Source organism: Phacochoerus africanus, chromosome 10 (genome assembly GCF_016906955.1).
Source record: "Phacochoerus africanus isolate WHEZ1 chromosome 10, ROS_Pafr_v1, whole genome shotgun sequence".
In the NCBI taxonomy this organism is placed as follows: domain Eukaryota; kingdom Metazoa; phylum Chordata; class Mammalia; order Artiodactyla; family Suidae; genus Phacochoerus; species Phacochoerus africanus.
This window is the reverse complement of record NC_062553.1, coordinates 99,670,221-99,814,399: the sequence shown is the minus strand read 5'-3', so window position 1 is coordinate 99,814,399 and position 144,179 is coordinate 99,670,221. Positions and strand designations below refer to the sequence as shown.

Here is a 144,179-nt window from a genome sequence, read left to right as displayed (position 1 = left end):
GAAACATCTGCCACTGAATGTATCTTCTCTAACTCTCCAATCACGTCTCTCCTGTGACTCTGTTACCATCTCTATCTCTCATCACTTCTTTTTTTCCTTCAGACAAATCTGCTTACATTCCCACACATTCAGTTTTTTTCCCCAGGACTCCTATCTGGAGTATCTATTTGGAAATCCCTCTCAACTCATATCATCCTCCCTCTTAGAAGATAAATTAGTATGTGTTTTCTCTAGACAAGTTTGCTGACTGATTCCACAAGACCTGGATCACTCGTGACATGTACACTGTTGCACCACACACAGGGCAGGGTGTGGGGTGGGGTGGTTCTGGAAGATGTAACTGTACTGTTCTTGTTCTCTCTCTTATTTTCTTAGGCATAATCTCTAAAAGAGGAGTAATTCTTATGCTTTCTTCTTTACTTCTATTTATTTTCTTATCATCCTGAACACATACTCACAGACACACCCATTTTGTCTAGTTTAGAAATTTTACTCGGAGAGAATGAATAAATAGGTACACAGGATTATCACTATTTTCCCTATTTTCTGTAACTGAGATTGTGTTCATCTCAATATAGAATTACTTTCCACTATCAGTAGAACATTGAGAAATATGTCATTTGATATGGCTCATCAGAACAAAAGGGAATCTCATATTGAAAACCCAAGAACTACTGCTTCAATTCTCAGGAAACCAGATACTTTCTATATAATAGTAGGAAGATCATACACCTCACATAGACCCTAGAGGAAGTATTGTGCTTTCTCCCTGAAAACCCTAATGAGAACTCTCTCCACTTGGTCCTATCATCTCAATCTCTGTCAGTGGATTAGAGCTTCTAGCGATTATGTGCACACAACATGATCACCTAAAATGGGTAAACTCATAAATTTCCTCTAAGTGTGCTGTCTAAAATGGAAAAAAACAATTAAAAATAGTTTAAGGAGTATTTCTATTTCTTGGATATTTTCAAATGGGTAACTTCTTTAACCTCTGTCAGGAATATTTTTATTTTACCACTTTGCTTTTCCAAGTGGTAAAATGGAATCTAAAACAAGTTACCAAAGTGTCCCTACTCATGTGGATAGTAGGAATAGGAACTGAGATTCCAACGTGTTCCATTTACTCCAAGCTCCAATTTCTCCATAATAATCACAGCTCACAGCTGCCTCAAAAGAAAACAGAGATATAGTTTCATGACACAACTTAGACAAATAGTACTCTTTAGACCTTGTTGCTTAAACAAGGATGTGGTAAGATGATTAGATAAGAGCCATATACAGGTTGGCTGACATTTAAAAAAAAAACACAAATGAAGAGGAAGTCAAATGTAGAAAGGCAAAAATTTTAAAAGTCCTGGATCAGAAAGACCGAAATTTTGAAAATAAGTTAAAATGGTGTTTCTCATTAGTCTAAAAGGTGATGCCATCTATTCCCCATTAAGAACCGAAGGACAAGAAGATTAAAAGCAATGACACCTATTTCCTACTGTAGTCAGCTTCAGCTTGCTGCCTTTGAAGATTGTTGATGAAGTTCTCCTTGGTAAATTTACATTGACTGTTTGCTCTAAAAGATGGCAGAAATTACTCTCAGAGTAACCCCACAATTCTTGCTCTCTCCAGAGCTTTCAGGAACTAGGCCTAATGGTAGCATTAGGTTTTCTCTTGGCTTCAGTGAGAACTCAATTTATATACTTTTTTTAACAAGATTTTTATTTTTTTACATTCCAGCTGGTTTACCATGTTCCGCCAATTTTCTACTGCACAGCAAGGTGACCCAATCACACATACATATATACATTCTTTTTTCTCACATTATCATGATCCATCATAAGCAACTAGATATAGTTCACAGCGCTATGCAGCAGGATCTCATTGCTTATCCATCCCAAAGGCAATAGTTTGCATCTATTAACTCTAAATTCCCCATCCATCCCAATCCTTCCCCCTCCCCCTCGGCAACCACAAGTCTGTTCTCCGTGTCCATGATTTTCTTTTCTGTGGAAAGATTCATTTATGCCGTATATTAGATTCCAGATATGTGACATCATATGGTATTTGTCTTTCTCTTTCTGACTTACTTCACTTAGTATGAGAGCCTCTAGTTCCATCCATGTTGATGCAAATGGCATTATTTTGTTCTTTGTTATGGCTGAGTAATATTCCACTGTGTATATATATATGACATCTTCTTAATCCATTCATCTGTCAGTGAACTTTTAGGTTGTTTCCATGTCTTGGCTATTTTGAATAGTGTTGCAACGAACATGCGGACACATTTGTCTTTTTCAAAGAAAGTTTGTTTGATGAATGTTTTATAATCTCAGCATATAAGTCTTTCACCTCCTTGGTCAGGTTTATTCCCCGGTATTTGATTTTTTTGGGTGCAGTTTTGAAAGTTATTGTCTTTTTGTTTTCCTTTTCTAATATGTCATTGTTAGTATACAGAAATATGACTGATTTCTTAATGTTAATCTTATTTTCTGCTACTTTGCTGAATTCATTGATCAGTTTGAGGAGTTTTTGTATGGTGTCCTTAGGGTTTCCTATATATAGTATCACATCATCTGCATACAGTGACAATTTTACCTCTTCTCTTCCCATTTGGATACCTTTTATTTCTTTTGTTTGTCTGATTGCTGTGGCTAGGACTTCCAATACTATGTTGAGTAACAGTGGTGAGGGTGGGCATCCTTGTCTTGTTCCAGATTTTAGCGGGAAGGCTTTCAGCTTTTCTCCATTGAGTATTATATTTGCTGTGGGTTTGTCATAAAAGGCTTTTATTATGTTAAGGTACATTCCCTCTCTACCTACTTTGGCAAGAGTTTTTATCATTGATGGATGTTGGACTTTGTCAAATGCATTTTATGCATCTATTGAGATGATCATGTGGTTTTTTTGACTTTTCTTTTGTTAATGTGGTGTGTGACATTGATTGATTTGTGTATGTTGAACCATCCTTGTGCACCTGGAATGAATCCCACCTTGCCGTGGTGTATGAGCTTTTTTATATGTTGTTGGATTCAGTTGGCTAATATTTTGTTGAGAATTTTTCCTTCTGTATTCATCAAATATATTGGCCTATAGTTTTCTTTTTTCATGGTATCTTTGTCTGGTTTTGGTATTAGGGTGATGGTGGCATCATAGAATGTCTTCGGGAGTGTTCCTTCTTTAGCTTTTTGGAAAAGTTTAAGGAGCATGGGTATAATTTCTCTTTGTATGTTTGGTAGAATTCACCTGTGAAGCCATCTGGTCCTGGACTTTTATTTGTAGGGAGTGTTTTTATGGCATATTCTATTTCATTTCTAGTGATCAGTCTGTTCAGTTGATCTTCTTTATTCTGTTTTGGCAGGCTGTAAGTCTCTTCTAGGTTGTCAAATTTGTTGGTATATAAATGTTCATTGTATTCTCTTATTTTTTTTTATTTCTGCATTATCTGTTGTGATTTTTTCCTTTTTCGTTTCTTATTTTGTTTGTTTGGGTTTTTTCTCTCATCTTCTTGGTGAGTCTATCCAGAGATTTGTCAATTTTGTTTACTTTTTCAAAGAACCAGCTCTTGGTTTTATTGATTTTTTTTCTATTGTTTTTTGAATCTCTATTTTATTGATTTCCTCTTTGATCTTTATGACTTCCTTCCTTCTGCTGTCTTTAGGTTTTGTTCATTCTTTTTCTAATTCATTTAGGTGGTGAGTTAAGTTGTCGATTTGAGATTTTTCTTTTTTGGGGAAGGCCTGTATCGCTATGAATTCTCTAAGCACTGCTTTTGTAGCATCCCGTAAATTTTGAATGGTTGTGTCTTCATTCTCATTTGTCTTGAGGTTTTTTAATTTCCTTCTTGATTTCCTCATTGACCCACTGGATTTTTGGTAGCAAGTTGTTTAGTCTCCATGTAGTAAGTTTTCTCTCATTTCTTTTCCTGTGGTTGATTTATAGTTTCATACTGTTGTGGTCAGAGAAGATTCTTGAAATAATTTCTATACTCTTAAATTTGTTTGGGTTAGCTTTGTGCCCCACTATGTGATCGATCTTTGAAAATGTTTCATGCACTTGAGAAGAATGTATATTCTTTTTTTTTTTTTTTGGATGTAATGTCCTGTAAATGTCAATGAAGACTAACTTTTCTATTGTGTCTTTTAGGATCTCTGGTGCCTTATTGATTTTCTGTCTAGAGGATCTGTCCATTGCTGTGAGTGGAGCGTTAAATTCTCCTAATATTATTATATTCCTATCAATATCTCCTTTTATGTCTCTAGTATTTGTTGTAGGTATCAGGGTACTCATATATTAGGGGCATATATATTGATGATTGTAATATCCTCTTTTTTAATTACTTAATGAATTTTATTACTTTTCTGGGTATATAACAATCATCACAACCAAATTTTACAGCATTTCCATCAAAAACCCTCAGTGCATCCCCCCACCGCTCAACCCGTCCCATTTGGAAACCATAAGTTTTTCAAAGTATGTGAGTCAGTATCTGTTCTGCAAAGAAGTTCATTGTGTCCTTTTTTCCAATTTCACATGTAAGTGATAGCATTCGATGTTGGTGTCTCATTGTCTGGCTGACTTCACTTAGCATGATAATTTCTAGGCCCATCCATGTTGCTGTAAATGTCATTATTTCTTTCCTTTTAATGGCTGAGTAATATTCCTCTGTGTATAGGTACTACATCTTTTTTATCCACTCCTCTGTCAATGGACATTTAGGTTGTTTCCATGTCTTGGCTATTGTATAGAGTGCTGCAATGAACACTACAGTATGTGTGTCTTTGCGAGTCATGGTTTTCTCTGGATAGTTGCCCAGGAGAGGGAATACTGGATCAAATGGTAGTTCTATTTTTAGTTTTCTGAAGAATCTCTGTACTGTTTTTCACAGTGGTTGCACCAATTTACATTCCCACCAACAGTGTAATAGGGTGCCTTTTCCTCCACACCCACTCCGGCATTATTGTTTGTAGACTTTTGAATGATGGCCATTCTGGCTGGTGTAAGATGGTACTTCATAGTGGTTTTGATTTGCATTTCTCTGATAGTGAGTGACATTGAACATTTTTTAATGTGTCTGTTGGCCATCTGTATGTGTTCTTTTGTGAATTGTCTGTTTAGATCTTCGGCCCATTTTTTGATGGGGTTGTTTGTTTTTTTGGTATTGAGCTGTAGGAGGTGTTTATTGATTTGAGTCCTCTCTGTTTTTTTCTTGATAAGTCTGGCTAAGGGTTTATCAATTTTGTTGATCTTTTCAAAGAACCAGCTTTTAGTTTCATTGATCTTTTCTATGGTTTTCTTTATTTCTATAAATTCCTATTAAGTCTATCTGGTTTAATGCTTCATTCAGGGCCTGCATTTCCTTATTGCTTTTCTGTCTGGATGATCTGTTGATTTTCTTTCTGGATGATGTGTCCATTGCTGTAAGTGGTGTGTTAAAGTCCCCCACTGTTATTGTGTTATTGTTGATGTCTCCTTTTAAGGTTATTAGCAGTTGCATTATATATTGTGGTGATTTAAATTTAAAACTGTTACATCTTTTTCTTCAATTGATCCTTTGATCATCAGGTAATGTCCTTCCTTGTCTCTTATAATATTCTTCATTTTAAGGTCTATTTTCTCTGATATGAGTATTGCTACTCCAGCTTTCTGTTGATTCCCATTTGCATAGAATATTTTCTTCCATCCTCTCACTTTCAATTTGTATGTGTCCCTAGAAGTGAAGTGGGTCTCTTGAAGATAGCATATATATGGGTCTTGTTTTTGTATCCATTCAGCCAGTCTGTCTTTTGGTTGAGGCAGTTAGTCCATTAACATTTAAGGTAATTCTTGATATGTATGTTCTTATTGCCATTTTATTAATTGCTTTGGATTAGTGTTTGTTGCTCTTTTTTCTTCCCTTCCTCTCTTGTTCTCTCCTCTTCTGTTTTGATGACTATCTTTAGTGTTGTATTTGAGATGATTTTTCTTATTTGTGTATCACTTGTAGATTTTTGATTTGCAGTTGCCCTGAAGTTTTGATATAGAAGTCTATATATACAAGATTGTTTTAAGTTGTTGGTCTTTTAATTGCAAGTGCATCTCCAGTGTCCTGCATTTTTACCCTCCTCTTCTCATGATTTCTGATTTGGGTAGCATAATTGTGTGTGGATGATTTCCTATCCTTACTGTATATATGTCTTTACTGGTAAGCCTTATCATTTGTGATATTTTTGTTTCTGGTTGCAGCCTTTTCTTTTCTGCCTAGATAAGTTCCTTTAGTATTTGTTGTAAAACTGGTTTAGTGGTGCTGAATTCTTTTAGCTTTTGCTTATCTGTAAAACTTTTGATTTCTCTTTCAAATCTGATGAGAGCCTTGCTGGGTAGAGTAATCTTGTTTGGAGGATTTTTTTCTTTCATCACATTAAGTACATCATGCTCTCCCTTCTGGCCTGCAGAGTTTCTGCTGAAAAATCTGCCGATAACCTTATCAGGGTTCCCTTGTATGTTATTTTTTTTTTTTTTCCCTATCTACTCTCAGTATTTTTCTCTTTGTCTTTAATTTTGGTCAGTTTGATTAATATGTGTTTCGGTGTGTTCCTCTTTGGGCTTATTTTATATGATACTCATTGCACTTCCTGGATTTGAGTGAGTGGTTCCTTTCCCATGTTAGGGAAGTTTTGGGCTATTATCGCTTTGAATATTTTTTCTGTCCCTTTCTTTCTCTCTTCTCCTTCTGGCACCCTTATAATACAGATGTTGGTGTGTTTAACATTGTCCCAGAGTTCTCTGCGACTCTCTTCATTTCTTTTCCATCTTTTTTCTCTTTTCTGTTCCACATCAGTGATTTCCTCTAGTCTGTCCTCCACCACGCTTATTTGTTCCTCTGCCTCCTGGATTCTGTTGTTGGCTGTTGTGATGAAATTTTTATTTCAGTTATTGTATTTTGCATCTCTTCTTGCTTAAGTTTTATATCTTGTATTTCTTTGCTCAGTGTTTCCTGTAAAGTATCCATCTTTGCCTCCAGTTTATTTCCAGTGTCTTGCATCATCTTCAGCATCAACAGTCTAAAATCTTTTTCCTGGAGGCTGAGAATCTCCTGATCACTTAGCTGTTTTTCTGGGGTTTTTTTTCTTTCTCCTTTATATGAGTTATAGTTCTCTGTCTTTTCATTTTTATAGGTTTTTGGTGTGGTGACCTTTTTGCAGACAATAGTGTTGTATCCTCTCTTTCTTCTGGTGTCTGCCCCCCTTGTGGCTGAAGTTGGTAGGGGGGCTTGCTATAGGCCTCAGATGGGAGGGACTGGTGCCTGCCCACTGGTAGGTTGGGCTAATTCCTATCCCTCTGGTGGGTGGCCTTTGTCTCTAGAGGTGGCTATGTGCCTGGGGGGTGGGGGTCTTTAGACATTCTGTTTACTGATGGGCAGGGCTGTTATCCCACCTGGATTATTGTTTGGCCTGGGGCTTCTCAGCACTGATGGGTGGGGCCAGATTTTCCCAAAGTGGCCACCTCCTGAGAAAGGCAGGATGGTGAATATTCCCCAGAGCTTTGCCTCCAATGCCCTCCCCCACAATAAGCCTCCTGTTTTTCCAGGAGATCTTCCAAGAGCTGCAGTCAGGTCTAACCCAGATTCCTACGGAGACTTTGTTTTGCCCTGGGACCCAGTTCCCATGAAAGTCTGGGTGTACCTTTCAAGAATGGGGTCTCTGTTTCCCCCAGAGCTCCCATGGAGCTCCTGTACACAGTCCCCACCGGCCTTCAATGCCAGATGCTCCCAGGGCTCTTTCTCCACGTACCAGATCCCCAGGTGTGGTGATTTGACGTGGGGCTCAGCACTCTCACTCCTATAGGTGAGTCTTTGTGATACAGTTACTTTCCAGTTTGTGGGGCTTCCCACCCAGGAGGTATGGAGTTGCTTATATTGTGTAATTGCCCATCCTACCCCTTGATGTGGCCTCCTCTTTGTCTTCTGGAGTAGGATATCTTTTTGAAAGTTTTAAGTCCATTTGGTTGAAGGTTGCTCGGCATTTGGTTGTAATTTTGTTGTTTTTATGAGAGAAGTTGAGCTCCAGTCCTTCTACTCCACCATTTAATCCCGTCCCTGCTCTGTAATATCCTCTTCTTGAATCAATTTATATATTTTTGCAGAGAGAGTGACTGAGAGAGAAAAGATGCAATCCAGAAATATTGTCAGTATCAAACATATGTTGGTGGGGGTCAGGTAGGAGGGGGCATAGAGTTTTTTGATGATCCTTAAAACTAATAATTTGAAACACCAGAAATGGTAGAAGTTTAATGGGCACAATCATCCCTTTCCTCCATTCTTCTAAAGCAATTCTGACTCTAGACTTGCTGCCCCACTCAGCAAAATATAGTTAAACTGGCCCAACTCCCTCAGGAACTAGATTACTGATTGTTGTTATTAGACTATGGCCACTAAGGAAGAGAGGAGGCTGGGAGAACCTCTTCCTGCTGTTATTCTCCCTGAGAAGAGTTATGGTTGATAGGAAATCCTTAACACCCTTACCTTTCCAGAGAGCAGTATTCCAGCAAGGATTTAACACCTTTTGCAGCTTGAAGCCTGGGAAGCTATCATGCTGGCCTATCCCTTAGTCAGCTCTGGATGCCTGAATGTGCACATATGCCCTTCTTTGTGGAAGAAAGCTAGTGTAAACCCACAGGAAGCACTTATGTATCCTAAGAGCAGATTAATAGGAGGTGGTTTTAAAGTTTTCTTATTCATCCTTCTCTACTCTTCCTGGTTTCCCCAGGTTCATGATGTCACTTGGGATCTTATCATCACCTCTGATTGCTCCACTCCCCAAATCTCTCACTGAGTCAGACCACACCTTCCCTCCTTCTACTTGCTGGTCCAGCCACACTCAGGACAAGCACGGATGTGAACTGAGTCCTCGAGCTTCTTGAGTCTTTTACTCTTTCCCAATCCATGTCCCTAGGGCCTTATTCCATTGGGAGTCCATGATCCATCATTTCAACAATACTCTTGACAGTAGCCTAAGGTCCTTTAATGTAATTAAATATGCCTTTTTTTTTAATTTAAAACCTCAGAATTTCTAGTCTTGCTTAAGAATCTCAACCTCATTTATAATTTATACCTATAATTTATACTTTAGAGGTAGTAACTCTAAAGTAAAACTCTCCAAGGTTTTCTCACAAAAATTTTAATTTTATACTTACCACTTCTCCTCCTTTGAAACTTATCTTCACTTATTGTAAGATAAAGGCTAATAATTATTTTTATGCAGATGGAAGTTTACTTTTGCTAGCACTCATTATAAAATAGTAAGTACTTTCCCAATGAATTTAACTACCACATGTGTCATACATTAAATTATCTTATTTCTTTGGAACTAATTCTGAATTTTCTATTCTATTCTAGTAAGCTATTTGTCCAATATCAGGCAGATACCATATTTATCTGGTTAAAATGGCTTTCTTCAAACCACTTAAGTTTCTTAAGTGTGTTTTTTAAATCTGGGAAAACTTAGAACATACAAAAATTCTAATCAAAGCATTTAAAACATGCAACAATTAGAATCAGAATTCTAATTAATAGTTTCTGAAGTATATGGCTTCATTTTGAGGAAGTTATATATTTTCTGATTTTAAGTCCTTCTCACTTGAGCCTCTCTCTAGAGTCTTTCCATCATGCCTACTCAGACACAGCTCCCTGTTACCTCCCTGTCCTCTCCTGAATCATCCTTTTCCCCTCCCCTTTAGGGATTATTCCCATCCTCATGCAAACTTTACCTGTCTTAAAAAATCCACCCCTATGATTGTGATCCTCCCTCAGTTACCAATCTATTTCTCTATTCTTGTGTGTAACATCCCCCTTAAGAGTTTCATTATTCCTCTATAATTTCTTTGCTCCCCTCCTTTTAAACCTCATGCCAATCACACTGTATTTCTTGTACCATTTCATTGGCACACTCCTTTTCAGGTTCATCGTTGACCTGCAGGTATCTAAATCCCGTGAACAATTTTTCTTTCACATCTTGCCTTGTCATTAACATTTGACAAGACTGATCACACTTTATCCTTTCTTCATTGGCTTTCACAACAACATATGCAGGTGAATTTTCTCCTTTACTTCTTTTTTAACTCCCTAACCTCTGAGAGCAGTGTGGCTCATTCCATGAGTCTCCTGTTTTGTATAAATACCCTCACTTCTTGGTGATCTCAATGTTTGAGGTAGTAACTCTAAATGCCATCAGTATTATGAAGATTCACCCCAGATTTGTATATCTAATTACCTCATCCCTATCTAAATAGCTAATAACACCTCATATTCAACCTTACTAAATTCTCCTGTTAATGCAAAGCTGATCATGCAATCTCATGGCAATCAAACCTTCCACTTCTTAAAGCCTGCTTACCTTACCAGACTTAGCCCTTTGTAATTTCAGCCCCAGATGTCACCCCCCTCTACCCCACTTTCTACATATACTCTAATACCTCCAGGCCTGAGGTAGCCTCTCTTCCTACCATTTCCACTGTTGAATTCCATCCCACTTCTCAACCCTCTCTCTTGCTACCACATAATTGTTCTGTGATGAATCTCTCCCTTCCTTAAATTCTAGTATCATTTATTTTGTCTTTCTTCCTACGTACTGTCCCATATACTGTCTTAAATATGAAAACTATGTTTTGTTGAAATGGTCTATGAGCTTTCATGAGTCATGGAAAGGGGCTTTATCTTTCTGGATTTTCAACACACTTACCTCAGGGTTTTGAAAGTAGCAATTGCTCAATAAATTGAAATTCAAGGAGTTCCTGTCGTGGCTCAGTGGTTAACGAATCCGACTAGGAACCATGAGGTTGTGGGTTAGATCCCTGGCCTTGCTCAGTGGGTTAAGGATCCGGCATTGCTGTGAGCTGTGGTATAGGTCGCCAGACGTGGCTCAGATCCAGCATTGCTGTGGCTGTGCCAGAGGCCAACAGCTCCAGCTCTGATTAGACCCCTAGCCTGGGAACCTCCATATTCTGCGGGTGCAGCTGTAGAAAAGGCAAAAAGACCAAAAAAAATTCAATTTTTCCCAGGTTTTTGTTGATAGTGTAAACATATTTGTCTCAATTATGTAAACAAGAAAGCAGTTATTTACAACAAGGTTTATTAATTTACTCATTTGTTACAATAAATAAACAAGGCTTATTTACACATTTCAGTGGCCTACCAAGAAGCTGTGTAAATGTTTTATTAGGATAAAAGAAATAGCTGTACTGTTTAACATTATAGTAGCTCATAGCATACACCATGTTTAAAATTCTGTTAGTTAGCAGCCTCTCTCAGTTAATGTCATCAATAGTAGATCACAGTGTAGTAAGAAACATCAAAAGTATAAAGTTTGTTGCGCAGTGTGTTTTTAATACAAATAGACATGTATGAAATAGTTTGATAAAACATTTGGTCAGATAAATCACTTATAATGATACCAAGTATTATAGACAGCCTGAAAATCACAACTTCTCATAATGAACCAATATATTTTTGAGCTATGTCTAAGTACCCATCTGCACAGATACTACTTAAATGGAACCTAAGGTGATTTCTGAGAGCATGTATTCACCCTCTCATCTATTTATCTGTCTTCTTTTCAGCTTCCTCTTTTTCTATGCATTTTATTAATGTTGCCCTCCTATTCCTTGTTCCTTCCTAACATGGGTTGAGCAGAACACACATGGATCGCTCCAGTGTCCCTGTGTGTGCTCCAGGGCAGAAGTTGTGAACACCCAATTTCAGTGTCCACTGTCTGATCACTTTTCATTGATCTCCTTGGCACTTACCTGAGAATTAATAATAAGCTGTCTCAGTTATTAAAGCTGAAATTTAATGAATCAAAAAGTTCTGTAAATGGATTATTCCAGATTAATTCAGTATTCTCATTAACTGCAAATCAGAGAATTCTTGACATTCTCTTTATTTTTTTTCTCATAATGAAGATTAGTTTACTTTGTTGCCTTAGGAAGTAGGTTATATTAAGTAAGATGGGCTTTTAAAAAAGAATTTTACATATTTAGGGGATATATAAAAGTGTTATATAAGAAAGAGAAGTGTAGGTTGGAACGTTGTTTTCTGAATAGGTAGAGATGTTAAAATGTGCTGTGGAAGTTTGTAGAAGGATTTTTAAAGTAAAACTTTGACATAAGCTTTTTTGTGTGTGTGCTACCTCACTTCTTTTCAGCTTTTTGAGAGAAAGAAAAGTTAATTAAGGATTCCAGTTAGATGGGTTAAAGTTAATCAGGATTGATTGTACTGGAATTAAATTCTTGAAATGACACACATAAATTTGGTTAACTTGTTTCTTTTAAGGTCACATATTGCATTAAACTCAGTGGTTAAATAACCCATCCATGAAAAAATGACTGTTTTCTTCTGCCAACATCATTTTAACTGTAAGTTCAGTTTCCTCAGCATTTTGCTACTTGCTGATGGGAAGCCAACTTACCCAGTACCTTGGTTTGCTGTCTCAGGTAATGTGTTGGTAGTCTTTCTTGCCCCGATTTAATCCAAGTAAATGCAGCCCCCAAACTATAGCTTATAATTAGTAGTTAAGTATATGAAATTTTCCATTTGTTACCTTTCCATATTTAAAAAATTTACTATAAAAATTTGGGATAGAAGTCCACTTCTTAAGAGCCTAATTTATCAGACTTTTTATTATTTTGTTATTTAAAGTAAACACAAATCCTTTTATCAACAATTATAGCTTTCACTTTATGCCATATAAGTTATTTCAGCTTTAGAGACAAAAATTCCAATCTTAGTATTATTTTATAGAAATGCAACTTATACTTTCCAATTTTTCTTTTCCTTCATCTCTTTTTGCTAAATGTAGACACAGCTCAATTTATTTAAACAAACAGTGGTTTAAGAAAACTCAGAATTAAGTCTTGAGTTTCTCTTTACTTGGTTCTGCTGTGTATTTCTTTGGTGTAAAATGAGCTTAACTGAAGTAAAATAGTTTTCCCTTTTCTGCAAATGAAATGAATCCCTCATCAAACAATATCATAGAGATACAGAGTAACTTGTTATTTAGTGTATGTGACAAAGTAACACAAGCCCACCATGGTTGAGGCCAATGAGACAGAAGGATGGCTCCCTGAACAAGATTTGTAACTTCATCTGCTGCTGGTCCAGGTAGATTACTTAATAGCACCACCCAAAAAGGAAAACTCCCAAGGAGGGGTTGGTATATGGGCAGAATAACCAACCACCTGGCATGCTGTCTATAAATACAAATTCACAGACCTCCCCTCTAGAGTTTCTGGTTAGGAAGCTTGGAGTAGGGTGCAGTTAACCCCACTTTGATAAATTCGTTACTCCCCAATACAGTGAACACATGTAATTCTGAAGCAGATGGTACAGGGACCAGACCTTGAGGAAAAAAAAAAATACAATACAAATTACGTTTCTGTGTTGAAATTTTTTTCTACTGTTCTAATCAAAATGGTCAACTAGTAGTAATTTCATATGACTCAAACTAGTACTTTTCCTGCCATATTTGTTATATTGAAGCAGAAAATTGGGTTGCTCATGGATTGTGCTATTCATTGTTATGGTGGAATAAAATTTTGAAGTTTGGACCAATGTGTATCCTCTGTGTCATATGCTACCTTGTGACCCTTTGGCATTTAGGCAGCTAAACCAGGCAGCATCTGTTGACTTCTGGAAGAAATGTACTTAAAGAATCAAACAACAGCCTGTTGAGAATCAAAAGCCTGTATTTTTTTTTTACAGGCAAAATCTAGCCAACAAGTCAATTCAAAGCACAAAGGTATTAATGACTCAAGTAAAATTTTAGTGTTTCTGTCCCCTTCTCACTTCTCTTCCTCCACCTCAAGATGAAAAGTAACCCCAAAAGTTGGAGGGAAGAGAAGAGTGAGAAGGAGATCTAGGAGTGGGTGGGCCACAGTGGGGTCTAAGGTAGAGATAGCCATGCTCTTTTGAGAAAAGAATTTGGAAGTTCCTGGGCCAGGGATTGAATACAAGCTGCAGCTATGACCCAAGACCCAAGCTGCAGCTGCAGCAATGGTAGATCCTTAACCAGCTGTATCAGCCAAGGATCAAACCTGTGCCTCTGAAGAGACCCGAGCCATGGAAGTCAGATTCTTAACCCTCTGTGCCATGGTGGGAACTCTGTTTTGAGCAAAGTCTTGAGGGACAGAAGAATTCTAGACATTTTGCAGAAAAAAGCTGTAAAGGGAACCTTTGCCTCATTTTTCCTAGTAGAAAGAAAAGTCCTAAGTAGAACTGGGTTCAAATAAATCCAGGAAGCCTCATACAATCTCTTTATACTAGATGTAGATGATGTCCTTTTCCTGAGCCATCAGGAAGGGGTAAAGAGCTGTATGAAGCCTCATTCAGTTTCTGTGGTCTCAGCATAGACAAGAATAGCGGAGTGATTTACGTGCACCCAGGGTGGGGGGTGGGGGCCAAGCATTAACTGAGTCATTACATGACCCATGGAGCATCTGGATGAGATTAAAGTATCATGGCAGCATTCTGCACAGGCAGACACACAAAGACCAGACTAAACAAGGCTGCTGTGAGAGATGTCAGGGCAGAGAGAAGGCAGCTACCTGGAACAGATGTGGTCCTTAACTGTGTGGCACTCTGTAAGCCCCTTAACATATTAGAGATGTAAGTCCCGAGAAACGAGAGTGGGTCATTTGGGGTGTGGGTGGAATTGATGGTGTAATTTGGGCTCATGTTCGTTATATCAGTTGGGGAAAATGTTTAAAAATCTATTTTTTGAACATCTGAATTTTGTGGATAAAATAATAACTGTTTATGAGGATCCAAACTATATACAATTGTAGTCTATTTTAAACCAAACAGATGATTCAAGCCTTTAACTGTCCCTTTTAGCCCTGGACTGCCAGTGCTTTTTGCACATAGCTGTTCTAAGCCTTTCCATGAGAAATGTCTTAGGACTTGCTGCTGCTTCACTCTTAGAGTCCATCTTCCAGCCTAGGAGTTTACATATTACCTCTTAGCCTTATTAGGAGCTAGTGAAATAGGTTCTCTTATCGGCTTTTGAGGAGCACATTGCTTCCCTCACTGCTTTAGTGACTGCCATCAAGTGCTGTTGCTCAAGATTCCAGGTTTTTTTTTTACCCCTTATCTCCTACTCTATTTTAGTGTGTGTATGTATTTTTATATGTAATTTACTCATTTTTAATTTTCACATTTTTCACCCTGCTTTGCTTGATCTTAGCACTTTATCACTTTTATTAAAGTTATATAAACACAATTATGAGAGGTTCTGCTTTTTAGAAATTGAGGTACAAAAATTCAGTTTACATGTGTTATGAAGAAATTCTTTATAAACTCATGATTTTTTCACAGCCAGCCTTTGTCGTACACCGTGAAACAAACAATTCTTGCCATTCACTGAAAATACTGCTCTGCACAGCAGATCATTGCCTCTGTGCTAAGAAAAAAAACATTCTTCATATTTCTAAAAGAACTTTCTTTTCTCCTGAGGAAATACACAAAAGGGTTTCACTCGTATTATTGTTCTTGCTGTTACTGTTGTTTTAGTGTTTTTTAGAGGAGTGTAGAGAGCAAGTGTTGGCTCTATGGAATACTTAAAGGAATTGGACCTCAAAGAAAAAAAAAAAAGACCTCTCTGATCTGTTTTCACAGAATAGAAATCAGAGACACGACGCCATTTCTTAGAAAACATGCCTGCTCTGTGTCACATACAATATTAAATCCTCTATAACAATTAGTCATTGACCACCTCGATTTTATGTAGCGTTAACTATTCTAATAAGATGTCTTAACTCAATCTAGAAAAGGACAGCCACCTAATCACCATCTCTCCATGCCTGGTATAGAAGTTCCACATGAAAACATGACTATAACCTTACTTGCTCAAAAGCTAGTATCTTTTGCAACCTAGATTTATGGTAAGAGCTATATTCCCTGGTTGTATTGGAGACATATAAAAATCCAAGAAAATATTCAAAATTTCAAGCAGATAATCATCTTTCTCACATAAAACTATTTTGTACATGTCTTCATAGGTATATAACTGTCCTTGCATGTACTTAAATATTTCCATCAGGTGTTGCCTAGCGGCAAATAAACACTTACATATCCAACTTACAGAACAGAAATAACTGAACAAGCCTGGGGGGAAGTGAAATTGCATTTTCAACATAATTAGCTTTTTAATTGTCAGGCCCAGCTTAGTTGATGTATCTCGAAACATAATTAATTATGATTTATTTATACACTCTCAAAAGCATTATTTTTAATTTTCGAAAAGCTGAATTACAGAAGGAAAAATTCAATCTTAGATATCAATCATTTTTATAAACATCTCATTATAAATTTTTAACTCTAATGTGGTAATTATAAAGTTAGCATCAATTGCCCAAATGAAGTTTTAAAAAGAAAACATCATACAACATAAAGTAGTATAAATTACAGGAAAAGATCAACCTGTTTATATAAAATCATCTCGTAACAGAAGCACTCCGATTTAGGTAAATAATTTAAATATTTTTACACTAGCACACTGTAATAAAGTCCCCCCCCTTTGCTGGAAATAATTGTAATGGAATTACTTGCAAAGCAACAGACTCAAAGTGAATACATTTGTCACCTATGGCCATTAAATCACCTATTAACGAGGACCTCACTTCTCTTTGTCTGGTTAGCATGACTTTTCCTTAAGGCTTTACTGAAACCGTCTGAGGCAGTAAATCACTGTTGTCCTGTGAAAATGTCTCCTAGCAAGTAGGTTTTCAAAGATATTTCAAGATTTACATATTCCTCTCAGAAGGTATTTCTAACACTGGCCCTTTATCATCCAGTTTAGACAGCCTTGCACCTCTCTAGACTCACAGTTTCTAATGAAGGGTCTAAGTATGTCACCATTGTCCTCTCAGACATGCACGAGTTCACTTCAGGTCTGGAATGGGTGGTCCTGTCTCTCATCTTCTTCAGGTCCCTCAGAGTTGATCTGAATTTGGACTCTGATCAAAGAGGACTTCTGTTCAGATCAGCTCAGGGAATTAAGGGTAAAAATAAGAGAGCAGTCAACGCAATGGTCTCAGCATAGTAGGATCCGAGGGGGTTTAGGGCATTGGAGCCATTTGGGGGTTTCATTATGAGTTTGACAGTGAATGTGTATCTGTGAGTGGTAGGACAGAGTACAGCACAGTTCTATAAACAAGTTATATATATATATAAAGTAGGTTTGAATGGAAGTTTGTAATGAGTCTACTACAGTCCAGGGGCTCTTAGCAGCTCATTCCACAGAGCTGCAATCTCACTGACTAGCCCAGGCCCTGATTCTAAGAATATGTAAGGAGATAGTTCAAATATTCCATGAGAAATACAACTCTGTACATGTTGAGAAAAATCCTTTGTTCTTTGCTCCCATTAAGGGTAATCCAAAATGGACCAAAAAAAAAAAAAAAAAACCCAGGGCAACACCTCTAGTCATGAACTAATCATTATTTTACACCTCGGTATGTTCATGCCTGCTTCAGGCAAATTTCCATGAGAATTCTAAATGTTTGGATTGCTCGATCTGACAAAATGCAAGGGACCTGAGCAGCCATAGCAGGCCTCCCCAAGTGTGAAACCTACTTTTTTGCCAGCAGCTGTAGTCTTCTGATCTCCAAAGGTACTTTTGCTAGGAGCCCAGCCTTTGTTTAGATCAATTAAAGTGCCCTGAGCAATATGTGCATCTCTTCCTTTAATGTACTCTTCTCTCTGAGTTGCCTGCAATGTATTTACTATAAAGGAAAAGCTAGTAATATAATAAAGCATATTTGGAAAGTTAAAAACAATGCTTTTAAAAATTCTAGAAAGTTAACTTTCCTCTCACCCTTTGATTCATGAATTGGAAATGCAGTTGGAAATTTCTTTGCGGGGGTGGGGGGGGAATTGTTTTTGAATTCTGTGTCAGTTGCTAATTGAAATAGACTAATTTCATAGTAAAGGAGATACAAGTATGTTTTGAAAGAAAGTTCCTGGCTGTTCCTACTTTGACTGCTCTGCTTCAGGAAACAGATGCCTTTCCAGCTCTATCAAAATTAAGGAAAGCTTTGAAACTGTTTGTTGGTGTCCATGCAGTATGAAGGGTTGGTGCGGGCCTCGATTTTAAACAAGAAGAAAAGACAGAAGTGACACATGAATTGTAACGATCCAAATGATCACATGGTTACTCAAAAGTCAATGAAAGGCTGAGTTAAGGACAGAAAACATAAAGCAGTATTGCCACAGTCCAGGGTTATAAGAAAGCTGATCTGAACAAAATGCAAATAGATTATCAACTACTATCATAAAATTAAATTCTCTTTCAATATTTGGATATGGTTTTAAAATTTTATTTTTTTGTTTTGTCTGCTTGTTTTCTTCTTTGTAAATGTTTTAAATTTCATGTTATCTTATTGGGAATATACTGAAATTAATTCCTACTAAAATTTAATTCTGAACAATTTAATTTTATTAAAATTTAGGAAAAAAAATTAAAATTGAGTCTCTAGAATTACCAATCAACAGTATCTAAAATTTAGATATACTTTCATTTTACACTTTGTATTTTCATATAATTATATGAAGAACTAGAAGAAAATGTATTATTATTACTGATTTATAGACAATAGAGCAGTGACTCAGGCATGATGTGGATCAAAGAACAGATGACTTTTCAAGTCTGGAAACTCAGTGCTCTTTCTAACACACCACATGTCATTAAAAAATTTTTCTTCAAAAATTAAACCAAAGGGAATGGCATCTATGGCAATCTAGGAAGTGAAGTATTTGATGTTTTGTCTTCTTATATACAGTTGTGTTCTTTATACAATAACATTGATGCAAAGATAATTTTGCTGGGAATAAAGCATACATGTAGGTGCAAGAGATTTCACAATTTAGCATTTAAATCCTTGGTGGATAGAATTCATATTTCATCTGAACAGGAAACACAATGCCATTAATCCATAAATTTCGCTAAAAGGCAACTGACAATTCCTTACTTATCCCTGCTAATTGATGGATCACTGTAAAAAGGAACACTTTTTTTGTTGTTGTAATTTAATAGATGAAAACACTTTTGGTTGTGTACTGGTTTTTTAGTAGGTGTTTTATTTGTTTTGTTTTATGTTTTGGCAAGGGCACTGAGTGTGTATCAAGGCCCTGTTCCAACATCAGTTTATATATAATAGCTTATCATATATTTATCTAGATTCTATCCTTTATTCAAAGACAACCAAATGCCTATGGCAACTCTTGCTCTCCCTGTACATTCAAGGCCCTGTTGAAAATAAAGCCAGATTCTCACTTTCTGAAACTTGTTGGAAGTCCTTCTGGAGGTTTTCTTGAGGACTGAATGTCTCTGCCTACATATTTGAGGAGACAAGAAGAAACTCACGTGATCACCTAGCCCTTCATTCACTTCCACTTAACGTGTCTTCAGGTTGGCAACCTTTTCCCATCTCATGATTAAGAGATAAAAACTGAGATCATTTATTTCCAAATCCTCTCTACCGGCATATCCTTTTCATCAAAATCATATGTTTTTACATTTTTAATTTTCTAAGGATCATCACCATTACATTCTATTACACAAATCATTCATTAATGCGAAACATGTTTTTAATGTAAAATGTTCCCAGTTTTCTTGTCTATGTAGACATATGGAATGACTACCAAACATTTTCCTGATAGATTTTATGAGTTTGGAGGTACTATTATGTCACCCTTCATGTTTTATTTTCCACATTTTACAATCTTACTTTGCTTGCCTCTTGTCCATAGACCCTAAATTGCCACCTATTTCTTCAGTCTTTCTTTCAACTTAACATTCAGTCATGACAAATACAAAATCTTGGCTCTCTCTTTTTACTTACTTTGTTGAACAAGTTACTAAACCTCTTCACATCTGTTTTCTTCATACATAAAATATGAGTAGTAAAACATTTCATAAAAATTTGTGAGAATTAAATGCAAAGAAATCGCATACAATGCATTTAGCACCGTGCCCAGCATACAAACACTTGGTAAAGAGCATACTCTTCGTAGCTCCTAGGCTGAGAGGGAGAGTACTCAGAGGGTCTGTAACTTACAAGATGTTTCTTTCTCTTTTTTTTAAGAAGAAGAAGAAAAAAGAAAACCATTAAATTCTCTAGACAGAATTGATAGGTTTCCAAGAAAAGGCTTTTCTCCCCACTCTGGTCACTTCCCAAGCACTGCTGACCTCTAACTGTCCGTGGTGATGGCGTTCTCAGGACAGGCTCTGTTTCTGGCACTGATGACTGGCCCTGTTCTAAGTAGGCTATTTCTTAGCAAACACGTCTTCTGATTGCTTTTCACCCATGTGTTCTGCCTGCTGTTCTCATTTCCCCAACTCCTGAGCTGATGTTACTATTCTTCAAATTGAGGGCACCCTGAGGATGGAAACCTGCAGGGCAGCAGAATGAATTGAATCCCATTGTTAGTTTCTATTGTAAACTGCTCAGCAAGCAAAGGGCAACTTCTTACAGCATGTGTGGCTCCTGAGTGAACGGGTAATGAACTGTAAAACCAGATGGCTCCCTCCCCTAAAGCCATTTCAGGGTTAACTTCCTACAATCCCAGGAGCACAAGGATACCATCTCCTGCTCATTATCATCTCCTCAGATTCCCAGGATAACTAATTGTGTGTTTTAAAAGAACTCTCCTTTTATTGGGAAAAAATATTAAAATGAGTCACAGTGAACGAGGAAAATTCTCAATTCCTTGTTGTAAAAAACTGATAGGTACTGTTTACTCATCCTCCCAGCAATTCCAAAGGATTGATACTTTAATCTGGGAAGGTAGATGGAAGTTTCTGCCTGTGGATTCAAAGCTTGTACAAATACAGATGATGCCTCCAACAATACTCTCTGTAGAAGACTTCAGCCTCTTCCTTGATTTGTACTCTGACTTATTCCCCCGTCTTTCACTATGACTTTTCTATTTATAATTTGATTTAAATAATTCACCTTTAGTGCAGGCACAAGTTCCCTATAAAAAGCTGATAGCGACTGTGCCTCAAGGGAAGACTTTTCTCACTTAAAAAAAAAAAAGTAAAGCTTTTACTACAAATAGAAAAAAAATTGAAAATAATAACCCTGGTCCTTTCTGCTTCCTATATATTCTATTTTCAAAATAATTTTTAGGGACAATGAATGGGCCATTTAGGATACTAGTACCAATCATTATGGCTCAAAAGGCATCTTTTTTCTCAGCACCTGGTGAAAAGTGCCTTTATCCAATGAAGGTAAGATGTGGAGGTAAGATGTCATACGGACCAGGTTCATTCATCTGGTCCATATTATAATTGGCATTGTCCTTTGCCTTTTTCAAATCGAAATACTGTGCTAAATCAAACACAACTATAAATCTTGCAATACAATTTCCATTATAGATTATTCTCAAAGATAACTATTTCACTTATGACATGAAATTTCAAAATACTTCTTCAGAAATTTAATTGGGGAAGCAAATGCTGTCACTTTGAAGAAGTGTGTACCTGTGTCTCATCTGTAAATCTCAACTTACAGCTCTAAGTTTCATCACCAGTTTCTACACGTCTCAGCAATCTCTTAATGGGAATTCCCAAATAAATCACAGGTTCCCACTGGAGGACCAAACCTGAGGTTTCATTTTTCTAAGCAGAATATTTCAGAATATTTATTAGTCTTTGAAGAGAAAGCTTATTGCTAATGCTGGTTTGGCTTTTAATCTGCTTTTAATAGTTCTTATTAATCTCTACTTACCTTCATTACTAACACAGCATTTAGGAGGTATAAAGTTTTGTGCTGCCCTGGTCACTAAATTAAAGTGTATAGCTGTATACACTACAACTAATCCTGACTAGCCAGGGAAAATTTAAAAAAAAAGAAGAAGAAGTCTGCACACAGAAATCCATTTAGCTGTTTTGATGGAATTAACTTGTCTCAAGAAATCCATAAACCAGCAATCAGCCAGCATTTTATGAAGGAATATGGTTTGTTTCAACTAGTTACCAAGATTGAACACAAATAGGCTGTTTATGGGCTTAGTCACAATACCATAGGAAGCAAAAATCTGATAGGACTTATGAATTAGAACTGTTCACACTCAACCAGATCATCAGTCACTACAAAAGTTATTAACGAATGAATAAGGGACAGTTACTTGATTCAAGCCAGTTAATTTAGAATACCATTTGCTAAACTTGGCAAGTCATGTTGAAAAAAAAAAAAAAAAAAGCAACTCACATTTGTTTTGTGCCTCAGCAAGTGTTTCATGTATTAACTCCTTTAATCTTCCCAACCTTGTAGTGAAGTTATTATTATCTTCATTTTGGGAAAAGGAAACTGAAGCTAAGAGAGGTTAAGTAATTTGCCTAAGGTCATAGTGCTAGGAAGTGGTAGATTCTGGATTTGAATTTGAGGCTGACTTGAAAAGTTCACACCTCTCCCCAGGCCTGAGCCCAGGCAGGAAACAGTTTCACACCCTTAGCTAATTCCTGGGTTGCAGGCAGGGTATGCTAAAGTGATGCCCTCATGAATCATCATGGCATGGTTCCTGCCCATGTACAAATTGGCACAAGGGGCCTGCTTACATGCAGGAAAAAGATGAAATGGGCCACGAGTGAATCAACAATATTTTAAAATGATCTAAAGCTTAAGTTAAAAAAATTAAATTTTTTATTGCATTGGCTCTTATGAGTTGAGAATAAACTCACTTGGTGAATAAATAAGAGGTATCCAGCTTAAAAATGTGCTTCCACCTTTGCCCCATGGGGTCCCATTCACCTCCTCCTATGTGTGAGCCCACTGGTTAGTTTTCTTCTGTGCTCAGCAAGGATTGTCTCCTGCAGATCTTGTCATCTTTCTTATGCAGAAAGCTGTATGCTTGTTTCTTGCAGGTCTTGGTGTATCTTGTTATATAAAAAGTAGCACATTGTTCTGCACTGAGGTCTTTCCTCACAGGACAAAATATCTTAGAGATCCCTTAGTGTCAGGGTAGTACACAGAGCTGCCTTCATTCTTATGTGCAGTGTCCACAGATAGGTAATCATTTATTTAATGTCTTCTACTGGTGGACGTGTTTTTTGAATTTCTTGCCGTTTCAATTTTCATTTCTTTGCTGGGCTTTCAATTCTGTTTGCCAACTCTCTTTCAATTATTCAAACAATGCTCCAGTGAATAAAATTGTACCTTCATCATTTCAAACATGTGGAGACACATCTGCAGGTGAACTATAAAAGTGGGATTTCTGGATGAAAGAGCAAATGAGTTTGCAGTTTTCATATGTAGGAAATTGCTTTCCATAAGGATTGCAGCAGTTTTATGCCCACTTGTGATGCCTGAGAATGCCTACTTTCTCACAGACTTTAAAGAAAAAGGTATTTTGAATATCAAATTTGGAGATTTTTTTGTCATTCTGATAGACTTCTGAAATGACATAAACCACGCTTTACTGGCAGTGAAAGGTCTTTTTTTAGTCTCCTCATGATCCCTGTTTTCTTTCAATGCAATAAGTAACTTGAACATTGTAGACTGAATCCTAGCTAAACTGATTGGGATTTCTTATTACAGTCTCTACTTAAAAGTAGAAGCAAATGATACATTTCAGCCATAGAGGCTTCATGTGCTTAGTACATGACAAGATATTAAAGCAACTTTAGCTTAATTTTTGCATTCACCAAACTTTTTAAACATGATTTGTACCATAACATCACTTAGGCCTCGACCTCATCCTATCTTGGCTTTGCTATTGCCATCTTCACTTCTTCGGCTTATATCCAATTGCACAGGTGGCTTTCCAACATCATCAATTTTCTTGTCTTTGCCACACTTTAATCTTTGTTGGCCAATTCTTTCAATAATCCATTTTTGAATAATGTTACATGGCTTTATCACTGGGAGATAAAGAAGTAACACAATAACTTGTTTTTCTGTCTGTGCATGAAATGAGTAATAGATATACTCAGTGACCAGTCAACCAATCACCAACAAACTTTGAAAGAGATGACGTGATGATCCCTGATCATAATGCATGTCTATTACGGACATAGTGATTTGTGGACTGAAGAGCCAGCAGTGAAGTTTTTACTTTACATAATTACTCATAGTTAATATATCATGGTGCCTGAAATTTGAACCCGGTTGTTGAGGCACTGGTGTTATTTAACTGAACTGTAATAACTGAAATTTATGCCTATTGGAATCATGCAATGTGAGGATGCATACAAAGTATTTGGAAGTTGTTTGTTTTTAACAGCATTTTAGAACAGTTGTAAAAACTTTAGAATTTTCTGCCAAATATCAGAATTTTCCTGTGAAGCCATCCCCTCTTGTTTCCTTTTTTTTCCCCTAGGATTACTATAGTTCTCCTGTGGAAACATATGCTTGATTTTGAAAATTTTTTCTGGTGTTAGTATTGGTAAATTATATTTATTAAGGAAATGGTTTATTTCATCCTAGTTTCCAAATTTATTTGAATAACATTAAATATTAGCTCTACCAGTATGCATCACATATAGGTTGGTTATCTCTGGTTGATCCTTTACTGGAAGGAAGGAAGTGCTGGGTATATTTTTGGTTTTATTTTTTGGGTTTGTTTTTTGTTTTTTGGTTTTTTTTGGTCATTTGGGCTCTACTTTCATTGGGCCCTCTTGCTCTCCATTTCCCCTGAAACAATATTTGCTGCTTTTCATTCCAATAATTTTGGAGGCACTCTTACCTGGTCATGGCAGACCCTACCCTTTTATTTGAGTCTGTGAATAATCTGTCGTCTAATTTCACTGAAAATGAAGCCTACAAATCTTGTTAGTGTTCATCTTATAACTTTCTTAAAATCCAGAAGAAAAAAGGGAAATTACTGCCTTGCATTTCATGTTTATACTAGGAGTAACTGCTGGCTTTTCATCACAAAGCTAGACAATTTTATTAATATATACATCTAACTCAGTAATGTTGGGTTTTTAAATTGAAATTATTTGTGAATTCTTTTGTCATTGTAGCAACCATTGTAGCTTGGTTTGTGGGAAATGTGGTTATAAAGGGAGAATAGTTTTGGGGGGATTATGGAAAAGTTCTGTATCCTGATTTTGATGGTGGTTATATAAATCTGTGTGATAAAAATTCATGGGACTATAAAAAAAAGTGCATGAAAATTATGAAATACAAACAAATTCTATAGATTTTTATAACTGTTCGATGTAAATTTCCTTGTTTTAGTATGTGTATTATGATTATGTAATATGTTATCATTGGGAAAATCCAACTAAAATAAAAAGAAGTTTGCTTGCATTTGAGCAAATTCTTGTTCTAATTCTTAGACTAATTTCTTCATACAGAAACTTAGACCTTTTAGATACTTAGATATGCTTACAGATAGTAGGGAACTCAATAATAGTGTTTAGTCTATGCACGTTCAAGGTTCATAATATGTTTCATATGTGTCATGGTTGTGTTTTCATATAGCGTTGTTATCTCTTCACTTGAAAAATTGGATTTAAAAACTGCTCACAGCTAGGTTATACACTGCTGTTTTCTATACTGATCTCTGACAGGAAAAAAGAATTATCTCTGTTCATAGCATGACAGGTTGGAGAAGGAAATCTGATCCACTGTCCTTTGAAATAATCCAAATTCACCGTAGATTTCTTGTGGGGAAGGAAGAATGTCAGAATAATCAATGTGAAAAGTAGAACATAAAATCTTAGAGGTTAGGGTAGGGATGGGAAACCATTCAGCATGGCTTAAGAAGATCTGTCATATGATTGAGACTAAGTTTTCTGAGTCATTCTGTTAAAGGAGGAAGTTGAACTAGATGACCCAAGGCAGTGCTTCACAAGCAGGGCTGATTCTCAGAAAATGTTGGGAAGCTGCTAAAGTGATTCTGAAGGCCAGCTGGGTTTGAAAATCTGATCCAAGATAAATTTTCCATTTAAAAATATTGTTTTAAGTAGGACTGTAACAACATTCAGTGCAGAGATACTTTTCCCAATTAACAACCAATTAATTGGAAAAAATGAGGTTTTAAACCAATCCCTATATTGCTTTTACAGACCATAGAGGTATAGTTAATTCTTTTTAAAAATTGCTTTTTAATCCATTGGAAATTCTGGATCACCTTCAAATTTTCATTCTTAAGCATTCCCCGAGAGTGTATTTGACTGAAATAGACCCTAAATAGCAGCTTTAGTGCAATGAAATCAAAGTTCTCTTTGATATTTTTTGAAGTACTGTAATTCATTACTCAAGATTTGAATAGGGTCACTACCAAAAAGAAAAAAAAAAGGAAGAAATACTTTGGATAAAACTTCTATATGATTTTGTAAGTGATTACACATTTCTTGCTTAATATGTCTTATTTTATATTCTCATTAACTTTGCATTGCTTCGTTTGCAACATTGACCGAGGCATTTTTTTCTTTCCTTTAAAATATATGCTTTAAATTCCATAGGTAGAACAATTGTAAATTGTTTAGGTAGAAGAATCTACCTACATGGGGCTACTTGATTTAAATCCTGACTCTGCTTCATTGTGAATTATTCTGTGCTTCAGTTAAAAAAAAAAAATTACCTTCAGACTGTTTTTTCTTTAATACCAATTTTTACCTGTAAGCCATCGACATAGTTTTAAAACAGAAACCAAGAACTGTTTCTTCCAGTGTTCCTCACAGGCACATTACAAGAGAGATGATAGGCGGGATAAGGAGGGACGCTGCCTACACTTGCCCATCTTTTCCCATTAAGGATCTAGGGTGTCACTTTTGGCTCAGGTCTCACACTTGTGCTCTCATCACTCCCTGTGGGAAGGGCTGGGATCTGCATTGACAGAGAACAGCTTTTTTCTCCCAGGAAGTACCTGTAAGAAGACATCTATAGCATACATAGGCTTCAACAGGAAAGTATTTCCAAGTACAATGGCCACAGTCTTCTTCCTTCTTAGGAAATTATGAAGGGCCAAGGAGCTACTCTGGGAATTAATACCAAAGAATAGCTCATTCAGTGCAGCATCATGGGTAAGTGCACTGTTATCAGGCACTGGCCTGAAATGCATCTCTTTGTTGAATCCCAAATGAGCTCTGCCTGATCTCAACACGTGCCTGTGTGAACTACATGTATCTAATTCTTCAAGTTCTACCCAACAGATGGAGGCACAAACTGACAAAATGTCCACCCTGTTCTTGGTGTTATAAGCCTGCCTAACCCATGCCAGCCACAAGTGACAATCAATTGGGGGTTGAGGACACCCCCAACACCTGCCCCATCTCCACCATCTCCATCTCTCTGAATCTACAAAACCCAAATCTTCCAGCTATCCTCTAGTCCTTTAGAACTTGAGTTTTAATGTTTTTGACATTGTCTTTCTCTTCCATCTTTGATTTGAATTAGACATTTGTCCATCAGTGCTTCTTTGCTTCTCTCAGCTTACCCTCTGACCTTGTTGGTAGACAGTTCCCCATCCCAGATCGCGCTTGTTTCTGCCAGTCTTTTGACATCTGTTGTCCTGGACCAACTTTTCAAGGATGTTTGTGTAGCAGACAACCCTGGAGATAGACTATCTCCTTCCAGTGCAGGGGGCAGACCTCTTTGCTGTCCAAAACAATAAACACACCGGCTCACTTTGGGGTAAAAGCTGGGAAAGTTTGTTAGCAGCCCCTTTATAAGAATGAGGGTTGCTCAGGCACTGGGTCCCTTAGCTGTGATGCACAACCACAACCACTGTGCATGTAGCATCCTTCTGGGCCTGCTTCCACATCATTCCTGTGGAGCTTAGGGACCAGGAGAGCCAACACAAACATGAAGCTCATGCTGCCTGCTGTGGTGTGAGTAATGATGTGCTTTGTCTCTGACCCAGAAAGAAGTCTTGTGCCTTCTCTCGGCATCTATGAAACTGTGGCAGGCTTGTGATTCATGAGCCTGCAAGTGGGGTAAAATCTCAGAGCTTTCAGTTCTTAATACACCTCAGTTTACAAAAGCAGCGTAACTGGCCTTTTTCTAGTTGGACTTTCCTAGCACTTACTTCCCTTTCCTAGTAACATCCTGATTCCCTCTTGAGAATTCTGTATTTCTTACTGGATACTATCTCTAAGAATATAATTAGATGGAGACCTTCTCGTTAAAGGATGGGGGCATGACCCAGGCTAACCTCACAGGAACTTAAACAGAGCAACAAAGACAATGAAAACAACTGACATCCCTACAGTGACTCCCTAAACAAATATTTCCTGCTATTTCTGAATATCCTTTTTCTAGAATCTATAGATAAATTGAACTCTGCCTACTCTTAACATTTTTCATGAATTTTGTGAGCTTCTAATATTCCCAAAATACATTTCCTTGGTTTATGTTGACACATTTTCTTTTACGTTCCACCTTTCCATTTTCTTCTTTCGTTTCATCAATTTAATTTCATTTTTAATGGGCTATATTCCCCACTAACCCAACTATTTCCAATTCAGTTTCTGTTAACATTTATATCAAGTAAGTTATTACCAGGTCCCAATCAAATGTCTATTATTATTGCACCAAAAGATCTTATGGTGGATTCTCAGGAAAAGGGAGTGGTCTGCCAGGGAAGCAATATGGAGTGTGGTTAACAGCCCACACTTATTCTTTTGAATTCCTGACAACTGCTGGTTTTCCATGTTTGCTAAATAATTAAAGGCCAAATGGATGTTTTCCTAACTATAGTGGCATCTATTAAGTCCTTTTTTTTCTTACTCAATGAATTTATTACATTTATAGTTGTACAATGATCATCACAATCCAATTTTATAGGATTTCCATCCCACAACCCCAGCACATCCTCCCACCCCCCAGACAGTCTCCTTTGAAAACCATAAGTTTTTCAAAGTCTGTGAGTCAGTATCTGTTCTGCAAAGAAGTTCATCGTGTCCTTTTTTCAGATTTCACATGTCAGTGATAGCATTTCATGTTGGTGTCTAATTGTCCGACTGACTTCACTTAGCATGATAATTTCTAAGTCCAACCATGTTGCTAAAAATGCCCGTATCTTGTTCCTTTTAATGGCTAAGTAATGTTCCATTGTGTATATGTACCTAATCTTCTTGATCCACTCCTCTGTCGATGGACATTTAGGTTGTTTCTATGTCTTGGCTATCACATGTAGTGCTGCAATGAACACTGCAGTACATGTGTCTTTGCGAGTCATGGTTTTCTCTGGATAGATGCCCAAGAGTGGGATTGCTGGATCAAATGGTAGTTGTATTTTTAGTTTTCTGAAGAATGTCCATACTGTTTTCAACAGTGGTTGCACCAATTTAAAATCCCACCAGTGTAATAGGGTTCCTTTTTTCCCACACCGTCTCGAGCACTTATTTGTTTATAGACTTTTTTGATGATGGCCATTCTGGCTGGTATAAAGTGGTACCTCATAGTGGTTTTGATTTGCATTTCTCCAATAATAAGTGATGTTGAACATCTTTCATGTGTTTTTTGGCCATCTGTATGTCTTCTTTGGAGAACTGTCTGTTTAGATCTTCTGCCCATTTTTTGGATGGGGTTGTTTGTTTTTTTGGTATTGAGCTATAGGAGGTACTTATAAATTTTGGAGATTAATCCCTTTTCAGTAGATTCATTTACAAATATTTTCTCCCATTCTGTGGGTTGTCTTTTTGTTTCGCTTAGACTTTCCTTTACTGTGCAGATTCTTTTAAATTTAATTAAGTCCCATTTGTTTATTTTTGTTTTTACTGTTACAACTCTAAGAGGTGGATCTGAGAAGATGTTGCTTCGTTTATGTTGGAGAGTGTTTGGCCTATGTTTTCCTCTAAGAGTATTATCATGTCTGGTCTTATATCTAGGTCTTTAATCCATTTGGAGTTTATTTTTGTGTATGGTGTTAGGAAGTGTTCTAATTTCTTTCTTTTACATGTGGCTGTCCAGTTTTCCCAGCACCACTTATTGAACAAGCTGTCCTTTCTCCATTGTATATTCTTGCCTCCTTTGTCATATATTAGCTGGCTATAGGTACGTGGGTTTAATTCTGGGCTTTCTATCCTGTTCCACTGATCTATTTTTCTGTCTTTGTGCCAGTAGCATACAGTTTTGATGACTGTTGCTTTATAGTATAGTCTGAAGTCCAGGAGCCTGATTCCTCTAGCTCCATTTTTCTTTTTCAGGATGGCTTTGGCTGTTCTGGGTCTTTTGTGCTTCCAAACAAACTTTAAAATATTTTGTTTGAGTTTTGTGAAAAATGTCCTTGGTAATTTGATAGGGATTGCATTGAATCTGTAGATTGCCTTAGGTAGTATAGTCATTTTGATAATATTAACTCTTCCAATCCACGAGCATGGTATGTCTTTCCATCCATTTGTGTCATCTTTGATTTCTTTCATCAGTGTCTTATAGTTTTCAGAGTACAGGTCTTTTGTCTCTTTAGGAAGGTTTACTCCTAGGTATTTTATTCTTTTGGATGAGATGGTAAACAGGATTGCTTCCCTAATTTCCTTTTCTGCTTTTTCATTGTTAGTATATAGAAACGCTGTCTATTTCTGTGTATTGATTTTGTATCCTGCGACTTTGCCAAATTCGTGGATGAGCTCTAACAGTTTTCTGGTAGAGTCTTTAGGATTCTCTAGGTATAGTATCATGTCGTCTGCAAATAGCGATAGTTTGACTTCTTCCTTTCCAGTTTGGATTCCTTTTATTTATTTTACCTCTCTGATTGCTGTGGCTAGGACTTCCAAAACTATGTTGAATAGTAGTGGCAAGAGTGGACATCCTTGTCTTATTCCTGATCTCAGCGGGAATTCTTTCAGCTTTTTACCATTGAGAATGGTGTTGGCTCTGGGTTTGTCATATATGGCCTTTATCATGTTGAGGTAGGTTTCCTCAAAGCCCACTTTCTGATTTTCCCAATCCAGGAATATGGAATATCTTTCCATTTCTTTACATCTTCTTTGATTTCTTTGATGAAAGTTTTATAGTTCTCGGCATATAGGTCCTTTACCTCCTTGGTCAGGTGTATTCCGAGGTATTTGATTTTGTGAGATGCAATTTTAAAAGGTATCGTATTTTTGTATTCCTTTTCTAATATTTCATTGCTGGTCTACAGAAATGCAACTGACTTCTGAATGTTAATCTTATAGCCTGCTACTTTGCTGAATTTATTAATCAGTTCAAGGAGTTTTGGGGTTGAGTCCTTAGGGTTTTCTATGTATAGTATCATGTCATCTGCATAGAGTGACAGTTTGATCTCTTCTCTTCCTATATGGATGCCTTTTATTTCTTTGGTTTGTCTAATTGCTGTGGCTAGGACTTCCAAAACTATGTTGAAGAGCAGTGGTGAGAGTGGGCATCCCTGTCTTGTTCCAGATTGGAGTGAGAAGGCTTTCAGTTTTTCCCCATTGAGTATTCTATTTGCTGTGGGTTTCTCATAAATGGCTTTGATTATATTCAGGAATGTTCCCTCTATACCCACTTTGGCGAGGGTCTTGATCATGACATATTTATACAATTTAGAAACAAAATGCAGTCATCTTACTTTGGGTTCTTAAATCAATGTGCCAGGGAGAGTGAACTATAAAGGAGAAGCCCTCTAATTGATTCAGGCAGGATGGCATTTGGTTTTTTAATCAAAATATTTGGTTAGTTTTTAGTCACGATACATTTTAACCTGAAGTATGTGACAGTATATCCCTCAGCTAATTTCTTGAGGAAGGACCAAAGCCTTTTGTAACAGGAAGGACTCCTCACAGGGTCCCCTCAAGGTCCTCTTCCCTGCATAAGCCACACCCATACAGCATCATCTACAGTATCTGATTTCAGTTTCTTTAAGTGAACTGGCAAACTCTACTTATTCACAGATGAGTTAAGAAGAGGACTGAAGTTTGGATGGAGAGATAGATGGCTTTGGGTTTGGATATACTGAATTTACAGTGTTTTCAGAATATTCACACAGTTCTTTGGCAGGTATTTAGAAATGCATAAATTTGCCTTTCCCTAATTAGAATTACTCACAGTTAAATTTTTAATTTTTTGCATGTATTCAAGAGTGTGTTTGTTGTTTCTTTACCTACTGGAATCTGCTACTGAGGCTATTAAATCACTATCAAATCTCATAAAATCACATTATTTACTTTCACATCAATAAACCTTTCACAGTAAACATTTTTTTCAGACACATGAGGTTTGCATTTAGATATAAAAACCACACATTGATACACTGTTTCTTGTCTCCAGCAAGAATGACAGAGAAGCACAAACAGGTGCCACACTAGTGACAACACAAACTTGCTGTTGAAAACTCAATGGAAAGTCTTGAAACTCTAGAAAAATATCTTGTGAATAGTTATATCTTTGGCAATGACAGCATACCATTCTCTTATACAGCTCTTCAAAGTTTGACACCATTGCTAAGTGGTGGTATTACATTAGTTTTCCCTAAAGGAAGTCGAGTTTTCCATTTATTTGGAGCAAACTAGCTAGTTTCTCAAAATGACTTGAATCTCTCTGAATGCTAATGATTTGTGCGAGTGGATGTATAGAGTGGGGTTTATCACTATTGTGTTATGTGAATATATCCTCATGTTGAATGCATGTTTTGTGCACACCATGTGTTATTTTCTGAACTCCATGTGTCAAGTTGAACATTCACATGGATATTATTTTTCCTCATATATAATTAAAGTGAAGAAAATTAAAGAATTCAACTTACTTTCTCTTGGAAATTCTTATAAAAATGTAGTATTAGTATAAGAAATTATCTTAATTCTTACTGCTAATTTATCTCCTTTACCATGTGTGAATTTAGGATTTTTAAAGAATGTTTACTATATTCAGATACTTTAGAGAAGCAGAATGAATAAGAGACAGAGAGATACAGAGAGATATTTTAATAAATTGGCTTATATGATCACGGGACTGGCAAATTTGAATTGTGCAGATCAGGCCAGCTCAGTAGAGAACAGTAAAGATTGGTGTTTTATCTTGAGTCCAAGGGCATCCTGGAGGCAGAAATTTTGTTTTCTCAGGGGACTTCAGTCTTTTTCTCTTTAAGCCTTTAACTGAATGGATGAGGCCCACTCACATTATGGAGGGTAATCTGCTTTACTCAGTGTCCAGTAATTTAAATATTAGCCATATCTAAAAAACACCATGACAGCAACGTCTAAACTGGTGTGTGACACCGGTATGGGCACTGGTATGGGCACAGTAGCCTAGCCCATTTTGATACACAGAATTAACATTGTATGTAATGATGGTATTGTGTGTGCCCAATGTAAAATTCATCCTCAAATCCTTAAGAGAAAAGGGTTCAGCTTCAAACAGTGGGCAGATACACAGTATGTTCCAAGTCCTAAACTATTGAGCTAGGCTAGATTCCCAAGACAGGTGTGGTTAAAAGCCTGACAGGAATGATGAGTCATCTGTTTATCATTGCTTCCACTTGTATTTATTACCAGATCAGTAAATAAGCAGTACTGGAAGTACTCAAGATCAAGGATATGAATCGACATGACTCCTGAATCTCCCTCACCTCCTACAAAAGCATGACTGATGTGGTCCATGTAGCTCACAGGAAGGAGGGCATTTGCACCGTCAGAGCTGCTCAGAGCCACACACTCATGTTTCACAACATTGGTCTTGGAGAGACCTACATCCACATGCAGTGGTCTACCTTTTTATAAGGAATTTCTTGCTGTGCCACTTATTCCCATGTGATAATTCTTTTGTCTGGACATGACTTTTCTTATAACTATTATCACTAATGGGATTTTGAATAAATCCACAAATACTCCTTAAAGTTTCTTCCCCCAAATTATATGCTGTTGTTTTTTTTAACATGGTATGTTATTAAATAGCAGATTTAAATATGAGCATTTTCATATTTAAAATTAGGTTCATGGTGTTGAGTAAAGATAATCAGATAACTAAATGGAATCTTTAGGAAATTTTAAATAGTTTGCAGCAAGCAAGTTATTAAAGAATTATTTATGAAGAATTTTAGTCTAATACACTGAAAAACCTAAAATACAGTATTCCATTTGCCGTAATAATGCATTTATAAAGTATTTTTTGGTAGTTGTTAGAATTTTAGGTCTAGAGAATCCTTTGACCTTGGGCATTTCATAATACATAAAGATGGGGCCACTTTTCATTCACACCAAGATAGTATAGCCACAGTGATTAGTTATACAGGTACTGAAGCTAGGCTTTTGGGCTTCATGCCTAGCTTTTTTATTTCCTCTTTTTTTCACGACCAGCTTTTTGACTCATCTACTATATGCTCTTGAGCAAATTACTTAAGCCTCAGTACAAACCTTGGGTGTCTCATCTGTAAAATGATGATGACACTAATGCTCTCTTTATTGTGAAACTTAAATGGGTAGATAGTATAAAACATTCAAGCCAAGTCACAAGTTAAAATTTCCTAATTTTATTTATATAAAAATCTCCTGAAATAAAAACCATGATAATTAGAAGTGAAACATTCTATCAACAGTATTATCAGCAGACTACTCACAGTATAAAATGAGTTAATGAACTTGAAGACAGTTCAATAGAAATTATCCAGACTATAAACAAAAAAAGTTAGTGAAAACAAAACCACACAACAGAGGATCCAACTCTGGGACAATATCAAATAGTCTAAAATATATAGAATTGGGCCTCAAAGGAGAAAAGAGAAAGGGGGCAGAACAAATATTTGAAGATAGTATAGCCAGGATTTTTCCAAAATTAATGAAGAAAAGCAAACCATATATGCAAAAACTCAGAAAGTTCCAAGCAAAGTAACAAGAAAACACATTCAGAGACATTCTCCTTAAACTACAAAAAAATAATACTTAAAAAAATATCTTGAAACAGCCAGAGATTGCCAGAGGAGAGCTGTAGGGGAGGAAATAAATAAGACAAAGAATCATAGTGTTTGTCTCACTAGAAACTTTTGGGAGCCGGAGGACAATGGAGCAATATCTTTAAAGTACTGAAAAAAAAAAAAATCAACCACACAAATTTATATGCTCAAAATATATATATATTTCAAAAATTAAGTAAAAGTGAAAATAATAACTTTTCAAAGAAACAAAAGGTGGAAGAAATCATTGCCAGAAGACAGGGACTATAAGAATTGTTAAAGAACTTAGAAGAGAGAAGACAGTAGATGGGAAATTGGATCTATGAAGAAGTGAAGAGTGCTAGAAATGATAAAAAAAAAAGGGGGGGGTAAACATAAAAGTTTGTTTTCTTATTTTTAAATCTTTAAATGTAGTTGAAAGTTTACAGCAAAAATATTAATACATTGGTGGGTTTATGTCATGTTTAGATGTAAAACGTATGGTAACAATAATACAAATTGTGGGGAAGAGAAAATAAGATTGTTAAACTATATATAAAGTGTAATCTTATCTGAAGGAACACAGTGATAAGTTAATGATATATACATTTGACCCTGGAACAGTCATTAAAAAATAAAGATCTATAAATATAGCCAATAGTTGGAATAACATGGAACCATAAAGTAATACTTACTCCAAAAAATAAAACAGGAAAACAGAAAATAAAGGAACAAAGAACAGATAAGGCAAACAATAAAAGAAATAACAAGATGGTAGATAAACTCAGTCATATGAAACTATATTAAATGGAAATGCTCAAATATTCTAATCAGAAGATAGATTGTTAATTGGATAAAAATAAGCAGGGACCACCTACATGTCATGTATAAGAAACCCACTTCAAATATAAAGAAATAAATTGGTGAACCAACAACTGCAATCTGCGCATTTATCCTAAAGAAATGATACCGTATGTTCACAAAAAATCTACATAGAGTGATGGCAGCTTTATTCACAACAGCTCGGAGTTCCCGTTGTGGCGCAGTGGAAATGAATCCAACTAGGAACGATGAGGTTGCGGTTTCAATCCCTAACCTCGCTCAGTGGGTTGAGGATCCGGTGTTGCCATGAGCTGTGGTGTAGGTGGCAGACAGGGCTTGGATCTGGCCTTGTTTGGGCTGCGGTGTAGGCTGGCAGCTGTAGCTCCAATTATACCCCTAGCCTGGGAACTTCCATATGCCATGGGTGCAGCCCTAAAAAGACAAACAACAACAACAACAACAAAAACGACAGCTCAAATTGGAAGCAGTCTGCATGTCCATCAATGGGTGACTCTAAATAAACTGTGATGTGTACATACCAGAAATATTATTCAGCGATAAAAAGAAAATGATTGATAAATTCAAGTTAGATAAACCTCAAGGGAATTCTGCTGAGTGAAAAAAAGCCAATCCAAAAACAGTGAATCAAATACTCTGATTCTATTTATATAACAATTTTGAAATAATAAAATTATGAAAATGGAGACTGGACTAGTGGTTGCCAGGAGTTAGGAATGGAGGGGCTGAGTAGGAAGTAGCTGAGTGCAGTCATGAGAGAGAAGCACAAGGGATCCTTGTAGTCACAGAACTGTATTGTATGAAGCTGATGAAACACTTTACAAGGTAGCTCTACAATTTTTCATTCTCACCAGCAATGGGTGAGTTCCCAGTTTCTCCACATTTTCACCCATACCTGGAATTGTCCTTTTAATTGAATTTTTAATTGAGGTGATTGTGGATTCAGATGCAGTTGTAAGACATAATAAATATCCTATGTGCCCTTTCTCTAATATACTCCCATGGTAGCATCTTGAGTCACCATAGGACAGTATATAAAGGAGTACATGTAAAACTGGGAGTACATGAAAACTGGAGTATGCTTGATTGATTCTATCAATGATAATATATAAAGGAGTACATGAAAACTGGAGTATGCTTGATTGATTCTATCAATGATAATATCCTGTTTGTGATAGTGTTCTATTAAATATAAAAAATTTATATTCAAAATATAATTTCTAGGAACCAAGAAACCTGAAGGGGGAAAAAGACAAATTTCTTCGCAAGACAGAATATGCAAATAGACAAAAATCATATGTAAAACTGTCTAATTAGATATTCAGGAAATGGAAATTCAAACCTCAATGCAATAGTAGGATACAATCAAACAGAATGACAAAAAAAAAAAAGAGAAAAAAGAAAATTAATACCAAATATCGGTAAAGATGTAGAGCAATAAGAGGCTACTGTACATGCCTGGTATGAATAGAAACTGCTGCAACTACTTGGGAAAGTGGTTTGACATCATCTATGAAAGCTAATCATACACGTATTGTAAGACCCAGGATTTCACTCACCATTAAAAAGAAATAGATATATACGGATACTAAAAGTATGCACAAAAATGTTACTGCTTGCAGAACTTCTAAGAACCAAAAATCAAAACAATCCAAATACCCATTAGTAGTAAAATGGATTTTTGAAAAGTATGGTGAAATCACACAACAGTTTAAAAAAGACAAAAGAATACTATAGAGCAACAAAAAGGGACAAAGCACTATTATTCATACATTGTGGCTGAATTTCAGAAACTATGTTAAAAGAAAGAAGCTAGCACAAAAAGGACACACTGTTGATTCCATTAATACGAAGTTAAATAGTCAGTACTAATATATGTTGATGAAAGTCAGAATACTGGTTTCCTTTGTGGAGGAAAATGTCTAGAAAGTGGCAAGGGAGGTTTCTGAGAGTATGATTATGGCTGATTCTTGATCAGGGCAGTGATGGTTAAACAGGTGATGTTAAGTTTGTAAAAAATGCATAGGACAGTAACAGGATTTTGTGTAAGTTCCTGTATATCTGTTAAAGTTCAGCCTAAGTTTACAAACAAAATGTAACAGACACTCATTAAAAATATAGAAATCAGTTCTTTTGGGACATGCTTTTGTATCAGTATCCACACATGTAGATTAAGAATAATAATGCTAGATGTACATAGAGCCTTTTTCTAAACATCAAATATATTCTAAGAATATGGTTCTTAGAATGCAGCTAAATTTTGCTGGTGTGGTAGGTGATGATAGTGTATATTTAAGAGTAGAAATTTAAATATGCATTAAATTTCAAATGACTCCATTTTAATGTTGGATAATTTTAATTTTACTCTATTAGCAACACAGGCAAAAAGAGACCCTATCTTAAAGGTAAAATTAATGGACATGTTCATATGATGAATTAAATTTTCCCAGAACTTCAGGAATCTATGCCTTCACTGTACATCTCATTATTACTAGTTGGACTCCTTCCAACTGCTAGGAAAAAGGAGTGAAAACACTCGATATTACCAAATCCCCAGTGCATTTGGTTGGACCCCCAGCTAGAAAATTCCATGCAAGTTTATTTAGTCAACCAGTCTGTTTTAAAGTTTTGTATACATCACCCATTTGTGTTTAAAAATTGTTATTAGAACATCTGAAAGATATTTATTATTCCAACAAATTTATAAAGAATGTAATTACTATAAAACCCTATAATTATTGTAAAATTACCTAACAGAACATGCCTTGCTGGCCTATATAGAAACCTCTTTGGGGCACATGCAAATACACACACACACACACACAGTGTTCTGGTGGAGCAAGTAGAAGGTTATGAAAAAATGACTTAAGTTTACTGAGTGAAGAGTATATAGAAATTTATTTAGAAAAATGAATGACCATGTTTGCAATGAAGCCCCAAAATATCACATGAAAGATGCCCATAATATTCTGAGGATCGAGGGGGAGCACACATGCACACAATTTACTGGACCACTGCAATTGCAGAGGCATGAAAGCTGACATGGGAAGATACAGTATATCATTGGGGAGATACAGTACGTCATTGGGGTGGGTGGGGGAGGATGTAAGTGCTTACGGATGTTTTAGAAAGATACTGAGGCTTGGAGTTCCTGTTGTGGCTCATTGGTTAACAAACCCGACTAGCATCCATGAGGACATGGGTTTGACCCCTGGCCCTTCTCAGTGGGTTAAGCGTGGCCATGAGCTGTGGTGTAGATTGTAGACGAGGCTTGGATACCAAGTTGCTGTGGCTGTGGTGTACGCCAGCAGCTACAGCTCCGATTCAACCCCTAGCCTGGGAACCTCCATATGCCGAGGGCACGGCCTAAAAAGACAAAAGACAAAAAAAAAAAAGACCAAAAAAATAAAAGAAAGATACTAAGGCTAGATATTTTTTTCACCTTCCTTCAAAGTTCTTATATCTCACTTTTTTTGTCTTTGTAAAATGTTTCCAAATTCATTTGCTCAGTATTTACTTAAAACAACTATTTTTTTATTATAAGCATGTCATGCATGTTCTGTTGGTTCAAGGATAAAATTAAAACAAGATATCCTCTGTAAAGCAAATATATTTATTATGCACTTTCATATACATAGGGATTTTTGCTTAATATCATACAAGGAATAAAATAAACTTTTACAATGTGAAATTCAATGTACATTTTAGGCTATTTACATACCCCAAACCAAGGGACAAATTAAAAAGGAAAAAGCGCTTGTCTGCAACTACATTCGCTAAGAAGTGTAAATGGAGGACATTAAGTAAAACAAATATTTGCATAGCCAAACAATATTGAAAAAACTATTTACTCCTGTTTTTTAAGCAGTGACCTATTTGAGGTGAGGGTTCTGGAGGCATGGGGGTGAGGGTGAAGGGCACAACGTACTGGCTGTGCTCTGCAATACACACTCTTTTGGCCAACTTCCCTTCTAAACTTTTTCCTACAAACACTGAGATTTCTATTTTTCATTGTTTTTTGATCACTTTATTTCAACTCATGACTTTTAGGGAATGAGCACAGATGGAATGGTATAAAAATGCTGTAAGCACATGGCATCACAGTTGTGGTGTGGCATTAGGTGCTTTACAAAATTTAAATATTATTTTAAAAATAGCTATTTAGGAGTTTTATATTTGAGGGACTAGTTTTACTCTCTTAATGGAGCAGAACCTATTTTCAGTCATGGTATTAGATAAATCCCCACAAAAACCAAAGAGCAAAGCAGGGCATCTTCAGGGCCCTTATCTTTATCCTAACTGAAAGCCATTGCTGTTCAATGCCAAAACTTTAGTTAAAAAAAAAAAAAAAATCCAGAGGAATGAATACTTACGTTTGAAAACCATATTTTTTTCCAACAGATTCTCTTCCTACCAACTGTTTCAAGTGTATGTAGTATGGATATGAAAACACTTAGCTCTTCAAAAAACATAAATCCCTTCTGTAATGAGTCATAGCCTTGCCCTTTGGCCACAAGGTGCATTTTTTGTAAAAACAATAAAATTAAATAAATACAAATTCAATAATTCAAGGTTTAATAGAAAAACTGGCAGCTTTCAGGGTTCTCTTTTTAAAGAAAATACACCTAATAAGAAATTAGAGCTTCATCTTCTAAAATTATGTAAGTGTACTGTATTTGAGCTATGAGTAAAATTGGTTCTAATAATAGGATGTGTTCAAATTTATTAACAGAATCAACAACACTTTTAAGGCTACTTTGCAAGAGTCCTATTAAGTGTATTTAATAAATGTCCCATAGGGACAAAAGTTCAATACTTGAAACATTCACATTCGTGTTATCAATATTGCCAAGTCACCTTAATGTTGACTGAACTTATCTCCTATTCCTTATTATGATTTATTGATGACATAAAGGAGTGTTGCTGACTTTAAAATAAAGGCCTTACGTAAGGAAGATCAAGTGAAACAATTATCAAAACCTATTACACATGTCTGTTTCTGCGGACAATACATCATGTTATGTGTCCTTCATATAAGAAGATGACATTACTGACCTCTGTTACAAAGACATTTTCTAAAGGTTTTTTTTTTTCCAGTAGTGGCAATGCTTTTGTGCTGAATCTCCAGATTCTCTTCCCTTATTCCTCCTTATCAACACCACATGGAAAGGACAGAATTTCTGGGTTTTGTAAGATCCTGGGGCTTTTTCAAAGATCAAACCAACAAACTTGTTTCTAAACAGTAAATTCTAACCTGTCCAGACATGCATACAACCCACCTAAGCTAGCTCAACTGGTTCAGAGTCCATCCAGGAGGCCAAAACTGTGGGGTCACATGCTCATATGAGCAGTTGACTTTGTTTTCCTTAGTTACAGACTTCACCCTTAACCCTGGTATCCATCATTCTGGAAGTGATTGTCCACAGAGGAAAACAGGAAGGAGTATGTGGACAGAAAAGTGCAAATCCATCACTACTGTTTATCCAATAGGAATAAAAATATACACCTGTGCTATGGCAGATAGGTTAGTGGTGTCATCTGTGAAGGAAAACACATACTATGTTTAACAAGAATATTAATCTAATTGAATTTTAATCCACTGAGATCGATTCAATTGACTTTGCATGGGCTGTTTTAGTCATGAAGTGATCCTCAAAATAGAAACAAATTAGAAACCAGCATCAAAATTTACAGTCATATTTTATTTAACCAGATGGGAGAGATAAGAGTAGTCAATGAATTGTTCAGGGATCAAAAATCTACCCTCAGATAGACAGGTGCACCTCTCTTTACACACATGCCACTGAGGCCTGGCTTTGTCCCTGAGAATTTTCATGCCTCAGGAATGATCATCTGTCTTCTTGGAGGTGGAAGGACAAGTGAGTGAAAATGACACTGCATCCCAGTGAATGAAACAGAACTTTGTTCTGCCTATAGTGTGTGTGTGTGTGTGTGTGTTTCCCTCTTTTTTTTTTTTCCTATATTTTTTTGACACCTTTAGCTGAAGATTAGGAGGATTCTACTGGGAAATCCAAATTTAAACTACTTAGAGCAGCTCCCTAAAATACTAGACTTTAAAAAAAAATCTTTGATGAAACCATGTTTTCACCTCAGTGTGGCATTCAATAGAAACACATTTTTAACCAATGCTTAAGGTGTAGTGAACATAAAATAGTTGCATGATTTATTTTGCTGAGTGACATTTTTAAGGATACAGGAAACGAGCCATACACTACAACAAGGCAAATGTGACTGAAACAGTAATGCTTAAGTTTTGTTTGCCACAGAAAGAAAAAAATAAATACAACGAACACTGCCTCTTCATATATATTTGATCATGGCACATGCACATTTATCAAACCTTAACTTAAAATACTTTACTCAAAAAAATGTTTTCAGTTTTCATCAGGGAACTGCAGTATGTATCTGCATTTTTTTTTTAAAAGTGCTTATTCTTGGGTAGTGAATACAAAGCACACAAAATGAAATTTTTTAAGCACAGAAGTTACAGTGAGAAGGCAGCCTTACTACTTAGGCACATTACAGTAATTAAGGTAACGTACTGCAGATATCACATTCTTCTTTTTTTTTTTCCAGCAAATCAACAGGCATTTTATGTTTTCATCCAGTAGCTGAAGAATCACTCCAATCACAACGTCTTCTGTTTCACAGAATAGCAAACTAATGCAAAAGTTAAAAAAAATTAATTTCTACATCATACTTATAGCTACATATAATTTTAAAACCCTATATAAGAATATACTTACTACGTAAAGCACAAAAGTAGCCCTATTAAAATTTTCTTAACGTATGAATCACTTTCAAAGATTCCACAAAATGTTTACCTTAATTTATATGTTTAATTCATACATTTAATATATATCTAACTTAACCTTTACAAAGATATCATGAGAGTCAGAGGGTTGTACCATCAGAACTAAGTATTTTTAAAATAAATCACATTGAAATGAAACTTTTATACAAATTATTTTTGAATGAGATTTGATCAGTCATCCACACATTCACATTGGAGGGTGTTTATTATTAAAAGGTATAGGGAATTTAATGTTTTAACTAAAACATCCCTAAAATATATCTCCAAAGACAAAAAAGCAAAAGGAAGATTTCAGTTTACTAAAGAGTATTTTGTTAAAGGATGAAAAATGATTAAGTGGGATAAATATACTCGTAGTACAAATCAGTAAAAGTTCCTAATAAAATCTTTGAATTTATCTTGAATATGAGAAATGTACTTCTGAAAAAGTGTCTGTAATATAAAGTTATGCATTTTTCCCATTATCATTCTCTATATAATTAATGTAACCTCCATTATGGTGGAAAGGAGAAAAGATGTATTTAATGACTATAACTTTATTTTGAGGTTTAAACATTTAATTCTTAGGTCTAAATATAGTGGGCCCTAAACACCTTTTGCCAAACATCCACTTATCAACTACCCATACCCATTCTTCTTTTCTTTTTAGGGCTGTATCCGCAGCATATGAAAGTTCCCAAGCTACAGGTTGAATCAGGGCTGCAGCTGCTGGCCTAGACCACAGCCACAGCAACTGTGGTGGGATCTGAGCCTCGTCTGTGATCTATGCCGCAGCTCACGGCAATGCTGGATCCTTAACCTACTGAGTGAGGCCAGGGATCAAACCTGCATCCTCATGGATACTAGTTTGGTTCATAACCTGCTGAGCCACAACAGAAACTCTTTACCTTTACCTATTCTTGATATGTGTAAATTTTACTTGGAAGATTCTTTAGAAATCTGTCATAATAAAAACTACCTTTGATGAGTAAATCTTTTATTTCTTACAGGATAAAAAAAAAGGGAAGGAAATGAACATTCACTAACTACCTACTAAGCACTATATACACACTATTTTATTCAAACCCTAAAGATAATATTGCAAAATAGCCCCTGCCTCTGTTACCAAACAACTTTTAAGAGGGGAAATGACCATACAAGAAGGAATTCTTAATCTGAGATCCATAAACAGTATATTCACTCTTTCACACATCCATTCATTTATGCAACACATTTCTACTGAGAAACTACTATAGGTCCAAACAGTATTCCAAGTACATGGAATACAGCAGTGAACAAAAGCTTGAGAAAACCCCTACCCTTGGGAGTTCCCGTCGTGGCACAGCAGAAACGAATCCAACGAGGAACCATGGGGTCGTGGGTTCGATCCCTGGCCTCGCTCAGTAGGTTAAGGATCTGGTATTACCATGTGCTGTGATGTAGGTCGAAGATGCAGCTCGGATCCAGCGTTGCTGTGCCTGTGGTGTAGGCCGGCAGCTGTAGATCCAATTGGACCCCTCGCCTGGGAACCTCCATATGCTATAGGTGCGGCCCTAAAAAGACAAAAAAAAAGCAAAACAAAAACCTACCCTCACAAAGCTCACATTTTAATTGGGGGGAGACATAATAAAAACAAAGAAAATATATTAAGTATGTTAAATACAATGTACTGTGGCTAATACAAAGCAGGAAAGAGGGAAAGGGAGTGCTAGAGGTGGGAGAATCAAATTCAGAAGCGTGCTGAGGGAGGGAGTTGCTGAGAAGATGAGAGGAGTATGGTGAGGTGAGAAAACTGGCCAGGTGAATAGGGAAGAGAGTATTCTAAGAAGAGGGACCTATGCTTTGGCTATGTATTCTCTATGGCTATGTTGATGAAATGTTACCTTTTATAACGGTGTTTCCTTTTTATAGTTGAAGCTAGGGTCAGAACCCTCAATCTGAAGCTTCAGGGCTTGTTTAAGGCTTAATTCCGTCTCCGAGGAAGGATAACCTTCTAACACTTCCTGATGCCCTCTATCTTGCATTGTTCGTGGGACAGAAACTCTACCAAGAAAAACCTGGTTGCTCTGAAGATGATAATTTGGATTTGTCATTATTCCGTTTCTCTTCTTCTGTTCCCCACTTTGTTGAATAAGAAACTGCTGTTGTGATCGACCAATCTCTTGTTGAGCTGAAGGTATCATAATTTTGCACTGCGATTCTGCTGGTATTTGTTTAGATGGTACACTAGTCCCAGATTTGGCTGTAGGTCCTCTTTTATCAAACTGAGTCATTTCATACTCTAAAACCTTTGGCTGTGAAGAATTATTTTGTTTAGCTTTTTTCCCAGCTGACCCAGATTTGTTGGAATTTTCTGATTTCCCCCCTTTATTTGTTTTGGTTGACTTCAAACTGGGCTTTACTTGACTCCACTCAAACTCACTACTTGGTGAGTTATGGCTCTGTCCCAATGACTGTGTGGTAGAAGACGGGGAAACGATGGACTGTCGACTTCTACTGCGTGGCAGTGAATGTTGCTGAATTTGTTCTGTAAATGACAAGTTGTGAAAGCTGTCAATTGGCACTGTTTGCGCTGTTGCAGTAGATGAAGTAGTTCTCAAAGATGAATTTTTGGAGCTTTTCAGGGAATTATTTGACAAGGACGACTTCTGGCGATCAACGGTAGAGTCTGGTGATTCTGAAGGAGAACTGAATGCATGAGCTGGCCCATTGGGTAAACCACGTAATGAAGGCTGCACATCCCCTCCGCCAGTACTGCTAGAGCTATTTGATTTAATTGTTAGTGATTGCATTTTTGAAGACACTGACTGTAGAGGTTTTTGCTCCATTGTGTGAACAGGAGATGGAGAACAGCCATTCAAACTGGATGCACCATATTTTTCTAATAATTTAATTATCTGAGAATGTCCATTTTTGGCTGCGACACGCATAGCAGTGCGTCCAAATTGATCAGCATGGTTTGGGTCGGCACCGTGCTCTAATAAAACCTGCACGACGTCAATGTGCCCTTCCTGGGCCGCAATGCAGAGTGCAGTTGCACCCTGATTACACGTATGGTCAACCAGGGCTCCGTGCTCAATCAGAAGCTGCACTACTTTCACATGGCCCTGCCAGGCTGCAGACTGCAAAGCAGAGCGCTTTTCATTGTCTGCAGCATTGACGTCAGCATGGTAGGTGATGAGAACCTGCACCATCTCCAAATGGCCTTGCCAGCAGGAAACATGAAGTGCTGTCCTTCCTTCAGCATCACTTGCTTCTACATTTGCACCATTTTCTAAGAAATACTCAGCCATTGTAAGTTGATTTTCTAAGGCCAAAATATAAAGAGTAGGCCTACCATCAGCATCTTTGTAGTTAACATCAGCTCCATGGCTAAAAAGCAGTTCAACAATGTCCCTGTGTCCTTCTAATGCAGCAACCCGCAGTGCATTTCTTCCATCATAACCTCTTTGATCAATGTTGGATTTATTTTCCAATAATATTTGAACACAATCATAATGACCCTCTTGTGAGGCTAATATGAAAGGTATCCGCCCATCATTATCAATCTCATTTGTCCTAGCACCTTGTTCGATTAGTGCTTCACATATTAATCTGTGACCTTCAAAAGCTGCCATGTGCAAAGGTGTCCATCCAGCATCATCTCTGTGATTTTCATCTAACCCCCTGTCCAGAAGAGTACGTACTACTTCAACATTTCCCTGGGCTGAGGCTATGCTAAGGACTGTCCTCCCTTCACTGTCAATGCTGTCCACAGCTGCACCCCAAAACAAAAGTGTGTTTACAACTGAAGCGTGACCCATAGAAGCTGCTGCTAAGAGGGGTGTACGGCCGTTGTTATCTGTGTGGTCGACATCTGCTCCCCCCTCTAGAAGCAAGTCAACCACATCGACATGTCCTTCGTAGGCAGCGACCAGCAGTGGAGTCATGCCATCTTTGTCACAATGATCTACTTCTGCACCTCGATCAATTAAAAGGCTAACGACTGAGGCATGTCCTTTACTCGCAGGAACACAAAGCGCAGCTACAGAGAGTGCAGTCCTGCCATCAACATCCTCGTGATTCACTTCTGCGCCATGGTCCAGCAGGTGTTCCACAATCTCTCTGTGTCCCATGTAGGCTGCTGCTATCAAAGCAGTTCTACCCTCATTATCAGCTTTGTTGACTTCAGCACCATGTTGTAGCAAATTCAGTACAATATCCTCATGGCCGCCCCAGGCTGCTGCTCTCAAAGCTGTTCGGCTATCAGCATCTGCACAGTCCACTTTTACACCAGCATAAAGTAGTGCAGAAACTACCTCTGTATGACCACCCCAAGCGGCAGATCTTAATGCTGTCCAACCATCCTGGTCAGTATGATTAATATTTGCTCCACAACCAATCAAACAATTAACCACCTTGGTATGTCCTTGTCTAGCAGCCAAGGTAAGTGGTGTGTGTCCATGAGCATCTTCTATCTCTAAATCTGCTCCCCTAGAGACAAGTAAATTCACCACATCAAGGTTGCCACTGTAAGCAGCATTAGCCAGTAATGTTCTTCCATTCGAATCACACTGATTTACTGACGCTCCATTATCTAATAATGTCCGAATGGAATCCTCTCTTTCTAAGGCTTGCCGGACTATGCATGATGTGCGATCATCTTCACTGTTGACATGAGCACCGGCTTTAACCAACAGCTGCAGCACTTCTTGTTCCTTGGGTATTAAAGTAGACAGGGAGTCTCTGACAGGTGTACCATTCCAGATCATCCACAGAGCTAACTCAGCTGTCTCTAACTGTAAGTTTGAATTAATTAAGTGCAATGCAAATTCTTGTGCTTCCAAAGGTGTTAAATTCTTGGCTTGACAGGTATAACTCATAGCCAACATGCGGTGTCCTTCTGCTGCATTACATAGATACTTCTGAGTACAGTGTTTCACATCCAGAAGCCACTCTGCAAAACTATAGTGAAAGAGTATTTTAGTATTTCCTAGTCCATCAACAAGAAGTTTGGAGAGGACATCTAACTTGCGCTGAAAGTCTTCCAAGGTTAATGACATATTTTTGGTCCATACCGCATGATATAATTCCGTTATGGTCAAAGGTCGGCAGGCTGCAAGAATCACATTCAGAATGGGCTGAACCTTTGCAAACTGCTTTCTTACAAAAAGTCTTTGACACAGCCAGAGATACAGACCATTCAGAGTTCCTGGGATGTCACGAATTTCTCTTAACATTATAAAATTTTCTACAACTCCATCAAGAACTCGCTCTAGATACAAAAAGCATCCGCTGCTTTTAATGTGCAGTTGATTTAACATCTCTGCGGTTTCTTTTGTGAGGTGTTGTCTCAAAGCTTCTTCTTGATCTAAACGATGAAGAATGTACTGCTGAACATCCTTAACGATATATGCCTTCCGAAGGTCATCTAAACTTATTTTTCGAAAACCTAAAGACAAAAAGTAGATGTAATTGAAAATGATTATTATAGTTGCCAAATATTCAATTGAATGTCTTCAATAAGTGATAAACTAATAAGCAAATAAATCAATGATAAATCAGTTAATACTAACAAACAAATCAATACCTAAAAGTGTATATGTATCAGTTTTCTTTCCTTCTGGAAAAACACACTGATGGCAGATCAACTATTTCATTTTCCTAGCTACAACTGGAACTACTTCTTACTTGTTTCATGGCTCAGTGCTCCTCTCAACTTCAGTCATAAGAAATAGTAAACTGAGCATCAGATGTCTTATATCCCTATCTAAATACCTGGGGGAAGATTTTCTGATTACCCCAAATAATTAGGAAAAATAGTTGCAGATGACATAAATAAAGTTTGTTTTTACAAGCTGATCTTTTTCATGTGAAATATTAATATATTTCCATCCACATAACTATATACTATTCCAATTAGAATATCACTGGAGTTCCCGCTGTGCACAGTGGAAACGAATCCAGCTAACAACCATGAGGTTGTGGGTTCGATCCCTGGCCTCACTCATTGGGTTAAGGATCTGGTGTCACCTTGAGCTGTGGTGTAGGTCACCAGCAGCTCTAACTCCAATTCAACCCGTACCCAGGAACTTTCATATGCTGTGGGTGAGGCCCTAAAAAGAATATCACTTGTCACTGCCTTTAAATCACATCATTTTACATATTACCAATTAAAATAATTAAATCTCACATTGTCAGTAAATAGCTTGAATCTTAAAATGCAACTTGTTCAAATTATGCTAACAAAACTTCAGCACTGTGAAAATAAAGCTACTTAATAAAATTCAAACTAACCTAAAAACCTAAAAGTTACAGCTACTCAAAACTCTAAGTTCTTTAGAGGGAACCAAAACTTCATCTTCTGAAGGGAGATGATATTCTGTTTTATAGACATAGATTTATTAGACAATTGTGTAACTCATAGAAGAAAATACTGCTGAGTTAATGAACTCTCTTAATAGGTAAAAATCTAGAAATTCAAAAAAGATTAGTGATAATCAATTAATACTGAGTAAAACACTTTACTGAACTGAATAAAACAAATATATTTCACATACTACAGACCATACAGACCAAGTACTATGTGAGCAGATGAGACTTTCATTTTGTAATGAAAATCAGTGAGGAATTTTGACCAAGGAAATAATGTGATCAGATTTGCATTTTGAAAAACTAATTTAGTATTACTAAAGAGAAACAGCTGGAGTTCATCAATACTAGCAGCAAAATCTTTTATAGAGGTTATGATAAAGTCTAAGTAAGAATCACTAAAAAGCCTGAACAACCAAAGCAGTGGCAGCAGCAGATAAAAATAAAAGTTGGATTTGGAAATTACTAATAAGACCTGGATTGCATAGAGCTTAGTAAGTGTGGACACGGAAGAAGGAGTCAAAGTTGCCATTCATTTCTGGAGGGGTCAACAGGATGGAAAAAGAGGATTTGTCCACTGAAAAACAAATAACAGGTCTGGAGAGAGGGATGAACTGGGAGTTTGGGATGGATATATACATACTACCAAGTGTGGAACAGATAACTAACAAAGATTACTATATAACACAGGGAACTCTACTCAATGTTCTTTGATAACCTATATAGGAAAAGAATCTGAAGGGGAATATATATATGTATATATATGGCTGATTCACTTTGCTGTATACCTATACAACATTTTAAATCAACTACATTCCAATAAAAATTTTAAAGAAAAAGGTTTGAAAAGAAAGTTGATAAATTCAGTTTTGTGACACTAATCCTGAATTACTTAGATGAAATAAACCATTTATAAAAAAACATAACCTACCAAGAATGACACATGAAGAAATAAATCTACATACCTCAAACCTATATAAAAATGGGATCTGTAATTATACTCAAACATATATACAAAATTATATATTTATATACTTACAATTTATTAAACATATAATTGATTATTCTCAACAGACTTAATTTTAAAAGATAAATTTTAATTATGAAAGCCACTCGATCTAAAGAATTGAAAACATGACTAGAAATCTGTAACAATCTATACTTACCAGTAAGATAACTTGCCTCCAAACCTTCTTTGCATGTTCATTTGCTATGAACATGTTCAACTGTTATTAATTCATTAAAGTTGGAAAACACCTGACATGTTGCTAATAAAAAGGATTTTAAAAAATCATAACTACCTTTCAGTGTATAGTGTTTTAAAGTTTCCAAAGCAATCTTGTAGATAATGATTTACATGAAAAATCATATAGACCATCTATAAATTTAAACCTACTTAACCAAGATAGCACCATTGAAACTTGAAGTAATTAAGACAGAATCCAGGCTAAACCTCCACAGTAACAGGTTTGATTCTTAAGAAGGAAATGTAAGAGATCAACATTTATTGAGAGTCAATTATTTTTAAAGCAGCATTTCAAGTACTTAGCATACCTAACACTTCTTTTTATGTCAGGCCTGTGAGATAAGTTGCACCTGCCAATTCTGATGTGGAATGCATGGATCTTAATTCAAGATCCATATATTTCAAATTAAAACATCAATAAAAAGCAGAAAGAAATGTGTAGGATGTATATAAGGAACACTGAAAATAAAATTTAAGTTGAATAAGTGAAAAAAATATCCTATGTTCATGGATAGAAAGAAAACATATTTTAAATGTCAAATATTTCCTAAATTTGTGCTAAGAAAATTTGTGATTTGATGAAGTGTCCAAGTTAGAGTCTTATTACACCATTCAGTAGAATATATACTATATGGATAAATAAATCCATATAGAATATATACTATTTGTAAAAATAAGAATACACAAAGGCAGTACATTAGATTACATAAAATAGACTGCAAAAGAATTATTACAGTTTTAAAAAGCTTTAGAAAATAGTTTCAAAGGTAAAAAAATATAAAATAATAACTTCCTGGAGGAAATGTATGTAAAGGTGAGAAAGCTCACAGAAGTCTTAGGGGAAAAAAACAAAGACAACTTGATACAATAAGCATAAGGGGGAAATAATCCAATAGTAAACAAGAAGTTCAAATAAAAATGAGATATTAATTTTCTTACACTAAGTTAGCAAATACGAAAATACATATAATTTAATACTGGTGAAAGTTCTGAGAAACCAACACTCTCAGCAGAAATATAACATGATATTTATATATATCTTTCTGGAAAGCAACTTGACAATATGTGTTCATAACTTGAACTTGAGTAATATTAATGTTTACCTCCAAATTCCAAATCTATGGTCAACAGAAGTGTGGTCCAATGCTTATTATAGCCCAGCATTTTTAACAATTAACAGCATTTTAGAAGAAGGAGTACGGTAAGAGAACATGACCATATTCAGTTCCTTCTTATTCCTTCTTGGTTCACTGCTTTTCCCACCAAGAAAGCGCAAAGAAACTCAAATTCATTTATTTGCTTTTGCCAAGCTCTGCTATAGATGTTGAGGAGATACAGCAGTGAACAAGACAAGCATATTTCCTATTCTTATGAGGAGACAGACTAGTTAGAAAACAAATATAAAACAATTTTAAGTAACAGGAAGACATATGAAGAAAATAGAACAAGATATAGAGTGTGTGACTAAGTAGCTGAGGAGGTAAAAATAGAAATAGAATAGAAAAATACAGAGAAGCCTACATGAGACCTATCTGAGCAGAGATCTAAATGTCAAGACAGTAAGACGTTCAGGAAAAGATCATTCCAGTCAGAGGGAACATCAAGCACAAGACCTCAAACAGAAAAAACAGATCTGAAAATAACAAATGTTATATGATAAAAATATAGAGAAAAAGGAAATCTCATGTGCTGCTGGTAGGAGCAGAAAATTATTTCAAGCACACTAGACAGTGGTTTGTAAAATCAACTAAAGCTCAAAATGTACATACTCTGTAATCTAGTAATTCTATGTGTAGGTTTATAATGTCAACCTTTAGCACATGTGCACAAGAAGATGTGTTCAAGTGGGTTCATGAAGCGTTTTTTGTAATAGTGAAAAACTGAAATAATCTGAACGTCCATGAATAGGATAATACAAAAACTTGAGATTTATTCATGGGAAAGAATAGTACAAAGCAGTTAGAACCAATGAACTGGCTTCATAAGCAGGTATAGAAATAGGGCTCAAAAATAGGAGTTCCCGTCGTGGCGCAGTGGTTAACGAATCCGACTAGGAACCATGAGGTGGCGGGTTCGGTCCCTGCCCTTGCTCAGTGGGTTAACGATCCGGCGTTGCCGTGAGGTGTGGTGTAGGTTGCAGACGCGGCTCGGATCCCGCGTTGCTGTGGCTCTGGCGTAGGCCGGTGGCTCCAGCTCCGATTCGACCCCTAGCCTGGGAACCTCCATATGCCGCGGGAGCGGCCCAAGAAATAGCAACAACAACAACAACAACAACAAAAAGACAAAAAAAAATAATAATAATAATGTTTGCTTAAAAAAATCAAAATCAAAAAATAATGTTGCCAAAAAAAGAAGATAAAATGATATCATAATACCACTATTAGCAGTAATACATTTATGAAGCAGTTATTATGTACTAAGCATTGATCGAACGTTAACTGTCATTTAACTTCACAAAAACCCTGTGAGAAAGTAATAGCAAAGTATACTCCTCATTTATAGATGAGAACACTGAGGCGCAGATTGTATTGGTAAATTACATGAGGTTGCATCGCCAGTGAATGGAGGAACCAAGATGGTATATCAGTGTTTCATTTATGTAAACCTTAAAAATATACAGAATATAAATATGAATTGAAAGGATACAAAATGGACTAATGGTTTTCTCTAATAAAGGGAAAGAAATGGAATGACACAGACAAAAAGGGGCTCTATCTTTATCTGTACCTCACATACTAAGAGCTATATAAGTATTAGCTGTTATTCTATTAATCCAAGTCTATCAACTAGATTTTCACCAGTTCAAAACAAAACAGTAGAATAGAAACCAAATCAAAAGTGCTGTCATTAGTAGCAAGAGAATCTAAAAGAGAGGGAATACATCTGGTTAAAGGAAACCATTTTAATAAATTAATAAGGTTTCACCATTTTGTTAAATGTATAGAACTATTTTAAACTGATATGGCTAATTAACCAATAATTTAATTATCATCTCTCCAATTACACTACTGATTCTGTTAGTGGTCCTTGTTTTGTGTTCCTTTTATTTCCCATAGCACAAAGAAAAAGTGCTTTACATAATTTAACAGGAGTAAACACAATTTTATTGTGATAGTTTAAAAAGTGAAAAAGCCAAGTCAGGAAACAAAAGTAAAAGAAAAACAAACAAAAAACCTGATCATGTACTTTTACACATATATAGATTGTCTTCTCACACATCAAAAAAAAAAAAAAAAAAAAACTTTTAAAAAAGGATCTATTCCAAGAGGTATCCTAAAAGGCTGTCAACCCTGTCACTCCCCTTAAATGAGGAAAAAGGGCTTAGAGAAATTGCCAATATGAATAAGCATATTCACTACTTTGACGATGCTCAGTCTAGCGCTGACCAGGATACATCAACATAAAAAATGCAGTCCTACAGATTCAGAGCCACTAATACAGCATGAACTATTCCTAACCTTTACTAAGGAAGCTATGTAAAGAATCTTGAGACAAAAAAAAAAAAAGTACTGTTAAACGATCTAAAAATATTCTATGGCTTGTCTTTAATGCAACCTTAAAAAGGTATGAAAATAGCTGATAAAACAGAACAGCTGACAGAACAGCAGAAGCAACAACCACATTTTCAACTGGTACTCTCCTCTAAAGAAACACAGTATTAATCATCAATGAAAAGCATTTGAGAATGGCAGAAATGATGCTTACCGGTAAACATTTTAGTAACAGCTTTGCTCTGTTTTCGGGCAGAACAGAGAAGCAATAGCCATGGTGGAAAGAACTCGTGGTGACCAGCTAAAAGCTCAGCCACAGTCCCAGATAAGCTGGTAGATGCCTGTTCACCTTCGGTAACATTACACCCTTCATCAACAGAATCCACAAGCAGATAGAGGCTTTGCTGGGGAGGCTTCATTCCCAAAAGAGGGAGCAGAACACACCTGTAAAAAACATCCATATGAGCACTTTGAATGTTACTGGCTATTATACTGAGATTTACTTTTCAAACATTAGAATTATGTTATAAATAATGTTTTAAGAAAAAAGAGTTTTTTTGTTTTTTGTTTTGTTTTTACAACAGTAAAAATGTTGTACAAGTTTCAATTCCTTACTTTAATGAGAATACTGGTCCTAAACAGTTCACATTTCCAATAAACAACATTTTCACAATAAAGTGGGTGAGTATGCATGTGCATTAGTGAATCAAGAATAAAAGCTTGAATTGTTTACAACAAAGCTAAAATGTGTTGCAAAGGAAAAAAAAATACTTTGGGGACCACTTCAATAATAGGAAAATATCAAGGGTTCTCTAGAATTTAGAAGTATTTTATCATCATGTCTCTCACAAAATGACTGCACTTTACCTAATTGGTCACACACAAATTTCATTTTAAAAGAATACTCAAAAATAATCTACGGTCTAGATCCCGTTAAATGTATGTTCAACTTTCAATGTAAAGAATAAATTATTAGGATTAATTCCACTGAAGAACACATTCCCTACTCATAATTTATGTTGAAGCTGAATGTAATTTTTTTCATAACTAAAACAATACTTATCCATTTTCAACAAATACTTACTTGGGCATTCTATGTGTTGAACGAGATACTGAAAGATACAGTGGTTAAGAAAACAAAATCCATCTAGTTATAAATACCAAAAATTTACAGATAACAGTTTCTATCACTCTCTTTCAATCCCAGTAGTAACCAAGATCCAATTTATCACTAAGTCCTATAAATATTTCTTTGTAAGAATCTCTCTCTGGAGTTCCCGTCATGGCACAGCAGAAACGAATCCGACTAGGAACCATGACGTTGTTCGATCCCTGGCCTCGCTCAGTGGCTTAAGGATCTGGCAATGCCATGAGCTGTGGTTGTAGGTCACCGATCTGGTGGTGCTGTGGCTATGGCATAGGCCAGCAGCTGTAGCTCCAGTTAGACCCTAGCCTGGGAATCTCCATATGCCTCAGGTGTGGCCCTAAAAAGCAAAAAAAAAAAAAAAAAAAAAAAAAAAGTCTCTCAAACCCACCCCAGTCTCTATCATCACCCTATTCCAAACTATTGTCATCTTTCTCCTGGTACCATTATAAACTACATACCTGCAACCACTCCCCTCCAGAATTCTACTGCCGCCAGAGTAAACTTTCCACAGTGTTATTCCAGCCACACTAGCTTTCTTTCAATGACTTTCAATAGATGCAGTTACACAAGGGCCTTTTGATTTGTAGTTCCTCTGCCTAGTACTTGTTTCCCTTCTCTCTTCATGTAATTAATTCCTCCGTGATCTTCAACTGTAAGCTTGAGAGTCACCTTCTCAAAACTGAGTCCCTATAGTATACTTCCACAACATCAAATATTTTTCACAGCACTATCAAGTTTGCAATGTTACACCTGTTTAATGTCATTCTTCCTTCTCTTTAGAGTGTAAGCATCCAAAGAACAAGGACCATGTCAGTCTTGTTCATGGTGTAACCCCAGAACCTATCATAATGCTGTGCCAAGGCAGATGCTGAATGAAGTCGTCACATTGTTTGGTCTAGAATGGGAAACCAGTAACTTCAATGGGGCTTAGTGCTACCCACCCCCCCGCCCCCGCAAAAAAAAAAAAAACAGTAAAATTACTAACTTGGTAGATAAGAAACAATCAACTCAAGGGAAGTAGATAGGAAATGCGAAAATGTCAGTGAAACATTTAAATATTAGGTGCTCAAGATGAACAAAGTTTTGAAGAACCAATTATAGTTCTCTAGGAATTGTAATAAATTAATAATAAATTTTACAATAAATTAAAAGGAGACAGGGCAATCCTGGCAAGAGGAATGTGCTAAATTTAGGAAAATTTATTATACCTTATGTATATATTCCCTCTACTATGAGAACAAAAGTTGATTTAAAAACCAGTACTATAGTACTGTATTTATACTTACCCATATAGTACAATATATGCATATATATTTCTACATATAGTACATATAAAATATACTGTAGTAATATAATCAGTGCTACTTAGGAGAGAACACAGTGCTGTGGGAGTACAGAGAAAGCCAACCTAACCTACTTTTGAAAAGGATGGGATAGGAGGAGAAGTCAGCAAAGTCTGGAGAAGGAGCTTAGTCTGGAGAAAGCACTAGAGTAAGGCAGACACACAAGAGAAAAAAAAAAAAATCTAGTTGAGGCAACAGGACACACCCAAGCTTGGAGAAGAGAAAGACCAGTGAACAAATATATGGAAGAAAATAATTACTGAAGATGATTAAAGGCTGGGCTTTAAAAACTTTATTATGAACTATGAACTTTGACCTATGGGTACTAAGGGGCCACTGAAGAATTTTAAGCAGGAAACTGTTATATTTGTGTTTAGAAGGCTAACTGGTTACAGCTGAAGGAAAGCTTGAAATAAAGTCTAGAAGGGAAGGATGAAATAGGAGGCCACTGCTTAGGACTTAAGGGAGAAAAAAGAGAGAAAATCTCCATCCTGAACTACCCCAAGGCCACTGTAATTCAGTGCTTTACAGTGTTTAAGCACTTTACATATACATCACTCATTTGATTCTCACATTAACTCTTGAAGATGGGTACTGATACCCATTTCCAGATGGGGAAATCAAGGCATATGAAAATAAGTCACTTATCCAAAGTTAAAAGAAGTGATTCAAATTCAGGGTCTGGCCCTAGAACCCACATGAGAGTAGTCCATTCATCCTGGTTTGCCTGAGACCTACCAGTTGAAGCACTGAGTACTGAGAACCAGCTGTTCCTCCTTCCCGTCCATGCCCCCACCCCACAGTCCCAGGCAAACCAGGATGGTCAGTCACCCCTCTTCTACGCTTTTATCCACTTTGTCTGGTCTACTGACTATCTACAACCAGTATTATAAATAAGGCAGTAGCAGCAGGGTCAGAATGAAGTAGACAGATTTGAGGGAAATTTGGTAGGTGAAATTGATAGGATTTGATGATTATTTCCTTTGCTTACTCCAGGCTGTACATTCTTCTTTTCCTAGTTCCTTATAATAGAAACTGAAACCATTGTCTCATACTTTTCTTTTCTTCTAATATAATCCTTTAATGTCATGAACTTCCCTCAAGTATTTTCACTACCATCCAATTCAATATAATTTCCCTTTGATTCCTTCTTTGAATCATAGGTTACTTAGAAGTGAATGGTATAGTTCTCAAATATTTGGGGAATTCCCAGGCATTCTGCATTATTGTATATTATCATTAAATTCAATTGTGACCAGATAACACTTTGTATAACTTGCATACCTTTAAATTTATTAAGACTTGTTCTACAGTCCAGAATGTCTAACTTGGTAAATGTGACCATTTGAAAAGGGTTTATATGCTATTACTGGGTGGACTGTTCTATAAATGTCAATTAGGTCAAGTGGTGATAGTGTTGTCCAATTGTTCTATATAGAGTTGACCCTTGAACAACTTGGGGGTTAGGGGACCAAGCCCCTGCACAGTTAAAAATCAGCATACTGCTATCTCTGACTGAACAACAAAGGAAGTGACAAATGACACACACAAGGGCACAAGTTGAAACATTCTAGAAAGAATCAGAACTCAAACCCTAGTTCTTTTGATCCACATATTGTGATCTCTAATAGAACACAAACTTTTCCCCGTACCTAAGTTAATTTCAGTATCTGTAAAATGAAAATACAGGTATTATGTTTATTGAAGAAAATCCATGTATTATTGTGCCCATGTAGTCCACACCCACGTTGTTCAAAGGTCACCTGTACTTAACTGATTTTCTGTGATTTGCTATTTATTTGTTCTGTCAGTTATTGAAGGAGAGTGTTAAAATATCTGAATGTAAGTGTGGATTTATCTGTCTTCTTACAACTGTTTTATTTTTTGTTTGTTTTTCCCTTTTTACAGCTACACTTGCCCTGTTTGTTCTTCCTTTCTACTTAACTGAGTCCAGGGAAACTTCTAGCCTAAGTCTATAACTGTCTCCATGGTTCCAAATGAGAGCCTTTATGCTCTTGATGATGTTCAGGGTGTACATTTATTTTAAAGAATGACTTCTGTCAGTTTTGTCTGCATCTCAATTTAATATAAACATCCACATTTATCTTGAGGTTTGGGTTTATGGACAGGTCTCTTACAGTTTTACTCTCTTGCTATTAGACTATTTCTCAGGCCTCAGTCATGTTAGAGCCAAAAGCCAGCATATGGCTTTAAAAAAGTTGAGAAAATTTTTCCAGACTTGACTTCACTCCTAAACTCAAAACTGATAATCCATGTGCCTACCCTATAGACGTCTCAAATTTATTATGTTTAAAAAAGCATTCTCTCTATATTTACACCCCAAGTAAGTTCCTCCCCACCCATCTTCCCTGTGTCAATTAGTAGATCCCATCACCACCTAGTTTCTTAAGTCAAATCCCAGGACTCATTCCTGAGTCCTTTTTGTTCCAACCACATTCTTCTCCTTTCAGTTCTAACACCAAGTGTCCTCCAGTTAGGGCCTATGTCTCCATCTGCCCTATAAAGCTCCCCCAGGCAAAATTTCTTTTCCTTCAGGTTTTAAAACAACCTTATTCCTTAAGAGGCTTTGCTTGATCACCATATCTTAAATAGCCTTCATCATCATGTATTGCTGAATTCTAATGCCTCATCCTGTTTTCTTTGTAGTGTTTATCATATTCTCTAATTAAGTGATGCATCATTTGTGTACAATTTTCATGGTAAAGATGGAGTGAAATTTGTCCATTTCCATACTGCCTCCCCCAGGACAATGCCTGTTTGTGCAATGCTAGATTCCTGGTACTCAAAACCATTGTTAGGACATCACAAACGTGCGATAAAATCTGCATTATGAATGACTGGTAATTAGTAGGAAAACTGCTACTTTAAAATACTAGATAAAAATGTACTAGACTCAGAATTTCATATTTAGTTCCCTTTCAGTTCCAACAAAAGCACCATATGGGATACTCGCACCACTAAATGACACACAGTTTCACATTTTCTGCCAGGTTACATTTTATCATTTTATGAAATGATAGTCCCTCAAGGTATGCACATATAAAGCAACAGTACTTCGGACAGTCTAAAACAGAATTTTCCCGTTGTGAATATATATGTGTGTGTGTGTGTGTGTGTGTGTGTGACATATAATCATTCAAAATGAGAAAATGTAATAGTGTTAGGTTATCACATTCATACAAAGATAATCACTATCTTTAAAAGCAGTACTATGCTTCAGGGTTTTACCTTTGTATGTATATGCTATTAAATGGCTTACATTTCTTAGCTAATTATTAGAATTCAGGCAATATATATTACATTCTTAATATTCTTATGAATTCTATTTAAGATCCTTGAACTGGTTTTTCCCTCATTTTCATTTCCACCTTGAATGTAAGTACTGGCAGCACCATCCTTCTGTTAACTGGCCTGCTGATTTCCCAGCAGAAAGGCAGCTACAAGACCATTAGGGCAATTCTGAAATGAAAGACATTCATACAATTTTTTTTTTAAATAGTGAATTTACTTACCGCCTCTTTCTCAGGAGGCGAATTAACTTTTAAAAACTGTTACAAGTATTATAAGAAGTATACTAATAGACAGATACTACATGTACAATAATTTCCTAAAGTTTTCATAGTTAAACGTCGAGTTTCAGCTCACTCTCTGGCTCATTCCCTCAGGCACAGAGAACAAGTCTCTTGCCTACAGTTTTACAACAAAATAAGCCAGACAAGCCACACGTTCAAGATTTTTCTCGAACGCCTAGAGAGTTCAGGTCACAGAGCAAACAACTAGGCCAAAATCTAAGGTGACGCAGACGTCTGCAGGCAGATACAACACAAGCACTTGCTTACCTGGGGCAGGTGCACCTGGACAATGGAAAACAACCTGAGTAAAAAAATAGGCAAAAGACCTGAAGAGACACCTCAACAAAGAGGCTGTAAAGATGGCAAGTAAGTATATGAAAAGATATTCAACATCATATGTCATCATATGCAAGTGAAAACAAGAAGCCGCTACATTAGATGGCCAAAATTCAAACACTAATAACACCAAATAGTGGCAAGTGGAGCAACAGGAACTCTTCTTCATTGCTGGTGGGAATGCAAAACGTACAGCCAGTTTAGGAGACAGTTGGCAGTTTCTTGAAAAACTAAACGGAATCTTTTATGATTCAGGAATCATGCCCCCTGGTAATTGCCTGAATCCAGGTAAACACCTACATGCAGATGTATATAACAGCTTTATTCTTAACTGCCAACGTTTGGAAGCAACCAAGGTGTCCTTTGGTAGGTGAATGTTAGTAAACTGTGGTACATCCAGACAATGGAATATCATTCAGTCCTAAAATGTAATAAGCTATCAGGCCATGAAAAGGCATGCAGAAGTCTTAAATGTATACTACCTGGTAAAAGAAGCCAATATGAAAAGCCTTTATGAAGTATAATTTTGACTGTCAAACATAATGAAAAGGTAAGAACTATGGAACCAGTAAGAGTTATTAGAAATTGCCAGAGGTTATAGGGAGAGATGGATGGATAGGCAGAGCATAGAGGATTTTTAAGGCAGTAAGACTATTGTGTATGATACAATAATAATGGATATATATTATGTATTTGTTAAAACCCATAGGATGTAAACACCAAGAGTGGACCCTAATGTCAACTTTGGGCTTTGGGTGCCAAGGCAGGTTCATCAATTATAACAAGTGCACCACTGTGACGTAGGATGTTAACAGTGTGTGTGCAGAGATGGGGCAGAGGAACTCTCTGCACTCTCCCCTTAACAGCAGTGAACATAAAAGTGCTCTAAAAGTTCATAAATTAAAAAAATAAAAATAGTATTTGCAACAGACAGAAGTTTACAAATAGACCTGCATAATATAAATTTAGGAAACTGAATTTTTCACAAAGTCACATAGGTAATGCAATTGAGAAAGTTCTTTCAATAACAAAAAAATTACATATAATATTATGAGATTACCCATTTTGAAATCTGAAGCCTAGAATCTCACTACTATCTGGTGAAATACAGCATCAAAATATTATACATTTGAGGAGTTCCTGTCATAGCTCAGTGGTTAGTGAACCTGACTAGTATCCATGAGAACATGGGTTCAATCCCTGGCCTTGCTCAGTGGGTTAAGGATCCAACGTTGCCATGAGCTGTGGTGTAGGTCACAGATACCACTTGGATCTGGCATTGCTGTGGCATAGGCCAACAGCTTCATCTCTGATTCGACACCTAGCCTAGCAACCTCCATATGCCAGGGGTGTGGCCATAACGACAAGATACATATATATGTAAAATACATTTGGAGTTTACCTAGAAGGTTAATCCTAAATACCTAACACTTTCCAAAGTCATCTGGAAGTATAATGCTGACATATCTGCCTGTTATTTTATTAATGAAATGATTAAATTCTTTAAAAATGCTATGCTTTAAAATGTTTTTTTAAAAGATGAGAAGCAGAAAAACTAAAGTACTAGTAATTCTTAATTATTCTATCTTGTCTTAGGAAAACAAGCCCAGGTACTACTTTTTCATTTTCTCCAGTTTTATTGAGATATAAAACTGACATATTACATTGTATAAGGTGTACAACAGATATATGTATATACTACAAAATGTTACCACAATAAGATTAGTTAACATCCATCATCTCACAGTTATTTTTTTCCTTGTGATGAGAACTTTTAAGATCTATTTTGTTAATACCTTTCAAATATACAATACAGTAATGCTAACTTCAGCCACCATGCTGTATATTATATCCCCAGAACTTATTAATCTTATAACTGGAAGTCTGGGGGTTCCCACTGTAACTCAGTGGTAACAAACCCCACTAGTAAACACGAGGATGTGGGATGGCCCCACTCAGTGGGTTAAGGATCTGTTGTTGCTGTGAGGTAATATAGGTAACATATCAGGCTCAGATTTGCCGCATGTGTGGCCCTAAAATAAATAAATAAACCAAATAAATAAATAAATAACTGGATGCCTGTACCTTTTGAGCACCTTCATCTAATGCCCCCATCTCGTAAACTCTACCTCTGGGAACCACAAATCTGATCTCTGTTTCAATAAGTTTGGTCTTAGATTCCAAATAAAAGTGAAATCATACTATTTGTCTTTCTCTGTCTGACTTATTTCACTTAGCATAATACCCTCAAGGTCCAACCATGTTGTCACAAATGGCAGGATTCCCTTCTTTTTCCATGGCTGAATTATGTGTATATGTGTATTACAATTTCTTTATCCATTTAAGTCAATGGACACTTGGGTTGTTTCTCTACTTTCTTTCTTAGGAATGAAATTACCCTCCAAAAAATTAAAGTATGTGAAAATGTGGAACAAGGTATAATTAATAACTCAAACCAGTTAGGGATCAAATATATATTCACTTAAAAAAATCTAACAAGTATAACTGATAATTAAATCAGGTTAGGAGTTTGGCCAAAATGTAGGGCAAAATTTCTCTCTAAACTTTTGACCAAGATACTGTGGTAATTTCACACTTTTATGAACTGTTTCCCCTTTGCTAAAATATAGCAGAGAATTATGGAATATAAACACAAAAATAAAAATACAACCAGAGTCAAAAATAAACATTTCAAAGTATCAGAAACAGAAAAGCAGGTAATGCTGTGAGTGAGTCTAAAACTTCAGCTTGTCAAACAAGTCTGCAATGGCAGCTTGAGGAGTAGATGGTAGAAGTAAAAGGGGCAACAATTTCTGCCTCTACTAATAGGACTCAAGACCCCCGGTTTAATATTGCCTTGGGCTAGGGCTTTTAAGAAGTAGCAGGGAGGGCTAAAAAAAATCGGCCTCCATTAAGATAGAAACTAACCTAAAAAGACCATGGGTCAGTCTTGTAAATCTACAAAATCACTAGTATCAGCTTGGAGTAGAAGCTTCATATCTCAATTATTGGCCTTCATCCTAGACTGCATTAAGGGTGTGGAATGGTGGAGGCAGTCAGCAATTGGAGCAAAGAGAGCAGAGGTAGGAATGGTGATCCAAAAAAGAGAATGAAACAATAAATAAAATTCATAGTGCTCAGAAAGCAAGCAGCAAACTCAACAAGCATACTATGTGTTCAGATCCAAATGAAAGTAACTTATAAAGCTATCAAAGAACTTATTGTGATGTTCAGGTACATAAAAGAGGGGATAAAAATCCATTTTTTTAAAAAAGAAATTATTTAACAAGCAAAGGCACAAATCAAATAAAGCAGGAAGGAACCAGAGAAACCTTCCTCATAGGGACTTCCACTGACAGATAAAATGCAATAGGTGGCAGCAGACCAAAACTCTCACTGCAACAGCCAAGAAAAAAAAAGGATAAATTAGAAAATTTATATTTTTAAAGATAATGAGAAGGCTGTTGAAGCAAGAGAACAAAATGAATTACAACTCCAGAGAGAGTTCATCCAAAATGAGCAAAAAAAAGAAAAAAAAAACAAAAAAACAAAATCAAAAACAACAAACCACCTGCTTATTTCTTCTCAGGAGTCATTTCCTGATTTGAAGCATATACTGATGTTGGATATGGACTGAGAATCAGGCTTGAGCCACCCCAAAGAACACTACTAGAGGAATAAAATCTGTACAGCTTTTAGAGGTCAGTCGTGTCTCCCTTAGACAGCAGAGTGCAAATCTGAGGTGTTGCTAACAAGAGGCTAATTTTCTTCATGGTACATTTGCTAAATTCTAGGTTGTATTTAAAAAGCAGGGGAACAAGGACGAGTGTCTAAAGGCCAGCATGAAATCTCCTATAGTCTGTATAATGGAGACACAATTCTGCTAAAGAGAGGGTACTTGCTTTAAACACAAATCCATCCTCTTTAAAACATTTGTTAGAATATGAAGGTTATAATGGGCAGGAGATTAAAGAATTAAATTGTTTTTAATTGTTTCCATTTTATTTTTTATAAAGAAATGATAATCAGGTAATAAGAATTAAATATTTCTTAAGGAAAAACTGAATTATCAAGTCCTTTTTGTAGCTCTCAATCAAAAGCTTAGAAAGTCCACACCAAAATAATGAAAATAAACCAGTGGTCTTACTAAGACTACAAGGAGCCCCAGCCCAGCTTGACTCCTATTTACTTCAACTCCTCACTCTATCTGCCCAAATGAGGAAAAAGGAAACCTTCTCTGGTAAAAGATACTATATGGAACTCTACAGTTATTTAACACACTGTCTGACATACAATCAAAAATTATCAGACAGGAAAAGGGCATGTGACTAATAATCTAAAAGAAAAAGAGATAATAAATATAGACTCAAATAATCCAGACACTGTTAACATAGACTAAAATAATCATGATTAAAATGCTAAAGAAAATTAAAAAAAAAAAAAAAAAGAGTTCCCATCATGGCTCAGTGGTTAACAAACCCAACTAGTATCCATGAGGACAGGGGTTTGATCCCTGGCCTTGCTCAGTGGGTTAAAGATCCAGCGTTGTCATGAACTGTGGTGTAGGCTGGTAGCTACAGCTCTGATTCGAATCCTAGCCTGGGAACCTCCATATGCCGCAGGTGCAGCCCTAAAAAGACAAAAGACAAAAAAAAAAGGAAAGGATAGGAAAAATGCATAAAAGAGTTCCACAAAAAAAAAAAAAAAAAACTCAGAATCTGTAAGAACACAGAATAAAATTCCATTCTAAAAAAAAAGCATTTGAGGAGTTCCCGACGTGGCGCAGTGGTTAACGAATCCAACTAGGAACCATGAGGTTGCAGGTTCGGTCCCTGGCCTTACTCAGTGGGTTAACGATCCGGCGTTGCCGTGAGCTGTGGTGTAGGTTGCAGATGCAGCTCGGATCCAGCGTTGCTGTGGCTCTGGCGTAGGCCAGTGGCTATAGCTCCGATTAGACCCCTGGCCTGGGAACCTCCATATGCCGTAGGAGTGGCCCAAGAAATAGCAAAAAAAGACAAGAGAAAAAAAAAAGCATTTGATATTTGGAACCCTTTGGATATATTCAACACCATTCTGATTATAATAGAAGAGAGAATTAACAATTTCAAAATAAAAGACAAATAAAAAGTACCCAAAATGAAGCATGAGAAGAGAAGACTAGAGCAAACAGAATTGTATGGAAAATACATGTGGGATACATTTTAAAGATACAACCTACATGCAGTTGTGGTCCTCAAGGAAAAAGAATCAGCTTGAAATAATAGCTGAAGAGATACTGGATAAGACTTTTCCAAAACTTATGAAAAACATCAATCCACAGATTTAAGAAACTAAATAAATCTAAAACAGAAAATATTGCTAAGAAGCAACACTTAAGCACAATACAGTCAAACGCAAAAAAAAAAAAAATCAAATACAGAAATTCTCAAAAGGAAGCAAAGAAAAAAAGGCATTATTATAAAAGGAGCAAAAATAAGACTTCAGGAAACTTTTCAACAGAAACAAAGATGTGTAAGACATGTTTAAAGGTATCTTTGAAGTGCTGAAGGATACACACACACACACACACAATCTTCTAAACCTCTAACTCTATACCAAGTGGAAATATCCTTCAAAAGTGAAAGAGATTAGAAAATAGCAATTAATAACTGGATTGAGCAAAGCTGCTTTGTGACAAGATAAATATACAAAGATCATTTGAATCTCTAAACACTAATTCTCCTCTCCCTATATATGTATTTACTATTACATATAACACTAAATTAATATTAAATATATTAACATTATATATTATATATAAGTATTATATATATTACTAAGTATTATATTACTAAGTATAATATTATATATATATATTACTAAATAGTAATATATATAAATAGTATTTACAAACCATACCATTTACAACAGCACCAACAAAACCAAATACTTGAAAATAAATCTAATCAAAGATGTACTGGACCTGTACACTGGAAACTATAAAACACTGCTGAGGAAAATTGAAAAACAAATCTAAATAAATAGAGGTATATACCATATTCATGGACTAGGGGATTCAGTCTTGGAAATAGTTCAATTCCCACAATTTAAAGATTCAGTGCAATCCTAATCAAAACCTCAGCCAGAATATTTGTGCACTCAACCTCTCACGTGACCTCTACCATACCCTCAAAAGAGAATGAGAGTGAAAAGACAAATACTGTTAGTAGTATTTTAAAAATAATTTTGAACTCTTTCTATGAGGCCACCATCACCCTGGTAGCAAAACCAAAGACTCCACAAAAAAAGAAAACTATACGCCAATTTCACTGATGAACATCAATGCAAAAATTCTCAACAAAATAATAGCAAACCGCATCCAACAATACATTAAAAGGATTGTACATCATGATCAAGTGGGATTTATCCCAGGGATGCAAGGGTTCTTCAACATCCGCAAATGCATCAGTGTGATACACCACATTAACAAACTGAAGAATCAAAACCATATGATCCTCTCAATAGAGGCAGAAAAAGCCTTTGACAAAATCCAACACCCATTTCTGATAAAAACCCTTCAGAAACTGGGCATAACGGGAACCTACCTCAACATGATAAAGGCCATATATGACAAACCCAGAGCGAACACCATTCTCAATGGTGAAAAGCTGAAAGAATTCCCGTTGAGATCAGGAGCAAGACGAGGATGTCCGCTCTCACCACTACTATTCAACATAGTTTTGGAAGTCCTATCCACAGCAATCAGAGAAGTAAAATAAATAAAAGGAATCCAAACTGGAAAGGAAGAAGTCAAACTATCGCTATTTGCAGACGACATGATACTATACCTAGAGAATCCTAAAGACTCTACCAGAAAACTGTTAGAGCTCATCCACGAATTTGGCAAAGTCGCAGGATACAAAATCAATACACAGAAATAGACAGCATTTCTATATACTAACAATGAAAAAGCAGAAAAGGAAATTAGGGAAGCAATCCTGTTTACCATCTCATCCAAAAGAATAAAATACCTAGGAGTAAACCTTCCTAAAGAGACAAAAGACCTGTACTCTGAAAACTATAAGACACTGATGAAAGAAATCAAAGATGACACAAATGGATGGAAAGACATACCATGCTCGTGGATTGGAAGAGTTAATATTATCAAAATGACTATACTACCTAAGGCAATCTACAGATTCAATGCAATCCCTATCAAATTACCAAGGACATTTTTCACAAAACTCAAACAAAATATTTTAAAGTTTGTATGGAAGCACAAAAGACCCAGAACAGCCAAAGCCATCCTGAAAAAGAAAAACGGAGCTGGAGCAATCAGGCTCCCGGACTTCAGACTATACTACAAAGCAAGAGTCATCAAAACTGTATGCTACTGGCACAAAGACAGAAAAATAGATCAGTGGAACAGGATAGAAAGCCCAGAATTAAACCCACACACCTATAGCCAACTCATCTATGACAAAGGAGGCAAGAATATACAATGGAGAAAGGACAGCTTGTTCAATAAGTGGTGCTGGGAAAACTGGACAGCCACATGTAAAAGAAAGAAATTAGAACACTTCCTAACACCATACACAAAAATAAACTCCAAATGGATTAAAGACCTAGATATAAGACCAGACACTATCAAACTCCCAGAGGAAAACATAGGCCAAACACTCTCTGACATAAACGACAGCAACATCTTCTCAGATCCACCTATCAGAGTATTGACAATAAAAAGAAAAATAAACAAATGGGATCTAATCAAACTTCAAAGTTTCTGCACAGCAAAGGAAACCCTAAACAACACAAAAAGACAACCCACAGAATGGGAGAAAATCTTTGCCAGTGAATCAAATGACAAGGGATTCATCTCCAAAATTTATAAACAACTTCTGCAGTTCCATACCCAAAAAACAAACAAGCCTATCAAAAAATGGGCAGAAGATCTAAACAGACAATTCTCCAAAGAAGACATACAGATGGCCAAGAAACACCTGAAAAGATGTTCAACGTCACTCATTATTAGAGAGATGCAAATCAAAACCACTCTGAGATACCACCTTACACCAGCCAGAATTGCCATCATCAAAAAGTCTACAAACAGTAAGTGCTGGAGAGGGTGTGGAGAAAAAGGAACACTAGTACACTGTTGGTGGGATTGTAAATTGGTGCAACCACTGTGGAAAACAGTATGGAGATTCCTCATAAAACTAAAAATAGAACTACCATTTGATCTAGCACTCCCACGTCTGGGCATCTATCCAGAGAATCTATCCAGAGAAAACCACGACCCGCAAAGACACATGTACTCCAATGTTCATTTCAGCACTATTTACAATAGCCAAGACATGGAAACAACCTAAATGTCCATCGACAGAGGAGTGGATAAAGAAGATTTGGTACATATACACAATGGAATATTACTCAGCCATTAAAAAGAACAAAATACCAGCATTTTTTGCAACATGGATGGGCCTAGAAACTATCATGCTAAGTGAAGTCAGCCATACAATGAGACGCCAACATCAAATGCTTTCACTGACATGTGGAATCTGAAAAAAGGACAGACTGAACTTCTTTGCAGAACAGATGCTGACTCACAGACATTGAAAAACTTATGGTCTCTGGAGGAGACAGTTTGGGGGGTGGGGGGATGTGCCTGGGCTGTGGGATGGAAATCCTGTGAAATCAGATTGTTATGATCATTATACAACTACAGATGTGATGAATTCATTTAAATAATAAAAAAAATGAAAAAAAATAATACTAACTTTGACCTTGCAGGGTCTCTACACCACATTGGAGAAACTCTAAACATCCATGCCCCACTTGCCTAGATGACCATTTGACACTTCTTTCTTCTCAAACCTCCAATATTTCCTTGCTCCCTACCCTTACACACAACTATTGCCCTTGCTTCCTAGATAATAAAAATATTTAAATAAGTATAAATAGCATTTAATACATAAATTTCTGTGTGTATACACACACACACACACACTCCTTTAAGTACATATAATTAGAAGAGAACTTCCACATACTCACTGGAACATCTACTCTACCAACCCACCTGCACTTATGTCTACATACTCTGCCTTCTACTGTGGATGAACCATCTGTGCACCCGTCCCATTCACTCAAATAAAAAGATCCTTCCCTCTTACCTTCTCAATGATGTATTTCCAGTACCCTTTCTCTCTTGAATCACCAATTTCACCTCTTCACCACCCTCGAACCTATATTCTTCTCTATCATTCAACTTTGCTGTTCCCCTTCTTTATAGCAAATGCCTAAAAGTTCTGCCTATATTTACTATTTACTACTCCTATTTACTCATGATCCTATTATAATCAAGCTTTTTCTTCTCACTGTGTCTATACCCCCAAGACCTCCATGTTATTAAAATAAATGTTTAATCCTCAACTCAGCAAATACCTGACAGAGCCTATCACTCCAAGTTAATTGTCATCACTTTGTCACTTGGCTGTCTCCTCCTATCCCACACTAGCTACTTTCTCTTCATATCTTCCCAATCTTTTAATTTTGAAATACATTAAGGTTCAGATCTTGGATCTTCTCTCTTCTCTATTTACATTCATTCCTTACATAAGCTTACTAATGCTCTTAAATACCATCTATTTTCCTTTGAAACCAAGTTTATGTATACTTTCAGCACCTGTTTTTTGAATCTAGCCTTATAAATCTAACAGCTTACCCAACTTCAGATGTCTAATTCTGAACATATTCAAAACTAAACTTCTGACCTCTAACTTGCAACTTGCTCCTCTTATTAGTCTCCCTCTTTTCAGTAAAGGACAGCTCCATCCTTACAACTTCCCATGCCAAATATCCTAAAATTACCCTTTACCCCTCTACTTTTCTCATACTCTCTTGCCCAATGTGGTATCAGTTCAATCTTAAAAATAATCAGCATACAAGACTTCTATCTCAATAACTTCACCCAAGTCCAAGTACATTGTTTATCACCTCAACTACAGTAGCCACTTACTGATTTCCATGCTTCCATGTTTACCACTCCAGTTCTCAACACAGTAGCTACTGTGATCCTTTAAAATCTTAAGTCATACAGTATTTTACTGCTGTTTGAAAGACTTAATGGCTTCCAACCTTCTCAAAGTAAAAATGAGTGTCCTTACAACAACCTCCAATCCATACACTGCATGGCTCCTAACTACATTTCTACTTGTCTTCTACTACTCAACCACTTGCTCATTCTCTTCTATCCCACACAGGCTCCTTGTTTTTCTACCAGCATCCAACTCCAACCCTCCAAATGCAAGTGCAATAAACCCAGATGACATTTGTTAATTTTTTTTAACTAATATACCCCAATATTAAGAAAGTCATATTGTGTATTCCTGGTATCTAAAACATATTTGATAAATCAATGAATGAATGAATAAGCCAAAGTGAAATAAACAACTCATAAATACATATTTGTGTCCATGTATGTGTGTGTATCTCACTGTGGTAGTATTACAAATTAATAATGAAAGATGAGCCATTCAACAAATGCTGCTAAAACAATCAATTAGAAAACAAGTTTTTAGGAGTTCCCGTCGTGGCGCAGTGGTTAACGAATCCGGCTAGGAACCATGAGGTTGCGGGTTCGGTCCCTGCCCTTGCTCAGTGGGTTAACGATCCGGCGTTGCCGTGAGCTGTGGTGTAGGTTGCAGATGCGGCTCGGATCCTGCGTTGCTGTGGCTCTGGCGTAGGCCGGTGGCTACAGCTCCGATTCAACCCCTAGCCTGGAAACCTCCATATGCCGCGGGAGCAGCCCAAGAAATGGCAACAACAACAACAAAAAAGAAAAAAGACAAAAAAAACAAAAAAACAAAAAAAAAGTTTTTAAATATTAAGACCCAAAAAGGCCAAGCTAAAAAGTAAATCATAAAAAGATTGAAATATTTGACTGCATCCATTTCTGTATATTTCAAAGCAAAAACTTCACAAGCAAAATCACAAGCCACAGGATCAAGAATATTTAAAATAATAAGATACTATTTCATATTCACCTTCCAAAACCTAACTCTGAGAACATGGCAAGTGCTGACAACCTAGTAGAGGAATAAAAACTCAAATACAAACTACTACAAGAATATACACTGATACAATTTTAAAGGGTAGTTTGGTGCTATCTCAGAGTTGAAGACAGATATACACACTTTATGATTCAAAATTTCACTTCTAAGTATGCAACTTAAAAACACTACTTTATTCCTAATATATGCCCACCAGGATATCCAATAATGTTTATAGCTGCATTGTATTGTATAGTTAAAAACTTGAATGAGTAGCAACATGACAACAAATGAATCACAGTATAAAGAATGAAATTAAAGGAGTTCCTGTTGTGGCTCAGCAGTTAACGAACCATCCATGAGGATGTGGGTTCGATCTCTGGCCTCACTCATTGGGTTAAGGATCCAGTGTTGCTGTGAGCTGTGGTGTAGGTTGCAGATAGGGCTTTGATCCCGAGGTGCTGTGGCTGTGATGTAGGCTGGCGTCTGCAGCTCTGATAGGACCCCTAGCCTGGGAACCTCCATATGCCACCAGCACCGCCCTAAAAAGACAAAAAAAAAAAAATGAAATTACATACTGTATAATAAGGTGAATCATGTAGATCCACATGTAACAACATGGATAAACATTAAAATAAACATGTTACACAGAAAATGTTGCAGAATAGCGCTAGCAATACAATACTATTTGCACAAAACAATGGTTTTCAAAGTGTAGTCTGGGGATCCCTAGTAGACTCCTATTCAGGCTCATAATAAAACTAAAATGTAATTTGCCTTTTTCATTCTTGTTCTCTCTCAAGGATAAAGTAGAATTATCCAGAGACTGCATGCAGAAACAGAACCATAATAATCCAGCTGTCTTTTATTAAGCCTAGTAGTAAAAGGATTTGCAAAACAATGTAAAACAATGCCACTTTTTAAGTGTTTTTTTTGGAGGGGGAATCTTGGACAATACAGTTATTCTTTCACTAAAGTGTTATTTATGTCAATATGTAATAGATTTGTTATTATTAAATATATTAATAGATATTTAAATATCAGTTTAAATTTCAAATAAGCAAATATTGATAGATATAATCCACATAAACAAAGTTCTCTGGGGGCTTCAATTTTTAAGAGTAGAAAGGGGACCTAGAATAAAAAAGCTTGAGAATTGCTGATATGGAATCAAAACTATATAAAACTAGACAGAGCATGTAACAAGCAGATGTGTATATGTATCTCCCTATGTAGTCAATCACATATAAACCAGTCAAACTACATAAGCATAAAAAGTAAATTCACAGGAGGGTCACCTGTGGGGTCTGAATAAATCAGAAATAAAAAGGGATAACCTGGAGGGCTTTAAATGTGGATTATTTTTTCTATAAACAGAAACAGGAAACCCAGATTTAGAGAAAATACGGCAAAATGAGTAGGTACATGCATGTTTGCTTTTCTGTTTTATTAACTTTCCCATATATCTGAAACTTTGGGGGTAGGAGCCCCTATTACATTCTCTTCTCTACAACAATCTCTTCCCTTTCATGCCATTATTTTTTCCCTTTCAATTCCTATGAAGTCCATATTTTGCAAGCTGCTTTCTCACTAAGGTAGCATTTTAATCAACATGTTAACTGAGATTTGAGCTATAAAATTTTTTTTCTCCTTTCAAGATGAATATGAATTTTAAATGACAATCTGAAAGAATGACAGAAATTCTACAGATGAAACTATGGATTAGAGATGACCTCATATGACGCATATCACATAATATAAATCTGATGCTCTTAAACAGATTCTCCATTTGATAAAAATTAATTTCACCATGAATTGTAAAAGATACTAATATAATCATCATAAAGACTGGTTTAAAACATACTTTTCATCTCTAACTATATAATCTATATGTATAGATTATTCCACAAAAAATGAATATTTCAAAACAGAATATGATTGACCAATACAAATTTTCAACATTACAAAATTATAGTCTTTTAAATAAAAATATAGTTATTCATTAACTCAGGAAAAACTGAGTCTCTACTATATTGTAAGCCCTGGAGACACAAAGGTACAAGACAGACAAGTACTCATTCCAGAAGGCAGGCAGAGACTCAAAGAAAACAAGTGCACAAAATAATTCCCAATCTTAAGAGACACTGAAAATTAAGAAATAAAGAAAGCAAAGGGGGATGATTTAAGAAATTGAGTGGGGGGAGACTTCTGGACTCAGTAGACAAGGGAAGCTTTCTGAGGAAACAACATTAAAGCTGATACACCTAAGTGATACCAGAGCAAGGAGCCATATAAAAATCTGTTGGCCAGAACATGACCTTTTTCAGAAACATAATTAGTACAATGTGGACGAAGAACAATGAACAAGGCTGAAAATAGCATAGGCTAAAGTCAAAGGCCAGGCAAGGGCTAGACCCTACAAAGCTTAGATTTTATTCTGAAGGTAATAAAAAGCTATCTGCAGGTTTTAAGCACAAATATAACAAGATCTGATATCCTTAACTGCTTTGGGAAGATAAAATGGACAATAGCAACAAGACCAGCTAAGACATCACTTCCAGGGTAATGGGAGTAGCTGCAATGAGATGAAAAAAATTGCTGTATTTGTTTTATCTTGGATATAAAACAAGAGTAGCTGATGGACTGAGTAGGGGATGTGTGAAACTGAGGAATCAGTGAGGACTCCTAGATTTTTGATGAAAAGTAAAGATTTCCTATTTGAAATATTATTTCCATAGACTTCGTTTTGTTAGCTATTTCCACTACAGTGGTATGCCACAACCACCGCAAAATACAGTGGCTTAACAATCATTTATACTTCCTCCCGTGTGTTGTACTTTAGGCTTGGCGTCAAGTTTCAGGTTGGGTCTGTTTGGTCCACATCACCCTCATCCTCTTTGGACCAGCAAGCTGAAGCCAGAACACATTATTCTCATGGCAATGAGGCACAAGGAGGACAAGCCCAATCACTCAGGCACATTTTAAGCCTTTGTTTCGGTCGTGTCTACTAAAATCACAATGGCCAAAGAAAAATCACATGACTGAGCCAAAATAAAAAGGCAGAAAAGTACACTTTGCAAATAGAAGGATCTGCAGTATCTTATGGCAAAGACCAAGGATACATGGAGAGAAGAACAAAAGCAAATAATTCAATTCAACCCGTTTCTATATATTCAAATCATGAGTCACAACTGTAAAAGGTCATCAGTTTTTGGAATGTTCTAAAGAGTTTTTCAACTCATAAGTAGGATATAATTATCTTAATATTTATTTTTATTAAGTAATTACATGAACATTTTCAAGTTCTACTTTATTACCAAATACTGTATTTAGCTATACTATGTGTACTGGATAAAAAAATGACATTAGAGATATTTCTGAGATTAAGATAATGTGAGAGAGAGAAATTGGTTTGAAATTTAAAACAATTATGTATAGCACAGTCAAAGAGAGCAATACAACAACTAAAGGGTACAGAAAGCCAATCAGAATTTTTAAGGTGAGAAAAATAAGTATTTACTTGTTTTATTTCAAAAAAATCACACCATTTCACTGTATAGAAACCATTCTATTTCACAGATGTTTTTTTAAAAGCAAAATTGCTTAAAAACAAACTGAAGGGCAAAAAACTAACTTAAAAAATGTGCAACATACATAACAAACAAAAGGCTTATTATGAAGGTTTATTATGTTATTACGAAGTTTTCACTAAACATTAAGAAAAAATATTCTTATTCATATCTCTTATCAACTTTAACACTATCTCACATGCTTAAAAATATTTTTTGAAATAAATGACAATGTGTTCAGATGAAGTTTGGAAACATGATATATGGAACAGAAATAAATTACTAAAAAATGAAATTACTAAATTACGAAGAGCTTTTAAAGCCAAATAGAGAAATTTAAATTTGTTGTTTATGTTATCACAAGCTCAGAGGAATGACCTAAAAATGAAGCACTGCTTTACTAGGGTGAATTGGCCAACTGTAACCAAAATGAATTACAATACAGAGAGGCTAAGATTAAGTAAAGCACCTAGGAGTGCTAGATTAGGGTAAAAGAATTCAAGACCATTCCAAAAAAAATGGAGAAACATACTAGAAAATAGTCAAAGAAAACTCTAGAATCTAGCCTGGGCAGTGCTTCTCAAGCTTCAATGTGTGCAGAATTCTCTCAGGGATTTTTGTTTAAACGCGGATTCAGTTCAGTAGATGTGAGAGTCTTCATTTCTAATAACCTCTCAGGTGATGCCAATATTGTTGATCTTAAAGACTATACTTTTAAATAGAACGGGTCTAAGAAATAAAATTACAGAACAACTGAGATGAAGAGAGTCAATTTTCCCAGAATCCCAGATAATGATCAAGACTCATATGTGTTCTTATCAGCCTGTGTCCCACCTTCTTTGCACTTATCAAAGCTGCATTTTTACATTTATTTTTGTGATTGCTTATTCAACGTATTTCCCCATACCTAACTCAGTGTCCTGTTTGGCTCACTTTAGTTCTGTTATCTGGACATTAGATCACATAGCAGGTTGAATATCTGATTAAGGAATGAATGAGTCAATGAAAAGAAATGCTAAAAGAGATGCTGGATTGAACACAGGAAGATAAGTGAGGGACACTCCAGTGAAAAGATATACACTGAATTAAGAATGAAGAGAATCAAGAATGAATCAAGAATGAAGGCTGCTGATACACATTGATTACTGTATTAGACATGATGCTATCATAGTAGACATTAGCATTGGTAGCCATGTAAATAACTAAAATTATTGAAGGCGTATATACAAAAAGAGAATATCTAAGAAAGCAAGAAAGTCTCATTGGATAGAACACAGAGGAAGGGTCATTATAGTCAGACAGGGGATTCTGAATGGAATAAATTATGAACAATAAAAAAAGTTCTAAAGTATATTATCTGGCAGTTCCCATTGTGGCACAGTGGTTTACAAATCCGACTAGGAACCATGAGGTTGCAGGTTCGATCCCAGTCCTTGCTCAGTGGGTTAACGATCCTGCGTTGCCATGAGCTGTGGTGTAGGTTGCAGACGCGGCTCGAATCCCAAGTTGCTGTGGCTGTGGCGTAGGCTGGCAGCTACAGCTCCAATTAGACCCCTAGCCTGGGAACCTCCATATGCCACGGGAGCAGCCCAAGAAATGGCAAAAAGACAAAAATAAATAAATAAAGTACATTATCTAAGGCTCAAGACAAGTTGAGCAGTGGATTCAGAAGCTATTATTCGGAGTATCCATCATGAGTCAATGGTAACAAACCCGACTAGGATCCATGAGGGTGTGGGTTTAATCACGGCTGTGCTCAGTGGGTTAAGGATCCGGTGCTGCCAAGAGCTGTGGTGTAGGTCACTGACAAAGCTTGTATCCCATGTTGCTGCGGCTGTGGTGTGGCATAGACCAGTGGCTACAGCTCCAATTCAACCCCTAGCCTGGGAACTTCCATATGCCATGGGTGTGGCCCTAAAAAGCCAAAAAAAAAAGTAGACATAGAGGTCAGATTTCAGCAAGAAGAAATGAAGTAACTGGGAAGAAGTAGCAGCACTTGTATATATAAATATAAGATAATATGAGAGCAAATTTGGGGGGAGATAAAAGGTATGGTGTTTCTTTACTCAAAGAAACAGAAAACATATTCATATTTGAAAATGCCCATTGGAGCCAGGCTGTCATATATAAATAGATGAAGAGATCTGGGATAGAGAAACACTGGAGAAGACTGAATCAAATTAGAATGTATAGGCCCTGGGAGTTCCTGTCACGGCTCAGTGGTTAACGAATCCAACTAAGAATGAACCATGAGGTTGTGGGTTCGATCCCTGGCCTTGCTCAGTGGGTTGAGGATCTGGTGTTGTCATGAGCTGTGGTGCAGGTTGCAGACACGGCTCAGATCCTGCATTGCTGTGGCTCTGGTGTAGGCTGGCGGCTACAGCTGCGATTGGATCCCTAGCCTGGGAACCTCCATATGCCGTGGGAGCGGCCCTAGAGAAGCCAAAAAAAAAAAAAAAGAAAAAGAATGTATAGGCCCTATATAAATACAGCAGACTTGGTACCACAAGATTATTACTTCAAAAGAATGAGAGCCTAATATTGTCAAGATTTCCAATTTTTTTCAAGAAAACCCCCATATCTGGATAGGTGTGTCAAATTTCCTGAACTGGATAAAAAACATTTAACCTGTAAGGCATCACTTAACTCTCTCTGGTCAAAAAAAAACAAAACTAAACTAAAAAAAAAACCACAACAACAAAGTTATCAAGAAGTAAATAAAAGAAAAGCCAAGTAGAATTAAGAACATGGTTGATGTTAAGCAATATAAATATGAAACATTATGTTATGCCATTACAGCAGAAGTGATTAAACTTTGAGGACTTGTTCAGCAAATGATAAAGGTACCAGGAGCCAAAGGAAGTAGCACCTAGGCATTATAAAAGAAAGCGAGGCCATCTAGGGTAGAAAGAAAAGATTTTAGGAAGGGAAAAGTGGGAGAGTTTAAATGAATGGAAGTCCATGTTAAAGTCAAAATGACATAGTTAAGAGCTGGAAACAACAGACAATTCAGTGAAAAGTGCCACTCTTACACTAAAAGATGTAGAATTTTAATTCTGAAAAGTTATATTGATACACTTATTCAAAGTATGAACAATAAAGATATTTTAACAAGAGCATTTTTTTTTTCCAACAGTTTTTTTTTTTTTGGTCTTTTTGTCTTTTTAGGGCTACACCCACAGTATACAGAGGTGTCCCAGGCTAGGGGTCTAATCAGAGCTGTAGCCTACAGCCTACACCACAGCTACTGCAGTGCCAGATCCAAGCCACGTCTGTGACCTATACCACAGCTCACAGCAATGCCAGATCCTTAACCCACTGAGCAAGGCCAGGGATCGAACCTGCAACCTCATGGCTCCTAGTTGGATTCATTTCTGCTGTGCCACGAGAGGAACTTCCGTGACAATATTTATTTATTTATTATTATTTTTTTTTATTGGGGTGCACTCTCGGCAGATGGAGGTTCCCAAGGCTACAGGTCAAATCAGAGCTGTAGCCGCCGGCCTACACCACAGCCACTGCAACGCCAGATCCGAGCCATGTCTGTGACCTACACCACAGCTCACAGCAACACCAAATCCTTAACCCACTGAGCGAGGCCAGGGATCAAACCTGCAACCTCATGGTTCCTAGTTGTTTTCATTTCCACTGCGCCACTCCCTTTCCTGACAATATTTTAAGACTAGACAATGAATGATAGTTATCTTAGTCTTAGATATACCAGACAGATAAGGAAAGAGAGTATTTTGCCCCACAACTGAGGATAAGTAAGAAGAAAATACACGTTCCAGTCCCCCTTCTATTCTCTGCCTCTTGTTGAGTCTGCCAAAAAAACCTGGAGCCAGATGACACAGAAGATCAACATCTGGCCACTTAAAACTATCTGGACCAATGCCATATTCATACATGCTAAAGAGTAGACAGCAGGTTAATAAATTAGTAATCACTATACAAGCCTAGTCTGCATTTAAAACTGACCTAAATGGTATAACATTTCAATTTCCTTTCTTATAGAAGAGCTTCAGCTGTCCTTCAATTAGGTTAAACATATTTTAGATGGTAAGTAGTAGTATTCACTCATTCAAATGATAGTCATTTAGCAGTTATGATGTGCAAAGTGCTGTTCAAAGCCCTAAAGTAAATGTAAAATATTAATCAGTGATGAATAATATCATGAAACACATGCCTAATAGAGAAGATAAGAGAACATGTATGTATAAATAATTACAAAGGAAGTTAAAAATCTAAAGAGCTACAAGTCAAAGACTATAAAATGCTCAAGGAGATAAAAAGATTAAAAAGAAAATTTCACCATTCAAGGATTCCTTTTCAACATAAAAAAAAAATGTCAGAGTTTAGTCTTCCAGGTCCCAATCCTTTTCTAACAAGCCATTGTTGCCTTTTACCACTAACACAACTTTTCTGCTAAACTCTCAAAGTTTAGAGTAGTTCACCCTTAATTCTTCATTACAAGTTTATTCCATTTACACTTAATTTGTGGTACCCTGAAGATCTTTAATTCCTATAAACACTACTCAGAACAAAATCTTTTACTCAACCCACGAAAATTGACACCACACACGGAAAACTCACACATGGCCTTGCAGATTGTTAACCAGAAATAAAAGAGAAGGATATCACCTGAAACAAAGCTTTGTTTTTCCATTCCACATCCATTTAAATCTCCAAAAAGACCCTTGGAGGATGTGGAGAGCAAGATGCAGAAAGAAGTTTCTGGCTGAATAAAATAAACATCTTCAATTGTGCTTGTAAGCCAGTCGCAAGACCTAAAACCACCAGCCCGAGCCTCATTCTGTAACTTCAGTTCCTTAATCCTTCTGTCAAAAATAACTAGAATTTGTTTTATAATTATAGGGCTACTGAGAAACTCTTACCTATAACACTGACACTAGAAAAGATAATTCAACACCACACAGTTTTGCAATAAGAGCCTGAAGGGGAGGCAGAATGAAATTAGCCTTTGGTTCTCAAAACAAGTAAAAACGTAATTGTCATCACCTTAGTTGCATCAATAGGAGTGTGGGGGGGGGAGTATATTTAGAATATGTATATTCTAAATGTAGCAACCACAGCTTTGCACTTTAACCAGTTAAGAAAGAAGACTGGGAGTTCCTGTCATGGCACAGCAGAAATTAATCCCCCTAGGAACCATATGGTTGTGGGTTCGATCCCTGGCCTTGCTCAGTGGGTTAAGAATCCGGTGTTGCCATGAGCTGTGGTGCAGGCTGCAAACACAGCTTGAATCTGGCATTGCTGTGGTATAGGCTGGCAGCTGTAGCTCCGATCAACCCCTAGTCTGGGAACCTCCATATGCCACACATGCGGCCCTAAAAAGCAAAAATAAATAAATAAATAAATAAATAAAACTGGAACAAAAATAAAAAATTAATGTCTTCAGAGTTCCCTGGTGGCCTAGTGGTTGAGGATCTGGCATTCAAAAGCCACTGTTATGGCTTGGGTTTGATCCCTGACCTGGGGAACTTCTGCATGCCACATACTGCGGGTATGCCAAAAAAAAAAGAAGAAACTCATGTATCTTCATTCATCATTTCCTTTAGAGATGATATAATTCCATCAATGTTAAAATGTTCATGTGTTCTATGAACACTCTAGCACTTATTTACCCAAAGTATTACTTCTTCTTACAAAATTAAGGTAAATATTAGTGTAAGAACTTAAAGCTCCATGAAGACAGGGTATTTTGTTTGTTCTACTCACTAATTTATTTATAGCTGAATTCTAACACACAGACAGTTCTCAGGAAATATCTTGAGCTGAACTGTGCTTAAAACACAAAAGGCTCTCAGTAAGTATTTGCTATAAGAACAAATGAATGGATGTCAGAAGAAATTTCTTGACAACTAAATCTCAGAATCAACAGAGTATACTCTATCATGTTAGAAAGGAAAGAAAGAAGCAATATTCAGCTATATTAACACAAATTCCTTTCAGTACTTTTTAATTATCATGAAGAAAATATGATTTCGAAAAACTAAAAATTACCAAGTTGACACTGAGGCATGTGACTTCATGTAAGAAATTAGCTTGTACTATTACCTACTATATCTAGTATGAGGGTAAAAAAAAAATAGGGATAAAATATTAGGAAGTAAAACTGAAGAAAAGTAGATAAAGTGTTAATTAGTGAATCACTGAAATTGCTTCGAATTTGTGGATCTGTGAAGAACTAAGATTTGTCTTTATCAATCTTCCATTAAATTGACATGAGTTTCGCATATGGACCTATGAAGCCATCGATATTACCAAATATTAGATGTTAAGAAAGTAATAATACACAGACTGGCTTAAGAGGTTGTTTTTGTCAAAAGAAAGGAAAATTATTTTTCTTTCTTTATATTTCATCTCCCATCATGTTATAATTAACTACTTCCATCTGTCTGCCTCAAAATATTGTAACTCCTTGAGAATAATGATCTTTTGCTCCACTGTCTACTTGTTGAATTACATCTATTCCTGCTTAAATAAAATATATTCCTATTAAAATTCTAAAAAGGACTTATTCAACAAGTCAATCAAGCACTAATAAAACCTACAATAAAATCTTAAGTATTTGTCCAAAAACAGAGGCCTAGATCATCTAATGCCTCAGACTGCGTAAAAATATTTCTTTTTAACTTTTAACAGCATTCTCATGTCTGCATTCAACTATATTGCTGCTTCAGTTGTAAAGGAAATATAGCTCTAAGGATTATCAGAACCAAGTTTTTTTAGTCTTTTAGGGCCACAACCATGGCATATGGAGGTTCCCAGGCTAGGGGTCCAATCAGAGCCTACATCACAGCAACTTGGGATCTGAGCCGCGTCTGTTACCACAGCTCACGGCAATGCCAGATCATTAACCCACTGAGCGGGGCCAGGGATCAAACTCACGTCCTCATGGATGCCAGCTGAGTTGGGTAACCGCTGAGCCACAATGGGAACTCCCAGAAACAGCTGTTCCGATACCAAAGTTACCTAATTTATTTAATGATTCATTACCTTAATGAAAAAGAAAGTGACCTAAGTTCTTGAAAGATCTAGTGGAAGATTAAGAGCACCAAAATGGCTCAAGTAAAGTCTAGACTTTCCCTACCCAAGTGGAAATACTAAGTGATCAGCTCCTCTGTCAATCAGAAAATCAAGTCTGGTATGGTTTTTAAGCACAGTTCTATTTGCTTATTTCCCTTCAATTAGTAACTAAAGTTCACATAGGGAAAACAAATTATAGAAAAACCATCTGAGTAGAAGGATATTTTTTCAAAAAAAGAAAACCTCTGATACTATAAAGAAAGATTTCCTCATGATCAGAATATATCAAAAATATAGTTAAAGGGCTTGATTATAAATATTTAACATAACTAATCCCAATAAAATGCATAATTACATAATTTAGTTAGACCAAGTTCAACTCAGACTAAGCCCTTTGAAACATTTTCTAAAGTATCAATAAATCCATAGTTCATAAATTACTTACAAGAAATGAAAATTCAGTTCTTCAACTAGTGATATTATCTCCAAAAAAGTAATAAGTCAAGACTACATTATGACTCCATACACAGTGATTCCATATTGAACCCTGCCCATCAAACCTAGAGTGCCATATGTGATACAGGCATTGCCTGAAAAATTTCCTCCTTAATTTAGGAATGATACAACAGTTCTAACCCTGATTTTGATAGCTAATAACAGATTTGCCCTATTTGCCAGAGTTTTAGTGGACAGCCTTTACACATTACAAAGTCTGCAAGAATATCACACCTCTCAAACTAAGTTTCTTCATTGTTTCACATTCTGTTATTAAACAGGTAAAAGACATACGTTTAATGGATATCCTCACAATACAAAGCTTAAATTTTACTTCCTTCAGCAAAGTAAGCAGGTGATTAAAACCACAGATTATCTGCAAATATCCAGCAGTAGTAAAAGTACCGCACAAAGTCAAAAATCAAAAAAACACAAAAAAACAAAAAACTTTAATCTTTGCATAGAAACAGAACACCATGACATTCTCATAGTTACCTTTTAAATGCTTCAGCTGGGTTTCTCTCACATTCCCCGGGCTGTAGGAGGCTTTGAACTGCTGGATCCCTTAGCTTGTCTTCATATCCTTGGAGTAGTCCGCTGCGGCAGATCTGGGCAACCAGACCTCTAATGAACCCTCCAACACACAAAGTGTCAGAATCCTGGGCTTTGCAGAAGTGAAAAGCCAAAGCCTGGCGATGTAAACCTCTCTGCAAGCTTGTAGGTGAACTTGGCCACAAGAGCTCAGTGCAAAGGGCTGTCTTGCCACTGCCAGGCCCTCCTACCAATAATACACCCCAGGCAGCTCCTTTTCCAGAGATAACACTAGCATTATTCCCAGAATTCATAACTAGGGGTTGTGTGTTGACAGCACTGTTGCAGCAGTTAGTTTTCTCCTGGAGGCAATGCTGAAGCTTGTGGAAAACCCACTCCCTACAGTAAAACTGCTTCCCCTGTAGTAAACTTGTTTGAGCCATTTTGCAGACTTTCTCTTCCCAAGGATTAGTCATAATAGGTTTCTTATCTTCAACATTTGCTAGAATCTGGATACATCAAGGTCTTTACATCCATTAGGACATAACTTGCACATTAAGTTGACTTTGAATGACACAGTAATAACCAGTTACAGTAAAATTCAACAGCCACAGAGTCCGTCTGCCAACAGAATGTGCATGACTTTACTTGGCTCTTTATTCTTGATAATCAGCAGAGAATATATTAGTTTATATTAATTGCGGAACTGGTGGAAAACTGCCTGGTTCCGAACCTTGGCAACACTTTGCCTATATCTTGATGGGTCGAGTAACTCCATGGTTACATGTGGAGTTTAAGTGATTGTGGATGTTTCAAGTATGTAGATGAGACAATACATCTGGAAAACTAAAGAGAAAGCCCAATCTTTCAATCGGTACAAAATGCTTCTCCAGATTTCAAGTGTTAACTTTGTATCTGAAAATTGGATCCAGAAGAGGTGTCCATTATAGTAAATGCTATCAAAGAGATTGAATTTACACAGTAGATTGTTAGTGCTACACTTCTTGTTGAAGGACAGTCACTCCAAGTATGAGACCTTGCCAGTTTCTGAAATATGGGCAACTGCGAGGGAGAGAACTGTTTCAGATTATGGTCTCTTACGTGGCAAAAATGACAAACCACTGTTAACACCTTCTTAATTCAAATCATTCATTAAATGCAATTTTTTAAGATAGATTCTTGATGAACCTGCCCACAGGTTCCTCAGTTTAAGATATCCAGGTAATCAGTAATTCCCTCGTCACTCAAATAAAATATACAAAAAAAATCTTAGTGCAAAATACCGCAGGCTAAAAGCCTACTTAGCAAAGAATGCAATTTACCAGTTAATATCAAAAACCCATACACTTCATCTCTGGCACTTTTAAAAAGTTGGGCAACTAACCCAAAACCAGAATTCTATTTTCCTTTCTTTATAGTTAGGCTTCCCAAACGGCTACATCTGAATCAAGTTACCCTAGATTTTTTAAATCTCGCTGGAGAAAGGAGAAAAGAACACTTTATTCACATGCAGTAACATCCTTAACTAGCCAGAACGGTCTTTGGGACTAGCTTGGTAGAAGAGCGCCGTTAAAAAAGCTCTATTAACTTGCACAGACCAGCCAATCAAGGGGTCTATTTACTTGACCAGCCACACTTCTTTGTTGATAGTTCGCAAAATTTTGGAGATGATTATCAGGATTGCGGCTGGATGGAAATGGATTAAAAAGAAAAAAAGAGGGGAGGAGGGAGATGAGTTTACATGAATGATAAATCCAAACACCAATACAACGTGAATCTTTCCTTCCTCTGCGCCAAAGAGTAAGGTTTCGGATGGGGTAAGGAATGAAATCTACTGTGACCGGAGAAAAGGCTGCCTGGGAGAATTCCTTCCAGGCAGGAAAGGGATAAGGAGTAGAGGGCTTCGGGGCTGGTGGGTGTTTGCCTACAGTTCCGGCCTCTAGTTTCAGCTGATAGACAAAAGGAACTCCGGGATTCCCAAAGACGGGAACCTCCCTCGGGTTCAGCAGCCCCAGGGAGCCACAGGGGGGCCACCTCGTAGAGGCCAAGGACGGAGGTGTAGCCTCCACACAGAGGTCTTCCTTCCAGAAGGCTGGGAATGCCTCGACACCCCGCCCCGCCTCGAGACTGGGGTGTGTCCTTTCAAGGGGGAGGGGGTGCCCGACGTCCTCGCCAATCCTTGATAAGGGGTCGCCTCCGATAGGTGTCCAACTCCGCGCCCCCACCCCGGGCGCCGCTCCCGCCCCGGCCCGGCCCACAGCGGAGCCACTGGAGAAATAGGGTCTGCGGCCGAAGGCTGGGGAGGGTGGGTGGGTCAGGTCGGAGCCTCAACCCCAGCCCCCGAGATTCCGACCTGAGGGTGGGGCCTCGCTTCCAGCGCCGCCGCCGCCCCTCGGTTACCTCGGTCCCTGCCGCCGCCGCCGCCGCCGCCGCCGCCGCCGCTGCGGACTCTCAGCCTCAGGCACTTGCTTCGCTGAGAAGCCGCCGCCGCCAGCGCTCCCCGGACTCAGCTGCAGCCGCTTCCTCAGCCCGGCCCGGAGCACGCTCCTGGGTCCAGAGCCTCTCTTGGCCCCCGGCAACTGCCACTTCCAGCTGCCCCAGCAGCCTCGGCCGCGCTCCTCCCAACCCCCACTGGTCAACCGCCGCCGCTGCCGCCGCCGCCGCCAGGGCAATGACTGTCTCAGGCAGCCCCGGACCCGGCCGGCTCCGCCCCGCCTTCGGCCCCGCCCTCCCGGCGCAAGCCCCGCCCCCTCGGACGCTCGGCCTTTCTTCGGCCGCCGGCTCCGCCCTCTCGCCCAGCTCCGCCCTCACGGCGCAGTCCCGCCGTCGCCCGTGCCTGGGCGTGTGCTGGCTCCTGGGACTCGCTGCTTGCCCCGCCGGGAGACCTTTCTGGGGGCGGCCCGGCGGCTCCGCCTGTCTCATGGATGGAGGCGGAGAAGAGGGCGGGGGCTGCGTTCTCACGTCCCCGAGCTCACGCGAGTCGCTGCCCCCACCCACCCCGTCACCACTCGGCCCTGAGCCTTCCTTTGTCTTCCAGGCCTGAGAGAGTCGTTGCTTTGGGGGCCGTACCGCTGCTTAGAGGGTCAGTTGAGCTAGGAGAATTGCCCCTTGCCACTCCCTTAAGCCTCTTGTCCACAAAGGCCATTCGATGTCCGTCCTGTTCCTCAGTCTTCTGGGTCCCCTTTCAATCTATTAAATTGCGGCGATGCTTTTACTTTTTCGGTCTGGGATTAAGAAAATCAAGTAAGGACCGGGAAGAAGGCTGTAAAAATAAAAGTAAATAGGGATATGGGAGGATGCTTCCACTTGCGTTAGGGGGTCTCCACCGGATAGTGGTTGTAAGCAATCATGTTTGGATTGATGACCGCAGAGGGGGAAAAAAAAACCATGGTCGAGGTCAGAATGCAGAACCAGATGAACTGTCCTAGAGAACCTGACCACAGGGCAGTTACTTTTGAACTAGACAAGTCAGTTTTTTGCATTCACGTGGACCTGGATTACTCAAATTCCAAATTTCTGCTGGGAAAGCATTGTCAACTGATGTGGTAGAAAATATAGTCTTTATTATTTTATTATTTGTGCTAAAACCATGAGCTCTCCTTCTCCTATTCTCCATTAATTTAAATGTGTTTGTTTCTTAAATGTTAAGCGAGTTTCCCATATGTTTTTAGGAATTTCAAAGTATAGCTGTCACTCTTAACTAGAAAAATGGGCTATGGCCAGACTACCCATGGCATTTGAGGTTTGTTGATCTTAATATTTAACTTTAATGCATTTGCTCTGAATTTTGAAGTTCTTTTCCAAAACACAAGCAAAAAATGGCAGAATATAAATTCTCCAGAATTAGTGATGAAAAATTATTTTAAAAAGATACAATTTTTATATGTTTGCTTAAGCAATTTTAACTACCACTTGTTTGCCATACATTATTGTCCTTGGAAAAGATGACCCCTTCAGTTTCATGGTTGTAAAATAATGTTTAGAAAAAAATTTTAAATAAGGAATATGTATATCATGGAATTATTTCCATAATCTGTTTGCTAATACAATGATTAAAATAATTTTTGCCCGTTAGAGAGAGGAGTTACAGAAACTCTTGGTTTAGTGAGCCTAGTTTTTTAAGATAGCTAACCATCATGAAATACTGTTTTAAATAACTTTAGCAATAACTAAGCTAAATTAATCTTCAGATTAATTTAGAATTTTTTAAAGTTTTTAATCCCATTTCATTTATGGCTTTTTGCATTCCCTAATAGAAAAGCTTTTGAAAAGCAGAGATATGCTCTACACACCTCTGTAGGTGTGTAGCAAGGTTCCCTGCATGCAAAGCAGGGTTTTTCTTTCTTTCATGCCACAATCACTAACTTAGACACTTTCTATGCATACAGTATTATGTTGGGCATAGTAGCAGATTATAAAGATGGATGGACACAGTTTTTTCAAGTCTGGGAGGCTGTTTACAGGACAAAAGAAACTTGGGACTCCTCTAGCCATTCTTTTCAGGATATCCATTTATCTCACCAATTTTTAATGTAAAGCAATGATATTTTTAAGCTCTTTCTAACTTCTAGATTAGATTACTGTCTCACCTAAAGTCTGAAATCCCCACCGTCGAAAAATTATATATATTTTCTACATGTAAAAACATATATATACCAAATTTTACAAAATGTCTTTTTATCAATTACCTGAATGCTGAGAATGGTATATGCAGAGTAATTACTCTCGATACATTCTCACATACTTTAATCAATTTCTTAGCATATTTTCTCCACCCAACAAATACTGAAATAAAAATATAAAGAATGCATTTTATTGAATGACTTTTCTTATTTTTAATTTGTTCATAAAATTGCCTGAAATCTTCATGGTTGCATAAATTTGAAATTATTGATACATTCAACTAATGTTTACCTGTAGACCATAATTTTTTCTTTTTTTTTTTTTTTTTTTTTGCTTTGTGGGGCCATACCCATGGCATATGGAGGTTCCCAGGCTAGGGGTCTAATCAGAGCTACAGCTGCTGGCCTACACCACATCTACTGCAATGCCAGATCTGAGCCACGTCTGTGACCTACACCACAGCTCGCGGCAACACCAGATCTTTAACCCACTGAGCAAGGCCAGGGATCTAACTGGCAACCTCATGGTTCCTAGTCAGATTCATTTCCCCTGTGCCACAATGGGAACTCCTAGACCATAATAGTTTTAATTGAAACCTTTATCTATAAATGCCAAGGTACCTAGTTACTTCAAAGCAAACTCTGATAAAGCAAATATATTCATATAAACTATATTCTAATCTCTATATTGAAATATACAAATTTTTCAGCTCAGATCTTTTTATGGATATGTCTTTTTTAAAACTCAGAGTAACACATTTCAGCAAATATTTTTACAAGACAAAACTCATAAATTTTATATTTATGTTGGTGGTTTCAATTAATTTAGATGCTTCAAAATTATAGGTCTTCTGATTTTTAATATATTTGGATACAAAATATAATTTTATCCAATTAAAATCAGAGCTCCATCAAATGATTTTCCCAAGTTGCAATATTCCAAAGCCCAATTATAAATTTGATAACTGTCTTTTATAGTATTTGTACTGTTATCATGTAATACATTTAGTTCTTTCTTTGGTAGAGATAAATTTCAATATCTTCCTTTGTTTTCAGAAATTACAATACTTTAAAAAGCTGCAGAAGACAAATATTTTGATTTTAGAGTTTCAATAATTTTAAATGAAATATTATGAAAACTTAGAGGACTCATTTTAGTCCTCTAGTTTAACTAGTAAACTCCAAGTTTATTTACAAAGTAATTCTTTTTTTTTAATTAGAGTTGATTTTCAATATTGTATTAGTTTGAGGGGTACAACATCCAATATTTTTATAGATTATACTTCATTTAAAGTTATTACGGAACAATGGCTATATTTCCCTATGCTATACAATATATCCTCTTACTTATCTCTTTTATACACAGTAGTTTGTGACAAAGTATTTAAGTAGTTATCACCTGCAGTCTTTCAGATTATATCACAAATTTAAAGAACTCTGTTCATTGTACAAAAGCTTTCAGCCTACTTGATATATGCTCTGTTACAGTGTGACTCAGCCTCTGTTTCGCATATTTCAGATATATCTTACCTTTAATTTTCTGCATTTACCATTGATTCTCAGACGTGGCAGCCTGGTGAGTTCATGCATGTCAAAGGCAGAAGCAGCAGGCCAGTGCACCTGACTAGCACACCAAGTACCTGGTAGGATCAGCTAGCATGAAAGTTTCACTGACTACCAACGAGACATGGAGTTGGCTATACCTAGCCTCTCATATCAAGTTGAATTTTGTTTTGTCAGCTAGTATCCTGCATACTATCCTTGAAAGGAAGCGGTTAGTTACTTTGCATCTGGATAGAGTCTGGAAAAGAGTCATTGCTGGTAGGCTTTCACATTTCCCCCCCAAATTTAAAGAACTCTGTTCATTGCTAATGCATCTCACACACTATTAAACATGGCCATGGCCGAAGCTGTAAATAAATATGGAAGATCTACCAAACCCATTCCAGATTATTTTAATACCACTATTAATAACAGTGCCTTGCTTACACAAACATGCACAAGTTATGTTAGTTATGTTGGTTGGACTTGATATGGTCCTAGACTATAGAAAGTCTTTGATTGACAAAGTAAGTATAATTTTAGGAACATTCAGCTATGACTGCCCTCTTAAATACACTTTTTAGAAGAATGCTTATTTACACATTACATTTAAAAGTGCCATTGCCAGCTGTATTTGTTCCTGTTCTTGAAGACAAGCCTAAAAATAGGTGGTTTTTTTTTTCCTTACAAACTGTGTAAGGCACAGACCCTTCCTTCAAAGAATTAAACAAACTCCAAAATAAGATTTATTTTGTAGAATTACCAGCCAAGGGGAATAAACACTCACTAGCTGTAGTTACTGAATAGCTGGTTACAATGCTCCACCATATTGTACAGGCTCTTAGAGCAAAAACTCTCAATAGACTCCAATATTATACCCACAGTACACATGATGGTATGAATCTGAAATTCGTGTTGTTGTCTGCCTCTCAAGTACAACCGGGAGTTTATTTTTTAATTTTATTTATTTATTTATTTATTTATTTATTTTTGTCTTTTGAGGGTCGCACCTGCGGCATATGGAGGTTCCCAGGCTAGGGGTCGAATCAAAGCTGCAGCTCCCAGTCTACACCACAGCTCATGGAAACCCCGATCCTTTAACTCACTTAGAGAGGCCAGGGATTGAACCTGCGTCCTCGTGGGCATTAGATTTGTTTCCGCTGAGCCACAATGAGAACTCCACAGCAAGAAATTTAAAGAAGTAAATTAGGATCCTCCAAAATATGTCCCTCCAATAGATTCTCATAATTACATTTTCCTACCTTTTCTTCTGTAAGCTCATATATAGTTTAAACGTCCATATCAACCACAGAGTCACCACCATCCTTTTATGAAATCTCTCATCCTGATAAAGGACATTCATGGAGCATTCTCTGAACCTAATTTTAAGTATCTGAGAACAGTTGAAATTGATTTAGCAATGTTATATTCCTGACTCCTATGTTATATGGTTATATATAAAAATAGCAATAATTGGATATAATTATAGTAATCTGAAACTAATGCCAAGTGTCATTCATCAAAGTGGACTTCCATAACTTAATCATGTCCTCTGTGCATTCTTTGACCAAATTACAGTGAAATATTAGGCATAATTAATCTCTTGATTTGCTGCACATAATTATAAACGTGATAGGTTCCCAGGTAAATGAGAGATGTCATTTTATGTATTGTCGTTAAGTCTCTCTGCCCTTCTAAAAGCATACCTTGTCTTTTTCCAGGTCTGTTACTTACTAGACCAGCATACTTTGGTATTAGCAACCTCTGGGAGGTAGATTATATTTGGAAGATAAATATTCTATACTAGAAAGCGTGAAAATAAACTGAACGAAGTGTCTATGGGAAGAACTCCTCTTAGAATACATTTTTCTAAGGTCACAGAAGCTCCTGGGAATCCCACACTTCCCACCCAACACAAGTTGCCAGTATATTTATTTATATTGATGGTGGAGACAGGGACAGTTGTATAGTATAGCAACACCTAGAGACCTATGGCAGGGCGGTTAACTTCTCAGAAACTTTGTTTTGTTTCATTTTTTCTCCACTAGGTCAGATGTCAAAAGACCTCCATAAGGTAATTGGTAATTTCCTTACCAGTTTTATCTAGGTGCCTGTATTTCTTATTAGCCCTCACCAGTTAGCGGAAAATGTGGTTATTCCTTTAGGTCATCCCTTATTATTCAGTTAATTTTGATTAAGCCCCCTCTGTTTTTAAAACCCTACCTTCTGTCTTCAGACAGAAAAGCATAACTAAAACCCTAAGTCTAGAACCGAATTGGTTGAGGTGCACCATTTGCCAGTTCTTCTAACTATGAAACACAGCAAGGGATTATCAGAGATAATTGCCATACTAGGAATGTATTGAAAATGTATGGAAAATACCATCTAAAATTATTTTCTGAAAGGCACATGCATAGATCCCCACACTCCTGAAAAAGGAAGCAATATCTTTATGCCTTTCTTCCAACTATGAATGCTGTTGTCCAAGATAGGTAGGACAGAGAAACCCCCCCCCAAGGAACCACACCTAATGAAATTTACACCCTTAATCAGTTAACGGGTAGTACTTGCATTGAGCAAAGGAATGTGGCAGAAATGATGTTATATTCACTCCAGGCTAGATCTGAAGAGGACCAGCAGCTTCTGTGTCATACCTGGGAATGCTCACCTCTTGGAAATCACTATTGAAGAAACCTGGCCACCCTCCTGAAGAGGCCATGTGGAGAGACCACACAGCAGGGCATGTGAAGAAGCCTTGAGGTCAGATGGAGATGCAGAGAGGCCCAACCAGTCCAGCATCCTATTTGGGCCTCCTGATGACTCCAGCCCTAGTCACCATTAACTGCAACCTCACAAAGAACCCCAAGTGAGCCCAGTGAAAGCATTGTCCAGCTGGACCCAGTCGAACCACAGAACCATAAGAGATGTTAGAATGATTGCTATTTTCAGCCTCTAAGTTGTGCAGTCATTTGTTATATGGTAATAAAGGATTAAAACCCTACCTGATGGAAATAATAAATCTTCTAGTGTTCTGCAATTATTACGTGTTATTTCTCTGTCCCTCTCTTCATCTAGTCTCTTGGGCAATTAAAATAGTTCTGAAGAACTGAAACATCATTTATACCATCCTAGTTTTTATGGTACATAACACTATCCATTTGAGAAATGGAGAAATGAGATAAAAGTGAACTTTTAAAAATCATATAGATTGAATGAGAAAGTGTATTTATCTTCACTAGACATTTCTTATTACATTAGAAACCTTTACTCAACAGGAACATCTCTGATTCTAGCCTGTCAGACAGCCATATCATATTTCTAAACATAAATAGCATCTGGTTCTAGCGTACTGTCTTATAGTAAATGAGAATCAGAAGCTGCCCTCTCAATTTACCAACAGCTTTAACTGGGAAGGTGTGTCAGAGAGTAATCCAAATCAGAAGCACATTAACTCAATGACGTTGATTTAATTTCTGAATGCCTAGAGTTTGACTACTTTGAAATTTGAAAAGAATAAAACATTTTTGTTTAGGATTAACCTTAAATAATAAAAGCTTTTGTTTCACTCCAGTTTCATTTTTCATAGAGGAATCTATTATTTGCTCAGAAGACATTATTAAGAAACTTATGCAGCTAAGAGAGAGATCTAAATTTTGAATGATACAGGTGAACAAGCTCATTAATAAATTATTCAAATTTTTCTTTTGAATACTAGAATATTTAACATGGAGGCATACTAGTTTACTCAAGGATCATATCTTTATATGAGAATCCCAGCAAACTGATTCTTATAATCAAAAAAGGATTATAAAACTGAATATCTTTTTCAATCAAATCAGTGGTCTAAGAGCCCAGAGGAGGTGGGAAAAGAAGTAATCAACTTTATCCTGGGAGAGGTACACTTTGAGAAGGAGAAGTTTTTTCTTTTTAGGGCCACATCTGTGGAATTTGGAAGTTCCCAGGATAGGGGTCAAACTGAAGCTGCAGCTGCCAGCCTATAACACAGCCACAGCAATGCAGGATCCGGGATGCGTCTACAACCTAACCTGCAGGTTGCAGCAACGCCAGATCCTTAACCCACTGATCGAGGTCAGGGATCGAACCCGAATCCTCACAGACACTGTCAGGTTCTTAATCTGCTGAGCCACAATGGAAACTCCAGTAATCTTCTTTTTTTTTAAGAGTTCACGTGGAAGTCGAAAATGGAATATGGTTTGAAGATATTTTGAGAAAGGTTGTATCTGAGAAACAGCATTGTCTGTAAGGTCCAATCTTTGTTGGCACATTAGGAGGCTCATGGCTTTAGGGAAGTGTAGTTTGGGTCAGGGTCACCATATACAGTTGCATAGGCTCTTCATTACACAATTGCAGGTGACATCATTCAAATGGCCTAGAATGCACTTCACGCAGGCGGATTAGACTGTATCAAGTGAGTGTGGTTAGAGATTATGCTTGAGCCCATGTAACAGAACCCACACCCAATGTTTTGATACATAAGGGTTTACTTCTCTTGTGTAATAAAAAGCCTGAAGTATGGCTTGTATAGAAGCTCAACAGTCCTCAGGAAGCCCCCTTCATCTTTCTCTCTGTCATCCTAGGTATATAGTTTTCATTTCATTGTCACCTCATGGACGGATGACTACCTTGTCATGGTTTTAAAACCGAAAGTTACACTTCTGAAAAAGTTCCTTAGTCCTTGGTAAACCAGAACCAGGACAGTAGGTCACCCTACATGATCTCAAGATGGCATTCTTCTTCCAGCTTCTCATATCTACTGGGATGAGGAAGAATGGGAGGGAAGAATTAGAAAATAAGAAATAGGTGGCACCTGTATCAGGAAAGTTGAAGTTTCCCAGTAATTTTCGGCGCATGTCTAATATACCAGGATCTATAGAAGGTAGGCAGGGAAATGGATTGTATTTTCAGCTAGAACACTGCTGCCCTGAAAAAAAAAACAAAACAAAACAGGATTCTATTGTAAAAAGTAGAAAAAATTCATTAGGAAGACAATTAGCCGTATCTGCATTATTTTGTGACTTTCTCTCACTAGGAATGCTCAGCATCCTTGGAGCAGGAATGAAGAAAGCAGATAAGGAGGGCTGACCAGGCCTGGAGATTGTCAAAGAAAGATATCAGAATGGTAAGGAAACACATTAGTTTTGTATATGCATGTCACTATTGAAATGGCTGGTTACACAGTGCATACTAGGGTAGAAGTTCAATAAAGCTAGAAAGGATGTCACCTACTAAGAAAAATGATGGAAGATTAGAAATCTAGAATAAAGTATTAAGATTCTTTTTAAATCCCAGGGAGAAACTGGCATGAGAAAGTCAATTTCTTTCATTTTATTGGCCTCAGGTTATTTCCCTTCAACTTAATATTCACCAAGTAGTTCTATTTTGTTTACTTTAACATTCTGGAACTTAGAGAGGAAATTTTACTTCTCTTTGTCTTAAAATTATAATATTTCTGTTACACTGATAGTAAATCAATAAAGACATTAACAATGAAAATCTAACATAAAAACAGCAGGTGAGTTGCTAACTGAAAGATTTTTAAAATTTTTGTTTTAATGAAAATGAATGTGAAAAGCTAAGCGAAGCATTTTCATGTCAGATGACTACTGAATAAATTATGGATTAAGAAAAAACACCATTTATCTATAAGTCATCAGTGACAACTGAATTGAGATACCTTCTGTTTAAGTTAGGTTATATATAAATTCATATTATATACATTTATTCAGACCAAGAATAAGCAGAGCCAAAAAGATATAGAATAAATGATCTAGATATATAATTATCTTTGAGTCAAGACACAGTGAATGTAAAATGATCAATTTCTTTTTTTTTCTCCTTTTTTTTCCCCTTTTTTGGCTGGGCCTGGAGCATGTGGAAGTTCCCAGGTCCAGGATCTAACTCTTGCCATAGCAGGGACCCAAGCCGCTGCAGTGATAATGCCAGATCCTTAACCCACTGTGACACAAGGGAACTCTCATAAAATGATCAATTTCTCAGAGGGAGAATCCTCCCATAAGAGAATTTTTCAAAGTTCAAATTGGAGAGTCCATATGTTTGCATAAAGGTCAAGAAATTCCAGTGACAATGTTGAAAGAATTTGGGATGAAGAAAAATAATAAGTTTAATAGGCAACTAAAGAATACAATTCCTTGTCAATGTGCAGTAATATATCCTGGTTCCCAATCTGCTGAACCAAGGTAACCCTTTTACTTCTCAATCTAGAGAATAAGATTTCCTAAATTGGGGCTCTATTTCCTACACTGGCAGAGATCAATTTTACCCTCAAAAGATTTCTTCCTTCTCTATGCCAATGAGGAAAAAAAATCAAGAAAAAAGAGAAATCAGGCAATGATAGGATAAGGCAAATATTGCTTGCAAAAGAGGCTGCCTAACCCTAAGAAACTGAGTATGGATTTAGGCCTGTGAGGCTTTGTGTTGATAGAATAAGCCTGGAAACTTTCACTTCTTCAAAGGAAACAAAATCTATATATAATTTTTATTTAATAAAAACTAATTTTAAAATATTTCATTACAAAGTGTTATAAATAATACATTTTTCTGAAACTCAGTATTATGTCCTTTTGACTCAGAGAGTAGGAGGGAAGTGTCAAATGTTATTAAAATCCTCTTTGGGGGGCCTATTTATCAAAAATTTTCTGTGGTAAAAATCAGTTCTTTGTAGAGTGTTAGATTTTTAGTATATCACTTATCTGTTGCTGTATCACATACCATAACCTAAATAGTGGCTTAAAACACCGACTTATTATTTCTCACAGTTCTCTGGATTGACTGGATAGGTCTTCTGCTGGCCTCCCCTGGGCTCCCTCATTTAGGAGCATTCAGCTGGCTTCCCTTCACTATCATGTTTGGGGCACTAGCTAGGTTGGCTGCAAAGAATGAGTTGGCCTTCTCAAGCTTGCTGCTTCTTTACACAGCAAAGTGGCCTTGGAATTCTGTGAGAGCCAAGGCAGAATCTGGAAAGCTTCTAAGGCCTTGATATGGAACTCACCCAGAATCAATTCTGTCACATTTTATAGGTCAAAGAAATTCACAAGGACAGATTCAAGGGGTGGGGAAAGATTTCACCTTTGAAAGGATGAAGTGAAAAATATTATGGTCAGGTTTTTTAAGTACCACAAATGGAAATCTTTGAGAATTTGACAAAGCATAAACTCCCAACCAGGAGACAAAAAAAAAAAAAAAAGCACAAATACACAAGTCTGTGTTCATTTTAAAGGGATAATGTCTATGTCACAGGATTCCAGATTAAGAAACTATGAAACTGATTAAAATAGCTTCTCCTAAATTCAGTATATCACTTAACAGGAATAAACAGGAATAAAATCAAAAGATAAAAACATATGTCCATCTACACTAGCATTTTTCTCAGTGTTGGGTTTTACATTTATAAAAAAATTACTCAACAGAGAGGGATTTTGAGGAGCTGAGACTCAGAAAACGTGAACATCATAGTTGAAAAGAGACTGATAATTTGTTTGACTTTAAATGGAATATTATTTATATTAAATAATACATTAAAAAGTCGATATTCATGGAGTTCCCATTGTGGCTCAGTAGTTAACGAACCTGACTAGTATCCATGAAAATACAGGTTTGATCCCTGGCCTTGCTCAGTGGGTTAAGGATCTGGCTTTGCCATAAGCTGTGGTGTAGGTCACAGATGCAGCTTGGACCCCATGTTGCTGTGGTTGTGGTATAGGCCAGCAGCTACAGCTCTGATTCGACCCCCAGCCTGGGAACCTCCATATGCCATGGGTGTGGCCCTAAAAAGACAAAAAATACCAAAAAAGTCAATGTTCTCTTTTCTGGTTCTATAAAATATGCTGTGATTTAATCAACTTGCCATTCTATCTCTAATTAAATCTCTTAATCTAGGAAGGGTAAAAGCAATTTATTATCTTCTTTAGTCATCAATGGTGGAAGTAAGTTCCTTTAAGCAGAAAAGTGAAGTCAAATATTTGTTTAGTATTAGTCTTTACTTAGTTTTAGGTAATTTTTAAAACGTTAATAATTTTGTTTGAAATTATTGTTAAAATGATTCATCAACATGAACATTTTTTCAAAAATAATTTCACAGTTAATAACTGACATCAACAATATCTTTTCAAGATGTATTTCTTATCTAATATAACCTTTGTAATGTTAGCAGGTATTATAATACATGATAGTTTAATTTGGCTAACTTCCAATTAAAATGAATAGGGAATATTTTATTTTTTTTACTTGTATTTGTTTATATACATTCATTATTCGCTTCCAGAATAATTTAGAAATGTTACCTAAGTAAGTACTTGACATTTCAGTCTATAATCTGTAATTGATAAGATAAAAGCAGGACTTTCAGAGAGGTACACAGGTTACATAGAGAAAATTCTCACATAGTTCCTGAAATTCAAGAGGTACAAGGTACTGTTATTTATTAACAAGACCTAGAGGCTAGAGAGAAGAAAATACTTTAATCAAGACACATTATAAGACTAAGGCAGAAATTAATATTGAAAAGTTCATGTGGGGAGGTAATGTTGGAACCAAAGTCCCCCAAATTATGCAGTAACTAGAAATGAAAATCACAGCTGAAGCTTCACAATAAATGTAAACCCAACCATAAGTGATAATTTTCTGGTGGAATTTTTTTTTTTTTTTTTTGGATACAGAGAGATTGAAGTAGAGAAGGCTTTAATGCACCATTGTTACCTTTGGAGATGGACAGGGCCATGTGCAAGGATTGCAGAGTTGACTGCAAGGAACTGAGAGTGGCCAACTCCTGGCCAACTGCCAACATAGATATGGAGATCCTAGTCCTACAAGTGCAAGGAACTAAATTCCATCAATAGCAGGAATAAGCCTGGAAAAGGACCTTGAGTTCCAGATGAAAACACCGCCAGTCGCCAGTCGACATTTTCACTTTAGCCTTGAGCACCTGGAACCCACTTGAGCTGCCTGGACTTGATATGTACAGAAACTGTGAGATAATAAGTAGATGCTATTTTAAGCTCCTAAGCTTATGATCACTTATTCTAAAGCAGTGGAAAACTAATACAGACTTTGGCACAAGGATGCCAGCATAACAAATACCCAAAAATGTGGGAGGAATTTTGAAATCAGGCAGTGAACTGAGGCTGTTAGAATTTCAAGGAGCATGAGAGAAAACTCCTAGATTGCTTGAAAAGACTGTTGGTAGATACATGGATGCTAAAAATGCTGCTGGCAAGGGCTCAGAAAGAAGTAAGGGACATGTTACTGGAAATTGGAGTAATGGAAATCCTTGGTATATAGCAGAGGGAATTTTAGGAAAATTGTTTCTTGAAGCTACAGAGAAAGCAGAACTTGTAGATAATAAACTTTGATATTCAATTGAGATTGTTTAAAAAAAGGAACCAGGATATGTTGATTTAGGAAATTTTTAGCCTATAGAGATGGCCAAAGATGCTAAAATTAAGAGATTACCCCTGATGGTATGTAGAGTAAAAACTGTGGGTGTGGCTATATAACCTTTTGTTGCAACCCTGGGAGGATCAAAAGGTCAGAGATTATGTGCTTCTTATATGTCAATAAAACCAGAAAACCTCTAAGAAGCTTATTAGCAGTGTCCTTCAGCCATCTCAGCTAAAGCCAAAAGTAGAAAAGGAATTATCTCAGAAAAAAATCTGTGGATGAACCTTTTGTCTAATAGAGTGAACCCCCTGGAATCCACATAAAGCCACAAGGTACTTGGGAATATTTTATCAATAGGAGCACTGCCAGCTGAAACCAAAAGAGACAGAAAGAATACGAAATAAAAGGAGACTCTCAGCATCCCCAAATTCTCCTGGCAGGAAGCAGGAGCTGATAAGACTACTCAGCTGCAAGTAGGATCTATCATTCATGAAAAAGGAAGGATGACTCAGAGCCAAATCCCAGAAGGCAGAGAGGAAAGCCACAGAGAATATTCTGGGGCCTTGAAACCTAACAGAATCTTCCAAGTAAGATTTAAAACTGATTCCATTCCCCTCATTTGGGGGCCAGAATGTTTATAACTGTATTAGTTTTCTATAGCCAGGTAACAAATTACTACAAATGTGGTAACTTAAAACATCACAAATTTATTGTCTTCAGCTAAGGTCAGGAGTTTGCTGTGGCTCAACAGGTTTTGCTTTAGATTCTCACAAAGACAGAATCAAGATGTCAGCCAGGTTGGACTCTTATGCTGAGGCTCTGAGGAAGAATTTGCTTTCAAGTTCCTTCAGATTCTTGGCTGAATTGAGTCCCTTACAGGCCCTCATTTCCTTGCTAGCTGTCAGCGGAGGCCCAGTCTTGACCTTTTTAAGACCACCTATATTTCTTTGTATATGATTCCCTACTTCTTCACAGCCAGCAAAGACACATCAAATCCTTCTTGTAGGATTTGAATGTGCTTTGAATCGCTCTGCCTTCCTCTCCTTGATTTCAAATTTTGTCTTTATACTTGAGTGATACCTGAGTGTATGAGCCACACCCCCCTTTTTGGCTGCACCTGTGGCATGTGAAATTTCCTAGGCCAGGGATCAAACCCTAACCGCAGCGGTGATCCCAGCCCTAAGCTGCTGCAGTGACAAAGCTGGATCCTTAACCTTCTGTGCCACCAGAAACTATGAACCCATTTTAACTGTCAGCAGTCAGAAACACTCAATACCTAATCGTACATATATAAACTCTGTCCTCTCCATTGAAGTCAGGAGCAGGAGCCAATGTCTCTGCTGGAACCACTCGTGGATTCTGTGTGCCTGTTCCTGCAGACACACCCTTTCTCCTTTACTGAATGTTATCTGAAGAGTACTGATGAAATAAAATGATTTGTGGAAGTTGTACTCTATTTTATTGGCCACTTGCATAAAATTCTTGTACACTCTGAGAGAACAAGTCTTACCAGAAGAGTAAACTAGAAGCCCAGATATCAAGTTTCTAATTCTAATCTTGGGCAAATCAAATAAGTTATTAGATTAATTTTTTATCATAGGATTTTTTTCATAATAAAAGCCTTAGAAAAAATATTACTGAAGAAAGAAATATTACTAAAATATTACTATAGAAAGGCAAAGCAATATATTGAAAGCAGACAGTGACTCTCTGGTTCTTTTTATGAGAGTACTATTAGCCTTTGAGCATGAATTAATAGAAATGTAAATTAACTCCATATAAATGAAAAAGAAAAAAGATAATGACAAATATGGTTAGATCTCTTCATGCTGTAAGAGTCAGCAGTAAGGCCTGAAGGATCTTGCTCACTTTTATTATTTATATATTTTTACTTTTTATTTTTATTTTTTTATGGCCACACCTGTAGCATATGGAAGTTCCCAGGTTAGGGACTGAATCCAAGCCACAGCTGGCGCCTATACCTTAGCTATGGCAATGCTGGATCACCAGGGATAGGACTCATGACTCTGCAGTGACCTGATCAGCTGCTGTTGGATTCTTAACCCACTGCACCACAGCAGGAACTCTTACTTTCATGTTTTTAATAAATATTAAAAAAAGAGTCAACTGCCAAATAGTACAAGATAAGGAAGAGCAATCATATGTATGCACTTGCTAACGAAATTTCCCCACAGCAATTCCTTTATCATTTATGTGGGCTGGGGGCAAGAGACATTAATTTGTTACAATGTACAGACATTTAATAATGTGTGTAAATGTATGTATGTTTACGCATGTGCATGCCCATATATATATATAAACACGTACATACATGTGATTGCTCTTTCATATCTTGTACTCTTTGGCATTTGACTCTTTTTTTAATATTTATTAAAAATGTGAAAATAAGAGTTCCTGCTGTGGTGCAGCAGTGGGTTAAGAATCTGACTGTAGCTGATCAGATCACTGCAGAGGTGTGGGTTCAATTCCCAGTAACCCAGAATTGCCATATCTAATGTGTAGGCTGCAGCTATGTATATATATGTATACATATATATGTACATAAATATAAAATCTCTTAAACTTTAAAGTGAAAAATATGAATTCATAAAACCTGAAACCAATTAGACATCCAACAACATTCCTTTAATTGTCTACTCACAATTCTGTTACACTTTGTGGGAGAGTACAATACTCATTTAAAACAGTGCTTGACTTGAAGTAGTTTAGTTGATAATAGTAAAAAGAAAACATGTGCTAATAAAATAAGAGAATATCTTTAAATATGAAATGGACTAAAATAACCTTCACATTTAAGGCTCTATTCTATGATTTACAAGAAATCAAACAAAATGATTTTCACATTTAAGGCTCTATTCTATGATTTACAATGAAATCAAACAAAATGCCTTACCACCATTTGCAGCCAATTTAACTTTATAAATTTAATATCATCATAGCTGTTTATTAACAATAAATGATTGATTATATTAATCTTCTGAAAGTTTCAAGTTCAATTAGGAGTATTTTTACTTTAATAAACTCTTTTGTCTTCCATAGTATTTAACGTATTTATGGCTCTATGTTTCTACTCTGCTTTTACAGAAATACTATTTCTTATATAAGTCATTTTTAATTAAATATATACATTACTAACAGTTGACATCTAATGGAAAAAAAAAAAACCTTGTGTCTATACTAGATATTTCAGTGACACTCATAGCTTGTAATGAAAAGAAAGCATGGAATGGCCACATTTTCCATCATGAGACACTCCCCTACCCATATGAGCTTTGTTGATGGGACCAAGAATGAGCAGCTAACACAAGTCAGGAAACTTATAGATGGACCAGGAAGTGAATAAGCCTGAAAAGCTCTGTAAAACCTGGGATAATTGGGCCAATAACACTATATATTCTGGAGCAGATATTAAGACCTACAGAGAAAATCAATCATGCAGTTACCGTAGAAGCTCAAAATGAAAGGATGCAGGGAAACCTGGGAATTCAAATAAGGAACATGATGCATCATGTTAAAGCAGACATGTAAAAATACAGAAATCATCAGTAAGTGCAAACTATAAAGTAAAGAGAACTATAAAACCAGTGTTTAGTAGAAACAAAAATGACTCAGAAAGGAGGAATGGGAAAGAAGGTAGTGGGCTCATATTCATTGCCTGTTTTTAAAGGGAAAAACCCTAGGTTCTTGTTGAAGTCCCTGTTGCTATCCTGAATCTAGTTCCAAACTGCATGTCTTCTGATTCTATTCTGGATCTTTCTCTTATATTTCATTGTAAGCCTCATCTCTCTTACTGAGCTTTATGTTAGACCTCCATTATGGGAGCATGTTTAAATAACTTTCTTTCCAACCAAAAGAGTCTGACTAAACATTCAACAATGAGTGTGTACTGTGTTCTAGGTGCTTGAGATGTAAAGATACCTCTGCACCTACAAAGTTCAGTCAACTGAAGTAGCATGAATGTAAAGAGGTGACTCAAAATATTTCAGAAAGATGAAATCATTATTTTTACAATGAAGATCATACATTACTGATTTTCATCATCCTGCAAATCTATAAATCCAGATCTAAATTCTTTCTTGACTTTCAGTATTTTGTTTGCAAAAGGCTGCTAAAAAACATCATTTGAATGCCTCATGGCATTCATCCTTGGCCTTTCATTATTTTCTCCCAAAGCAAAAACCTTTCTCTGTTCCCAATGTTAGTTAATGTCACCATGACACATCCAGTAATTTTGGTTTGATAACCTAGTGTCATCATTTATTTTCAATTCTGCCAGCTCCAACGATCAGACAAGTCCCATGGACTGGTCTTTCGCTTGACTTTTTTTCAATAACAGGTACCTTTTTTTTCTTTTTCTTTTTTAAATTTTATTGGAGTATAGTTGACTCACAATGTTGTATTAGTTTCAGGTGCACAGCAAAGTGAATCAGTTATATATCTGCATATATCCATTTTCTTTTCCCATATAGGTTATTACAGACTATTGAATTGATTTCCCAGTGCTATAAGTAGGTTCTTGTTAATTATCTATTTTATACAGTAGTGTGTATATGTTATTCCCATATTCTGTTTTTTTTTAATTTGTTTTGTTTTTTAAATCTCTGAGAGCCAATTAAATGCCTCCCTCCCCAACTAAACAAGCTTCAAAATTAATCTCAGTAAGAAAAGCTCTGGTAGGTCATTCATTGCCTTTCTCAGAAAGTCTCAGTAGATTCCCATTGTGACTAAGTGAGGTTCTAATTGCCAAACTTCTTTTGAGGTCAAATTGTAGTTTTCCAAATTTACTTCTCATTACTACTTTAAATATAATTCCCTCATCTGTCAAACTGGGTAACCACAAGATGCTTTTACATGGTCTGTCCTCCCTGTGCATTCTCTTCTCTCTACATAGAATGCCCTCCCAGAATTTCCTATTAAAATCCTTTTATTAGTTTTAGATATAAATTCCATTTTTTCAAGTATGCTTACTGAAACTTGCCATTAAAAATAATCACTTTCTTACCTGAATTCTCAAAGTAATTATTTTGAACATCTCTTAAGATACAAATTGATTTTTTTGTGTGTAACTTATTGTCACTCTCTCACTCAGTTGTAAGCTTCTGAAGGGCGAGGGCCATGCCTATTTGTTATTGCACCATCCACCCCCATCCACTATCCTGCCTTGGCATTGTTATTCCTCTGCAAGAATGTTGAATAAATAAATGTACTATGACTAATACAGAGAGACACAGAGCTACTTTTATAAAAAGCAACCTCATTTAATATACCCACAACATGATATTTTCATTTTAATTCAAATGAACATATCTTCCCATCCCACACAAATCTGTTCCTCCTCCTGGATTCCCTCTTACTGTTTGGCTACATAATCCACTTGGTTGCCCAAGTCAAAAGTGTAGGAATCACCCTATCCATCTTCCTTTACTTTGTTCTTTATATCAAACTCTATTTATTCCTCCTACTTATCTTTAATATCTATCCTTCTCCTTATCATTACTAATTAGTTCAGATTCCTTCTCTCTCTTTTGATCTTCCTACTCCCCATCTCAACCTTCAGCAGTCTATCTTCTGCACCACAGAAAAATTAATCTCTTGAATACAAAAAAATGTAATTATCATGTTCCTCTGATAAATTATTTTCTCTCCCATTGGCTGCCTTTAAACTATGTGAGAGCTGAGCTCCTTTGTATAACCTTCCATGATATGGCACCTAACTAGCATTCCTACTTATTTCTTAGCTTTTTTCCCCCATGCATGCTTTGTACACACTAAATTACCTAAGCTCTTTAAACTTTCAGACCTTTGGAAACATTCCATGTAGAATATTTCCTTCTTACATCTTCAATTCACCAGGAAAACTCCTACAAAATCTTCAACTTTAAGTTTCTTTGTGAAACCTTTCCTGAACTCCTTCAGCTATTAGTCTTAGCTATTCCTTCCTCCATGTTCACATTATATGTGTTATGCCTATTCCATGAAAGCAGTCATGTTGTGTCTGTCTACTCTGCCATCAGACTCCTGGGGGACACTGACTTATTTTTTTAAATATGTACCTTTAGAATCTAGTAGAATATATTTTATGCAGTCATTCAATAGGCAATGATAAATTCTTGTGAAAAAAAATTGATGGATAAATTAATATAAACTATAGGAATGGAAACCACATATTTCTTAAATTTTAATTTATATATTACAACATCAGTAATTATCAAATCATCTTTTGGGGTGTAAAGGGAGTATTAAGCATTATCTGTGTTCATTGCAAAGGAATAAAAATTATAACAGGAATCAACAGTATAACCAGAATTTGTATTTCCTTTTTAGTAATAAAAAGTAAAACGAGTAACCAACACTATACTGTGCCTAAATTTATAGTTTCATGAAGTTAAAAAAAAACACACATATACAACATTCTGTATTTTCTAAATATGATACCCTGAAATACCTATATGTTCATTTTTAATGACAAGAGTAATTGAGTTGGCTTTATTCAAAAATGATTATCAACATTTCTGTCATACCAATGCCCTTAAAATCAATATATGTTAAAGAGGAAGGACAAAGGAATGTTTATCCCTAGGATGATACACAAATTTTTAAGCCCTTAGCAAAAACTTTATTATATAAATAAGAAGTATTATATTTAAATAAAAAGTGAGTGTATTTTTTATAGTTGAATTTGGCAACCTCTTACCTATGACTTCCAGTTTATAGAACAGAATCACTCAAGTATTTTAGAGAATTAATAAACTCCATAAATTTTACTATCATCAAGTTATAATCTTTATTTCCTCCATTATAGCCAAATTCACATTCATCTCACATTCTAATTTAGAGATGTAAGTCAGAATTTTAAATGTAATTAATACAATTAACTCCTAAGGATATGTCAATGTATTAATTATCCAGCATTAAAGATAAGGTCTTTGACATCCAAGTACACATCCTAGTATCAACAGTGTATGCCAAGGTCACTAGAATAAAAAAAATGAACAATAAGATTTTTTAATGAAAGAAAGTTCCTCAGTTTTAAAGTCTGAAAAGACATGTTCCAATATAGTATACTGTAAAATCTTCACTTTATCTTAAAAGGACCATGAAAGACCATGATACTAAGATAACTAAAAATTCAGATATTTATTTCATAGTTTTATAAATCAAACGTCATCATCTATTGATATAAAAATCAAACTTGAGCTTTTACTGCAAAAAATTGTGTTGGATCCTAAAAGTACATTGTTTTAGTTAGTTATCACAATTATCTGAAGTAGGTACAATTATCACTATGTTACCAGTGAGGAAACTGAGGCATAGATGAAGAAACTTTCCCATGGTCAAGCAAAGTAATAGTGGATTTGAAACCAAATAATCTGAATCCAGTCTGTGTACTTTATTGCTCAGTTATACTAGCCTACATATAACTTTATTTTAGATCAACATTGGAAAGTATTCAAGAGGAGAAGTACATAGCAACCTGGTTGTGATTATACAGAAGAGATTAAACATTAGATGCGGAAGTGAGATTAAACAGAATGTAAGGGTTGGTTAAACCCTTGTAATTTCACAAGGCCATCTTTGCCTTCATTGTCATCATATTCTCTCAAGTGGACAACTGCTTTAACTGCTTGCTTATCTGAAATCTCTGATTTCACTCTGTTCTACCTCCACTCTATTCTCCACACTGCAGTTAGAACAATCTTTCTAAATCTGTGTGACTTTACAATTTAAGGATATGAAATGGACAGTAATACTTGCAATGTCTTCCTGGAGCTTATACTCCTCTGACACAGCTCCCACTGAAGCAGACAGCCCTAATGGCCTGAATCTAGCCAGAACACAGATTGGACTTGAATCCACATGCCCAGCCAAAACCCAGATTGGCCCTCAAACCCAACCTAAAGCCAGATTGGTCTTAAACCCATAGTTTTAAATTTGAGCTACTCACCCTGTGTCTGGACTCACCAAGGCTCAACTTCTTTATGCATCCATGTAGAAGGAACTTAGCGAGAGACAAAGTGATAGGCAAGAAACAGATTTACTGTGATGGGATGCTAGTAAGAGATGCAAACAGGCAGGCAAGGAAGCTCTGCCCAAGGATGCAGTGGGCCACAGTTTTATCACCCAAGGAGAGTAGTGGTTGGAAAGTCCCCCCTCTTCCTTTCTGGGAGGAATAGATCCTCTTTAGTATCCAGTAAGATGTGTATTCAAAGCAGCTGAAGGGTGGTCTTCAAACTCTTGGCCTTGGTCTGAATCTGAATGCAGGCCTCATCCCATCCCCCACCCAATGACCTGAGGCAATTCTGACACCTCCACTAATTAAGCAAATCTGCGTTGTTCTGATGGCTTTCTTGAACTTACAGTGGTCTCCCAGCGCCCCCCAGTTTTCCCTCCATAAAGACAAGTATGATCCCCTACTGGGACTCCTACAAACACCTGGGCCTACTCTATCCCTATCACCATGACTCCCTGCCTTCTAGAAGCCGGTCCAACCTTTCTCTAAGTCCTTTCTGTCAGCCTGTCTGCTAAGTCTGTTTTGGAGACCCAGCTGCTCTGTCTCCTGGTGTCTGGCCAGCTCTCACTTTATCATCCTCTCTTCCTCTTCTTAATCTTCCACACCACCACACTCACCCCCATTGCACTGCTAAACATGAGAGTCCTGAAACACACACTCAGTATGAGAATATGAGGCCTCCCTTTGGCCTGAAGTCAATTCATTCTCCTGTTGAGCTTTCACCAAGCAGCTCCCTGTTTTCCATTATATTATGCTTGCACAGATTAATAAAATTAGTTTTCTTTTTCCATTTGGCTAATGAATTTTTTGAGTACACTCCATGGGTTCCCACTTGAAGGGGAGACCGAATGAGAGGCACACCAAATTCTCAGAGATTTCAGGATATATCCCAGGTGTAGAAATTCTGGATTAGGCAGTTGGCATAGTTTTAGTCCTCACTTCCTGAACTCTCCTCATTTTTTCCACTCTGTTACTCCTCGGTCTATTACAATTTGACATTCACCCTTACTGAAGTGGTTATCAAGATGATCGGTGATTTAATAATTGCAAATCCCACAGTTAGTATTCAGATCTCAAATGAAATGACTCATTTCCAGTTATAGAAATTCAAAGTCTTTATGCTGTCATTCATAGCACTTGAAAATCATGCCCCAACCTATTTTTAGTCTGTTTAAAATCCTTTCCACTATTCTTAAGTCATTTTATACTTCATCTTCCTTCATTATCAGTTGGCCAAGAATGTGAAGAAAAGAAAACCCTAGTAGACTATTGGTGGCAATGTAAATTGGTATGGCCATTATGGAAAATAGTATGGAAGTTCCTTAAAAAATTAAAAATAGAAATACCACACAATCCAAAAATCTCACTTTTTGGTATATACCCAGAGGGAAGGAAACCACACTCCCATAGAGATATCTGTACTCCTTCTTCTCTGCAGCACTACTCAAAATAGCCAAAAGGTGGAAACATTATAAGTGTTCATCAGCAGATGAATGGGTAAAAAACATGTAGTATGTATATACATGAACTATTCTTCAACCTTATAAAAGAAGAGAATCTTGCCATTTGTGACAATGACAATGTGTAAGAACTTGGGGAATATTATGCTAAGTGAAATTAGCCAGACAAAGAAGGACTAATTTGAATGATCTCATTTATATGAGGAATCTAAATAATAATAATAATAAGCTCATAGAAACAGAGAGTAAGAGAGTGGTTACCAGGGAATAGGAAGGTTGAAGATAATAGAGAAAGATACTGGTCAAAGGTACAAACTTTCAGTTAAGATGAATAAAGTTCTGGAGACCTAAGGCATAGCATGGTGACTATTGTTAACAATGATGTGTTGTGTACTTAAAATCTGGTGAGAGAATAGGTCTTAAGTATTCTTACCACACACACACACACACAATGGTGACTATGCGAGATGATAAATATATTAGCTTGATTGTGGTTATTATTTTACAGTATGTATGTGTATCAAAACATCACACTGTACACTTTAAATATATACAAGTTTGTCACACATCAGTGAGCTGAAAAATTTTTTAAAGAATGAGCTGGCTTTATACTTCACAGCTAAAATAAAAATTGTCAGATGAATGTCACCTCAACTCTCTTCCTTTCTGGCACCACCCTGTCCCCCAACAAACTCACCTACCCCTGTGTCAAGGTGGTCTGCATCCCATTACCCAACTGTCTAAAGCCAGTTCTTACACCATCTTTTTTTTTTCTTTTTGCCTTTTTCTAGGGCTGCATCTGTGGCCTATGGAGGTTCCCAGGCTAGGGGTCGAATCGGAGCTGTAGCCACCAGCCACAGCGACGTGGGATCCGGGCCACATACACCACAGCCCACGACAACACCGGATCCTTAACCCACTGAGCAAGGCCAGGGATCAAACCAACCTCTTGGTTCCTATTTGGATTCGTTAACCACTGAACCATGATGGAAACTCCCACCATCTTTTAAAAGGAATTTTACAACATCATTTCCCAATTTTTACTCATTTAACTGCAACAGTTCTCTCACTGGTACATTTAAAATTGCTCAAATATATCAAAGCAAGAGGTGTCTAAAACCCACCCAGGCTCTCTTAGGACTTACTTCTTCTAGACCTGAGACATGAGGAAAGCATCAGGGTGGGGAAACCTTTGGTTCTCCCACATGCCGAGCACACATATACTGAGTATGCTCTATGTGGAAGGCATTCTTCTTTGGTTTTACTTGAGATAAACTGCAGAAACCAATCCAATCAAGTTTGGGATTCACTGTCCCAGAAAATGTATGATGATCAAGTCATTCTGATGAGACATTTTAGTGTAGATTTTTAAATTTACAAGGCAGAGTTGTAGCAACAATCCTTTTGTACTTCTATGTTGAAGCCTTTTAATTGTTATATTACTTATATGTGAGTCAGCTAAGGAGGAAGAAGTCTTAAATAATAATCCAAAGTTCATTAAAAATCCTTACAAAGGAAAAAAATGCCTGTAACAAGAGCCATTTATAACTATAATCTCATATGGTGAGTCTAACTGATACGTTCTTTACATTGCTTTTCAAAACCAGGTATGCAAAAAAACAGTTTTGAAAGAAAATATATTGAAGTACCTATTTAAAAAATCTCTTATTGCTTTTGTTTACAATAAAGAGAAATACATTCATTTATTTCACAAGGACATGGTTCATAGAACTTGGCCCTTCATTTTTCATGATTAAAATTACCTGGGGAATCACAATTTTGGCATGAACAATGAGGCAATGCTTTTTGGTTTCTTTGGTGATACTTAATGCTGGACCTCTGGTGATTAGTTCATAATTTCCCCTGCATAAAGTTCCCATCCTGCTGGGCTGCACCCTGCAGGAGATGGTGACACACTGTGGTGAAGGACCAGCCTGTTCAGGACACCAACTTCAACACATTGCTATGCAAATTGCCATGAGTTTTTTTCTTTAAAAAAGAGTTTTTCAAAGTACTATCAATCTTTTCAAAAAATTCCATTTAGCTAATAAAAGATGGTGGGGTCAGTGAACTGTGTTAGCTCAGGAAAAATTAAAATCTAGTATTTCTAGTGGATTGAAGATAACAAGGGCAGCTTGTAAGAACGGTTCCCGTGACCTGTTTCATGAGTTTCATGTGTCACAGCTTTGTTGTGACAGTTTTGCACAGAGTACCTGCCAAAAGAATCCACTGTTACATAGTTTCTTAAGAAATGTGTGCTTGTATTATGTAAAAAGAAGAAAAGATAATTTCTCAATAAGATGTTAGGTGATGAATCACCCAGATGTTTTTTCATAGGCTCCCTATGAGGGGGAAATGACAAAATATGCTTGATGAGCAACTGAAGTTTTCAACATTATCTGTATTTATAATTTTAAAATTCTCTTTAGCTTGGCATATGCATCTAATTAAGTCAGTGGATTAGAAAATAAAATAATGAAAGCTGCTCTTCACAGGAAAGTCTCTGGATAAAGACACGTATTCAAAGTCTGGTTTGCTTTCAGTTACAACCATGTTTTTTAAAACATTGTGGCTAAATCCATATTACCTTTTCCTAACTCCTTTGGATGTTTTATGACTTGTTTTCTTAATAAGAAAATATAAATTTAGTATTTTTTACTCTTGTATTTGTTCCTCTCTTTTTTCCATGTAGTCAATAAGCAAGCTTTTGTTCCCTAAAGAAAAAGACAAGTATAATATGATCCACACACTACAAACATAGCTAAAATTCAAAAACACATTTAAAGTGATGTCATTCGTAAACACTTAGCACAGGCACTAAGAGATAAAGACATGACGTAGCTCCATTTGGTCTTCATGACTCTCCTTCCTCTTGGCTCAAGCAACTTCTAGGGTGCTCTTATATCTACATTCTTATCTTCCTATTCTAAGTCAGTACTCTTCAAATGGTATGATAAACTACTTGCTTTATAATTAATATCTTTAAGGTCTGGATGTCAACAGTAAGAATAATATTTAAGTTGATAAATATGTTGCTGTCAACATGCTAAAAATTGAGTGTCATACACTCTCTCCAGGATTACCATACTGTATCTCTCTTTATCCCAGTAAAATGTGTCCATATGTATAGTGGTGTTTTGAAAATGAAAGGGTAAAATGAAACAGACATTTATTTTGTGGTTGTTATGCCAACCTCTGTTCAAATACGTCAAGGTTGACAATCCAATACAAAAACTTTCCAGCCATCTAGGTTGTTTAGGGGAGTCAGGAAGATGATGGGAAAATACTATCAAGTAGGTGGGAACTATCAAAGACTACAATGTGGATTGCCATCTACTTTGCCAAGAGAATGATCAACTTCCTGTATTTAAACATTTAGTAAGAACTCCTGTAAGTGCAGATTCACAATCAATGATTCTTTGTCGCAAGTTGTTTATAGAACACTCAATATATTTTAGCACTTCATTTTCAAATCCATGTTTTAAAACATCAATTCACATCTTAAATTTATCAACACCCAGTTCCTGGTTTCCAGCAGCTCATTTTACTTGATTTTTTAAAGTCATGCCATTGAGACCTCTTTCACTCTTTTTTTACTTGACTTGAACACATAGTGGAGAAAAATCCAGAGAGGCTAAAATAGTGGTTTGTGTTCTCTTATTTTTCTCTAACTCCAGCTTCACTAAATGCAATTTCCATGTCACCAGAGAAGTGTCTTAAAACAAGGATGATCCTGTCGTGTAAACTGTGGTTATATTTATCTTACCACGTTGAGAACTTCATTGAAAATATTTCAATTACATCATTGTTAAAGGCCTTTCATTCTCTAGATTAGGAAAGAGAAACCCAAAGTCCTTTTGTGCAGCACATCAAGAAAAAACTTTAAATGGGATTAGTAATGGAGTTAAATGAATGATGCAATGTGTTTGGAAAAGGAAAAAAAGTCACAAACCAGTTCCCATTGATTTCTTGTTTTAATTCCTAGGCTCTGCCCATGTGATTAAGCAAACTTTTCCATTCTCCTTTCCTTTAACTCCATTTTTGTTTGCGAATAAAATTAAACTTAAAATAATTATTTGAAATCATTCTCGTTGTACAACAAATTTAAACATAGACATATTTTAAATAAAACCTGAACTTGGTGGATTCTATGATATAAGATTTCACAGAATATAACTTTACAGAATTTTTTCTTTTTCTTTTTTTTTTGTATTTTTTAGGGCTGCACCTGCAGCATATGGAAGTTCCCAGGCTAGGGGTCTAATGGGAGCTGTAGCTGCCAGCCTACACCACAGCTTACAGCAACGTCAGATCCAAGCTGTGTCTGTGACCTATACCACAGCTCACGGCAATGCCGGATCCTTAACCCACTGAGCAAGGCCAGGAATTGAACCCACAACCTCATGGTTTCTAGTCAGATTTATTTCTGCTGCACCACAACAGGAACTCCAACTTTACAGAATTTTAATTTCAAGTAACAAGAAATGCTGGGAATTCCATTGTGGCCCAGCAGGTTAAGAACCCAACTAGCATCCACGAGGATGTGGGTTTGGTCCCTGGCCTCACTCATGGGTTAAGGATCCAGCATTGCCATGAGCTTTGGTGTAGGTCACAGACATGGCTCGGATCCCACATTGCTGTGGCTGTGGTGTAGGCTGGCAGCTGCAGCTTTGATTTGATCCCTAGCCTGGGAATCTCTATATGCCATGGGCGTAGCCCTAAAAAAGACCAACAGATATAATTTAGGTAGGTTTAAAATTCAGATGACAGTATAAAATAAAAATTATACATCTTTTCTAAGAATAGCTGCCTTATATTTTCAATACTGATTTAAGACTTCTGAAATGAAAATACATGTTATTAAATGTATTTTGCATACAAAAGCCTTGTGAAATAATTGACAGATTTTTGTATTTATAATCCACATTATTATACCTTTCTGATTTTTTTGTACTATTAAATATATTTAAGCCTTTTTATCTTAACACAGTAAAATTTTAAAAATTCATTCTAAAAATCAAGATAGAGATCTAAAAGTAATTAACTTCCTTTAAGAGCATATAGAAAATTAGCAGAATTCCCGTCGTGGCGCAGTGGTTAACGAATCTGACTAGGAACCATGAGTTTGCGGGTTCGATCCCTGGACTTGCTCAGTGGGTTAATGATCCGGCATTGCTGTGAGCTGTGGTGTAGGTCACAGACGCGGCTTGGATCCTGCATTGCTGTGGCTCTGGCATAGGCCGGTGGCTACGGCTCCTATTCAACCCCTAGCCTGGGAACCTCCATATGCCACGGGAGCAGCCCAAGAAATAGCAAAAAGACAAAAAAAAAAAAAAAAGAAAATTAACAAAGACATGAGAAAACTTTCACCCTAGTAATATACTCATATCAGTCAGGAAACTCTGAGATTTATTTTATCTGATTTCTTCAAAAACCTTCCAAGTCAATGTGCAGCATCAGCTCCACCCTCCAGACTTAGTGAGGGAACCATAAGGAATCATGAATACAAGGCTTGTGCCCTCAAATGAAGTACTGTTGCTTTTGTTATCAAAAGTAGATGCAGATAAAGGTGTCAGTCCAAGATTTGCCACAAACTAGCTGTGAATCCCTTCTTGGGAAGTCCCTATATTTTTCTAGGCTTTGAGCTGATAGCGTGAGAGATTGGGCCAAAGAATCTTTAAGGTCTCGGGAGTTGCCTTTGTTGTGCAGCAGAAATGAATCTGACTAGAATCCATGAGGATGCAGGTTCCATCCCTGGCCTCAGTCGCTGGGTTAAGGATCCTGTGTTGCCATGAGCTGTAGTATAGGCTGTAGATGCAGCTTGAGGGTTGGGGAGAAATCTTTAAGGTCTCTTCCAGCTGGCATTTTCCTGCCTTTTGGATGGTGACTGTGGTGCGCAGGGCCATTAGTCCCCAGGTGAGCTGACCAATGCCACTGCTCCACCCTCTGTCGTAGGAGAAGTGGACTGAGGGCGTTGCCCAGGTTGGTGAGTAGAGGGAAAGCAAACTTTTCCAACTGGCTGGAAAAAGTCCTGATAGGCTCTCATTCCTATAACCGGTAGTTCTCTCTGCAAGAGGTGACATGTCACCCTCCCCCCGGGACTTTTCCCTTTAGGGTGAAATTTGACAGTGAGGTTGATGTCTGTCTTTCCTTCTTAGAGCTTGGTTTCACTCACATCACAACATTGCCTGTTTAACTCCCCTGCACTCTAGGGCAGAGATCATGGGAGATGACACAGCTCTTTAGGAAAAACTTTGGCATGAAGGATCACAATCCTTAAAAGTATTCATAGACTTCTATCTCATACTCTTACTTCCAAAAATCTATCTTAAAGAAGTAATTCTAAATGTCATTAAAGACTCAGGCATAAAATATTCATCATCGAGCTGTATAATTTATAATTGCGTAATATTGGAAGCAAACTAAATGTCCAGAACTAGGGGAATGGTGAAGTCATAGTAGATTGAGATGATGAAATATTGTGTTAACAAATGGTATTAAAGGGTTTGAAATAAAAACTTGGGGAGTTCCCGTCGTGGCGCAGTGGTTAACGAATCCGACTAGGAACCATGAGGTTGCGGGTTCGGTCCCTGCCCTTGCTCAGTGGGTTAACGATCCGGCGTTGCCGTGAGTTGTGGTGTAGGTTGCAGACGTGGCTCGGATCCCGCGTTGCTGTGGCTCTGGCGTAGGCTGGTGGCTACAGCTCCGATTCAACCCCTAGCCTGGGAACCTCCATATGCCGTGGGAGCGGCCCAAGAAATAGCAACAACAACAACAACAACAAAAGACAAAAAAAAAAAAAAAAACTTGGAAAATGTTTATCTTGCAAAATGGTATGTGGAAAAAGCAAGATACAAAATTGATTATATGATATATTTTTATCTCTGTAATCAAAAAATGAATAGAAAAATATTTGAAAAGAAATACTCCAAAATGTTAACAGTGGTATTTCTGGATGCTGGGATTCTTTCATGTTCGTATTCATTTATTATTTTTTATCAATATGCTTTTATTATTAGAGTAAAATATGATTGGAATATAAAACCTGTTTTAAAAAATCAAGCTCTTATTCATCTCATAATGTTTCTTAGGAAGCTGTTCATGATCATGGTTTGTTGGGCTATGCTAATATGCTTTTCAAGTTTTCTGCCAAAGATTTCTTAAGAATCATCAGTTTTCTTCTCCTCATGACAATGGAGCTAACTAGACCATTCCCTGCAGTAACTGCAAACAGCCATCAGCTCCTGAAATTTTAATTAATTCTAACATTCTGCCATAATTACATACAGCTCTTTTAAGCCTCAAAGTTTCCAATAAATCCAGAGTAAACTCTAGAGAAGAAGTGTGATGTGGGTGGTTTGTCTTCTTCAATATCCTGACCCTTTCTCAAGACTTGTCCAGTTTTCACTAGCAGCGTCTTTCTCAGTACATCCCTCTGCCTGTTTGTTTGCCTCCCATTGGCTTCTTTCTGGACTCCCCGGGATGTTCCCCTTGTCCAAGAGTAAATAAGTAATCCTTATTTTCTAGCTCTGCTGCCTGGTCACCTCCCCAGTTCATTTTCCACTAAAAATGATTTACAAAATCTTTTTCATGTCTTTGGTGTGTTAATTTTTGCTAAAGTAAAATAATACCTACATATTGCTAATGGATAAAGTGCTGCCTCCTACACCTGCATACCATACGTATTTATTGAGGCACTTGCAATGTAGTAGAAAAAGTAATGGATTTATAAATTAATATTTATTTTGTGTAGTTTTTAAATGAAACACATCTATAGCCTCACACAGTTACCTTACGTGTGCTTGTGTGTATGGTGAGAACATAAGGTTTACTCTCTCAGCAAATTTCAAGTACTAATACAGCATTATTAACTATAACCACCGAGTTGTATATTACATCCTCATAACTTATTCATCTTATAACTAATGGTTTGTACCCTTCGACCATCTAATGCTTTACATTCAGTAAACTATGTAATAATTTAGAACAATTATCAAAAGATGGCTGCACAACTTGAATTAGAATATGACTAAAGCATTGCTTGATTTACTTTTTACTTGAGAAAGATAAATAATAAACTGATTTCTTCCGAAATTTTATCCAGTTTGGAAACAGTCTAAAAAGGTGAAAAATCACAAATTCTTCATAGCATGACTTTAAGAAAGCAACTCTGGTTGGCTTTTCAAAAACCTGGCATTAGAAATCCCAGCATCAAAAGAAAGAAAAAAAAAAAAGAGTTCCCATTGTGGCTCAGTGGTTAACAAATTCTACTAGGAACCATGGGGTTCCGGGTTTGATCTCTGGCCTCACTCAGTGGGTTAAGGATCCAGCATTGCCGTGAGGTGTGGTGTAGCTCGCAGACGTGGCTCGGATCCCACGTTGCTGTGGCTCTGGCATAGGCTGGCAGCTACAGCTCCGATTAGACCCCTAGCTTGGGAACCTCCATATGCCACAAGTGCAGCCCTAGAAAAGACAAAAAAAAAAAAAAAGAAAGAAATCCCAGCATTAAGGACAAACTTTTTCCTTTGCACTCTTGGAATGTTAGATAACATCTCTAACATTTGTCAAACTACCTGATGAAAATAACATTAATGAGTAACTTGACTCTTACCTGCATGAATCAGAGTTTGAGGAAGTTGAGACTAATCATTGTCAACATAATTAAATGATTTTATAAATCCTGATAATAGCATCAAACAATAATATAGTGCTAGGCAATATTCTAAATACTTGCCATTTATTAACTCATTTGATCCTCAAATAACCCCATTTGACAGTTGAGGGAACAGGCACAGAAAGTTTAAATAAGTAGCCCAAGATCACACAGATCATGGCAAAGCCAAGACAGAAACTGAGACAATCTGACTCTAAAGTCTATGCCTTTACCCATTGTATTTTGTTTTTCAAAGAGATTATATCAATAAGGTAACACATGGGGCTGGGCTTACTTAAATATGCTGTCTACATACGGGAGCTAATTCTAATTAAATATATCAAATCAGTTTTATACTCACTGAAACCTTCTCTGTCTGCTCTCATGTCCCATTGATAAGTTAAGTGAAATTTGACAATCTATACTGTTATTTCATAGTTTTTAGAAGTTTTGCCTTTTATTTCCCCCCATGAGACCATGGAAAATTGAAATTCAATGGATGTTCTTATTCTAGTTCTAATTCTTTTGGCATTCAGAACTTTTGCGCAGTTCTTAGAGTTTAGGCAATGTTCACTAGAATGCTTTTTGAATCAATGGATCAATGATAATTGCAATGAATGATATTAAAATATTTGAGAGGGTTCAATAACTAGAATCAAATTTCTTTGCTCAACTTCTGAAGTAATGACCCCAAAGATAAAAGATTCATCATTTGGAAGGTAAAAGTTCAACTCTGATATTTTAAGCTGATATTGAAGAACATAGTTTATGTGTGGTGACAGACATAAGATTGAAAAGCACTTAATATTTTATATTATCTATTGCTATGTAAAAATTACATCAAGACTTAGATGCTTAAATAGCAATAAACACTTATTCTGTTGCATTTTTTACAGATGAGGAATTCAGAAGGACTTAGCAGGGTGGTTCTGGCTCAGGGTGATGTTGCAGTCCAGATGTTGGCTTGGGCCACAGCTGAGAGCTTGACTGGGGTTAGAGGATTTGATTCCAAGAGAACCCAGTCATATCACTGACAAGTTGATGCTGGCTTTTGGCAGCAGACCTTGGCTTCTTTCCCTTTGACTATTTGAATGTTTTCACTATGTTTACAGCCAGCTTCCCCTAAAGTGGGTAACCCAAGAAAGAGTGAGATCGAAGATATAGTTTCTTTTATGGCTTTGCCTCAGACGTTACATGTCATTTTTGCATTATCTTATCGACTTTACAAGTCATCTGGTTTCAAGGTGGGAGGGGACCGCACACTGGGATGAATTCCCTGGGGCCATGAATCATTGGTGGTTTTGTTGGGTGCTGGCTACCAAGCCTTCCATGACTAGCAGTCTTGAACTGGAATAAGCCTCCTCCATCAGCTGCCAAGCCTGCCCCTAGGAAAACACAGTAGAGGAAACACACAGGGCTCACTGCAAAAACAGAGAAGGAGAGGCTAAACTCTGAGTCCATAACAAGTATCTACCACACTTCACCATTAATGACCTATTTATTTATTTGGTGGTTTACCTCAGCAACTCAGTTATAAGCTGTAGGGATCAGGAACTCATTTGCCTTGGACGCCACTGAATGTCCAGCACTCAGAGTGGCCCCTCGTACAACACAATCTGGTCGAATCTTGAATGAACAAAGGAATGTGGTCATGATCAGCATCCTCACATTAGAAATTTCTGAAATCAGGAGTTCCCGTTGTGGCGCAGTGGTTAACGAATCCAACTAGGAACCATGAGGTTGCGGGTTCGGTCCCTGCCCTTGCTCAGTGGGTTGACGATCCGGCGTTGCCGTGAGCTGTGGTGTAGGTTGCAGATGCGGCTCGGATCCTGAGTTGCTGTGGCTCTGGCGTAGGCTGGTGGCTACAGCTCCGATTCAACCCCTAGCCTGGGAACCTCCATATGCCGTGGGTGCGGCCCAAGAAATAGCAACAACAACAACAACAAAAAAGACAAAAGACCGAAAAAAAAAAAAGAAAAAGAAAAGAAATTTCTGAAATCCATTTGTTGATGGAATGTATTCTCTTCAGTAGCTTCAGGACTTAAATTCTACCCATACCTCTATGCATGCCTTAATCTTCCCTGTTTAAAACTTTGAAAACAATTAGCTTGTTATGATCATTATAAAAAAATAAATAAATAAAACTTTGAAAACAATAAGTGCAAAATAATGTAAGTTGATAATTCACAGCAGTACCTGTGGGGGATTATTTTATAATACCATCCTTATTAATGGCCAACTTAAATCTTTGTCATGTGGAAGATGTTCTTAGGTACAGACACAGAAACGGTAGCTGATAAGATCTTTTTTTTTTTTTTTTAAAGCCACAACCTCGGCATATGGAGGTTCCCAGGTTAGGGGTCTAATCAGAGCTGTTGCTGTGGGCCTACGCCAGAGCCATAGAAATGCCAGATCCAAGCCGCATCTGCGACCTACACCACAGCTCACGGCAATGCCAGATCCCTAAACCACTGAGCAAGGGCAGGGATCAAACCCACAACCTCATGGTTCCTAGTTGGATTCATTTCTGCTGTGCCATGATGGGAACTCCTGATAAGATCTATCTTTGATCAAAGGACAAAAAGTCCTGTTTAAAAAAAATCTCAAAATGATTCTTATGAAGAAGAACTTGGAAAAGTAACTGCACTGAGTCAATTAGTATCTAGAGAAAAATAAAACCTCTAATTTGCTTGGGATGTTTAGCATCGGAACAAAGAAATGTCCTAAGTGACATCTGAAGAGAGGGATTTGTGGCACTGATTATATCCAGCACTGGTTTACAAAACCCCTTTCCCCCTCATCCCCATTCCATCCTGAAATTTAAATCCAATATATTTTGAAGTTCTATAGTCACCTTCTATTCAGTTCTACCAGTAGATTCAAGGCTACTTTTTTTCAAATTTATCTTAGCCTGTATTACCTGTGCTGAGAGGAACATCTGCTTCAAATTTTGAGACATCCAAATATAATGGTGAAAGTAATGAGCTTAATAGACATGAATTTTATCTGTAGTGTTACCACATCCTTAATTTTACTCTTTTTATCCAACTACAATCTGAGGTTAATAATGCATTATTAGAATTAAATAAGAAAGTCCACATAAAGAGTTTTTTTGTGTGTGTGTCTTTTTGTCTTTTCAGGGCCATACCTACGGCACATGGAGGTTCCCAGGCTAGAGATCTAATCGGAGCTACACTGCTGGCCTACGCCAGAGCCACAGCAATGCCAGATCCAAGCTGTGTCTGCAACCTACCCCACAGCTCATGGCAATGCTGGATCCTTAACCCACTGAGCAAAGCCAGGGATCGAACCCACAACCTCATGGTTCCTAGTTGGATTCATTTCCCCTATGCCATGACTCCTACATAAAGAGATTTTAAATTGGAAAGAACTTTACAAGGTTGGGAACTATTGCGATTGTCTTCACCAAAACTCTGAATTAAGGTGCTAGCTTAAAGGATTTTTTCTGATGAATTTGTATGCTGTGTTAGTGGTAAAATGATCATTTCCCACTTTTAAGGCATTCTTCCATTGTGACACTCTGGCCTTTTACCATACTCTTTCTCTGCTCCAGGTGAACAGAGAGCACTATTCAAACTGTTAAGTTTGGAGAAAGAAACTTAGTCCAAGTTTCTTGGAACCAAGCTGAGTGCTGGACATTCCGTGGTGCCCAATGTAAATGAGACTCTGATGCCCACAGCTTATAACTGAATTGGAAGGGAAGTCATCAAATGAGTAAACAGATTATTAAGTGGTGAAAAATTGTGGTAAATATTTACTATGGACTGAATCATGCCCCCCCATTCATATATTGAAGCCCTAAACCCCCATGACCATATTGGAGATAGGGCCTCCGAGGAGGTGATTTAGATTAATAGAGATCATAATGAAGGAGCCTTTCCAAGGAGAGAAACACCAGAACTCCTTCCTCAACATGTGAGGACACAGTGAGAAGACAGCCACCTGTGAGCTGGAAAGAGAGGTCTCATCAGAACTGCATTGTACCAGCACCTGGATTTCAGATTTCCAGCCTCCAGGATGGCAAGAGAATAAATTCCTGTTGTTTAGGTTTCCAGGCTATGGTATTTTGTTATGGCAGCCTGAGCTAACAGAAACAGTACTATACAAGAAAGTATAGATTTACTTGAAAGACTATAAAGGACCTGCTTTAGATTGGATGATTAGAGAAAGCCTCTCCAAAGAAATGGGAAGGCTGGATCTGAAGAATGAGTAACAGCCAGCTGTGAGCATTGCAGACTGAGGTCACCAGGTTAATAAAGATTTTCCTCCATTTGGTTTGACTCTATATCTGTGAATATAAGGTCAGACAGAATAACAGTCTGTTATCTCTGTTTGGAAAGCCTTTCTAGTTCTTACCATGACATCACTACAGTATTTCTGTTTTAGAGATGTTGTTACACTGAGGAATATTATGGGAGTTTAAATAGGCTCCAAATCAAAACATAAATCTATCAGAAACATCCAGAAAATGCATTGTTTCCAACATATTTTCTAGGCCTAAAATTGGATGATTTCCCATAAAATTTTCATTTGAAAGAATTGTTCCAATGTGTTTACTTGGTTAGTGAAGTTGTTTTGAAAATGACTTTAACCTGTCTTTGGAGAGCAGTTTAAATCTACAAGTCCTTTTATTTTCACTTATATAGGACCTAAAAGAAAGTCTTAACATGTATACATGTTTAATTCAAATAAATTCTTATGGTCATTTTATTACTTTAAAAATATTTTAGAGTTCCCATCATGGTGCAGCAGAAACGAATCCAACTAGGAACCATAAGGCTGAGGGTTCGATCCCTGGCCTCACTCAGAGGGTTAAGGATCTGGCGTTGCCATGAGCTGTGGTATATAGGTCACAGATGCAACTTTGATCCCTCACTGCTGTGGCTGTGGTGCAGGCTGGCAGCTGTAGCTCTGATTAAACCCCTAGCCTAGGAACCTCCATATGCCATGAGTGCAGCCCTAAGAAGAAAAAAAAAAAATTAATTAAGCTCTGCATCTGATGCTTTTAATATAATAAAATCTTAACAAAAATAAGCCTTGATCTATTTTGTTTGTAGCATCTACATCAGATTTTAATTTTTCTGTTTTCTGTATATGTATTTTTAGATGCTAAGTATTACCTTATTCATCTGAGCATTTCCAAATTGTAGCATGGTAATTGACCCATGCAGAGTGTCATATAGTTCATAAAACTTCATAAAGCTTTATTGACATGTCCTTTTTTACTTAAAAAGGTAAATGATGGGTGATTATCTTTTTAAGTAAAATATAACATTGATGGTGGAAAGGTAACTTTCAGGTTTCTATACCAAATGACTGAATGACAAGCTGACAAGCTTTGTGCCATTTTTGTTAAATATGGGGCGATTTTCCCTTGGATAAAATTTGAAGAAGTGCTTTTACTTTATGATACAATATTTTGTTGTTTTGTTGTGATATTTTTGGTTCAAAGAGATAAGGTGACAGTGGTAATTAAGAAACCAGGCAGGGAAATAAAGGGTGTGAGAGTTGGTTCAATTTGTCTCTAGCACTATAATCCATGGGACATATTTGTGGAATTGTTGGAATAAAACTTCTTAATTAGGGAAGTGAAGAGAGCCACAGTATATGATCTGGATTTTGTGAAATAATATCTCTTCCTTTTCACAAAGTAAGCTTTTTCTGTTACATACACAATAATAATAGTTCTACGTAATATGCCTGAAAACTATTCAGATTGTGTTGTGTTTTGGGACTCTTAGTTGGAAACATGTCAGGGCCATTGACTGTAGCTAAACTGCTAAGGTTAGAATCTTGGCTTCAGCATTGACAAACTGTGTAGACTTGAACAAGTGAGTTACCCTTTTCAGACCTTGATTCTTTACTTATAAAGTGGAGATAATATTAGTGCCTGCTTAATAGATTTACTGAAGAGCCAAGCACTTTATATATGTAAAATACTAAGAATTGGAGCTTAGTTAGTGTTAACAAAATATATTTGTTCAATAAATAATAATGGACACTGATATTAAAGTATACTTACAATTTAATACTATAATACTGTACATTATAGACAAAGGAATTGAAGAATCTTTATTAAGAGCTCCACATCATTGAATGGAGTTCATGAGAGAATAGCTCAAATCCAGAGCTTCTGATTTTTAAGTCTGTCAGCCATATGGCTATCTGCTTTTTTCTAATTGAGCTTCACAGATTTAGAAATTCTCTGTTACAGAGGGCTGGAGTATAAGAAGAGTTATATATAGCTCTATAAAGGATAAAATCAAAGGTCTTAGAGGAAAACTGATCTGTATGTGTAGCATAAGGGCTGCCCCCAAGAATGTGATGGGCAGCCTCACTGTGAGCCATTGTCAGCCACATAGAAATGTATGTGACCTTTACTCAGAGAAGGAACAAAAAGCTTTAGGGGAAAAAAATGTCCAGCTCACAGCAAAAGGACATAAAATTAGCTATGTCATTGAAATCGAGTGATAAACTCTTTGCCACTTAAAATTCCTTTTGGAATGAGCAAGATATAAATCAATGACAAACAGATTAAATTATTTATTACAAAATACTTCAAAGACCACTTTGTGAATGTATAAATTAATGAAGACTTTGAAAAGGTCAGAACAAAGCAAACAAAGAATTCCTTGGGCAATCTCGACAGGCGTGAATTAGTAGGCTATGCTGTTTAGCCCCTGGATCATGAAACTTGGAGAACCAGAGCAGGCATTTAGAACCTGCTGAGCCAGATGGAGCTGCTGAGGCTGAAACCGCAAGCTGATGAAAGAACAGCTCCCTCACTGCTCCCCCTGAGCTTTCTCGCTCGTTTATGACATTATGACAAGTATAACTCTACATTTCAGAGAAGTGTTAGAATTAATAAGATACCTTAAGGACCTTGAGGCAATTATTGATGATTACTCTTACCCAAAATAGAAAATCAGAAAAAAAAAAAAAAGATTCTTGACTTGAGGTATGCCTTAGGTTGCCATCTGACACGTGGAAATGAACATAAAATTGGACTTGGAACTGGGTCACATCTATGTCACATAGCCAATTCCTAGTTTAATGAATTTGGGAAATATTCTCTTTTTTTCACTCACCCTTGCTTTCTTGAAATCTTTAGACTTCAAGTATGTTTTAGCACCTTTGGGTTTTAATAGCCATTAATTTTGTAGGCAAGTACAGGCTAGACACACAAGAAGAGACACGACTCAGTTTAAGTGTTGAGGAGTTGTTTCAGTAAAGGTTTCTCACACAGAATTAGACAGGACATATTAGAAAACTGAATAATGCCAAGTCCATCAGAGATGTGCAGATACGGGGAACTTCAGCCATTCTGGAGAACAGAGTGGCACTGTTTGGAAATATCAAGTAATAAACATGGCTTATAACTCAGCATTTTTCCTTCAAGGTCCATGTACCAAAGAAATTTTCACATGTTCATAATGGGGAATCAATTACAATGTTTATGCATGAGTACAGTGAGTACGTATGGGGGACAATGTGTGAATGTATTTATATATGGGTATGTGTGTGAATATTTGTGTAAGTGTGTATCTGTTGAATATGAGTGTGCATTTGTGTGCGTGTGTGTTCGCATAAACATGTGAGGGAACAGTCATCTAGGTGACCCAAATGGCCAGCACTGGGAGAGTGGACACACCATGGACTATATACAACAATTACATATAAAGGTTACTTGGAGTAAGAGCAATATAGATGGATCTTAAATACACAGTATTTAGTGAAAAGTAAGAAACAATAAGAATTCTAAAGCAACACATTTACATACATTTGAAGATGCATGTATTCAGGCTATGAAGAGTTTGTAAACATCTACAAATGAAATAGTTCTCACTACACCTAATGAATAGTTGCAGCAGTTGCACACATTAGAGGTAAGGACAAGAGCGGATGCGTGGCTAAAAGGTAATAATACCTTCAGGAGGGGAAGCTTGTTTGGACCCCTGATGATAATGTGGCAGGGAGTGAGCACAAGTACGGACTCGAATACATAAATAAATAAAAAGATTAGACAAAAAAAAAAAAAAGACTGTCATGAGGGGCTTCCCAGAGGAAGTGAGGTTTAAGATGGGTTTTGTGAGGGTGAGTAGGAGCTGACCAGGCAAGACATGGAGAAGGAACTCTTGCTGGAAAGAAGAGGACTCAAGTATATTCTGGGCAGTAGAAGTGGCAGATTCGGTGGTGTGAAGTTGAATGCACCTGCTTTGTCTCTGAGGTTGCACAAAGCTGTGTATAAGGGCAGAGACTTCAAAGTGAGGTTGTGGATTGGAAGGACAGAGGGGCAGACACACTCTGCATAATGCAGGACCTTATATTCTGTGTTTCTATGACTGCATGGCATTCTGAAGGTGAGGTGGAGCATTTTCAACCATTCTCTAACTGGGGGAAAATCTATCAATATGTAAACTCACTTCAAGTCTCATTTCATCCACAAATTCTTCTCTTGGTCCATTTCCTAAGCAAATTTTGTATAATCCTTTCTTGGGTACTTCTGCATCATTTAGTAGTTTTTTATGCACTTGTGTTATTCTTTCTTATAATTATATGTCTTTTCCATATCTTTCCTTTTGATGTCTAGTAAAGTAGACCATGTATTTACAGATGGCAGAAAATGCCAAATCATCCAATGTTTAGTATGGATCAAAATGAAATAAATCACATGGTAAATTGTTAAAAGTGGAAGAGGCAATTCTACTTAAGGATGGTGGCTCAGACTGAAGCAATAAATGATGTAGGGAAATACAGAAAGGGGTTCCTTGGATTACATTATCAAAGAAGAAGACAATTACAGTAGTGAAGGTCAGAAGTGCAGAGCATAAAACTGAAGGAAATCTTCATTTTCAAAAAGTGACTTGATCAAAGAGATATTTCCAATGTCCTGATCATTTAGTTCTTGTGAGCACAATCTCCATCCCTTGAGTTTTCATTTTATCCTAATAGTTCTGATACTCGGAATTGAAAAATTCTGCAACTACTGAACCATCAACTACAATGTTGAGACAATATCTGCTTTCAGCATTGGATAGACAATACAATCTTCAAAAAGAGAATGCATATTTAGGCACACACTGAATCCTTTAGCTATTTGAGTTAAAAGGTTAATGCTTTCACTAATGACAGTAAACATTTGATGAGGTAAATATAATACAGGAAAATTTTCATTGTTTGCTTGAATTCAATTGATTAGATTGTGTATTATGAAAATTTTGGAATCCATCACCCTGAACATGACTGCTGAAACCTTTCATAAATAAAATGAATGTAGAGCAAATCAATTTCTTCCTTAAATCATTCCCTATCAGCTCAACCACAGAATTCAGAAATAAATACAAATTTCATGTCAACATTTTCCAAAAGATTCTGCTAGTGTGGTAATGATTCCCAAATAATTTGGCAACAGGCCCATGAAAATGTTTATTAGTTATCTCCCCATGTCCCAAAGTTCCCACCATCTCTTCCTGCTCCACCTCTTTCTCTTCTAACCCTTCCTATCAGCTAGGAATTTTCATGGGTTTCCAGCGGCTTTCTATTGAAAATGTTTATAAAAAAACTTTTGTGTAGTTATAGTGATATAAGCATTTTCAAAAAACTGTGTCTGGTCATATGCTCCTAGCAGTGATATGCTTCTGTACAAGTGTTTGGAGGAGTCTGGTCCCATTTGCCAGTACAAAGGCAGCCTTTGCCAGGTTTAATTCCAGCAAAGTGGAGGGCTGCCCAAAAGTTTGCTTCATTTGGAATATTCTTGTAGTCAAATATTTACATGGAGCCCCCAAATCCTCTGGCTTGAATCTTTCATATTATTTCCAATTCACTGTCTATGTACAAAACCATTTAGTTTGGATCGTGGTATGGACCTGGCCTTGTTTCCAAGGGGAAGAAGTGAAAGTACCACTACTGAGCACTGTTAAAACAAGATTAGCCAACATGTTGGGAGTTGTTCAAACAGAAGAAAGCTTACCCATTCTAAAGGGTTCTTGCTTCTTCACAAATTTATCTTTGAAATACACTGAAATGAACTTTTTTTTAAAATTAGTTCTTGGAATGTTATTCTGAAAGTTTCCTGAAATTGTGACTGATAAGGGCTACTTGGAACTGTGTAGGATAATTTTAAAAGAAAGACAAAAGTTAGCTGTTTGGGAACCTATGACAGAGATGTTAAAGTATTTGAAAACTTGTATGAATGTAGAGGATCATTTTAATTAAGGACCTATTCCCTCAAGTGCAATGATCTTAGTGCCAAGCCAATATTCAATGCCATTCTGTAGACAAGGATTTATTTTGTGGAAGAAAGAACAATGGCTTTTATATAACATTTTATTTCATGTTCTGGGTTAATATGATGGGAAAATTCTAAGTATGTTATGTGCCAACTATTATCAATTCACATTGATAACCTGAAAGTGTTGTTTAGGTTACTGAGCAAATTTAGTTAGTGTTGCTGCATTAGAAATTTACAGACTAAGCAAAGTTCCACTCTGAGGAACATGATCTGAAGATCATATCTAACCACATTAAAGATACATAATCGGGACTTCCTGTTGTGGCACAGAGGAAACAAATCTGACTAGGAACCATGAGGTTGCAGCTTCGATCCCTGGCTTCGCTCAGTGGGTTAAGGATCTGGCATTGCCATAAGATGTGGTGTAGGCCACAGATGCAACTCAGATCCTGCATTGCTGTGGCTGTAGTGTAGGCCAACAGCTGTAGCTATGATTAGATCCCTAGCCTGGGAACCTCCATATGCCATGGGTGAAGCCCTAAAAAGCAAAAAAAAAAAAAAAAAAAAAAGATACATAATCACACACGAATTTGAAACAGCAGTGAGCCTACCAATGTATGTCTATAAACATTAAATTATATACTATTGAGAGAAGGAATTAAGATGGCAGAATAGAAGGACTGGAACTCAACTTCTCTCATAAAAACAAAAAACAAAAAAATTAGGACCAAATGCTGAACAACCTTCAACCAAATGGACTGGAAACTTAAAAAAATATCCTACTACAGAAGACAAAGAGGAGGCCACATCAAGAGGTAGGGGTAATTACACAATCTAAGAAACCCCATACCTACTGGGTGGGAAGCCCACAAACTGGAAAGTGACTATATCACAGAGACTCACCTATAGGAGTGAGAGTGCTGAGCCCCATGTCAAGTCCCCATGACTGAGGATCTGGCATTGCGAGAAAGAACCCCTGGATCATCTAGCATTGAAGACCAATGGGGATTATGCGCAGGAGCTCCACGGGACTGGGGGAAATGGAGACCCCATTCGTAAAAGGCACACACAGACTTTCATGGGAACTGGGTCTCAGGGCAAAGTAGAGGCTCCATAGGAATCTGGGTTGGACCTGACTGCAGTTCTTGGAGGATCTCCTGGGAAAATAGGGGGTGATGGTGGCTCATTGTAGGGGAAGGACATTGGAGGCAAAGCTCTTGGGAATATTCATCAGTGTGTGTTTCTCTGAAGGTGGCCACCTTAGGAAAATCTGGCTCCACCTAACAGCACTGAGAAGCACCAGGCCAAACAATAATCCAGGTGGGATCACAGCCCCACCCATCAGGAAACAGGCTGCCTAAAGACACCCCAGGCACACAGCCATCTCTAATCTCACAAAAACAAAGTTCCATCCACCAGAGGGATAGGAATCAGCCCCACCTACCAGTGGGCAGGCATCAGTCCCTCCCATCAGGAAGCCTACAGCAAGCCCCCATACCAATTTCAGGCACAAAGGGGCCAGACATCAGAAGTAAGAGAGGCTACAACTCTATTGTCTGCAAATAGGAGACCACACCAAAATGAAAATGAAAAGGTGGAGAACTTTAACTAAACTCAGATAAGGTAAAAAGAATAAAAACCCAGAAAAAAACAGCTAAGTGACCTGGAGATTATCAGCCTCCAGGAAAAAGACTTTAGAATGATAACGCTGAAGTTGATGTAAGACATTGGAAATAAACTGAAGGCAAAAATTGATAATTTTCAGAAAACACTGAACAAAGAAATACAAGATTTAAAACTTGAGCAAGCAGAAATGTAAAATACAATACCTAAAATAAAAAATTCATTAGAAGCAAGCAACAGCAGAATCCAGGAAGCAGAGGAACAAATAAGTGAGGTGGAAGACAGACTAGTGGAAATCACTGATGTGGAACAGAAAAGAGAAGAAAAAAGATTAAAAACAAATGAGACAGTCTAAGGGAAATCTGGAACAACATTAAATGTACCAACATATGTCTTAGAGGGGTGCCAGAAGGAGAAGATAGAAAAAAGGATCAGAAAAAATATTTGAAGAGATAATAGCCAAAAACTTCCCTAACATGGGAAAGGAACCACTCACTCAAATCCAAGAAGCACAATGAGTACCATATAAAATAAACCCAAGAAGGAACACCCCAAGACACATATTAATCCAACTGACCAAAATTAAAGAGAAAATACTGAAAGCAGATAGGGAAAAGGAACAAATAAAAACAAGGGAATCCCAATAAGGTTATTGGCAGATTTTTCAGCAGAAACTCTGCAGGCAAGAAGGGAGTGGCATGACATACTTAACTGATGAAAGGAAAAAACCTCCAACCAACATTACTTTACCCAGCAAGGCTCTCATTCAGATTTGAAGGAGAAATCAAAAGCATTACAGATAAGCAAAAGCTAAGAGAATTCATCACCACTAAACCAGCTTTACAACAAATACTAAAGGAACTTCTCTAAGTAGAAAAGCAAAGGCCACAACCAGAAACAAAAATGCCACAAATAACAAGGCTCACCATTAAAGACATACATACAGTAAAGATAGGAAATCACACACGCACAATTATGCTACCCAAATCAGAAATCATGAGAAGAGGGGGGTACAAATGCAGGACACTGGAGATGCACTTGCAATTAAGAGACCAATAACTTAAAACAATCTCGTATATATATATAAGACTCCTATATCAAAACTTCAGGGCAACTACAAACCAAAAATCTACAATTGATACACAAAAAAATGAGAAAAATCAACTCAAATACAACACTAAAGACAGTCATCAAACCACAAGAGGAGAGAACAAGAGAAGAAGGGAAGAAAAAAGAGCAAAAAAACCAAATCCAAAACAGTTAATAAAATGGCAATAAGGACATACATATCAATAAAGACCTTAAATGTAAATGGACTAAATGCCCCAAACAAAAGACATAGTCTGAATGAATGGATACAAAAATAAGATCCATATATATGCTATCTTCAAGAAACCCACTTGACTTCTAGGGAAACATGCAGATTGAAAGTGAGAGGATGGAAGAAAGTATTCTATGCAAATGGGAATCAACAGAAAGGTGGAGTAGCAATATTCATATCTGAGAAAATAGACCTTAAAATGAAGAATATTTTGGAGTTCCCATCATGGCGCAGTGGTTAACGAATCTGACTAGGAACCATGAGGTTGCGGGTTCGGTCCCTGCCCTTGCTCAGTGGGTTAAGGATCCGGCGTTGCCATGAGCTGTGGTGTAGGTCGCAGACGCGGCTCGGATCCCGTGTTGCTGTGGCTCTGGCGTAGGCCAGTGGCTACAGCTCCAATTAGACCCCTAGCCTGGGAACTTCCATATGCTGCGGGAGCGGCCCAAAGAAATAGCAAAAAGACAAAAAAAAAAATGAAGAATGTTTTAAGAGAAAAGGAAGGACATTGCATAATGATCAAAGGATCACATTCTGGCTTACAAATCAAGCATCGGTAACATTAAGAAAATCGAAATCATATCATGCATCTTTTCTGACAACAACGTTATATGAGTGGAAATCAACAACAAGAAAAAACTGCAAAAATGAAAGCACTTGGAAACTAAACAACATGCTACTAAACAACCAAAGGATCACTGAAGAAATCAAAGAGAAAAGTACAAAATACCTAGAAGCAAATGACAACAAAGACACAACACTCCAAAACCTATGGGATGCAGCAAAAAACATTCTAAGAGGGAAGTTTATAGCAATACAAGCCCACTTCAGGAAGCAAGAAAAAGCTCGAATAAACAACCTAACTTTACATCTAAAGCAGCTAGAGAGTGAAGAACAAACAAGACCTAAAGTTAGCAGAAGGAAAGAAATCATAAAGATCAGAACAGAAATCAAAGAAATAGAAATGAAGAAAACCACAGAAAAGATCAACGAAACCAAAAGCTGGTTCTTTGAAAAAATCAACAAACCTGATAAACACTTAGCCAGACTTATCAAGAAAAAAAGAGAGGACTCAAATCAATAAAATTAACACCTATCCTTCTGAAACTATTCCAAAAAATTGCAGAGGAAGGAACACTCCCAAACTCATTCTAGGAGGCCACCATCACCCTAACACCAAAGCTAGACAAAGATACCACAGAAAAAGAAAACTACAGGCCAATTTCACCAATGAACATAGATGCAAAAATCCTCAACAAAATACTAGCAAACCAAATGCAAGCATACATTAAAAGGATGGTCCATCATGATCAAGTGGGACTTACCCCAAGGATGCAAGCACCTGAAAATCAATCAGTGTGATACACCACATTAACAAACTGAAGAATCAAAACCATATGATCCTCTCAATAGAGGCAGAAAAAGCCTTTGACAAAATCCAACACCCATTTCTGACAAAAACCCTTCAGAAAGTGGGCATATTGGGAAGCTGCCTCAACATAATAAAGGCCATATATGACAAACCCACAGCTAACATCATTCTCAATGGTGAAAAGCTGAAAGAATTCCCTCTGAGATCAGGAGCAAGACAAGGATGTGTGCTCTCGCCACTACTATTCAACATAGTTTTGGAAGTCCTAGCCATATCAATCAGAGAAGTAAAAGAAATAAAAGGAATCCAAATTGGAAAGGAAGAAGTAAAACTATCACTATTTGGAGATGACATGATACTATACCTAGAGAACCCTAAAGACTCTACCAGAAAACTATTAGAGCTCATCAATGAATTTGGCAAAGTCGCAGGATATAAAATTAACACACAGAAATCAACCTCATTTCTATACACTAACAATGAAAGATCAGAAAGAGAATTTAGGGAAACAATCCCATTTACCATTGCATCAAAAGAATAAAATACCTAGGAATAAACCTACCTAAAGAGACAAAAGACCTGTACTCTGAAAACTATAAGACACTGATGAAAGAAATCAAAGATGACACAATGGATGGAAAGACATGCCAGGCTCTTAGATTGGAAGAGTCAATATTATCAAAATGACTATACTACCCAGGGCAATCAACAGATTCAATGTAATCCCTATCAAATTACCAAGGACATTTTTCACAGAACTTGAACAAAATATTTTAAAGTTTGTTTGGAAGCGCAAAAGACCCAGAATAGCCAAAGCCATCCTGAAAAAGAAAAATGGAGCTGGATGAAATCAGGCTTCTGGACTTCAGACTATACTACAAAGCTACAGCCATCAAAACTGTATGTTACTGGCACACAGACAGCAATATAGATCAGTGGAACAGGATAGAAAGCTGAGAATTAAACCCACACACCTACAGTCAACTAATCTATAACAAAGGAGGCAAGAATATTCATTGGAGAAAAGAGAGTCTGTTCAATAAGTGGTGCTGGGAAAACTGGACAGCCACATGTAAAAGAAACAAATTAGAACACTTCCTAATACCATACACAAAAATAAACTCAAAATGGATTAAAGACCTAGATATAAGACCAGATACTATAAAACTCTTAGAGAAAAACATAGGCCAAACACTCTCTGACATTAAATGACAGCATCCAGCCAGAACGGCCATCATCAAAAAGTCTACAAGCAATATGTGCTGGAGACGGTGTGGAGAAAAGGGAACTCTATTATACTGTTAGTGGGAATGTAAATTGGTGCTACCATTGTGGAAAACAGTATGGAGATCCCTCAGAAAACTAAAAATAGAATTACCATTTGATCTAGCAATCCCACTCCTGGGCATCTATTCAGAGAAAACCATGACTCGAAACAATACATGTTCTCCAATGTTTATTGCAACATGCTATACAATAGCCAAGACATGGAAACAACTTAAATGTCCATCAACAGAGGAGTGGATAAAGAAGATTTGGTACATATACACAATGGAATATTACTCAGCCATTAAAAGGAAAGAAATAATGGCATTTTTAGCAACATGGATGGGCCTAGAAATTATCATGCTAAGTGAAGTCAGTCAGACAGTGAGATACCAACATCAAATGCTATCATTTACATGTGGAATCTAAAATAATGACACAATGAACTTCTTTGCAGAACAGATACTGACTACAGACTTTGAAAAACTTAATGGTTTCCAAATGGGACAGGTTGGGGGGTGGGGGGATGCACTGATGGTTTGGGATGGAAATGCTATAAAATTTGGTTGTGATGATCACTGTACAAGCATGAATGTAATGAAATTCATAAAAAGGTTATATATTGTCCATATATTGTTCATTGTATATACTTTGTTCATTCTGGTGCTATTTCCATTATATTGCCAATAAAATTTGCTAAAAAAGTAGTTTAATGTTTGCTGCTTGATCAGAACAAAGTATAACTAAGAGATACTGTCTCTCTGAGGGTAAGCCATTTGTCTTGCATAAGGGAAATAACCTTGGCATTACTATTTTATAACTCTCTTTTAAAACGTTATTCAAGGGAATTTCCATGTGGCTCAGGGGAAAGGAATCTGATCTAGCATCCATGATGATGCAGGTTCGAGCCTAGCCTTGCTTGGTGAGTCAAGGATCTGGCATTGCCCTGAGCTACAGTGTAGCATCTCAAAAGCAATTCAGATCTGTTGTTTTTGTGGCTGTGGTGTGGGCCAGTGGCTATAGCTCAGGTTTGACCCCTAGCGTGGAAACTTCCATATGCCAGGGATGTGGCCTTAAAAAGACTAAGTGAATAAATAAATAAATAATAAAATAAAATTCTATTCAAATATGCTAATAGATGATGGATTTGCCAATTAATATTTTTAAATTGTGCATTTAGATTTTTAAACTAAACTAATTTTTCTTTATCTCGAATAAGTTTCTAAGTGTAGTCATTTGGTCTTCCTTGATCTAGATTCTTTCAATAACCTTACAGTACTTTGCATTTGTTTCCACTTCAGTGTATTATCATCTTGTAGCATAATGTTCTTAAAGCAGTATGCTCCCAAGTTAGATAGTTGAACTCCCTGTTGCAAGAAAATGCAAACTCAACTTTTTATTTTCAATTTAGCTTAGAATCTGATAACCTGTAAAAATATGATACATTTCATAAATGCTGAATGCAAATTACCTTACAAAGCACAGCTACTTCCTGCTCAAATATGTATATGTTGAGAATGAACTCCATTAATTGCTTCACTGATCTAAATGTGATGTTCTCTGTCCATTAATTTGTGTCAATGAAAGTAAAATAAATAAAGGAAATGGTGATACCAGTTTGAGTTGCTTCTTCTTGAACTTTCAAATAAATTAAACTGCAAAAGTTGAGACAAAGCAGGTCCTTGAAGCAACAGTTTTACAAAGTCGTTGAGTATTAAACCCAGAAAACCTTACATTTTTTGCAGAACAGTGTGCTTGCTTCACTGATATGCTTAAGACAGCACATAAATATTATTCTTGGTTTCTTTGATAATGGTGGAGTACACAACCCATACCTTGCTGGTCTCTAAGCATTTTAACAGATATTTCCATGATAAGTTTGCCTTTTTCCTTTGCTGCTTTATAAAACGAAAAACCTGGCACGTCTTAAAAATTAAAGTTTCCTGTGCCCTCCTTAAAGATTTTTTTAAGATGCTCAGAATTTTATAAGCCCATAGATGATTCTTATTTTAATCAAGTTTAATAAACCTGGACAAATTAATTTAACACCCCCCCCCATGTTTTAAATGTTACTCCTCAATAAATAATTGGCATGACTTTATGGGAACGAGAAAGTAGAGGAGGGAGACAGAGAAAGTTTGAGAATATATTCACTATTATGAGAGTGAAAGAAAACTGTCTCAAGCACAAGCACAGTTGGTGATCTGCCGTCTGTTACTTGGTTATAACCTTTCCAGAGGGTACATGATACAAATTAGAAGGCTTAAAATGGTGCATATATTTTGACCCCTAAATTACTCTTCTAGGAATTTATTCTACATCACTTACCAAGAAATTATGCAAAAGGTCAGCTCTACAGATGTACATGGGAGCCAGTTTTTAAAATAACATTGAAACACTGGAAAGTGTGAATACCGAAGAATTTGATTAAAGGAAATATGCCACAACTCTAGGTTTCCCTTTCCTGACCCTGGAACAGGTTATGTCCTATACTCTCTTAGCACTGTGCTCTTCTTAGTCCTCTGTATACTTAAGAGTCCTTTGTTTATATTTGCTTTTCTCCTTATATTGTAAACTCCATAGTTACAGAGACTGGGTTATTGTATCTGCAATACTTAGAATAGGGTTTGGAAAGCAGGCAACTCTAAAAAATATATGTTAAATGATAAGGAGGAATTATGCTACCAGGAAATATTCTAGGTAGGTATTATTTTGGAAAGTTAATCATCTTTTCAATTGTTGAAAAACAATTAGAAAACAGTATTTTTGAGTTCCTTTGTGGCACAGTGGGTTAAGGATCCAGCACGGTCACTGGATCTGGTCTGATCCCTGGTCTGGGAACTTTTGCATGCCATGGGTGCAACCAAATAAAAAAAGGGGGGGGGGAGAACAACAGTATTTACATTATGTCTTTGCATTAGGAAGATGGATTTGTGCACAAAAACTAAATACTAAAAACATAGCATTGTTTATATTCTACCTAGGTCTATAAATTAAATAAATTCAAGTCCTATTGCTCTAATATCTGTTGGAATTTTGATGAAATTTTCATTGTAGCTTTTAAATTAAGCTGTTTTAAAATTAGTTTGGGAGTTTTCTTGTGGTGCAGCGGGTTAAGGCTCCAGCATTGTCACTGAAATGGCTCCGGTTGCTGCTGTGACGCAGGTTTAACCCCTGGCCCGGGAAATTCCACATGCCTCAGGTACAGTCAAAAAATAAAATAAATCTTTAAAAAAAAGAAAGAAAAAAGAATTATGACACCTTGAAAGAAAGAAAGGAAGGAAGGAAGGAAAGAAGGAAGGAAGAAAGAAAATTGGTTTGCATGTATCAGTCTTTTTTTTTTTTTTTTTTTTTCTGGCCATTTCTGGGGCATGCAGAAGTCCTCGGGCCAGGGATTGAACGAACCCATGCCATAGCAGTGACTTGAGTCACTGCAGTGACAATGCCAGATCCTTAACCCATTGAGACATAAGAGAATTCCCTCTGAATCAGTCTTTTTATTTCACTAGATTGTTATGAATTGATAAAGGCATCTTATTCTTTGAATTTGTCATGAATGTGAGCTTCTCTTTAAACTTAGAATCAGTCAGGCATTTCTGGTTGGTTCTCAGAAAATTTTCTAGAAAGGGGTGATATTTTAATGAATTGGCTACAATAGCCTCAGCATTTTTTTTTGGCTGCTTGGGGCCGCACCCACGCATGTGGAGGTTCCCAGGCTAGGCGGTCAAATCAGAGCTACAGCTGTCGGCCTATGCCACAGCCATGGCAATGTAGATATGAACCGCGTCTTCGACCTACAGCACAGCTTACAGCAACACCGGATCCCCAACCCACTGAGCAAGGCCGGGGATTGAAACTGCAACCTCATTGTTCCTAGTCAGATTCATTTCCACTGTGCCACGACGGGAACTTCAACATTCTTAAAATGTTTGATTTCATTTTGTTCGTATCTATATTCAGAAACATACATTATCAAGTAGTTTCATCAACATATATATCTATATACTTTGGAAATTAATTTTTTTTGATTGTTGAATTTAGGAAATATATTATTATATTTGGACTAAACCTAAATGTTCATCGTTGTAATTTTAGAAAATGATTCTCTTATTAGTGATAGCTGGCACCATAAGCAAAAATATCCATTATCCCAATGAATATTTAAATGATAAATATTACTATTAACTCGATGTATACCCCGGATCAAAATTTTTTAAATATTCCTGCGATAACTTGTCTTCTTTCTTTCTCTCTCTCTGTGAATATGTGTGTGTGTGTATTTATATAGATATCTACAAAGATTCAACTTTAGAAAAATTTAGACCCCACTAATTACTGGATGGATGATTTGAGTATATTATTTGAGTGTTAACATTACCATCATCACGACGTTACCTTACCAGCACCTAATAGGATGATAAACATGCTGAGTGGGATACACGGAACCAGTTATCCAATTTTTCCTTGTATGAAAAAAAATTAAGCAATTTAATCCTAGATACTATTCAATTACCTCTTATGTGTTTGTGTGTGTATGTGTGTGTGTGTGTTCTTTCTCAGCCTTTTTCACTAGGTATGATTATCTTAATAACACTGGAAAGGGTGAAGGGAGTCACAAAATACAATCTTCCAGTTATAAAATAAGTAAAGGGGATGTAATGTACAGCATGGGCACAATGGTTAATAATGCTGTATTGCATATTTGAAAGTTACTAGGAAAGTGAATCTTGAAGTTTTCATTATAAGAAAAATATTCTCTGTGGATAATGATGAATGTTAGCTAGAGTTATTGTGGATATCATTTTGCAATACATACAAATATCTAATCATTATGTTTCATACCTGAAACTAATATAATGTTGTATGTCAATTAGGCTTTAATTTAAAATGATACAAAATTCTAAAAAGCAATTTAATAATAAACACAAATATATACAGATCTTGCCACATATGTGACTCTAAGGAGATGACAGTTTATGTTTATAAGTAGTGTTTATAAATCATTAAAATATATAAAACTCTCATAAATATACTAAACCATTTATATACCTGAAAAACTAGTCTCTTAATCTTTTAAAGTTTTTACTAGCAGTTCATCTTTACTTTGCAATAAAACATTAATTGGCATATGGTTTTTGAAATTAAAAATTTTATGAGGAATATGCTTGTGAATCCTTGCCAGAAATGACAATGGCATGAAATGTAACGAGTAATGACTTTCCACTCATGAAAACTGAAATGCAGTCCTGACTTTGCCTCACATCAGCTGTATGAGTTGGGAAGTCACTGAACCTCTTTGAGTTATTTCTCAGTAAAAGACCAGACTTCTTAGAACTCTACTTTTTTAAATTTTTTTTTAAACGGCATGTTCTCCTTTTTTAATTTGGTTTTTTTCTTACTTTTTATTTTATTTTATTTTATTTTGCTTTTTAAGGCCACACCAGCGGCTTATGGAGGTTCCTGGGCTAGGGGTCCAATCAGAGATACAGCTGCCAGGCTATCCCAGAGCCACAGCAACGGGAGATCCGAGCTGCATCTGAGACCTACACCATAATTCACGGCAACACCGGATCCTTAACCCCACTGGGCGAGGCCCTGGATCAAAACTGCAACCTCATGGTTCCTAGTCAGATTCATTTTGCTGTGCCACAACGGAAACTCCATGGACTCTACTCTTCTTGACTGTTACTTGCTTCTGAGAGAGAAGACAGTAAGAAGTAAAGAATAAGGAAATGTATTTCGGTCACTCACTTCCATTTCCCTCTGATTTCATGACTTGCCCTGCCAATAATAAAGTAATAATAATAATAATAGCAATTATCAGTGGATGCTCAATTTGTGTTGAGTTCTAAGCTGAGCCCTTTGCTCACATCAGCTCTTTTTTTCTATCCCAGTTGCCCTCTGTGTTTTGAGCCTACTAGTGCTATTTCAAACATAGGGAAACCAAAACATGAAGAGAAGCATTCCTCTGAAATGTACACAGCAGTGTTAGAGGAGGGCTTGTGTTGACATCTGGTTCCAGAGCCCATGCTCTTAACCATTAACTAGTGGACTTTTGCCAGCCTAGGAGCAGGTGGGGTAACGGCCCCTGAAGCCAGAAGAATCCCTGCCTCTACACATGTCTTTGATTTCAGTCAGAGATCCCTAACTCGGCCATACTCTGACACATGGCTGTGTGTTGGCCAAGAGGAATGTTCTAAGAGGTCAAAGGGTTGAGGAAGGTATCTGAGAGAGAGGGTCTGCTTTCATGACTATGGACCCAGTTTCCCTTGGACTGTGGGTTGGCTTCAGCATAACTACGTAATGATCCTGCACCTACGTTGGGAAAGACATACATGGGAACAGAAGCTAAATATTTACAGCTTCCTCTGGTCTGCTTTCTAACCCCAGTGCTTTATAAACTCTAGGGCATTGGCCAATTGAAATCAGTTTAATGGTTTGCATTCAGCATTCAAAAACAAAATAGAATCAGGAGTTCCCATTGTGGCTCAGTGCGTTAAAAACCTGACTAGTATCCATGAAGATGCAGGTTCAATTCCTGGTTTCATTCAGTGGGCTAAGGATCCAGTGTTGCCACAAGCTGCAATGTAGATCACAGATGTGGCATGGATCCAGTGATGCTGTGACTGTGATATAGGCTGGCAGCTGCAGCTTAGGTTTGATCCCTAGCCTGGGCACTTCCATATACCACAGGTTCAGCTGTAAAAAGAAAAAATAAATAGAATAGAATAGAATGCAATGGAATCGAATCGAATCGAATCAAATCAAATCAAATCAAACACTCCAGATGTCTTCATAAATAGTAAAAATAAATGGTCTTTTTTGACATGCTTGTTTCATTGGGATAGGCGTGTGTGTGTGTGTGTGTGTGCGCACACATATGCCTGTGTTTGCTTACTGGGCCATAATTTAAAGGTATTTCTCATTGTGAGTAATATTCAGAAAAGTTTGGAAACTCTTGTGAAGATAGGAAGAGGAAGGGGTGAAGATCAAGGTTATTACTATGTTTGTTTTTATAAGGTGATCAGCAGTGTTCTATTTACACATCATGAGTGTTTAAATAGGAATCCATTATGCCTTCACCTAGATTTAAATTCTTCCTCAAATGAAGTCATTTCAGTGATCCTGGCCAAGAAGAAACATTATTACTGTCCTACCAATTGGATTTATCAGAAGACCTAAAAATATCACTGTCCTTCAAATCCATTTTGCCTTGAAAAGTGATGACTGTTTGGGTATTTTTCTCTTTTAATTTTTGTTTTAAGTTTTTTTTTTTTCTTCTGTCATTTCTTTGCCCAAGTGTGATAGCATTTACCACAACTTCTCCCAAACATCACTAATCTAGTACAATATAAATTTTGCTAATTATTTATTTTAAAGCAAGAAAGAAAATACATGGAAATAGTATAAGTTTTCAAGTCCAGGATGATTTGTTTCTGAATAGATCTAGTCTACTTACTTTTTTTTTTTTACCTTGTGGAGTTTACTTAAGCATCCCAAGCCCAGAATCCTCATTCATAAAAGGGGGTCAAGGACAATCACTGTCCAACATCACCTGTGTCACCTGGATCCCTTCCTCCAGCATCTTTCCCCTGTATCACTGCACTAGACTCCTGAGGCCATCCTTACTCCCACCTTTGCCCCCTTCCAGTCTGGCTCCACTCAGGGGACAAAGTGATCTTTTACAAACATGAGTCAGATCATTCCAGTTTCCTGCCCAAAACTTTCCAATGGATATATTCATGTGTGGTTTACTTTTAGTTGTTTGTCATCACCTCCTAAATGTTCTTGCCCAAACTCATTCTATTCTAGAAATCTCTAGCCTTCTTCTTCTTTTTTTTTCTTCTTTTTCTTTTTGGGGCTGAGCCTGTGGCATATAGAGGTTCCTAGGCTAGGGGTCAAATCAGAGCTGTAACATCTGGCCTACACCACAGCCATGGCAATGCCAGATACAAGCCACATCTGTGACCTACACCCCAGCTCATGGCAATACCCAGATCCTTTACCCACTGAGCTAGGCCAGGGATCAAACCTGCATCCTTGTAGATACTAGTCGGATTCATTTCAGCTAAACCATGACCGAAACATGGGACTCATTCTCACTTCAAGGCACTTACTCTTTTTTTATTATTATTTATTTATTTTTTTATGGCCACACTTGCGGCATATGGAAGTCCCTGGGCCAGGGACAGAATCTGAGCCATAACTGCAACATACAAGACAGCTGTGACAATGCTGGATCCTTTAACCAACTGCACTGGGCCAGGGATGGAACCTGTGTCTCCACAGCGACTTGAGCTGCTGTGCTTGGATCTTAACCTACTGCATCACAGCAGGAATTCCAATAAAGCCATTTCATTTTTTTTTCTTTTGTCTTTTCAGGGCTGCACCGATGGCATATGGAGTTTCCCAGGGTAGGGGGTCTAATTGGAGCTACAGCTGCTGGAGCCACAGCCACAGCAATGCCAGATCCTTAACCCACTGAATGATGCCAGGGATTGAACCTGCAACCTCATGGTTCCTAGTCAGATTTGTTTCCGCTGAGCAATGACGGGAACTCCCAAATAAAGCTATTTCTTTAAGGACATAAGCATAGTCTTAGAAAGCCTTACTCAAATATAATATTTCAATTGAACATTTATTTACTATTAGGGTTGGCTAAGACATTGAAGATTTAAATGTTTTATATCTGGTCCCTGAATTCCAGGAATTCACAGGGCAATTATTTTGGGATTGGTTTCTCTGACAAGCTCTGAACTGATGTTATTCTGGAGAAGTTTGACTAAGGATAAGGGTATATAATTGTGTTTGCTATTCATTAACAAAATCTAACATACATTTCAATGAGACGCAAAGGGCTGTCCAAAGTCTGCATGGAAGGCTATACCTTTGAGTCCAAAATTGTCCACAAAGAGATAAAACCGCTTGAATTTTTAATTCTGATCCAGAGTTCTGTACCATGCAGGATGAAAGAGAGAAGCTGGGCTAGAAATTTAAAAGCAGGTGTTGTCAGTTGGCCATTTCAGTCATTAAGGATCCTTGTATGGCTCCCAAAGCAAATTGCTTTTGAATGATATCACATAGTAATGGTCTTACCCAAAAAGTTAGAAGGAGCATATTTGTCTGCATTTGACTTGAATAACAGGATTTAATAGGAGTATTTATATTTGAAATTGGGACAATATGGAACCAAAGTCAACAATTTTTGTTGCTGTCCTTTTGCTAGCAAATAGTCAATAGACTTGACTGCTTTTCAAGGACTATTGGCTTATAATAGTGAAATATATCAAATAGTACTTAAAAAAGAAGTAGGTATGTGTGGTAGACAAATTCCAAGTGGTTCCCAAGAGTCTCAGCTCCTGGTGTTTACACACCTTCTCCTAGTTCTTCAATTAAAAGCTAAGTAGTATTGCTATAAATTGATTTTATAGAGGTAATTAAGGTCCCAAATCAGGTGATTTTACTATAGGGAGATTATCCACATGGGCCTAATTTAATCACACAAGGTCTTTAAAAGCATAGTTTTCTCTACATGGTTGCATTAGGGAAAGACAGAGACATCTTTACCTGACCTGGAGGAAAGCAAACATACATGTTGGGATGGGCTATGGCAGCTACACGGCAAAAGAAAAAAAATATATGCAGGAGATATCTAGGAAAAGAAAGTGTCAATGGGAAATTAGGGACCTCAGTCCTATAGCCACAAGGAAGTGAATTCTGCCCAAACACAGTGAGCTTGGAGGAGGGCCCAGAGCCTCAGATAGGAGCTATAGCCCCAACTAACACCTTGATTTCAGACTCTGGACAGAGAATTCATTCATGGTATACTAGGCTCTGACCTACTAGAAACTATGAGAAAACAAATTTGTGTTGTTTTATGCTAGAAAGTTTGTGGTAATTTGTTACACAGCATGAATTTTAATGCAAAAAATTATAATATGCATTTAATTAACATAGAACCAAATTATTAGATACATTAAGAGAAAAGAAAATGATTCAGCTGCCCTACTTTTTTTTTTTTTTGGAATTTGTACCTAAAATATATTTTAGCTATATGTTTAGGAATTTAATCCTATGTGAAAAAAATTCACAGAGAAAGAAAAGCATAGGACATATTTAGAGCCCACCAAGTAGTCTCTTTAAGTTGTTGTGGAGGTATTTGAAAGAAAGTAATTGTGAATAATACTAGAAATAAAAGAAAGAAAACCATTTGAGGTCTGTCAGGGGGACCAACAAAGCAATTTGTACATTACTCAGTGGCAATGTCAGCCACTGAACTTTTTTTTGTGTGGAGGTTCCCAGGCTAGGGGTTGAACAGGAGCTATAGACGCTGGCCTTCACCACAGCCACAGCAACACAGAATCTGAACCGCATCTGCAAACTACACCACAGCTCACAGCAATGCCAGATCCTATACCCACTGAGCGAGACCAGGGATCAAACCTGCAACCTCATGGTTCCTGGTCGGATATTTTCCGCTGCACCATGACGGGAACTCTATCCACTGAACATTTTTGAGCAGCTGAGGAGACCAATTAGAATTGTGCAGCAGGAAGAGTTCTCCCAGAAGTGTGAGGCATAGACTGGCAGCGGACCATGAAACTATCATTATATACCATGTTAAATTCTGTGCCATGAGCCTACATGAAGACAATAAAATGGATATGTGCTTTTGTACGCTAATAATTGTGTTTAAGCCTGAGTGTGATTATGGTGATTGTAGTGCAATTTATTAACACATGTATGTAAGTCACATAGTAACAAGTTCTAGGGTAAAAATGATACATTTAGTCATTGTCTAGATATGTTACATTTGAGATGTTAGTGAATCAACCAAATGGTGGGATGGACAAGCAGTGGCACATTGACAAAAACCCCAAGGGGAGATTGCTGCTGCAGAAATAGGTTTTTAAGTTATCAGGAAATAAGTTTATGGCAGGTCCCCGCTTCAAGGTAAAGAAGATAAAAAGTGGAGGAGACGAAAACACGAGTGAGAAAATGTTACATTTGGAGACAGGGAGCTAAGACAAAAATTTTAAAAGGCTATAATTTTTATAGTATAATATGAGAACAGATATCATGGCTTGAGGGGCAAGGTCCTAAAATTAAAGTAATGCTAAATTTGTCCAGCTATTGCAGGGGTACAACATGAAGAATAATGATAAAATAGCTTTGAATTTGGTAACTGCAATGTGGAAAGTGAACTTCAAAATAGTTTCAGTAAAATAATGAGAGATGCAAAATTTACATAGAGTTAAAAGGCATTTACTGCATATAAACTTTTCTTCAATGTGAAGTTGAAGAAAGAAATATGATAAGAGGGAGGTCATTTACTCACTCATACATTTTTCTAAGAAGTCCTAAGAATAGTGCTAAGCATCAGTCTCAGATAAGAATAAAACCAATTTCATATATATATATACACACAATTTCATATATATAGATATACACACATATACACACACACGTATGTATATAATTGATATTGATATTTGTAGTAGGCTTCTTGTCAGACTGTGATTCAGTGTATCCTCTTCAGTGTTATACATAAAGAGACAAATACAGATGCATAACATATATATATTATACTTATATATGTATCTACATTTAATGTTCAAACTAACAACCTAAGTTAATAATTTGGCTTTTTAAATATTCAATTAAATTGTTTAATATTTTTCCTGAAGATTCAAAATGCTTTGTAAATATCAATTCATTAATCTGTATCATAATTACTTGAAAATATAATTTTTTATTATTATTAATTTTAGTATAGAAATAGGTTTAACCTCAGGCCTTTTTAAAAAATGTTTACGAAACCTGTGAATATTATGTTTTAAACCTCAAACATAATATATTTCCACTGAAGTAGTTAAAACTGTAGATATTTTGCATTTAATCAAATCAAAGTTATGGCCAGCATAGATTCCACTACAAAAGCACTTCAATGATTACCAATAATCAGAATAAACTCATAAGTATCTGAAAGACAGACATGTATGCAAG

At 36.9% G+C, this 144,179-nt stretch overlaps 1 protein-coding gene across 1 annotated transcript; it reads right to left on the bottom strand.

The window, feature by feature from the left end:
- Nucleotides 1-39,220: 39,220 nt before the first annotated feature.
- ANKRD50 (ankyrin repeat domain containing 50) lies at nt 39,221-83,094 on the bottom strand. Its single transcript, XM_047798830.1, has 4 exons — nt 82,581-83,094; nt 53,740-53,969; nt 44,321-47,868; nt 39,221-42,304 (listed from the first exon to the last, which is right to left on the bottom strand). The coding sequence occupies exons 1-3, from the start codon at nt 83,090-83,092 to the stop codon at nt 44,324-44,326; spliced, it is 4,287 nt and encodes a 1,428-aa protein (XP_047654786.1). The 5' UTR covers nt 83,093-83,094; the 3' UTR covers nt 39,221-42,304; nt 44,321-44,323.
- Nucleotides 83,095-144,179: the final 61,085 nt, after the last annotated feature.

Bases quoted from the DNA above. Each gene is read 5' to 3' on its own strand.
- ANKRD50 (XM_047798830.1), bottom strand. From the start codon at position 83,092: ATGACTAATCCTTGGGAAGAGAAAGTCTGCAAAATGGCTCAAACAAGT. The intron at 53,970-82,580 runs GTAACTATGAGA...TGTTTTTTACAG, and splicing joins CCAGCTGAAGCATTTAAAAG to GTGTGTTCTGCTCCCTCTTT. The intron at 47,869-53,739 runs GTAAGCATCATT...TTTTGTCTTTAG, and splicing joins TGTTACTAAAATGTTTACCG to GTTTTCGAAAAATAAGTTTA.